Below are 144,179 nucleotides of genomic sequence, written 5' to 3' on the forward strand. Positions count from 1 at the left end.
TTTTATGGCGAGTAAATCCCTTCCGCTTACTCTTCATACACTGCAAGTAGATCCCTTCCGCCTACTCTTCATACAAGCATTAGAGAACCTGTTACTCCCTCGGGCTTACCCTTTCTAGGTGATATAAGGCCAAAGTTTCACCTACGAACTCCTTTGCTATCTTTTTATCACACATTTATACAGAAATTCCCTAATCAGTTCTTCCAGTTTTACCTTACCATGCACTTACTTCCTTAGGTAAGAGACCTCATTGCAAAGTGGCTTCCATTTACCACCCGCTATTCTGCCCCCGGGGATTCCAAACAAACATTGAACAATACAAACGGGTTTTGGCTAATACATAAAATCAATGCAATTTAAAAAAAAATAATAATCAATACACGACTAACTACCTATCTTAACTAAACCCTAACCATCAAACTGCTACCAAAAGAAATACTGATAGAGTGCGGGTTCACCTGCCCAAAATTTTACCATACTCACCTGGGCCCATAAAAACATGCACACTTTGAACAGGTTAACCTACGCTCTAAATCAGTGATTTTAATTTAACCTTTTTAGGGCCTACACCTTTACTTACCAATCCTAGTCACTGGTCCTAAGTCCTAAGGGATCAAGGGAGTTAGCATAATAGGCAGTAATTAAACATTTGCACTCATAAAATAACCACAGACTCGAGAAAGATTTTAAAGCCTTATCTAAATATTTTCTTTAAATATCAAAGTCCATACTCAATTAATCAGAGCCTGATCAATTAGACAGAATAAAATCAAAGTAAGATGATGTGAAAGTATCATGAAACGTTCTTTAAGCATTGAATTATAGGAAGGATAAGAAGAGGGAAACAGCACAATGACATATCCTGCTCAGCTTTATATTAACCTAGAATGGTGTGAAGACCAACTCTGGCCACGGGCTGGGATAAAGGACAGGACCCCCAATAGTGCAGGTGCCAACAGGATAGAACAGGTGCAGACCAGAATCAGGATAAGTACGGACCAAATTTGATCAGGACAGGACCACCGCAGGTCAGGACCGGCACCTACAGCTAAAGATTGGGTTATCGATTCTTCTGACAGAGTGCTCCGCCAGCATTTCTGCTTCCGAATCTTCTGACAGAGTGCACCGCCAGCACCTCTGCTCTCGATTGCCTATTGAGTGCATTGGGTCAGTGACAGGTCAGCAATTCGGACAATTTGGACAATCTAACTAGCTAAGCCTACCTTAGTTATACCATTTTCCAGGGCAGTGTACCACCCTCCAATATTGCGAATGTGTGTATTCCCTCATTTTGATTGGTCAAAAGACGAGGAGAGGTCATCACACCATACCAGTCATGAGGTCATGCTCTTCAATATTCAAGTCAATGTTCCCGCCCAATATTTTATTTTTCCATGCACTTTTATTCCACCCGGCAATGAATGTTCCAATAGGAAATACAATGTAAATATAATGTATAATTTGACATCCTCTTGAAAGTTCAGGAGGTCGAGTTCACATGAACATCTTCTCGCAAGTCAGGAGTTGGCATGGATTCAATGCCATGGCTTATAGACTCTTGACCTCTTCTGCGCAGTCGCAGGATTGCAAGATGGAGTGCAGCAAGATTACATCAGGCCCAAATACGAGCTAATAGAAAAGTCAAAGAGAATCAGTTTTAGAACAAAGAATAAATGAATGCACTATATACCTCTGATCTCTACTCTATTCCCATTACTTTATTTTAACTATCGCATTAGTCATTAAGCCGAACGAACAACTTAGTATAAGCAATAGTGCAAACGGGATGAGATGAGCGATACCTAATATCAGTGCATGCTATGGCCTGCAGTGTGCAAGGGCTAAATAAAAGTTTTGAATTGTATGGAATGGAACACATAACTAGGAATACCCAAGGGGGGAACAGCGAATTGAAACTGAGAAGGAGAGAGACAATATGGATCATGCCCTTCAAAGCAGTTGAAGAGGGACTAAATATTGACCAGGAACTTCAACACTTTCTGGGATACTGACCATACATGGATGTAACTGAAACTGTCTACCAGTAGACTTTCTGGGATTTCCCCATCTGTTTCCCAATCCTCTATTTCTTTTTTTCTAACACCTGAAAATATAGTGGCTCTACACATAATATTGATTAACAAAATTAACTCATAACACTCATTATTGTGAGAGAACAATAGTAGTTATGTCAGGTTAGTTACAAGACTATACAGAACACCATTAGTTTTATGCATAGGGTTAACTTATTTAGGTGCAATATGGGAGCACAGTGGGCACCAATATCTATAGATGCCTAAACACATATCTTTGGTATAAATAGATAAAGATAGCCCCATTACTTAATTTTGTTAGCACACGTTAAAATGGTTTTGCATTTATTTTATGCCTACAATTTAGATAATTCCCTTTCTCATATAGACAAGTTTACAGGCTTTAGCCATGAAAAAATATATTTAAAGATGGCTGCCATGATAATGTGTCATACCACATGGCACTGGTTTTTCCAGGGGCGAGTATTTCTTTGCTTGCAATCATATAGTCCAGACATGGCTACTGGGTTAGAACCCAACCTGCTGCTTACTCGCTTGGCGCGAGCACTGATGGTTCCTTAGGTGAGTCCCTGTATAATATTAGGTACTTTATTATTAAAGTAGTTTGTGCATCAATATTAACATATGTTATGGTCGGACAATTATGATTCTCATTTACTCTTACTTTCCAGGGAGGAACCCTGCCGTAGACATAGAATATATTGGAGTGACTATAAGAAGGCAGTACTTTTTGCTAATAGATTTTGAATCTATACCATACACTCTATAGATCATGCAACAGATTTATGATCCCGGTAAGCTTTTACGATAATCACAACTAATGAGGATGTATTTGGATATGTATGGCCTTTATACATGATGGGTATTAGCATGGTGGTTCGTGTTACTTTACAAGGAGGACTCTCCTGGATTTGCATTGAAATAGAACAGGGTTACTGAAGATATGATTGTGATCAGCACTATCCACCATTTGAGACACAGTGATACCATTTACACATTATCTGGGCTGAAATAAACAACTGGAAGTGAGGTAGGCACTGTTTGGTTTATTTTTTTTCATACTTATTACTCGAAGATTAGAATGTTGTCTAAAACTATATTCACTTTCATATCATGGGACAATACAGAGGACTTTGTAAATCAAAAAAGTACCTGTTTAGTTTCTATGGGTGATTCACACAAAGATAATATTTGGCATTGATGCCTCCACTAACATACAGACCACTTGTTTAGTTACACACTGCCAGTGGTATAAGGATTATCAGCAACACCTTCCCCTTCCTGTAACGTACAATACGCCAGTGGAGATCTAACTCCACATATTGATTTCTGGTAGAACAAGTAAGAGTAAATTGTCCTGTACATGCAACTTTGGGGTTTTATATTAGAATGAAGTAAATTCCGCACAGTAACTTTCTGTGTTAATTAAATTGTACTGTGAGACATAGCAACATTTCTTATAGGCATCGGTTTACACAACGCAGAATCAATCTGCATCTGTACTTGTTGTCTTTTAATGTTCACACCAAGAAAAATTTTCAAACACTGTGGTCACCAATTTAGGGATTTATGATGATATATGGAAGTAAGATCTGTTTGCAATATTGCAACAATAGTTGTTTCTTTTGTGTTAACCTTGAGAAAGTCGTTGGGACCCCCCCCCACCACCCCCTCCCCCCAAATTTGACGAAACACATTTTTGGCTAAAGCTCGCAAGATTTCGTTAATAAATCTAAAACATCAAGAAACATTTTGCTATTTGCTTTACAAACTGCACTGAATTAAGATATATTTATGTGCGGCTCATACTGTCAAAAATTGATGATCATCAACCCCAGGATTGTAATAGGGGGAGTGGGGCGTACCTTTTCTTTTTGAGAGCACTGTGAGTGAAAACCTTTATCACGAAGATGTATATATGACTGTCAATTGAGCGCTGCAAACCTATCAAACGCCAACGGAGAAGATGGATGTTAAAAAGCCATCCCAGATATGGCGTTCTGCTAACTCAAGCATGCTACCATCTTTGTGATGACTGCAATTCGTAGTGGGTCATACATTGTGATCTACCTAACTATTATTGAGGGTGGTCAATTTGTGCCCCACTAGGAATTCCTAAATTACATTTAGCCCTCCAGTACATTAGGAATTGTGATTTCCAAATGACGATTCAGTAAGACTCGCAATTTGGAAATCGCAATTCCTAATGTTAGTACATCTGGTCAATTGTTCCTTACATTTTGTGACGACAAGGAATGTACCACTTAGAGACTGTGCTTGCTGTAATGGTAATCTGTTTGGTCAGTGCATTACATTACTGATTGTGCCCCTTTGTACTTAGACAGAGTACAAAGAATTGTGCCTCAGCCCTCTTCCCACTCCCTAAGTCAATCAGTTTTATTTAACTTTTGCTTAGGTCGGTGATGTATGTCAAATGCACTGCGCATGCAGATGGATTTATACTACAAGAGAAACTATGTAATCACCAGAAAAGACCAGGAGCATGTACATTTGGCCGAAATCTCCCCAATAATCTTAGTTATTACCTTTATCAAATGGTCGGCTAAAATAGCAGGGGCTACTATGTCAAAGCCCACCCATACGTGAAATTTCATTTATTTATTTGTTTTTGGAGAGGCTTATTTTGTAACCCAAACCATGACTCTAGTAAATGCCTTTCAGAAAAACAAGTTTATGCTTTGTGAATTTTATAAATCACCTGATGTGGGCCAACTGACATATATGTGTAGCTTTGCAAAATTATCAGTGCTTTTGTAAAATTCAAAAGAGACACACAATTACAAACAGACTAGGGAACCAAAAAATGGGGCACCCCAAGAAACAGCAAAAAGCATGTCTGCTCAAGATCTTTAAAAACAATTACCTCGTAGGAACACATTACTGGCAAAGGAATTATATCCCATGGCTGCTGCTTTCGCTCATAAAGATACGAGACACATATTGGCTTCATGACAGAGGAACACGCATGACTGTAGTACATTCCCTCACTTTCAGGGCAAACCGAGAAGACCCGGCAACTCATGATGGTTGTCCCAGGCCCATCGACCTCATTCCCTGGGAGGAGAAGGTGTTGTTCATACTCATACTGAGGGCATTGTGAACATTTCTGGTGGAGTAGAGACTGCAAGGAAACTTGGCAAAAAGCCACCTAATGAGATGCTATACATCTGCAAAGCAAAGCGTCTGCCCTATATGGGGTAGGAGAGTGGGGGCATACAAACTGTCAGACCTTAGAAACTGCAGAAAATGTTTTTTAAGGCACCTCCTTTCTGTACTCAACAGCAGTTCCTTATTTATATGTCATGCTGAATTGGGGGCATCTTTCTAGTAGACATTGCCAAGACGCAAACAATTAATACTCAGGGACTGCCTTAAATCTCCCTTTGCCCATGTAAATCCATGGTTAAAACACATTAAAACAATTTCAGGTATAGTATAAAAGAATATAAAGTGGATTGTCTGTCATTGCTTGAGTATATAACCCCTTGGCCGAGGCGGTAATTCTGCCGCGGCGCTGGTGGGGAGGGGGAGGGGCTCGGCGCTGCCATGCTCGTGATGGAACCACGCCGTCATGATCCATGTGTGCACTGTGCTCATGACGGCGTGGTTCCGTCACAACTCCGCCCACTCACTAATTTGCCCGCGTGGGCGGGGAATCAGTGCTGCGTGGGCAGAGCGGCCACAGCATGACGGAACTACGCCGTCATGAGCACACAGTGCCCGTGGCTCATGACGGATTGGTTCCATCATGAGTAGGGAAGGGGTTAAGGCTGTCCATAGGACTGCTGACACCTAGAGTACTTAAAAATCTAATGATGCTGGTCTCTTATGACATGCAACCTGTCTTAAATTAGTGCACAGTTCCCGACCCAGGTTTGTTTTAACTAGTTTTAGAATGGATATATATCATCACCTTACTAGCTTCCCTAACACAAATGACTGGTCTTCCACTCTAGTCAACTGTCCCTGTGACAACATGTCAACCCAAAACACCATACACATTGTTTTATTCTGTACATTTTGCAATGCCCAGAGGAAGCACTTAGTTTTACCATTGCTGAGGTCCTAAAATGTTGCACAATGTTGGCCTGCATACTTGTTTTTACAAACCCTACTGACTTTACATTTGTAGTATTATGTCAAGATTCCGGTCCCAGGATGCTTGTTTCCGGTCCAGGGAAGACATGGCTTGGCAGTTCATTCTGGACTGTTACCTTGAGGCACAGAGTCAAGACTGACTGCATATAGCTGTGTCTGAACTGAGGTGGCAAAGTGAGCTAAAGAATGATAATGGATTCAACCCAGATCTGTGACTGGGGGTGAGTGTCTGAAAAGTTTCAGCGCTCCATCCATCATCTCTTTGTGTTTGCTTTGTTCGCCTAAGTTGGCAGGGTATGCCCAGACGTGGGCTCCTTGCTCACTTTGACATTGGATTCAAGCTAGCCTGGCTGATGGGGGTGTTACCCCAAAACTGGTCCCAGGATGCTTGTCTCCGGTCCAGAAAAGACTCGGCTTGGCAGTTCGGTCTGGATTGTTCCCGTGAGGCACATGGTCAAGACTGATTTGCATATAGCTGTGTCTGAACTAGGGTGGCGAAGTGAGCTATAGAATGATGATGGATTCAGATCTGTGACTGGGGGTGAGTGTCTGAAAAGTTTCAGCACTCTGTCTATCATCTCCTTGTGTTTACTACTAAATACATACCTTGTATAAAGGTGAATTATTAATTGGGATGGATGTTACTCCACCACAAGTAAAAAAATCAATAACCTGGAAGGTCTAGGTAAAGGTTTCAATATTTGAATCTTGAGCTCAACCTCTAGCAGCTATGACACAGAACAGGCTTGCTTACCTTAAAAACAGTTAACAGGTCAAAAATACAACAGAGTAAAACCCCAGTCCAATTTTTCAAAATAGAGAGAAATGTAATAAGCTAAATGGCACCAAAATGACAGAAATCCAAAAATGGAAGCCGAAGACATGAATTATTCAAAAAGTAAAAATAGAACATTGGAACGTTGGGGGCTCCATTGAAAACAATAGAGTGCTCCAGGCTACTAATGGCCGGTAGAGGCCCAGAGCTTCAACATTCCAATGTTCTTCTTTCACAGCTGCTGCAGTGAACAAAGGGCTCATGGGGCCTGATGGGATTGCAACCCCCTCAGGCTCCGTGAGGCCTTTGTTTTATTTGTTAGAACATTTTGCCTACTAGTGGCTGAATGTTCTAATAGCCTTACAGCTCTCCATTGCCGGGCTATCACGGCATTAACGTTCTGCTCCCTTGTTAAAGGCCCTTGCCTTGGGCTCAGGCCTTTAATGCTGGAGCAGGCCTTTAATGGCCGGTATGGCCCACTACAGCAGGCTATAAGGCTATAATAGCACCACAAATAACACAAAGTACCAATGGTGGTCCATGGAATCTGTAGACTGAGACATAGGTGCAATTTGAGGAAGACTCAAATTGAATTATTTCTGGTGAAATTATGGAACTCAAACATGTATAAAATAAACTCTCAAAGCAGAAAGGGAATTTGAAGAACTGCAAACATTTTTCTACATTGGGACTTAAAAGCTTCTTTCGAACAGAGTTTCAGGGGTACCTGTTGCAAAAAGTATGTGACCAGCAGTTCTATAGCATCACATCAAATTTAAGTTTTGTCCTCTTAAAGGTCCCAGCACCTCCCAAAAAACGACAGAGCTCCTTTCTTTGTTGGCACTTTTTCAGCACAGCCTTACTTTTTCCAGAATTTCTGTGGAACCAATCAACTTGGTATTTCCAAGCTGTGATCCAATGTAGTCAGACGCAAATTGTGCCTTGTCCGTGATCTAATTGGTGCTTTGTCCATTTTGGCGCTATATTTATCTAAAACTTTAACAATTCATATATCCCTTTCCTCTTATTGGATGTTTTTGATTTTGCTCATTTAAAGTTGCTCTTTTTTCTAATTTTGTTTGATGTTTTTACGATTTTGATTTTATTACTGTTTTGGTACTGCATACCTTTACATATTGCTTTAAGTTAGACTGTCAACTTGGTGCAATATCAACCAGAGGTTCAAGTTCAGATTAATTTATCAACTTTGAGCATTCAACCTGACATGAGTTTTTAATATTTATTGAGGTGAACAGGTACCCGCCCCAAATAATGATCCCAATAATTATCCAAATTCTTACATCACTATTACATTCTTTGAAATTTCTGAAACATCAACTGTACTAACTTATGGTGTGTAATGTCCTATTTAAAATCCATATTGAGTCTAGGATGGGTTACACATATAAGTATTGACTTGAAATCTTTTAGGGATTCTACTTCACACACTTTTCTAAGGCACAGTATGATAAAACCTGGGACAGGAGAGTCAACATGACCAGCTTGGTAAAGTTTTAACATACCTATACATTCGTAAACTGTGAAATTAAATTTCAATCAAAGCACACACTATGGCCTTCATTTAGGCCCTGAATTAGTGTATGTCGGACAGCTTTAGCTGTACAAAAATGAGGGATATCCCTAACTGGAAATCATGGCCCAATGAGTTTATAATAAACATTTTCATACCAATAATAAAAACATTAGTAAGGATATTTAATGTGATCAGTTATGATGGTATGTTTTGCTAGTGAAGGTCGAATAGGTCTGCCAACTCTAAATCAGGCAAATGTTATAGAGTATAGAAGATATTTTTTAGCAATAATGGAGTATCATTTTTTTATAGTTACCCATCACAACTGCTGTGCGGCCACAACAAGAACAGTTGTGGCCATCAGTCAAGGTAACAGGGCCGTTTTGACAAGGCTGGGGCAGATTCATCTGTGGGAGGGAGGGTCAGTGGACAGTTTCAAATGTTTGCACTGTATGCCAAAACCTAAAACCCAATGGGCACTGCTACACAGCAGGAAGAGCAACTGGGACAGATTATGGCACTTCTAAGGACCCAGAAAGATCTCCAGAGAACCCAGAATGAAATCTAGAGGGCCCCAAACGATCTACTACAGTGACAAATGAGTGTCTATTTTTTAAGTTCTAACATGTTGCAGGATGACTTAAGAACATTTTGCAGTGATCAATTTAGCTGGCCTTTTCCATGGCCTTCTACCCCTACATTTGCAATCCTCTAATTGACACTAACAAACTGTAGGTTCATCTTTCATTTCTCATCCACCATACCTTTTAACTAATTCTCTGAGAATTTGATTTATTTGTATCATCATTAGATTTAACCAAAAACTTAATGCGAATAATGTGTTTTGGGACATTATTTCTATACAAAGAAAGTATGTCTTTTATAATAGTTTATGCATACCAAATTTGTAATAAAGGTAAAAACTAATGCACACATATTGGCTACACACAATGCATATTTCTCACAAATAACATCACTTTAAATGACTTGCATCCCATTTGTTAGAAGTTCAGCTATATGAATATGTTAAATACTTATGAATGTGATATATTTAATTATACAATATTCACCAGCAAGAAAGAAGTATCCGCCATCGAAGTCTACAAACACTTGCCAAAATGAAAAACATGCACCAGCAGAAAAGGGGTTAAACAGAAAATGTAATTCTCTAGCTGTGACATGCAAGTTCATGAATCCAGGTAAGCAGTGGTGGCTGCTCCCGGGAAGCAGTAGTGGGGAGGTGGGAAGGAGGGAGGGTTTAACAAAATATATATACATATTACTTACCTGCCAGCAGCCAGCTGGCGACCCGTCACCTTTCCTCCGTCCTCTTTGTCCTATTCCTGGCGTTTGTGTGAGCCGGAAGCAGGAAGCACCAAGGCTCCCCTACGCCAATCACAAAGTTGCAATGCAGCATTGTGAGTGGTCTGAGCGCCGTGGTTCGGTGCTCTGACCAGGTAATGGAAGTGTGGGCATGTTCACCACCCAGGCACTAATGCAGCCTGGGTGGAGAACATGCAAAGTGTGCATGACTGTTTGGCCATCCCAAGACGGCCGGCCAAACAGTCATGGGCCCTTAGAGAGTGCCAACACTCCTTCCCCCTCTCCTGCCCAACCCACCCCAAAAAACTGCCTCAATGTAGGAAAATAAAATGCTAATAACTTTACCGTATGAACCAAAAAAGCACGGGTGCACCACACCACAGTATACAATTCAATGCAAGCAATTATAAAGTCCAAATCCAGTAGACAATGAAAAAGAAGTTCAACAGTTAAATCTCTTTATTCCATTTTCTTATTGGGTAGCGAAACACAAAGTACAGCCGATGCGTTTCGTCCAAATACAGGACTTCTTCAGGGCTGTTAAATACAAACATATAAATACAGATATTTAACGTACATATATAAGAACACTTACAACAATTATAAAACATCACGTGCAAACATACAAAAGAGTACAAAGTCTTTTAAAAAACACAGTTAAAAGTCAAATAAATTTAGGATGTGTTTGACATAATGTCTAATCCTAATACTCACATGTATTTGCTTACTACACGATAGAGACAGACGACTAAGCCAACAGACAATTACAGTAATTCTTGTTTTAGTGAATCCTGCAGTTTAACACACTCATGTTGGATTTTATACTGATTCCTACAGTTTTCATACTCATATTAGAAGTTAGCCCAACGCGTGGGCCCTTGACCCAAAGATGACATTATTTGTAAGAAAATAAAAAGGAATATTGATTCTTTACCTTTTGTCATTCAAGATCACATATTTACAACATTTTCAGAGAAGGTAGACGGGAAGGATAGAGAATGTTATGTTATGTTATGTTAAAAAAAAATTCTATAGCGCAAATCAACACTGGTCTCTAAGCGCTCACACAGAAAAGGGACATAACCTGCTGCCTCCTGAATCACTCCGCCCTTGGCCCAGATTAGGGCGTGGATGTTAACATTTTAAACAGATAGGTCTTCAAGTTCTTCCTAAAACACAGTAATTGCGAGTCTTCCTTCAGGCTGGCTGGTAACTGGTTCCAGATTTGCAGGAGAAGTACGGACAGAGCTCTGCCCCCTTTGGATTTCAGCTTAAATCTGGGTTGAAACAAATTGGAGGTTTTACTCTAGCGCAAGGCTCTACCTGGAATGTACTTCGTAAAACGCTGTTTAATATATTCCGGGGCTTTGCCAAAAATGGCTTTATGGGCCACGCAAAGACATTTGAACTGCACTCTGAATTTAACGAGCAGCCAGTGCAGCTTCCGGAGCAAGGGGGTTGCATGCGAATTCCTAGGTAGTGAGTAGATCAGCCTGGCTGCGTCGTTCTGTGCAACCTGCAGTTTCCTCAAAAGCTTCTGTGGAAGGCCTAGGTACAAGGCATTCTCATAGTCCAGCCGCGAGATGACTGTGGCTGACACTATGGATTGTAGTGCGGGGGACGATAGAATGGGTACTAACTTCCGGAGTTGCCTAAGCACCCCAATACAAGATCCAACCACTGCCGAGGCTTGGGGAGCCATAGAAAGGTCTGCATCAATCTTCAGCCCCAGGCTTTTGACCACCCTTCCAGGAATAGGTGTAGTCCCTAATTCTGGGGGCCAAAACAAATCGCACCAGGGGTTTACTTGATTGGTCAGGACCAGCACCTCCGTTTTTTCGGCATTCACTTTCAGGAGGTTGTTGGTCATCCAATTTACAGTGAATCTAAGCAGATTCCTTACCGATTCCTGCGCTTCCCTTGAATCCTCCAGCTGAACCAGTAGCTGGGTATCGTCGGCATAGTTAAAGATTTGGCAGTTCCTATGCATTAACTCCTCCACAAGAGGTTGAAGGTAGATGTTGAAAAGCAGGGGGATAGTGTGGACCCCTGGGGTACACCCCAGGCCACAGCATCTGCCTCCGATAGCTGGTCTCCCAACTGCACTCTCTGGGTCCGACTCTTAAGAAAAGATTCAAGCCATTTGAACGCTTGCCCTGTTATTCCCAGCTTCTTGATACGGTCCAGCAAGATGGTGTGGTTGACCGTATCAAACGCCGCAGACAAGTCCAATAGAATCAGGGCACAAGGCTGTTTATTGTCTGCCCGGACTCTCAGCTCGTCAGCAACTGTGGCCATTACCAGTTCAGTGGTATGTTGAGGCCGAAAGCCCGCCTGCCTTGAGTGGAGTAAACCATGTTCCTCCAGGTAGCCGGCCAGCGTGTTCAGGACATGCTTTTCCAGGATCTTGCCCAGAAATGGCAGTTGAGAGATGGGCCTGTAGTTCTTTAAAGCCTTGGTGTCCGCTCCTGCTTTCTTTAGGAGTGGAGTGACCCTAGCTTCCTTCAAATTTGACGGGAGATAGCCCACTTCTAATAACTCATTTAATAGGCTCAACAGCTGACTTTGAATGCCAGGCATGGCCATTTGAAAAATTCTCGGAGGGCATGGATCCGTGCTAGATCCTGATTTTATTTGGCATGCGATGACCGCCAAGCTCTCTTCATCTAAACATGGGATACTGTTCAGCATCCCTGTCACCTCCTGGCAAGCAGGGCGAGATGGCACAAGAGGATCCGCTGGGGTCTCCCTAATATCCCTGATAATATCTTGCACTTTCTGGAGAAAAAACTTCTGAAAAGTTTCGCAGTCTGGTTGGTCGGTTGCAGGAATTTTCCCCTCCAGCTGCGTTAGCTCCCTGAGGATTGCAAATGTTTCCCTTTGTTTGTTCACCGCCCCTCTAATTCTGTCCTCATAGAAGGCTGCCTTCCTCGCCAGGATGTCCGCCTTGTATTTTGACAGAAGTATTTTATAGGTTTCCGACTCAGCTGGACTGTAGCTGAGTCTCCACCTTCTCTCCGCCTTGCGAAGAACTTGGTTCTTTTCCCTGAGCGAGGCGTCAAACCACGGTGCTCCCTTTCCTTTGGCTCTGGTCTTCTCCAACCGCTCAGGAGCTAGCATGTCCAGAGCAGCGCGGATCCAGACCATAAGGGCTGTGGTGTCAGAGTCTAAGCCTCTCTCACTCCTCTCAGGCAGTGAGATGGAAAGAAGCGTAGAGATTAAAGAGTCTGCCTCCACTTTCTTCCATGGTCGAACCTTTCTCCGCAACGGATTAGACGTTACTGGTGAAAGGTTCCCTGGGACCCAGCACTTGATCAAGGAATGATCTGACCATATACAAGGGCTAACCTCGGATATTTCTGTCTGAGATATGGAGGACCACATTAAGTCCAGCGTATGGCCCTTCACATGCGTGGGTCCCACTACTAGAAAGGAGAAATTCTTTTATTGTATAGTTAATAAAAACCATTACAAAAAGTTAACATACAATAATATTTAGAAAAACTGGTCAAAGAATATATACATTAAAAATAAAAAAAATAAAAAATAAGAGAAAGAAAAAGAAAAAGAAACCTAGGATAAAAATGTCCTTAGAACTTAAAATGGCAGGGACAAATACAGTCGGAACAGTCACACTTTTAGATCATTTAGTCGTTTAGATTTTTCAGTAGTTCCTCTTTTTTTTTTCTTGAAATTGGTGATGAATGTGACTGCCCTACATATAAGTTGGGGGTCGGTCGAGCACAGGACTTGGATGATTGCGGAACGACATGTGCGAATTCCATATTCCTTGAACTTCGCTTTTAGCCTGTTCTGGCGTTCCTGGGCCAGTGCGGGACAGATGCAAATCAGATGGATGAAGTCTTGTTTCCCCGCACCGCATAAGTCACACTCCTTGGAGTCTTGAGACCTCCATTTAGGTTGATCGGCGTTTGTTGACAAGTTGCCCATCCGCAGACCGAGGTATCTAAGTTTGATTTGTGATGAAAATGCAAGTCCTAAATAGGCAGCCGGCACTGGCTTTTTGTATGATTTTATTGTCATCCAGGCATGTGAGCGATGGCTCAGTGCTTCCTTGTCAATAATCAATGAGTGCATATTGGCCGCCTTCTTTACGGCCTGTTTAAACATTGGAACTAGTAGCTTAGTTTCCCACAGTCCTACTAGTTCTGTAATTTCAAGTGAGAGTTGCAAGTATTTGGCATACTGGGAATTCGGACTGTTGAGCATTGTTTCCCACATAGCATGGTTGATCTCAATTTCCTGACTCATCCTAACGCCGTACCAGAACTTAACTCTTTCGTATTTTTTTAATAGGACTTGGGACTGCAGGCCGAACTCGAGTCGCACCTGTGCTGGCGATGCGTTGGGTGGTAAGCCGAATACGCGCTTGTAGACTCTCGTTTGAATCTTGTCTATAAGTTCAGCGCCCCTTCCATGATGTAACACACTGCCGTAAGCTATTGTTGGGAGTAGCTTTGCTTTCATGACTGTTAGGAGGGGGTTATACAAAGGGCCTTTAAGTTTGTTTGATAGACTAATAAATGCATGTAATAAAGCTGTTCCCTTCCTTTCGATGGTTTTGAAGTGCGAGGAAAAATTAAGGCGCTTGTCCAGTTGTATCCCCAGATATTTATAATGTTCTACTACTTCCAGTTTGTTGTCATCTATTGTAAAGATTGGTGATACATTACGGTGTTGAGTTATTATCATGATTTTAGATTTCTTGCTGTTTATTTGTAGAAGGTTCTGCTTTGTGTATCCAGACAGTTCTTGCAAGAGACGCTGCAGGCCTATTTTTGTTTGGCTGAGGAGGATCACATCATCGGCATAGGAAAGATGTGTTAAGCGAAGGTTTCCTAGCCGCGGTGGATGAGCATTGATCCTATCTAGTCTTGGTGTCAGGTCGGCCATAAACAAATTGAATAAATGAGGGGCCAAAACGCAGCCTTGTTTTAGGCCGTCAGAGGTGCTGATCTTCCGGGTTAGCTGCTGACCATTGTTGATCTTTACCTGCATCCAGGTGTTGGTGTACAGGTCAATTATTGGATTTAAAATGGAGTCCGGTAGGCCCTCCCGCTTCAATTTGGACCAGAGTAGTTGCCTGTTGACGCGGTCGAATGCCGCCTTAAAGTCTATAAAACAGCGTACAGGGCTTGGTGATTTTGCAGACTTTTTTCAGCTATTAAACTTATTGCCATAGCATTTGCCATGGTACCCGTGCCGCGGCGGAACCCTGTCTGGTTTTTCGGGATCTTTTTATTGTCTTCGGACCATTGAGCAAGGTCTGCTAACACTAAGGAGGCATAATATTTGGCTTCGGCGTCGATGAGAGCTATCAGGCGGTAGTTAGCTGGATTTTTACGATCTCCGCCTTTGTAGATGGGATTAATGGTGGCCCCTCTCCAGCTTGCTGGGAGCCGACTTGTGGTGTTAATTGACCGAAATAAGAGGTTAAAGTTGCTGGCCCTATAGTCGGGGTCTTCCTTGTAAATTGCCTGGGGGACACCATTTGGGCCTGGGGCGCTGTCTTGCCTGCTTCTTTTAATTATTTGCAGTAGTTGAGTTTCATCATCTATCCGTGTTCTTTGATCTGGGCCTTCCTGTTGGTTACCCAAGCTGTTTAACTGGGCGCAGGCAGTGCTCTTCAGGGCCGCTATGTTTGGTGATTTATATACTGTTGCTGCTGTCAGAGGCATCGTTGGTTTCATTGAGAAAGTGTCAACTAGGTGCTGGACCCAACCGTTTTCGTTGATACATGTCATACTTATTGTTTGTGCTGGTCTTTTTAATGAATTGACTTGCCACCAGAAAGCTCTTGAATCGGATTTTTTTATGTTGTATAGTACTTTGGCCCAAAAGTCGGTGACTCGATTTTTTTTCTCAGTCCAGATTAGTTTCTTATATTGTTACCTTGTTGATCGGACTAATTGCCATGCGTTTGAATTTGGATTGTGTCCCTGTGCTTGCCTCGTGAACTTCCGCAGATTTCTTCTCAAGGAAAGTGCAGCCTTTGTGAAATTGGTGTTATTCGTTGGAATGTCATTCTTTTTATGGCTCAAACTGGTCTTCGGCATTTTATTTAAGAAGACAGACCAGGTTTCAGCACACAGATCTTTTCCTTGAGTCAGTGTTAGGAGAAGCTTCTTAGCGGCCAGCGCTATTTGTGGTAATGAATTACTCGTCCACCTTAACCGCTTCAGGTTAATAGTTGAGGTTTCACCCGCTATCGTCGGTGCCTGCGGATGTTCCAGCAAAGCCAATTCTATTTCAATGTGCTGCATTGAATGGTCACTATCCAAAGTACATGTTATTTTGAACTTTTTAATTAGTCTTAATAGAGATAGCAAAACTATGGTATAATCCAAGATTGTACTTGTACTGTGGCCAATGTAGGTCGTAGCAGGCGGTTTATCCTGGTCTATTCTTCCATTTAACGCCCGCAGTCCCAGGTGCTCAAGGTCCCACATCAACTGCCTGCCAACTTTATCTAACTTCTTGGCTGGTGGGATCTCCTGTGTGTCTACAACCCAGAATTCATTAGCAGTGATGATGTTATCCTCTTCCTCCGGGCGGTGAAACAAATTTGCGTTGAAGTCGCCTGTTAGGATTATCTCCCATGCTGGTTGTTCGAGGCGGAAGGCTGATATCACGTTAATGAGGCATGCAAAGAGGTATTTCTTAACTGTATGTTTTGGATGAGCGTATATGTTGATTAGGATAACGGTTCCACTTTTAGCTTGTGGAATCTTTTCAAGTTTGATAATTTGCATATCTGCCGTGGGTGCTGCCAATTGGGTGGCTTTGATGTTTAATGCAGTGGTTATGTAGACCGACAGTCCACCCTTAGCTCGCCCGTATCGCTGAGGGCGGGTTGCACTGACATGGAAGGACAATCTGCCTGGTACGTCTATTGGCTCCATTAACCACGTTTCCTGCAGGGCTATGATATCATAGGTGGCCCAAGTATCAGTTTTTCTGTTGTCGTTTAGAATTCCTCTTGCACCGGCAATGTTCCAAGAAAGCAGTTTTATTGTTTTTTGCTCGGTTTTTGCCATCCGGCTGTTGGTTCAGACTTCGTTTATACTCAGATGTTGCCTTCTCTGGCATTCATGGTTAACAGATTCTGCACCCCTGGCACCTTGCAATACCGAATATATGGGTCGACATGCCCGCGTGCAATCTTCTTTTTTAGCACGCTTTCTTAGTAGGGGAAGCGGATAACCTGTCTTTACCTCTTCTTTGAGAATAATTCCCCACTCTTCGAATTTGGCCATTTCAGTAAGGATATTCTAGACGATACCAACATTCCTCCAAGTTGCAAGGGTGCCTTCCTTGGCTGTGTTATTTGCGAGAGTAATAAATTCTATTGTTAGTAGATTGGTTGATATTATGTGGTTGAGGCTTGGAATTGCAGAAATCAAGTGAAGGATGTTTCCTCGGTTTAAATAGACTTGTGTGCCTTGTGTTTTATAGGTAGGGATGAAGAGTAGTCTTCCCTCTGTTGTTGTTTTCGTATCATACGGTAGCTCATAGGTTAGCTGTGTATGGTCATTTGTCCAAATTCTCCTCAGTTGGAGGCCTTCTGGGTCCTTTTCGTCGTCACATGAATATTTAGTTATTTGGCTATGGGCATCATTCTGTAGTTGTTCAATTGGCCTGCTGCTTTGGTCTTGGCTTCCAGACGTGCTCCTTGATGTCCATACAGTCCTGTCTTATGCACATGTTCACTTGTAATGCTCGCACCATGAGGTCCTATCCTTTTTGTAATTGCAGGTCCTGCGGTTTGTTGCTGAGCATTCTGGTCTGTGACTATCTTCACTTGTAAAGGGTCATAGGTGCTCTTGTCGACTTTTACTACTACTTGTCTGACAATTTTTTTGTCATTTCTCTGATGTGAAATTCGCGGTTGGGATTGGGTGCGGGATGAAGGGTGTTTTGTGTTTTTGATCTGCACCTTTGGTCACCTCCCATGTGCATCCCTGCTTGTTTGCCTCATGCTTGCTGTATTCCTGCTCCTTGGTGCCATGTTTGATGATTTGCTGGGGAGTACGTACTTTTTGTTGAGACTTGCTCCCCGTGTTATGTGGATCGCACTTTGGATTCCCTGAGTTTCTGTTTAGTTGCGCGAAGTCACGGTCCGCTATTTCCAGACTCCAGTCTGCACTGCTCGAGATAGTAGATTGAATGATATGTTTGGCATTTGTTGACTCTTCAATACCTGAATTGGTCGAGTGGACAATCCCCTCTGTTACTGTAGCCGGTTTTGAACTTGACATGTGAGCTAGGTCGCTTGATATCGTGGCAGTGAGCTTTTGCCCTTCGTCTTTGTGACTGGGCCTCTGTGTTATACTTTGAAGCTTTGTCGTTGCAGGTGAGTAATGTGGCCCCTCTTTGGTATCAGTTTTGGATTTTGATTGATTTTTTGAATAGTTAAAAATTGGAAAATTGGTCAGAGCCTGCTTGTTTACTGGTAGGCAGTTTGACATTTGATTTCTGTTTTTTCTCGCACGTTTTTTTTGCCGTTTGGTTAAACCTTGCATGCTGCTTGGATTTTTTTTTCCGTCCAGTTCAGGTTGTTCATTTCCTGATGTTTCATGCTTATCGTTATGCTTAACGGAGGGTTTGACCTCAATTAAGTTCAGTTCTTCAGTTAATTCATCCGGTCTTATTTTTATTAGTTTATTTTGCTTTATTTTTTGATCTGTTGATTGTTGTTCTGCTACTGCAGCGTGCTCTTCCTTATTCTTTTTGGGTTTAGCTGATTCTTTTTTTTGTTGTATTTTTTTGCACTGCGCCAAGGAAATGAGGTCATTTCCATTTAGTATACTGCTGGTGCCCTGATTGGCGTATTTGCATTCCTGCAGGATTTCCTTGAGTATCAGTGGCAAGTCCTTCAGTTTTTCCAGTATGGGGCTACAGCTGCATGTCACGGGCGGTGCCCTAGATCGAATCTGATCCCGAAGAATGTCAAATGTGCTGACCATTGAGTCCAATTTATTATTTATACTGGATATGTGTTCGGCTATTGTGCTCATGAGGTGTATTTGAATATCAAATTTATCAGACTGCATGTTTAGAGTTTTGATTGAAGTTTCAAGTATACTACCTAGCGCACTATGTAGGATGATTATAGATTCCAGGTTTTCATTGAGAACTTGCTTTTCTGCTTGCTGGCACTGGTTTGATTGGCTATTGTTTATGGTTAGTTTCTGGTGCCGGTGTTCTTTTGGTGTCTTGGCTGTTCGCTGGTCCACACTTTTCTGATTTGAATTTACAGGACTTTTAGTAATTACTGAATTTGACATGGCCGATGCACTTGAGATTTCTATAACTGATGGAGTTTTATGGCAATCAACATCCAGACCATTGAGCAGATCTGTGTGTGCGTGGGCTTCTGCATCCTGATTCAACCCACTTGATATTTCGATTGGGTTTTTATTTAATAGCTCCAAAATTGATAAGTCGTTTGGGGGCCATCCGTTTTGTGTTATTTGTGGTACTTCAGTTGTAGTAGTTGGTGCTTTGTTGTGTGTTTTTTTTTGCTTGGAGTCACTTAGACATGTAATGCTGTCTAGGTAGTCTTTGTGTATTGTTGCGATTCCTTTGTTATCTTGTAAGGTTTGAGGCTCCAACCAGTAACTACACACGTTGCTCTTTTTATTGGTTTTTATCACTACTTGATTTAAACGAGACTCCAGCCTTGGGGTTGAATGGCTGTTTGGATGATCCTTATACGGTGCGTCTTGACTGCTGATGTTGTGACGCCCATCATTATTGCCAGTAGCCTGTGGGCTTCTTGCCATTGAGTGATCTAAATTAATATCGCTTTGTGATGGAACTGAAGATGTAGATGTCTTTGCGATTTTTTGCGGGATTTGATATGATATACTTTTTTTTAATGATTCTTCCCTTTGCCTCCCCGTTATTCTGTTTGTGTCACCGGGCGGTGTTGATGATTTTACTTCTTCTTGCACTGAGACATGACTTCCAGTTTCCATATGTACTTGCGCTTGCGTTTGTATAGTACGTTTATTATGCCACTGAATTGATTGCATGGACATACTTGTGTCTTCTGTCTCGGTGCTCTTTCCTAAGTTGATATTGAAACTGGACAGGGGGGGGGGCCTGTGTGAATGTTGACTGTGTGCATACTTTACTCGGACACATTGGTTTTTGAAGGCCATTTGGTGTTACTGGCATTGTATAAATTGCAGATACTGGATCTTTTAAAAATTTAAATTTCCCGGTAGGGTTCATTGAGCCAAAGATAGAGTACATTGGAGGTATTAGGGTGGTCGTTGAAGGATTAGCTGTGCTGTCCTACAAGTGGGTAGGGTTTTTGGTCTTGGATTTTTTTTTCGTGATTTGGGGGGGATTTCTTCGAGTTCTCCCAGACCGCATCGCTTACACTGGCCTAATAACCAGACCTCTTGTCGTCCTTTAGGACCTGTCCGCTTGGTCCTGTGTGCGGCAAGTTCTAATTCACACTATCTTAGGTGGTGCCAGGTGCTACTGAAAGGAGGGAGCTGCGACCGCTCCTCCTTCCCTACTTCTTCGTAAGATCTGGTATTGCCTGTGTGATACCTGTGATGCTTGCGATTCTTATTTCCGCCCTCTACTGGCTGTTTGCTCCCGGCCTGTACTCAGTTTTAGTCCTCAAGCCTAAAGCCTCAAGCTCCAACTCGATCTCTGGGTTGACTCCGGGTTGGCTCCGACTTGGATGGAGTACGTTGGCACGCGGGCACTTTGTGCTTACTGCTCAGTGCAATGTATACAGCGACTAATGTACCTCACCTCCGCTTGACTGTTCAGGGGGGTGGTGGATGGTGGATGAGGGGCCAAGTGTCCAGGCCCTTTCTTGTCCTGAGTCCTGTCCCCTCGCCCCTGCACACTCTCGAGTTTTTGGTGTTTTTTCAGGGTATTTTCCCGTTTTTTTTGTTTCTTTTTTTTTTTTTGGCGCACTAACGTGCCTTGCAAAGTCCTAGGACCTGGTCTTAGCCTACCGATGAACGGAGTGTGCTGGGGGCCGTCTGCCGAGGTGGGGTGCCTATAGGGCGATGTGGGCGGGATGTACTTGGCTGGCAGGCAGGCTGGCGGGCAAGGCGGGCCGTGTGAACTCACTCCGCCATTACCCCCTCGCTGCTGCTCACTAAGTCACTATGCCACGCCTTACCGCTTCTTCGCCGCCTGCAGTGACTGCTGGCGATTGCCACCACTCTGTGTCCCGGATCCGAAACCGGAGCAGGAGGGGGAGCCTGGGGAGATCACTACAGCTGTTACACTCCCTCTCCCCCTCTCCCCTGGCTGCCGCTCACCTCTTACGTAGTGCCTCTGAGCGGCGTTCCGTGGCTCTCTGCGGCCCCCGGCGGCTTCACGGCTGGTAACACGCCAGTCCGGCACTCGGCACTCTGCAGCCGTCCGCTGTGGCTCCTCTGTAGTGCAGTACTGCGACTCCTCTGTAGTGCTGCTTCACAGGCTACGCTTCACAGGCTACGCCGCCCCGCAGCACCACGCGGCTGACTCGCTGCGGCTGACTCGCTGCTGACTCGCTGCTCCCAGCTCGCAGCTCACTGCTGCTCTCTCGTGGGCTCGTCAAGCTGTGTGCTGCTCTCTCCGCTGTTGCCGTAGGTTAAGCGAGGAGAGGTTGCTGTCAAACTCCGCCTCTGTAGGGTCTCTGGGTAGCTTATCCCAGTGATAGTTGAAGTCCCCTACCACCATGAGGGATTTATATCTGGAGCCCAGATCCGTTAAGAACTCCAAGAAGGCTTCATTAAAGTCTGGAGAGCTCTCTGGTGGGCGGTACACTACCACCAGCATGATGCAAGAGGATTTTAATGAGATTTTTATCCCCAGAAGCTCCGCGCTATCACAATTTTACGACCTGTGTCAACCTGAGGTATTTTTTTAATAGGAAGCGACCCCCCCCTCTACTCTCCTTGGGGCGATTATACCACAAAGCTTTGTATTCAGGTGGCAATGCCGCCAGTATATCGGGAGTAGAAGAGACCCCTAGCCAGGTCTACGTGAGGGCAAGAATGTCAATCTCGCCATCCACCAGGAGTGAAAATACTTCCAAATGGTGCTTTTGCAATGAGCGTGTGTTCAACGTCACTATTTTTAGCCCCTGGGTCCTGTGAGGGTGTGGCAGGATCTTAGGTCATCTGGATTCGCCCTCTCCCTGCAACAGGGCTTCTTCCCGAAGTTTAGCTAATGTCATCAAATCTACTCCTTTGTTACCAGATCTTAGAGCCCGGAGGGTCTCCATGGAGTAGATTCTGGACCGTCGAGGGGTGCTGGCCCCTGGGACCGTCCTGGCGTGAACAGGCGCAGACGGGCTTCCCTCGGGCGCGCCTCCGGCACGCCAGTGGCACGCCCACTGCGCGCTTGCATTCTAGTTCTTTACGTAGCGTGTGGCAAGGAAGACACCAGAGCGCTACCCCAGAAGGCGTCTTGTGAGCGTCTCTAAGCCCCTGAGCCCCCACTCAAGATGGCAGTCGGGAGTGAGGCGGCGCGAGTCTCACCCAAGTGGTGAGTAGTGTGGGTCAAAAATTTTAATGTGCAGGCAATACGATTATAGAGGGAGCAAAGAGCATAAAATAAAAATGTTAGGCTAGCACCATTTCCATAAATTTCAGCAACACAACAAATTCGATTTAAAAGGAGCCTAATACTCCAACAGTGTTTAAAATGCAGGCAGCAATTTAAAAGCGGCAGCGTGACAAACCAATTCGTTGAGCAAAGAATGAGAGAGATTATATTTTTAACAAGAAAAGGGGAACAATTAACCAGCGAAGTATAGAGTGGAAAAAGAAGGAAAGAAAAAAAATAGAGAGACTCAAAAATTCAAAACTCAAAATCCGGATCTACTACGTAGGGATATGGGCAGTTTCAAAAGAGTAAGGTCCAGTGATTACCGTATTATCATTTTATTTTTCCTTTTTTACAGTGGTGAAAGACAGTGGGGAAACGCTCGCCGACCCTGCAGGAAGGTCATCAATGCCAGTAGCAAACAAATCTTTAGCTGCACATGTCATGCTTCCAAATAAATCCAACATGGCTCCCTACACCACTTCATGCAAAGGTGCTCTCTTTTCTCCTCAAATTATTGTTCATCATCTATAAAGCTTTACAAAAGAGATATTCCAAATACCTCTATCAAAAACTTCACTCACACTGGAAAATCATGTGTTTAAAATTTTTTAAAACTCTTTAAAGGTCTGTCTTCAACATTACATCAAATGCCTAGAACTTTGTTCTAACAGACAATCACTTCTTATGAAAACTTAAAAATATAAATGAAAGGTTTGCTGTTTCAATGACTCTTCATCCAATAATGTAATAGGCAGATTCATAATTTTCTGGGACACAGATATGTTATTATAGTCCCTCTAAATTGACTTTTTTCCCTTTTTTCTTGCTAGAAATGTCACTCGCTGTAGAATTGCTCTACCAAGATCTGGTGCTCTAGTTCTCGCTATAAAAAACAGCTAAGAAATGCTTAAATAAGTAAATAAAGAAATAACTAAATGAATAAACAAATGCAATTTAAAGAAGCCATGGGCGACATCTTTAAAAGCTAGAATGAGGTTTGTGACCCCTATTTAGCCATTTTACAGCATAAATACACAACCATACTGGCGTATTTTACATAGATGGGGCCACAATCATGCCGAAAGATTACTTTGATGTAATGAATTATAGCTATGCAAAAAGAGAACATGCTGCCATGAATGGCTACTTTCTTCTAACGATTGTTTGTTTCAAGAAAACAATTCAGAGGAACTAGAAAAGATAGTTTGTCTAAACAAGTGCTACCCAAACCTTTTAGAACCATGAACCAATTTTTAGAACCTCATATTTACAGGATCCTCTTAGCTTTAATGGATATGAGGGAGGAGGTTTTTAATGTAAGTAAAGCATCATGTGGCAGCTCTCTGTCATTTACAAACAGCACATTTTCCATTGAAATGGCCAATACATTCGCACAGGTATAGTTGTACTGATAAAACTATATTGCACGCAGATGATTGATCCAATTAAAGTATTATTCCCGACACACTTGACAATTACAAAAAGAATGTGCTTAGTTTTTGCATTACTAACTGCTGACTGTTTTTAGTTCATTTACAGGTATTTACATTTTGTAGTGTGTAACAAACAAATATTATTTTATAGGCTATCCTTGCTCAATCCCTCTACCCCAGCAAGATTGTTACATAATTCACTTTACTTTCTTTGACTGCAAAGTGAGAGGAGTTTGTGAACACCAGTCCCTGTGTTAAAAAATAAGCAACAATTTGTCAGAAGACATCACCTGATATTTGACATCTGTCCCTTTGTCTTTAAAGCACAGCAAATGTGACAAGATAAATGCAGAATGTAAAAGCATCTTTATATATTGCTCGGACGTTCCAAATCCACCAAAAAACAACTGGCAACGCACATTTTGGAAAACGCTGGTCTAAACCTCATATGTAACTCTGGTGCATGACTGGCTGCTGGTATCAGACATAGGGACTTTAAAACTGAGCTGCAATCATTTGCGAGAGTTGAGCGTCTACATTATTTTCTTACTACACTTGACTAGTGACGTCACAACTAAACTGTAATAAGAACTAGAAACAGATTTTTATACAGGTATTGGAGCTTTCATTTATAATGCATTTTCTATTACAGTTACAGTGGCATTTCCCTTTTCTTTTTGTTATGTGCTTGTTTAAGCGTCTAAAGGAAATGATAACAGGACATAATGTTGAAGACTCTGGCGATTACTTCAGCGACAACACTACGAATTAAATCATATATTTGTAGGCCATATACAAATTCTTAATGAATATAGCTATTTCTAGATAATATAGGGGTCATACGGGCGATATTCATGCTCTCGATCACTAAGATAAAAATATTTTAGTTTAAGAAAATGTTGATTTTAGCACCATTCGTAAATCAGTGATATTTTGTTTCTGTTTGTAAATTGCAATGCTATATATTTTACTCTGCATGGTGCACTGAATGCGAGGGCCCACAAAAGGTAACACATTCCGATTTGGCTATAAAGGTGTCTTTGCGGCCGGATGTGTGATTCCCCATCGCCTAAGTGGCCGAAAGGTAAGACGTGTCTGTCTTCAGCATGGATTACTCTATTAATAGCATTGCCTATTTACAATCCAAACATCAGCTTAAATAGGATTTCTGAGAACGCACTGCAATAAATGAGCCGACGGACCTGAATTCTGAAAAGACAGCATCCCCTAGCAACGGCCATTATGTCACCTAGATGACTTTTTTGAAGAAAAATCAATGACCGCGCTGTAAACACAGCAGGCGTTATAATTTAACCACAAGCATCGTGTCGTTAGTCAGTGGTGGGAATTACTTCTGATTCCATTGCAGCTCTTCTAAAATATTGTTTATTATGAGTAGATGAGATCGTAAGACAGCAAAACCCGTTTCTACTGAATGAGGTTTAATGGCTTAGTTTTAAAATAGTAGCTCGGGGTCAGATTTCTCTTGAGATGCTGATACTCTGTTTATGGGGGATATGCGTACCTTGACTGACTAGATCAAATACTCCGTTGTTGGCCTACTGATTAGTAATTGTCACAATTATGAAACTGAGATTGCCAAGAAGTCTTATTTAGTGATGTCTGTGCAGGATGAAGAAACATACATGAGGAGTATTGATATAGTTTGGGCAACTTTGGGGCCCCGTTCCAGCGCATGAACCGGTACTGCTCTCATTTCTAAGGTCATGGATGTTGTAGTGAGCCACCCGGTCACAACCCAACAATGTATCCACCAGCAACCCTCTAGGCCAGAGGGTACAAATAAACTTGACGTCAGCGCTCGGGCTCTCACCACTTAGATAGCAAGCTGTGTGTGTCGTGATTGTACTGCAGGCATAATTTAAGCCCCATCGGTATCTCCTCCCTTCCGCCCTTCCCGTCAGGCGCCCCTACCACATTGGCGATGAGGCGGAGCGGATCCACGGCGTGTGCAGGGCCACGAAACCTACTGTGGCAGCAGTTGAGGTGTCCGAAGCGGCGATCCGAAGGTACCGAAGGAAGAAGGCCAGGAGGTGGGTGAGAGGCCGGGAAGCGGAGGCGGTGTGTTTCTGAGACGGCGGTTTCAGGACAGAAGGGTATAAGGGAGCACAGGAAAGGCGGATTCCAGAGAGGGGGTGGGAAGCTGGTCTGCACATCGTGCAGGGGTGAGAAAATCATTCTAAAGGTACAGAAGTAGAAAGAAAAAAACAACAAAAGGCAAATATCAAAGGGCACACACTGGGGAAGGGTCAGAGCAGCCTGAGTATGCAGGGCCAAAATAACAGTGACTAGAGGAGAGAAGGGAAGGGAGAAAAGGCAGCAGGAAGCTCAGAGTACTGCACACAGGCACCTAACCTCACAACAGGAGAAGGTTACAGAACATGTCAAGGCAGGCAGAAGGCGGTGGAGAAGGGCACACGAATCGACAAGCAGCTGGAGATCAGGGTGCAGTGATCCAGGGTTGCAAGTCGTCTCAGGAAATTGATTGTGCGCCAGCTAGGCATCTCGCTGAATGACATTTTGGTGCTAGGAAGATCACATGAACTAGTGGATGCAAGGGCAGGAAAAATGGAGTCCACGTTGGCGAGAAGAGTGACGGGACAACTGCAGGCACAACCTGTCACGATCAAGGAAGAGAGGGTGGATGCCATCCAGAAGAAATCCAGCAGAGGTAGTGGATCAGGAGGGGCGCACCCAGGTGGGAAAGGATGTGGTAGCTATGGGCTAGACAGTCAACCACCGCGGGGATGTCCTGCCCAAGAAAAACCATGCCTGAGGACAGTATGCTATGGCAGATGCCGAGATGGAAGAAGAGGAAGAAGAAGGAGAACAGTTGGAAGTGACCGTCCTGAGCAAAGGAAATGCCTGATCATCTCAGAGGGGATATCCTTAAATATTGAGAGACAACCTATAACCAAGCCACAAGTTGAAAGACTGTATGTGCTGAGAAGAGCTGTGGCATGAACGAACAGTCGGAAAGAACTGCATTCGCTGTTATTTGTTTTAGTTTGTGTTATCCGTTTATTATTTTAGTTTGTTTTGTTCATTATGATTGGTTGGGAGGGATGTAGTGAGCCACCCGGCCACATCCCAACAATGTATCCACCAGCAACCCTCTGGGCCGGGCCCAGGCCAGAGGGTATAAATAAACGTGACGTCAGCGCTCGTGCTGTCACCACTTAGATAGCAAGCTCTGTGTGTCATGATTGTGCAGCAAGTATAATTAAGGCCCCATCGATATCTCCCCACTTTTGCCCTTCCTGACTGGCGCCCCGCCACAGATGTTGCGGCGCCATTTGCTGCGTGGATTGTCTTACCATAGAATAGCCACCTACCCTGACTACATGGAGAAACCAAGAAGGTGGACCATGCTGGCGATTAGCCAAAGGGGGAGTGCTGGAGGGGGTGAGAGAATGGTCACGCTCAAGTAACAGTAAGGATCCAGAGTAGCAGACATAGAGGTGTGCCTGCGCCTGATCTGGCAGCATCAGTGTCACCTCCCTGGGATGAGGGCCTGGTGCCGGTTGTCACTACACACAGGGTGATTTCAAATAACCCTGCTTGTATGTTTTTCTATGATAATACATGATTAACCTCACCCTTATTTTGTGTGGGTGCATTGTGGCACGTGGGCTCTATTAGATGTGTGTGACATATTGGTGGGAGTCATAGCAATGTATAATTTGCCTACTTTACATCACCAGACAAAGGTGGAAGATCAACTGTGAATGCAAAATGCGCATAGACGAAAGCCATAACAAATCATATAAAACCAAAGAGCTGCACCCCTCTGAAGGAGTTGTTGATGATGCCATCCAGACATTTTTCACTGGTAAGAAGAAGTGAATGGCATCACTGTAAAGTCTTCATATGAAAGTTAATGGGATTGAGGTTAAAATGTCAGAGGTTGAAGGCAGGTTGGTGGAAATTGTACACAGAGTAACTGGAGCAGGCATTTGATTAATTCAATGGCTGCATGTGTTTTGTATGAAAAACCATCTCAAAGAAGGTGGCTCTGTTGAAATGCTTTAGTCAAATCACAGATGATGATTTTTTTTATTTACCAAGAATGGGTCTTTTCAGGTTGTGAAATATAACCTGTGGAAAGCTTTTCTCTATAAAGCATCCGCTGTTAAGGCTGTTTTTAATGGGGCAAGTGGGGTGGTCCCTTCCTTTAGCCCGGTGATCCTTTTTTGCAACAACCTCTACCCTTCCTTCCTTGCCCCTCTTGATACCCCCTTCGCCTAACGTACTCTTCATAAACCAATTACTCCTCCCACTTTACTTTCTTTTAACAAACACCTTACTCTAAGCCCTGCGTTACCCCGTTTTTTTAATAACCTCCTCACTCCCACTTCTGCACTACTCCATTTTTCAAGCACCGTAGTCCCTTCCCACTTAAAACCCTCATTTTTTCCAAACCCTTTCTTCCATCTTGCACTTTACTCCTTTCTTAACAAACTTCTTACTCTCTCCCCTTCCTAACCCTGCCTCTTTGGTCCTGTATTCCCATCCATTTTTCTCTTACCTCTTTGGCATGCTGTCTATTAAAATGAATATTTTAACAAAAACATATTTCCATGTTGAGGATAATTTATCAGTTTAAGTTTTCTCTCAAAATAAGTTACTTCAGCCTGTATTCCTAAGGTTGACTTTCTTCATTTTCGAATTTCATCAAAAAGAGGGACACCCTTGTTTAATACCTAACAACGTTATTAATTCAGCTGTGGACTGTAATCAATTTAAAAAAAAAAGTTTTATATAGCGCAAACTCCACCCCGAAAATATCAGGTATCAGAGCGCTTTACTTGAGCACCAGCTTTTAACAGATGGACACATTCATTTTTGTTAGATGAGGGGAGATGAAGTGATTTGCCCAGAATTACAGAATGTTGAGCGTCCCTGCCGAGACTCGATCGGGTTCCCCAACTTCGAGGTCGACCGCTCTAGCCGTAAGGACACATCCTCTCGCCATTAGCTTGATTGTCAGTATGCCAGACAAACTGGAATGACTAGAAAAGGAGATATCTAGTATTCATCTGCTATGATGGTAGAAGTAAAGGTAGGATCCCAATTTATGTGATTTCATTGCAACGTTTCTTTGGGAACTATGGGTCTTCGAAATGATCCACAAGCAGTCAAATGAGGCAGGCATTACTTCTCTCAGCAAGGTGCAAGGTGGAGGATGGTGGCATCCATGGTACTGTACTACTGACCTTAAAAAATGAAGCACGGAGGAATCTGGTCCTAAGAACTTAGGTGTGCATCAAAACAGGAAAATTTTATGTATAAAGGGCAGGGATTGGCTATTCCCTTGATGCCAATCTCTGCATCGTTTCTAGGCAGAGGAACTTCAGGAAGGGCTGAGCTTTGGGAGATCAGACACCTGTGCTCTTTCCTGTCTTCTGTGCAGGGTGCTTGAGGAAAAGGTTTCCATTGTTGACCAAGTGAAGTCGACATTGACTTTTTTAAAGCCTGTTACAATGAGGAGAACTGGCACTACTTGTTTCCATACTGTCAAGAGGCGTCTTCCTTTTTCTTACATGGTTTGATTTCCTTGATGCAGTGTTTATCATTCTTGTTGTAGAAAGTTCCTACATGTGATTACTGTCTTGGATTTGGACATTTCCCCATAAACACAGAATGGAAAAACATATAACATATCAGGTCCGCTTTTTCTCGCATGCTTAAATTGTGATATATTAATTTTAGATGAACCTCCTAAACTCTAACATAGTTGTTAAAAACACACTTGAATCGATGTATGGAAGGATAATCCAACATAGGTCTAGGATCCAGGCGAGTTTTTTCAGGATAGCTGTTGATTAGATATATGTAGACATACGGCGAGCGCAAAGTAAGTGGTTTTACTATTCCCACTCCAGTCAGCTCAACAGTAGGGTAAGTGTTGGATTACGGAGGGGTAAAATTTACTATTCCCGCTCCAGTCATATCAAACATTAATACAAACACTATTTTTATCAAAATACCAAACTCTATTATAAAACTAATAACAACCAATGAAAACAATAGAATTTATCATTAGAAAACACAATTAACATATACAATAATAAAGTACAATACAAAAAGTTACTCTTTTTCTTCATTTTGTTATTACTTACATAACTTTCTACACTATACCTCTGCAAGCTACACACCACACATCTAATATGTATATTTAAATTTATAATATTTACACATTTTACATTAATAGTTATCTATTAAAATATTAAAGCTAATCAACTACCAATAAAACAATTACATGTAATTACCTTTCCACCCTTTATCCATACAGAACAAACAACCCTCACCTAATATATAAATAACAAATAATTAAAGAATTGACATAATTAATATTACTAATTAACTAAGAAAACATTAATTATATTTAATTAACGTCCCACCCTTTATGCCTACAAATACAATGCACACATATAACATAAACTATATTTAATTGCATATTTACATTACCCCAAAGGAAAATATATATTACACAATTTACATAATTAGTGATCGATTAAATAATTATTTATAATAATAAACAAATTTAAAAAGAATTATCATTATATACTTCACACCATATGCCCATACAAAACCCACAACCCGCACATTAAATTTAAATTAAAAAAAACTATATATACAATTAACATAAATAATTATCAATCAAATAATTATAAATAATTTAAAAATTAGTTAATATTAAATTAGAATTAATTAATTTCACACCCTGTAATTCTACAAAACTCAGAACCAACACCACTTAAAAAAATATAAACACTATTTAGATAAATAATTATAATTTAAATAATTAATTATAACTAAGTTACTTCCCAACCATTCCCCTAGAAAACCCACAACCCACACCTAAAACTTAAAAACAAAAAATATCAATTATACAATTAACATACAAAATTATCAATTAAATAAGTGATAATAATTTTAAAATATTTGTTAATTAATTATAGTTAATTTATTTCCCACCCTATGAAACCCACAACCTGCACCAACATTTTAACAAAAAAATATTGATTATACAATTAACATAGAAAAGCATCAAATAAATAATTGAAATTAATGAAAAATAGATATTAATTATTTGTAATTAATTTACTTCCCACTCTATTCACCTATAAACCTCACAACCCGCTATGGTACTAAAAATACCCAAAAAACTATTACATTAAATTTAAAAACTACTATTAATTTACAAACCATATTAAAAAACTAACAATATTCAAACAAACATTTGAAAACATAAACAATTAACATATATATATTGAAATTCACAAAAATAATCAACAATCAATATTAAAAACAATATTTTTAGCCTCAATATTACTTACCTTAAAATCGATATTCCTGTCCACAATATTCTTGCTCATGATATTTTTGTATCACAATATTTCCTACTTGATAATTGTGTCAGTCGATATTACTGACTTGATATTTTGTCCGAATATCTTATATAATATATATCAACCTTGGTTTATGAAAAATTTGCCCTGTTATCTATGATGTAGGGTGTGAATCGAAACTTGTGAATTCACTTGCATATTAGTTCAAAGCCACTGCACAGCAGGTTTACATTGCAAAATGTGTGAGGAGTCTAAGCCAACAATGAGCTATGAGGGGGCTGAAAGGCATAAATAAGGCAGAACGTACAACAAGAATAACCATACCCTTCCTTTCCTGAATGGCTCTTCCTTATCTCTCAGCCCACAACTCGGCCCCTTCTTCTCCTATTATCTGACCTTCTCTACTCCCTTTCAGAGGGTAGTTCAGCAACTCGCTGAATTCCACAGCATAGGGATATATTTTGAAGACCACAAACGCCCTAATGTTTTTGTAGCACACTGCACATTTTAATGCACCATTCCAGCAAATCAAAGCGTGAATCTGAACTTGGCACTTTAGAAGCAGAGATTATTTAAAGCTGTAGAGTCAGGATTTCCTGCCAATACTTGTATGACTTTCACCCTTGTCTTCTCATACTATTTCCATGAGAATAGCCTTGCACCTGCTCATTAGTGCCTATCTGTAGATTTCAAATATTATCATATATTCTCACTTTAGGGCTCATTACCGCCCGCCACACCAGTGGGAAATGGGACCGCCCGCTGAGGGTGCAGCGGTCCCGCACATCCCATTAAGATGCGCGCGCCACACTGACGGGCGCATCCCGCATGTCTGTCATTGGGGCGGGCGGTGCTAAAAGCACCGCCCACCGCAATGCCAAAAATGCATGTTGTGCTTTTCAATGCACAACGTGATAGGCACCGCGTGGTGCCAGCCACATTGTACATTGAAATGCAGGGGGGGTACCATAGGTACCCCGCATGTGCACCCCCCAAAGTCCCTGAGGGCCCGCAGTGGACACCCGCAAGAGATTACCACATTCCTTTCTCGCCACAGAAAGGCATGTTCCCGCACCATCATAATATGGATGGCAGTGTCTAGCAGACACCGCCACCATATTAAACTCTTTTCCGCCTGGTTGACTTTTCAACTAGGCGGAAATGCTGTGGTCTTTCCATCCGTCGTGGTCCCCCTGCCACAGTAATATGGCAGGGGAAATGGGTGGCGGGGCGGGGACGGATCTCGGGCCGATCGCCACCGCCATGCGGGCGGTGGCGATCCGCCCGAGATCCTAATGACCCCCTTTATTTTACTTGCATTGAGAAAAAGTGTATAAATGTTGCCCAAAAAATGTATGGATTTTAGCATCAAATGCTTTAACTGCTCAGCAGTGAATCTTTTGTCCATTTAAACAGCAATTACTTTGCTTAATTTGTATGAGTGCACATTATTTATGTATTAAGTGCATTTTAGACTTCTATGCACTATCCCTAGTGTTTATGTTTTGTTTCACATCACTCAGTCAAAATGACTTTATGTGGTTCAATTGGACCATAGAAGTATAACATACAAACAGAATGGATAAAATGTACCTGTCAAATTTGTACAAAAATATGACTCATGACACAGGTACTCCACAATTATAAAAAATTAAAAATTTGAAGTTCGAAAAGGAAAGCACCAAACTCATTTACGTTTCAAACCGTTTCTATATTAAAATGCAATTCTAATAAAATTTGATACTGCAATACAAATAACTTCAGTGGATAAGGAGCGTAAGAGATCAAAACCCTCCTGATGGCTACGGGGCGGGTTTCTCTTAAAATTGGAATAGGAAACCATACCCATGGCTCCTTTTAAAGATAAAATAAAGTGCAAGGTGCTTTGTTGTGCTGAAATATTGCAGGGACAAGACATAAAGTTATTGCACTATCCAGCCTGTTTGGGGAAGGCCACTAGAAAGTGCAATGTGCAAAGACGGAACCTAGTCAAAAGGAATCGGGACTGTACAATCGTGGTAAAAGACAGTTAAAATTATTGGTATAAAAGGTACCGATCTAAATGAGGTTGTAGCCCTGATTGCCGCAGGCAATTGTCTAACTGAGCAAAATATGCATCTCATATAATCAGTTTCATATTTGTGTGGATGCTAGCAGGGTTAGCATAATAATGCCCTAGGCCTATTTCACTGAGTTTTCCTTTAACAAAAAGGAGCCATGGTATAGCCTTGGCATTATCCAGAGTCATAAAGTCCATGATAATTTTCCTTGTGAGTTTTAGATCTTCCGACAACCAAACTTTAGCCCAAAGGATCAGCGGGGTAATGTTGATTCGATCCACAATAAAATCCATCCCTACCTGAGAGTGGCAGAACACTGTGGGAGCACTTTTTGGGATCATCAACAATCTTTTTATAAACTTATTTCTAGTCTTTGTAGTTGTGTGCTTTTGTGGTATCGCCATACTCCTGCCCCATAGGTGGCAACAGACAAACATTTTGATTTATATAGAGTGATCAATTCCGCTACCGGCTTGTGGTCCAACTTACATGCAAAGCGGAAAAGACCTTCCACTTCACAGCTAGTATTCCGAACCCTAAATGTAATAAGATGGTACCAATTCAGTTTATTATTAAAAACATTCCCCAAGTAAGTAAAATTAGAGACCTTGTCAATGGTCTTGCCCTTTACAGTAAATGTTCTTGATTTAGTTTGGCTTGGGCCACATACCATAATGTAAGTTTTAGTCAAATTAACTTTTAGGTCCAAAGCTAACATAAAATCAGTAAAAACATTCAGAGACTTCTGTAAACTATTTGCAGTTAAAGCCATTAAAACCGTATCATCTGCATACAACAGCAAAGGGACCGATTTGCCTCCAATTCTGTGGAAGTCTAATTCCTGGGCTATTAGCGATGGTTCTAGGCCATTTGTGTACAAAAGGAAGAGAAAGGGGGCCAATATGCACCCCTGACGGACTCCCTCTTTAGAAACAATGGGCCCAGTCCTCTCTCTCCCAGGGCCAAATCGTATGGCTACCGTAGTGGACGCATGCAACCTGCGCAAGGAGGATGATGAGAGATTCCTCAAAACCCATCTCCCCCATCATGTACCACAATTGTTTCCCCCATTAACTGTGTCAAAAGTGCTGGACAAGCCATGAAGGCAAGGTGGATTGACTCCTTCCTTGCCTTCATGTACTTGCCCCTGATCAACGCCAAATTGAGGCACTGTCACCATGCCTCTCCTAAAACCATTTTGCTTTTGGGTTATTAGCCCTGACGAATCTGCCCAGGTCTCAAGACGATCTAAAATAACCCTCCCCAGCACCTTAGCCGTGGCGTAAATTAAGGAAATAGGCCTATAGCAGGCCTGGTCTTCCTTGTTTCCCTTTTTTGTACATAGGTACCACTATGGCCTCTTTCCATGATGGTGGGATAGGGCTGGTTATTGCTGCTCTAAAAACATTTGTCAGGAGCGGTGCTCAAAGTTGGGGATTGATTTTAAATAAATCAAGGGGTACCCCATCAGACCCTGGTGCTTTGAGGTGTACCCCTTTCATGAGGGCGTCCTCAACCTCACTCACTTGAAGAGAAGAGCTCAAGTGGTGTGCAGTGATTGGGTCTAATGGGACGTCTTGACATGTTTCCTGGTTACTAATTCCATTCGGGTTAAATATATTTGAAAAGTGCGATTCCCAAACTTTCCCTGGTATTTATGAGTCCATTCCCCTTGAATCCTTTGAAAATAATGGGCGATTTATTACCTCCCAAAAACTCCTACAGTCTTTGAGTGCACTTGCTCTCTTTAAATCTATCCAGGCCGACCTTCTCAGTTTTTGCTTCCTCTGAGTAACAATGCTCTTGTATGCCTGCCTTGCGTTTTTTATTAGGGTTTTATCTCAAGGGATTATATGTAGTGCCTTCTTGAGGTCCTTTTGGGCCCTTGTGCACTCTGCGTTGAACTATCTAGTCCCCTGAGTTTCCCTTTTATCTGTTGAATTTGCCAGGTTTATGGATACGTCCCTGCAAATTCCCTGGAATCCCTGTATTACCATATCTGGGGGAGAATCGTGAACTAGGCATTTCAGAATGGAGCTTAAGTTAGCTTTAACAATACTCTCCTCAAATTGGAAGGGGTTTATTTTGCGCCATTTCAGTCTTACCCCTTGGTTTAAGTTATACTGAAGGGGGTGACCATCACCTTCCTCCTCCTGGGTGGTTACGTGTGGGGAGGCTATAAAGGGGTTATGGTCGCTAGCGCTATTAAGCTCCACCTCAAAGCTGTCAACCATGAATGCAAATTTTCTAGATATTAGCATGAAGTCAATGTCACTTTCCCTTTTTCTGCCCATATAGGTGGGATATTGAATTTCCAAATTACTGACCAAGGTGTCAACAAAAAGCAGATCATTCACAATAATGATATCATTTAATGCATCACCTTGTGGGGTATGTATGAAGTGTGTCAGTGGCTGGCCCTCGGTGTCCATTAACCCACACACTCTGTTTGAGCTATGCCGACATAAGGTGCAATTGATATCCCCCACCCAATAGATACACAGGGGCTGCCACTTCCCAGCGAAGTTATTGATTTCCTCCTTTAAAGTTACAATAATATCACAACTATTTTGATCAAAAATATTATAGTACCAATTGATCAAAAGGATTTTGGCCTGAACCAGGTTGAAGATCAGAATCAATTGATCTCAAGGTGAATCAGTTATGGTCTCTGCTTTAATTGACCCATACTTGACAGAGATCAATGTCGCCAGCCCTCCTTTTGCTCTCCCTGCTTGTGACGCGATTGCATGGACATTAAAAGAACAGTAGCCATCTAGTTCAATATTCTCAATGTACCATGTTTCCTGGGTACAAATAATATCAGAGGCATTTACATACTTTAACCACACTTCGTTCTCAAATTTCGAGCGGATACCTGCAATGTTCCAGGAAAGAATTCTAAAAGGACAGGCTTTAAGGGGCCTTGTCACTGGGTCCTCCCTCTGATTAACAATCATGGAGTCCAAGTCAGATCCCCCTGTTCCTAATTTAGATGGAGTAGAAGGGGTTAGGGGAATCAACCCCGGTCTCCAGCTTGTGGTTGTTAATAAAAGTGTCAGGTGGTTCATGTATATGGTGTTCAGACTAATTTGTCACCAGCCCATAACCCACTGTTCTATCGACTGCACAATGTACTACCCTGGTTAACCCTCCTGAAATAGAAGAGCTAGATGAATCAACCCTGGTCTCCAGCTCATGATTGATAATTAACGTGTCAGGTAGTTCATATATATGGTGATCAGGGTAATTTGTCACCGGCCCATTCCCCACTGTTCTATCAACTGCGCGATGGACTCCCCTGGTTAACCCTCCTGTCATTAACATCTTACCTGAGCTACCTGGGTGCAAGGGTAGTCAAACAATTTATGTCAGGCCTGACAGTACCTCAAAACAGTTGGGATGAAGCCATGTGGGGGTCAGAGGGGAGGGGTTTCTATTCTGGAATCGCGGGCGAGAGTGTAGGCTCATAATTCCCCCGTGGTGCTAAGGATAAAAGAAACCCAATGGGCGGGCCTGTATCTGCTCCATAGGGGAATCTCTAAGATGATGTAGATTAAAGTCCACCCATGTCCTATCATTCAAATTCAGGACCACACAATCACCTTCTCGATCTTTTTGTGTATTCCCCAGCCAACTCACCTCCCTTGCCATGATTACATGGTTGTGTCAATTAACCTGAGGCTGTATTTTACTGGTACATCAATGGGCATATTTATTAATAGGGCTCTGACAGTTTTCATGGTGTCCTGGTGGAGAATGAGGGACCCTTGTCAGAACCATCGTGTAGTGTGTGCACTCCGGCGGGAAGTTTAATATGATATTATCATCCTGCCTGCTTGGCATGCAGGCACGGAGCCCATAACAGGTTTTTCTCGTTCACTTGACTCTTACCCGCTATGCCTACCAGTGCTCATAGGATCAGGTACCCTTTGCTCGCCAATAAGGTTCCTCTCTCGGCCACCTGCCCGAGTTGGTGGCGCCGTTTGAGGATCAATGTGATTATCTCTATCCTGGTGAGGATCTGATGGATTGACCACAATACATGTAAGTATAGGTCCATCTAGTGTGGCATCTGTACATTTGGGAGCAGGCATGGGTTTCCTTCTCCCCATCTCAGGGAAATATGTAAAACCTCAATGGGCAACATTCACCAACAAGGATGAAGGTTATTTCCTTAACATATCATGCCCTCTCCTTACTTGGCTTTTTTCTGATTATCTCTGCTGATGGAAATAAGAGATGTGGCCCGGCCTCTTCTGGGCACGGACAGATGCAGACAGGCCCACCCTTAGCCGGGCTTCGCCCGGGCAAGCCTGCACGTCCCGGGTTGTGGTAGCTCACAGGTAAATTTAATAGTGCCTCTAGGGCGCTAGAGGATGACGATCACGGCTACGGCCACACAGGAGGCTGGGACTTGAGGTCTTGCCCCTCTCCCCTCCAGCAGCGGCAAACACCTCCTCACGCCATTCAGCAGGGCTTCCCACGCTGCGGGAGCTCACAGGTGATTTTAATAGCGCCTCCAGGAGCTAGAGAATGATGCTCGCGGCTATGGCTGCACAGGAGGCTGGGACTTCAGGTCTTGCCCCTCTCCCCTCCAGCAGCACCAAACACCACCACACGCCAGTCATCGGGGCTTCCCATCACTCATCTGGACATCTCAATCCCAGAACTCCTCATCTGTTGGTTGTGTACCTATCTACAACATTATAGCTCAATATCAGTACTATTGAAGCTACCATGTGGATAAAGAGTTTTAACCCCAGCCATCTGCATCATGATCATAATGCTAATACATGTCAATGGTATCTTATGTACAGAAGAGTCAGTATTCAGGAGGAGGTCAAACTGTTATCAGAACTGCAGGTGGGGTGTACCTAGTCACTGTATGATTGTCATGAGTTCTGACTCTATTTTGTCCTTCTTAAGTCCATTCCACAGATTGTTTCAGGAGTTGGTAGCGAAGAGTTAGATGTTGTTATTTACATTTCTATTGCAACAGTGATTCCAGTCCACAGACTTATTTTTAATGGGTTAGGGATACTGTATAAGGACTAGCAGTGTTATTGCTTTTCTTTCATAGTAATTTTAATTTTGGAGAAGCAAGGATAGCAGGTATTTGTGGTTTTGGGGAATAACAAGGCTGCCCTGATTACAGTGTTTATTTTGTGTGGATTTCAGTGATTATTTTTCCAGTGTTTTCCCAACCCATTGAAATCAGTGCTTATCAGTGTTTTTTTTAGCTGCTTAACCCAAAAAATAGACACAAACTGTAATATTCAATGTATATAAAAGGTTGTTTTTTTTACTTGACCATTTTCAAGCACACATTTAATTTAAACAGAAGTAATGGAGGGTATGCAGTATCTACCCAATGACAGTGTCTACCCAATGAATGTATTTATGTTACACTGTTTTAAGCATAGAAGGTCTGTGTATTGTACTCTAACTCATACTCACATCTCATTACCCTCTATCACATCTCATTACCTCCCACACTCCAACCGGTCTCTGGGTTACAGGACGATTAATGGGTTGAAATACTGCTATATTCAAATATTTTAGTAAACAAATTCAAGGACACAGTTGGGGTCATTTACAATGGGACTCCTTGTAGCTAATAAAAGGTCTTATGTCATGTTTTCATGATTATTCCATGTGCATAGTGATGGCAGCCGTGGCCTGTGAAGTTAACCGCAGTGAGGTGGTGGGGCTGGGTGGGGGGATTTTGATGGACGATGAAGAGGGAAAATGATCTATTTATTAAATTTTCCCTCGTAATTGTCTGTCAAAATACCCCCCTACCCGCCCCCACCGCCACACCGCTCTTACCTGCATGGGACACGGCTAAGTGACAGCACTCATTTCACAGGTTCTAGTCACTAAACCTTGGATTGAATGTTTAAGCCACTGGTGTTTAGTAGCTGACCTGCTACCAATGCTGACTTGTTAGAAAAGGGTTCTGTTTCTGTAAGTAAATATGATAGTACATATTGGCCAAGATTCTCATTAGTCAGCTGTTTCACCAATTAGTGACATAATTAAACACTACCAACTATCAAATATGATTTTATTATTTCCAGATTCTCTACAGTCTATAAAATAATTAGAACTCATACATAAAACTTGTTGCTAAACCCTGCCGGATCTAGGGGCACCTTTTCTAAACTTTCATGAAACTCAGGGCAGCAAGCAAAGTTGCAGCACTGTGTTGCATGAAAATGGAGAGAGCAGAAATTCTACAAATTTACAAAGATATGGTGCATTTCTGCTCTTACCTTGCACTGGTGCACAGTGTGCTGCCTAGTGCATAGTGGCAATCCAGGCACCCTTACACCATAGTGCAAGAGTGCCTGTGTTACAGACAGGATTGTTTTTGTGCAGGAAGAAACAATCCTTAGAGGTGCTTTCCAGTTTCTGTGTGTGCTACAAAATGGAAAGAGGAAATAATGAGGAGAAATAAAGATATTTCGCCTCACATGGAAAGGCATAGCATTTTGATGCAGTCCCAGGTTTACAAGTCTTTGAAAAATCTGGGAATGCACAAAAATACAACCATTGGGATGCCTCCCAATGAAATGTAACATAATCCAGCACAAGCAGCTGCTTTCTATTACATTTGTTTACAAAGCCATGCAAGGCCATGCAAATCAGGCCTTGCGTGGCTTTGTACATTTTATTGCAGCCTTTGCATTGTCCTTGTCTCGTCCTGTGTGACACAAGGACAGCGCAAGGGCTTTATAAATATGGGCCCTCTTCTCACATTGATTCCCGATAGCCGAATGGGGTTAAACCCAAAATTTGCTACTGCTTTCCGCGGATCTTGGTTGCTATAACAGAATTTGCTTTCTTGGAAGTACCCGACACTCATATTGTAATTGTTTCGCAATGAGTTCTGCATATATTTTGCCTTAGTGATCTGTTATGGTTCTGGTGCCAATCACAATGCATTTCTTTCCTCATTTCAGATGTCCTGTGCTGTAAATAGCAGACACTGCTATTACCAAGTACTATGTTCATGCTTTCAGGAACGCTTAACTCACTGAGCTATCCCGGAGGCATGTTTGAATTCTGATGCATTTGGATTGCTGTTGTGCTGCACACTGTGGCCCCCTTTTAGGAGTGCTAAGAGCTGAAGCCTTGCTCCGCAGTGTTGAAAACTAGAAAGCCGACATTGGTTGTCAGGATTTTCACTCACCCTAAAGCTACAAGTCGCCTATGTGTATAAAAGCAGAGACACAAAAATGTAAAGGTTAAATAGCCTTTGAAACGAGGCTTGTTGTGAGGGCACATCGGCATAATGCACTCAGTCACATAAAACATTGCTTCTAGGCACAGACTTTCCACGAAATGCGTCTCCTGACAGACTCCTCTTAACCCAGAGCTTTTGCAAAGGTCACGCAAACTGCCATTGTTGCAACTTGTAAAATGTGACAGGACGAGGATTCTCTAAAAATATACTCTGCGTTCATTTACATTGGCCTTTTATGCCAGTCGGCGATATTTAACAGCTCCTTACAACACAACCACACAGTAATCTTTCCATTTATGGTAATTGGTTGCAGTCAAAATTCAACTCAATCAAGAAAATGTTCCCCTTAGAGCTGGGATTTGTTCATGGCTGATCCACACTCAGGAATTATCTGCATTTAAACAACATTGTATGAGAGTTGAAAATGATTTTCGAACATGACGATTTCCGCGATAACAAGAATTACACTAAGACTAATTGTGTTGGACGTCAATCGCTGGTAAAATCACAGAATAGTCAACAAAACTGCTACAAGGGACAAACATTTTCATGTACCATTTCATGCAAGTAATATGAACAAGCATCAATGAACATTGAGTACACTAAATAGTATAGAAACAGTGTTGCAGACGGTATGGGCCGCCTGGTTGACAAATAAAACCACTGTTACATTAAGGGTTGGTAGACTGATGGCCAAGGTGTGAGGTTTAGCACTGTGATATGTAATTGGGCAAGCATGTCTAACCACACTTATCAATTAATCAGGTTTAACCAAGTATTCCTGGCACATGCCAAGCACACAACATCACTCCCAAAACAAAGCATTGGGTTCTTATGTGCATACAAATCAGTTGGACATTGTTGTGTCCTCACGTGCTCTTTCTCTCGCGCGTACTCGCGCGTGTTCTCTCTTTCACGCGCCTCATATTTATTTAAATGTAGTCATGGCACGATCTATTTTCATGCCGTTTAACATATGTTTACAGTTTGTCGGTTGATGTATGCTGACAGGTGCCACAGGATGTGTTACTAGTGGTGCTTCCTTTTTATACGAATAAACCCATCTTATAACCTAATTACGAGTGATCTTCTATCCTACAATTTGGCGACGGGGGACGGATCGTCATCGTCTTCAAGGAGGCACTTACTGGTTTAAAAAAAAAAAATATATATGAATACTCGTCCTTTAACGAGCACCGATTAACGAGCACCGAAGTCTTCATTGTTTTTTTTTTTAAACTCCACGAACATTAAGACTACCGGAGTTGAGTGGAAATCCTTAAACTTACTGATTATTCCTTCGAATACGTCCTTTCCTTTTTTCTTTGTTCTGAGCGAGAACTTGAGTTTTACCGGCGTTTCCTTTTCCGCACATTTCCTTCAGCCCTTTGCGTGTGATGAACCTTGATTGGATCGCCGTAGCCGCTCTTTAAGACTAGAGAAAGGATTGGATCGTTTTTGGAAACATCCCTCTGCCGCATCGATTGGTGGAAACTAATGAATGACTTCATTGGAGCTCGAATAATTTTCTTTAGTGAAAACGGAAAAAGGGTTTTCATTTGTTATACAGACAAGGATTGAATGTCTGCTATTTTCAATGCTGATTGGCTACATCGTTTGTTTTCAACTGCTTCCTTTTTTTTAACAGAAATTAATTTCTTCGTCGACTGAACTTGTCAAGAGAACTGTAACTATTTTTACACTTATCCACCTGAATTTAACTTAATAACATTTAATTATTATTTCGCCATAAATGTGTTAAGCTTTCTTTCCCTTGACAGTATTACAAAGTGAGTATACATATATATTACACATTGCACTATTATGTGTGCACAGGGCTATACTCTCTCCCCACCTCAGAGTTATTGGGCAGCAGGTAGTTCTCCATGCATGCCCTGGATTGAATGGAAAGCTTATTTCCTAAATTATATTGACACCTTAGATGCAAATGGCAAAATGAAACCTCCGGAAAAAAAAGGTATTTTTCTACACAGTTTAGGACCGGAAGGTTTGAAGGCTTTTAATCAATTGCCGGTGTCACAAGCAGGTGGTGATATGAATGTATTTGACAGAGCTCTGTATGACTTTGATAAATATTGTTCTCCAAAAGTATGTATAGGTATTTCAAGATACAAGTTTTTCCAGAGAAAACAACTGAATGATGAATCTGTAGACAATTTTGTTTCTGCTTTGAAAACCTTAGCTTTAGATTGTAAATTTGGTAATTTACAAGAAGATCTGATTAGAGATCAGGTGGTAATGCATTCTAGTAATGAAACTATACAGGAAAGATTGTGGATAAATGGTGATGAGAATTTAGATTTTGTAATAGCCATTGTCAGAAAAGCTGAACTTTCCTGTAGGAGTGCTCAACAGGTGAAGGGTAAAGATATTTCTGTTAGTAAAGAAATCGTCTCAAAGATTAATTCAAAGCCTAAAAAAAAAGAATAAGGATTATCATCAGAAAAATAAGATCTTTGACTCAAAAGGTAAATCTGAAGAACGTACTTTGAAATGTTATAGATGTAATAGCAAATCACATTTAGCGAACAAAAACAAAAGTGTTCCAATTGTGGTCTGATGGGACACTTTACCTCTGCATGCAAGAGAAATGTGGGGAATAAGATTAACCAAAAAGTTAAATGCATTGAACAAAGTGATAACAGTGAGGACGATGCTTTCTCTAATGATTCAAATAATTGTTCATTCGTTTTGAACGTTAAAGAGTCCAATATAGTTGTTTTGAATGTTGACAGTTCCATGATTAAGAAGAAACCACTATGTGATATGGTTATTGGGGGCGTCAAAATTAACATGTATGCTGACTCTGGTTCACCATATTCTATCGTATGTGAATCTGTATGGAAAAAATTGTTTGTTAATAGATTAGGTAGTCATTTAGAGAAGAGTGATATTAGTCCTGAAGGATACTCAGGAGGGAGAATAGATATTTTAGGATTTAGAACACTTGTTTTCAGGTTTAAAAATAGAAAATGCATTGCTAAACTTTATATCTCTAAGAAAGGTCCTTCAGTTCTTAGCTGGTTCGATCAGGGAAAACTTGATATCATTCTGAATCCTAATAGTCCTAATCCTGTAATGTTAGTAGATGAGCAGAATGGTATTTCTTCTTTGATGTTAAACAAATTTCCAAATGTTTTTCAAAAGAACATTGGAAAACTATCCAGTTTTAAACATGAGATTCGCTTGAAAGAAAATGCATGTCCTAAAATACATAAGGTATGTAATATTCCTTTTGCTGTTCGTGATGAAGTAAAGAATGAGTTAGATGCATTAGACAAAGAGGGAATAATAGAGAGAATTGAGTCATCGGAATGGGTTTCTCCCATTGTAGTTGCCAGACGTACCAATGGCAAAGTTAGGCTCTGCATTGATCTTCGCCATCTTAACAACAATATTGTTGTGGATCAATTTCCTCTTCCTCGCATTTCTGAATTGTTATCATCTGTGGGTGGGTCAAAGTTTTTTTCAACCATAGATTTATCAGCTGCCTACCATCAGATAGAACTTGAGGCAAAGAGTAGGGATCTCACAGCATTTATCACCCCATTTGGATGCTTTAGGTTTAATAGAATGCCTTTTGGGTTAGCGTCAGCAGCTGCCATTTTTCAGAGGGTTATGCAAGACATTTTAAAGGATTGCAAAGATGCAGTCTGTTTTCAGGATGACATATTGGTGTTCAGTGACAGTAAGGAAAAACACATTTCTTCTTTGGAAAATGTTTTGGGTGCACTTAATCTTCATGGTCTCACCATAAAACATGAGAAATGTAAATTCGGTGTTCATTCAATAAATTATCTAGGCCATGAGTTGTGTGAGGAGGGAATCAAACCTAAATCTGAACTTTTGGAAGCCATTAAATCTGCACCACATCCCCAATCTAAAGATGATGTTAGGTCATTCTTAGGGTTAGTGGAATTTTATGCCAAATATGTTCCTAATTTTTCTTGTAGAACATTTAACATCAGACAGTTGATTAAGAACAGAGTTACTTTTGTGTGGTCAGAGGAATGTGAAAAAGAATTTAGTGATGTAAAAGATACTATATGTTCTGCCTCTGCACTTTCTTGCTTTGATCCTTCCTTAAGAAATATTATCACCACTGATGCCAGTTCAAAAGGGCTAGGTGCTGTTTTTACACAAAAGACAAAGGATAGTAAGGAAGTTGTTATTGCACATGCTTCCAGAGCCCTCACTCCATCTGAAGAAAAATATTCCACGATTGAGAGGGAAACTTTAGCATGTGTTTGGGCTTTAGAACACTTCAGGGTGTTTGTCTGGGGTAAGGAATGTACATTGAGGAGTGATCATAAACCTTTGGTACGTTTGCTTACAACTGAAGGTATGTTGAGGGCTTCCGCTCGCATTGCATGAATGTCTATGCGTTTGCAGGATTTTATTTATGAAATACAATATGTACCAGGAAAAGACAATGTATCTGCTGATTTTTTGTCTAGGATGCCTTTGCCTATTCAGGAGGATCTACATAATGAGTGGGATGATTTGCAGATTGCCATGATTCATGATGAAGGTTCTATCTCTATTGACCAAGCTTTGTGGCAGAAGAAATTTGAGGAAGATGAGATTTTAAGTGATGTTGCAAGATTGCATTACTGCTGTTTGGCCTGATAGAAAACATATCAACTCAGAACTTAAGAGTTTTTGGGAAGTTAGATCTGAACTTTCATATGTTGATAATATCATTAGAAGAGGTGAACGCATTGTTCCACCAGAGGGTGTGAGAAAGACCATAGTTCTACAAGGTCATGAGGGTCATAGTGGTATTGTCAGGACTAAACAGCAGGTCAAGAAGTTATTTTGGTGGCCAGGCATGGATTTATTTATTGAACGTTTAATCAGAAATTGCGTTATTTGTGCTAATTCTGACAAGTCTATAACTACACTCAAACCAAATATGGGTGAACATGCTATTCCTGACAATCCATGGGAAACTATCGCTATGGACATTATGGGTCCTATTGGTTGTGATTCAAAGTACATCATTGCAGCTATTGACATTTTTTCGAAATGGCCTACCATCAAGATTGTTGAGAAAATAGACACTGAGTCTGTTTTATGTTTTTTGGATAGAGTTTTCACTGAAGAGGGTCTACCGATAAGACTCATAACTGACAATGGGGTTCAATTTAATTCCAACAAGGCTAAAGATTACTTCACTAGACTGGGCATAATACATTCCACCACTTCTCTTTATAATCCCAGTGGAAATGGAGTTATAGAAAGATTCAATAGAGTTCTGAAGAGTGCAATACAATCAGTTGGCAATGATGGCAAGAAGTGGGAAGTGGAAGTTTTTTAGAAGGTATGGATGTATAGGACCACTATGAATTCCATAACTGGATATTCTCCTTTTGAGATCATGAGGGGAAGACTTCCCAGAACTAAAGTAAATCCGTCATGGTTAGTTAAGTCAACCTCTTCAAATGTAGATTTAAAAAAAGTTAAGGAAAATCTAGCTCATACTCACAGTGTTAATAAGAAGTACTTTGATAAGAAATTTGGTTCTAAAATTGATCCGAAAGTTGAGGTTGGTATGATGGTCAAAGTAAAGAAACCTTGGAAAGTCAAAAAAGGGGAAAGTTTATTTATGGGTCCTTTTGAGGTCATTGAACTTTTGAAGAATTCAGTAAGATTATCTGATAACAAAGTTTGGAATCTTAACAGGATTGCTATTCTTAAGGCTGATAAAGCAATTTATGAAAAGACTTTTACTCGAAAACATTCAGATTATTCTTATTTGGATGATGACTCATGTGAAAATACAATTTGTGAAGACAATGGTTCAACGTCCAGTTATACTAATGTAGAAGATAATTCTGATTCAAATGTAAATATTCAACTTAATGTTAACAATGATATATACACTAAGCCTGTTGATAACAATGATGTTGTTTTGCAGAAAAGAACGACAAGGAAACCAAAGTGGATGTCTGATTTTATTACTTTTGTCAAAGAGAGATTTGATAATTAATTTATGAATTGTTCTCCAATTTTGTATATATATATTTCGTTTTTTTTTCTTTTCCATTTTTTTTATTCTTTCTGTTTAGTTTTATAAAGGAGGAAGGTGTGTTGTGTCCTCACGTGCTCTTTCTCTCGCGCGTACTCGCGCGTGTTCTCTCTTTCACGCGCCTTATATTTATTTAAATGTAGTCATGGCACGATCTATTTTCATGCCGTTTAACATATGTTTACAGTTTGTCGGTTGATGTATGCTGACAGGTGCCACAGGATGTGTTACTAGTGGTGCTTCCTTTTTATACGAATAAACCCATCTTATAACCTAATTACGAGTGATCATCTATCCTACAGAAATGTTTTAGTTTTTCCTCTGCTCTTCAACTTGACTGAAGCAAATCATTTTGTTTAGAATCTGCACATTGCTTACCATTCAGTGGCTTCATCTTCAGTCTCATATGTATGCTCCTTTCCGAGCAATTCATGCCGGTTAGATTCCCTCTTTGAACGTTTTTCCCTCCCACAGAGCTTGACCCAAGTACTGCTTCCATGTGTTCTTGCACTGCTCACACTTTTGGAGGTACTTTTTCTATTTATGTTTTGCAGCACTCCATGATAGTACATGTTTTTGCGTGCTGTTTCTTTGTAACTTGCTACTGCATCATTTCTGTTGGTCACCTTATCCTTGTTGCTTGCTTCATGGTCCGTTCTATCCGCCCCTCCCCCATTGTGTTGCTTGTCACTTCCTGTGTTGTGTTGCTTGCTCCCTCCCCCACTCTCCTCTCCTCTACTCTCTACTGCATTGAGTTGTTTGACCCTCCTATCCTGAGCATTATGGTTTAGACTGCCTTGACTCCGTCATAGTCCTTTTAAAAAAACTTTTAGTCATTCCGCACAACAGCTGCACTGCTGTACAACTTGACTTAAAAGATTCTGGCAAAGCCAAGAGCGCTTGTATAGCTGAGATCAATTGGCTTTGACAATGCTTATTTTTATTTTTGGAAGCATAGACATTTGCTCTAGAAGACCTCATTAATGGGAACATTTTCTGTTAATTCAACAAAAAAAGTGCAAAAGATAGCAAAGTTTCTATTTCTCACTGATGGAACAGGAATCAATCCTATAAATCGGCAGTTAGGCAAGCTGTCTTTCTAATGAAATTTTTCAGGTAACCCTAACTCGTGCCCCTGCTACAACGGAACTCCAAAAATCATTTCTAATCAGCCCTTACAATTTCCCTGAAACCTCTGAACACACACTCATTCGTCAGTGGGGCCCATAACACTGCACATTTACTCTGTTCACTTAATTCGGCTTAAAGGATTTTGGTGAAACACAAAGGAGTAATGCTGTAACATTTGGCAGAGTGTCTAAACCTATTTAAGCAATTTTTATTTACACTTATAGTTTATACGGTTTACCATGATTTTAATCAAACATGAATTTTATTCAGACACACCACCATAGTGGCAATGGATCTGCTAGAAAGTAAATCAGACGTAGGAAAAATTACCAGACCAGCTTTTAATATTCCACCTTCCTAATTTTTATAGAAGCAAAACTTTAATAAGTCTGACATTTAGGCTTTATTAATTCTTTATTCAGTAAAATCTTAAACTTTATTTCAAAATGATAATTTTTATTCAGAGGTCAGAAAATAGTAATTTATTTAGGAATCAGTTAAAAGATTAGCAAAGAATAGATAGTTCCAAACTCATTCTCTCCTAACATCCCTAACTAACGCCCTCATCTTATCCTTCAGTCCTGCAAAGCAAACAAGAAATAAATCTTACATCCAGGAATCGATCTGCAATCCGACAGCACTTCGAGAGAAAATCGAAAAACCGACACCCTCTAAGCAAAATCAGGGGGTTTTATACACTAATTTCCTAATTTAATCTATCTAAAAAGTATCAAACATCACCAATTCGGGTTCTGATTGGACAATTTGGGATGGGTGAGCATTCCTCACCATTACAACATCATATTCACGGTGAATCAGCGAAATCATAAAGGGGTATTGTTTAGGACAGTCTTTGGCCTGGTCACTTCCTTGACTCGCAACGTCGCATCTCTTTCCCACGTTTGGAACACTCGACTGTCCATATTTTGACAACCATCCTGGCTTCCAGGGCAAGGCAGCCTTGAACTTCCCATCCAAGTACAGGCAGCTCACTCTCGCTGGCAGACTTTGGGCACGCATGCGCAGTCCAGCACTTGCTCACAGTTAGCCAGAGCATCCATATTTTTGTAGGCCTCAGAGGCCACTTTTGGAACTATCATAGAAACAAACACAAATTCATGTTAAATATGGAACTAAAGCCCTACTGTTTACCTCCCCCCATACTAATTTTTCCCTATTAGTTATTACCTAGCAGGTAGGCCACATAAATGTGTCTTATACTTACATATCCGACGACTTTTAGCACAATAACGTGTACAATAAGCACATTCATGCTGCGTTTATTTATATTTAAGCTGTGCATTAGTTCACATCACAATACCAATACAAATTAGTTAATTATATTGCTTCATGCAAGCAAAATTAGTATTCCCACGTGTTCATGTATGTGCATCTTATACTATTGTTGATTAATTCACCACAACACACCATTAGTAAGTGTTAACGTTATGGAACATTGACTTCACAAGAGGTACACAACATTTTTGTTTTACCACCTTGCTCCATCAATTCCCTCATCTGGTAATTTTATCACCAAATATCTCTCAAAATGTTGGAAAATTTAGCAGAACACGTTTCGAATTCTTGATTTTAGTACCATCTACACTCTAGTATCTTTCTCCTTCGAATCCTTGAAAATTTTCTCTCTGATTTCTTCCATTTCTATTTCATTCTTTTCTCTTTCCCTTGCTTTTCGTTCTTGATTTGTTCTCTTTATCGCTTTTCTAAAATCTCTCCTACCTTTGAATATGCAACATAATCTTACCAGGAAAATCACTATCACTAAAATTGTTATTGGAATTAGTATTTTACCTATAATTGAACTACCTATTTCTTGGAACCAATGCTTAATTACTTAGAAACTTTTACCTAACTTTTCAAGGACACCTTCAACCTCCAGTGGTTCAATTTCTTTATGCAAATCTGTTATATTTATAATGTACTTTTCAAGATTCTGACTTTTATCTGGAATGTAGGTACAACAATGTTACACTTTTAAAATTCCACAGACTCTTCCCTCTTTTGCTAAAAAAATTTCAAGGGCAAGTCGATTTTGCATTACCATAGCTCTCATAGCAACCATTTCAGTATTAACCATCAGGAATCCTCCTGCGGTGTCTGTTGACAATTGATCAACTATTGTGAACAATTTTCTGATTCTATTTGCATTAAACGAAATTCCCACTGCTGGTATCAATGCTCCAAAGACATCACCTATTATTTCCAACACGCTCTCTCTTCTTCTTCTACTTAAAACTTTAACTATCTCATGCTTTCCATTAGTACCTCTATCTACATGGAAAATTTTAGGAAAGACCAAGCCCACATAACAGGTCCCGTACCAATGATCTGGTAACCTATAGTAAGCTCTATTCCCACAAATAAAATATATTCCCGGAAAAACAGGATCATCTCCTCCTTTAAATCCCCAACCTTCTATAATTCTATAGGTGTCTTTACATTGACTTGCACCCACAAAATAATTATCATACATAGAATTTTCTCTTCTGATACGAAATTTCCCTAACATTGGAGTATCTATGTTTATAGCCACATTCACATTTTTGTCATCAAGGTTCTCATCTTCAAATGTCCAATATTTGCAAGCAATTCTTCTTTCCTCAACCATATTAAAAAATGCTTTTTCTTCAATTCTCATTTTACATGTCAAATTATTATTGAATCAAAAGGGCGGTGGTGATGGACAGAGTATCTGAATTAAGCAGAACACTCCTACCCAGTCAAAAGATCAGGGCTTGATCCATCACCGTTTTTTAGCTCACTGCACCATCCCAGTTCAGAACCTGGCTACATGCAAATTAGTCTTACCCTGGCCCAGTGCATCATGGGAACAGGGCAGACCAAACTACCAAGCCAATTCTTTACTGGAAAGGAAACAAGCTTCCGGGGACCGGTTTCTGGCATTACAGCCGTCTTCGGCCCGGCTTGCTTGAATCCTGATGGTGCAGTGAGCAAGGGACTCACATCTGAGCATACCCTTCCACACTTGTGGTGGCAAAAAAGATTCAAAAGGGGGTGGTGAGGGACAGAGTATCTGAATTAAGCATAACACTCCTACCCAGTCAAAAGATCAGGGCTTGATCCATCACCGTTTTTTAGCTCACTGCACTATCCCAGTTCAGAACCTGGCTACATGCAAATTAGTCTGACCCTGGCCCAGTGCATCATGGGAACAGGGCAGACCAAACTACCAAGCCAATTCTTTACTGGAAAGGAAACAAGCTTCCGGGGACCGGTTTCTGGCATTACAGCCGTCTTCGGCCCGGCTTGCTTGAATCCTGATGGTGCAGTGAGCAAGGGACTCACATCTGAGCATACCCTTCCACACTTGTGGTGGCCAAAACGATTCAAAAGGGGGTGGTGATGGACAGAGTATCTGAATTAAGCAGAACACTCCTACCCAGTCAAAAGATCAGGGCTTGATCCATCACCGTTTTTTAGCTCACTGCACCATCCCAGTTCAGAATCTGGCTACATGCAAATTAGTCTGACCCTGGCCCCTTTTGAATCGTTTTGGCCACCACAAGTGTGGAAGGGTATGCTCAGACATGAGTCCCTTGCTCACTGCACCATCAGGATTCAAGCAAGCCGGGCCGAAGACGGCTGTAATGCCAGAAACCGGTCCCCGGAAGCGTGTTTCCTTTCCAGTAAAGACTTGGCTTCGTAGTTTGGTCTGCCCTGTTCCCATGATGCACTGGGTCAGGGTCAGACTAATTTGCATGTAGCCAGGTTCTGAACTCGGATGGTGCAGTGAGCTAAAAAACGGTAATGGATCAAGCCCTAATCTTTTGACTCGGTAGGACAGTTCTGCTTAATTCAGATACTCTGTCCATCACCACCCCCTTTTGAATCGTTTTGGCCACCACAAGTGTGGAAGGGTATGCTCAGACATGAGTCCCTTGCTCACTGCACCATCAGGATTCAAGCAAGCCGGGCCGAAGACGGCTGTAATGCCAGAAACCGGTCCCTCGAAGCTTGTTTCCTTTCCAGTCAAGAATTGGCCTGGTAGTTTGGTCTGCCCTGTTCCCATGATGCACTGGGCCAGGGTCAGACTAATTTGCATGTAGCCAGGTTCTGAACGGGATGGTGCAGTGAGCTAAAAAACGGTGATGGATCAAGCCCTGATCTTTTGACTGGGTAGGAGTGTTCTGCTTAATTCAGATACTCTGTCCATCACCACCCCCTTTTGAATCGTTTTGGCCACCACAAGTGTGGAAGGGTATGCTCAGACATGAGTCCCTTGCTCACTGCACCATCAGGATTCAAGCAAGCTGGGCCGAAGACGGCTGTAATGCCAGAAACTGGTCCCCGGAAGCTTGTTTCCTTTCCAGTAAAGAATTGGCTTGGTAGTTTGGTCTGCCCTGTTACCATGATGCACTGGGCCAGGGTCAGACTAATTTGCATGTAGCCAGGTTCTGAACTGGGATGGTGCAGTGAGCTAAAAAATGGTGATGGATCAAGCCCTGATCTTTTGACTGGGTAGGAGTGTTCTGCCTAATTCAGATACTCTGTCCATCACCACCCCCTTTTGAATAGTTTTGGCCACCACAAGTGTGGAAGGGTATGCTCAGACATGAGTCCCTTGCTCACTGCACCATCAGGATTCAAGCAAGCCAGGCCGAAGACGGCTGTAATGCCAGAAACCGGTCCCCGGAAGCTTGTTTCCTTTCCAGTAAAGAATTGGCTTGGTAGTTTGGTCTGCCCTGTTCCCATGATGCACTGGGCCAGGGTCAGACTAATTTGCATGTAGCCAGGTTCTGAACTGGGATGGTGCAGTGAGCTAAAAAACGGTGATGGATCAAGCCCTGATCTTTTGACTGGGTAGGAGTGTTCTGCTTAATTCAGATACTCTGTCCATCACCACCCCCTTTTGAATCAAATTATTATTGAAAGCATATTAATGTGTCAGCTCATCTAATTCTATGAAATACTCTCCCAGTTCTTTTGCAGGTTTCCTTTTGTTCAAAGCACTATCAATTTTTAATTTTGCTAATATTTTGTCTACATTAGAGTAATAATATTCCAATTTCCCAGTCTGATAAAACAAGCTTGCAATTACACTACATATGTGAGAGGAAGGTGGTGATAGGTCACCCCTTCTGACACAGATGCTGGCAATTTTACACAAACATAACAATCATCAACATTCATTGTTTTAATATACTCAAGTAATAACTTTGAAAATGTATTCTTTGTGTAATCACTAATTGACCTATCCTGATGCGCCTCTGGTTTATACACATGAATCTCATGAACTTTTTCTTTCTCACTTGGCTTATTTAAACTCACATTAGGTTTCAATTTCGTTAAACTGTCCTGGAAAGGAATAACAATAGCTAAAATTACCCATAATATTATCAACAATCCCATACATATTTCCAACATCTACACCATTTTCTAAAAATAGAAAATTTTGTTTTATGGTTACTGATTGCCATATTTCTCTTACACCGTTTCTTCGACTTATGTCACCTACAAGTTGTACACCATTTAATTCACTAGCAAGTTTTTCTTCGACCTTGTGTCAGTTCTATTCTAGATTGTACTATAGTTACGTTTTCTAACAGGTTTTCTTCGACCTTATGTCAACTCCGACCTCTTCTATATTTACAATATCCGTCTCACAGGACTTCAGAATTTTTACTTAATACCATATACTTTGATCACCTATCTCTTTTCTCTTAGTTGACTTCTTTACTCACTTTTCCCAGTCATCTTTGAGTTGTACAGGTTTTCTTGACTGCTATTAACCTCAACAATTTGTGGTAGGACGATGTAAGTCCACTCAGGTGATTTATACCTCTGGTTCGGACGTCTTACTCTTTTTGGTCTTTGAACAATTTCTATTTTCTTACCCAGGGTTTCTTTCTGACTAGCGATCTCATTCACTTGCTCTTCTGGCTCTTTTGTTTTGTTCACTAGTTTAAATCTCAATCCACAAGTTTCTTTAGGCCAATTGTCTCCTTTACAGACTTTCTTAGTCTTTGGCTCCACTATATTATGCTCCACTCTCCAAGCTCTTTTCGTTGGGCTTTTTCTTAATGGAGTCTCATCTGCACTATCATCAGTTTCACTTTCAGCATCTTCAACTGTATCATTGATTATGATTTTCACAATGTCTTTGTCTTCATCAGACTCAACTTTCTCTTCTGTTACTCTGTTAGGAACACCTCATAACTGGTACTTGGAATCTCATCCTTATCGTGAGTTACTTCCTCTTCCCCAGTCTCAGGATTTCCGTTCCTGCTTTCAGAGTTTCCAGATTGCTTTTCGGTTTTCTCCTCTTCAACAACTTTGTTTTCACTTTCTTTTGCGTCTTTGCTGGTGTCTGTCTTTACCAATTCTCGATCTTCAGATTGATCTTCTGAATCTGGCATCTCCACAACCTCCCTTTCACCTTCACCTTCAGACGCTGAACTGGCTTCTGATACTTCCAGATGTCGACGTTCCTGTCGATCTTCAGTATCTGGAGTTTTTTCTGGTTCAGCCTCAGAATCAGAGTCAGTTGTACTTTCACCGTCATATGGGTATTCAGGTGCAGGCACACGAATGGTGTGGCTGGCATGCACCCACCTCTTCATCCAGCACACTTGACTGCAGTAGTACTGACCAAGATAACCTGTCTTGGTTTTTGCCACCGAGGTACCAAGCAATTTCTCCTGCGATGCACTTTCACTCGAACCCAGTCTCCAGGGACTAGATCATGAGCTGGATTTTTCTCTTTGGAATTTGACTCAGTTCCCACCTGGTGGAGCACAGAAGTTACCACATCAGAGAGATTTTTGCAGTAATCCAGTATGATGTCATCATTAATTGTCAACAACTTATCAACAGGTACATAGGCCTGCCACATTACCCTGCCCATCAAAATCTCATGTGGACTTAATCCAGTTTTCCTGTCAGGTATGCTTCTTAGTGTCATTAAGACAAGCGGCAAGGCATCGGGCCACTTAAGTCCTGTCGCTAGACACATTTTTGCAATTCAGTTTTTAATTGTTCCATTCACCTGTTCCACTACTCCTGAAGCCTCAGGTCTGTTAGCACAATGCAGCTTCTGGCGAATGTCCAGAGCTTCACAGATCATCTGCATAAGTTAATTTTGGAAATGAGGGCCTTGGTCTGACTCAATCGGCACCGGGAACCCAAAACATAGTATTATCTCACATAAAACCAGTTTAGCAACAGTTATTCCATCGTTTCTTCTCGTGGGGAAAGCTTCCACCCATCGGAAGAACAAACAGATTATCACAAGAACATACCTAAGCCTATTACATGGGGGCAACTCCACAAAATCCATCTGAACTCTTGTAAACCGACCACCCTCCCGTCCTATGGTTCTCAAAATTACAACAGTTCTCCTGTTTGGATTGAATTGCTGACATACCAAACATCTTTGGCACAGCCGTTCGGCAATCATCCTGAACTTGGGATTATACCAAGTTTGTCTAAAGAGACGAATCATAGCATCTCTACCAATGTGGGCCTGACCATGGTACATTCGGACCATGTCTGAGATCATGCTATCGGGCATTACTGGTCTTTCATATTTGTAAACCCAAATGTCATCTTCCTCTCTTTGTCTGCATCCTGCTTTTAGCCAAATATCTTTTTCCTCTGCTTCTGCCTCTTCCTGTATCTGTTTTACTTCCTGCCAAGTCTCAACTACAGTAGTTAGCAGTAAAGGACTCGGAACATGTTCTTTGAGATTTTCTCGATTGATTGAAATTTGATTTTTCGCACAATGCTTTGCAATTGCATCTACAAAATTGTTTCCACGGGTAATGTAATCCTCACTGTTTCACTTCCTGCCAAGTCTCAAATACAGTAGTTAGCAGTAAAGGACTCGGAACATGTTCTTTGAGCTTTTCTCGATTGATTGAAATTTGATTTTTCGCACAATACTTTGCAATTGCTTCTACATAATTGTTTCCACGGGTAATGTAATCCTCACTCTTTTTATGGGCTGAACATTTTACAACGGCTATTTTCTCAGGTAGATGGATCACATCCATTAGCGTTTTCACAAATTCAGCATTCCGAATAGGTGTTCCTGCAGAGGTCAAATAACCTCTTTGGGACCGAAGCTGTCCATAATCATGAACAACTCCGTAACCATATTGAAAGTCAGTCACTATAGGCACTTTCACCTCTTTTCCCAATTCACATGCCCGTATCAAAGCAATCAACTCCGCTACATGAGCAGAATGAATTCCTTTCAGACAAGATGCTTCTAACACCTCTGCCACAGATCAGACGGCATAAGCAGCACTTAGAATACCACTCTCCGTTCTCAAACATGATCCATCCACAAACATCACAAAAAACTGATTCAGCTAAAGATTCATCTCTGATATCTGGTCTGGGTTTTGTGCAGTATTCTAAAACATCCCAACATTTGTGATCAAGCTCACCTTTTACTTCTGCTTCAATGGTGTCAGGTAACAATGTAGAAGGATTAACATTTACACACCTGGTAATGGTCACATTCTGAGCTCCCAAAATTATTTTCTCATATCGGGTCATTCTGCTGTTGGTCATATACTGTGTTTTGGCGCTAGTGAGGAGAATTTCCACAGAATGAGGTACATACACCCTCACAGGAAATCCCATCACTATTCCTTCACTTTGCTCCAGACTTACATTATTTGCTGCTACTGCTTTCAGACAACCTGGCAAAGCTTTTGCAACAGGGTCCAAAACAGCTGAGAAATACGCAATTAGTTTTCTCAATTTTCCATGTCTCTGAACCAACACTGACAATGCACATCCTTCTTGCTCACTGCAGTACAGTTCAAATTCTTTCTCATAATCAGACATTCCTAAAGCTGGTGCTTCACACAGTTTCGTTTTCAGCTGTTCAAATGCTTCCATCTCTTTTTTGGTCAGAACAATGGGGTCTCTGATATCTGCTTTTGTCAGTCTCTGTAATTGTTTTGCAATCAATGAAAACCACTAATCCACTGTCTACAATATCCTACCATTCCCAAGAACATTCTCACCTGTCTTTGAGTTTTAGGTGGCTGCATTCCTTGTATCATTTTGATCCTTTCTGTTGTGACTTATCTGATTCCCTTAGCAATCTTGTGACCTAGATGTTGTACTTCATTTTGACAAAATTCCCTTTATGTCCCTCCTTTGCCAAATGATTCAACAATGCTACAGTGTCAGTTACACACGCATCCTTTGTTTTCGATGCAACCAAAAGATCATCAATGTACTGTACTAACACAGACTCTCCAGGCATGCTCAAGTTTTCTAATGATTTCTTTAGCAGCTGATTAAAAATCGATGGACTCTCAGTGTACCCTTGCGGAATTCTACACCATGCTAGGATACGATTTTGGAATCGGAACGCAAAAATTGGTTGGCTTTCTGGATGCAATGGAACAGTAAAGAACGCATTGCACAGATCAATCACAGTGTACCATTCTACATCATGAGGAATTTGGTGCAGAATCACTGCTGGATTCGGAACAATCGGACAACATGGGACAACAATTTTATTAACCTTTTTAAGGTCTTGCACAATTCTAAATGTTCCATTAGGCTTTTTCAATCCCATAATTGGTGAATTACAAGGACTGCTTTCTATTTCTCTCAGTATTCCCTGCTCAATCATTTTGTCAATCACTGGAGTTATTCCTTCAATTACTTCTGTAGTCATTTTATACTGAGGTATATTTTGGTAACTCGCACCTTCTTTTACTGTGACTTTTACAGGATCAACACCTTTCATTAAACCTATATATTTTCCAGTGAATTCCCTTTTTTTTTTTAAAGACCTTTATTGTCCAACATGAACGTTACACAGCATTTAGCCTTTTCCAGTGAAATCCCATACTCCTTCTTTCACTGCCTCTTTCAATTCAACAGGAATCTTTTCTTTGTCAAAAACAGCAAATAGCTTATCCTGCTCTGCCTCAATCATGAGCATTGTCATTTTATACAAACTATCTTCATCTGGAGTTTGCAATTCTATGCCATCTGGTGAACAGTATATGGCACAGTTCATCTTGCACAATATATCCCTACCCAACAAATTAACAGGACTACTATCGCACACCACAAATCAATGCATATATTTGAAGGTTCCAATTTCTAATTCAACTGGTTTTGTCAAGGGAGTTTTTATCTGTCTATTAGCTACACCTACAACTTTATTGGTCTCTACCAAGAGAGTAAGATTTTGAACTTCCACTGATCTAACAGTAGAACGGGTAGCACCAGTGTCCACTAGGTAAGTTATTTCTACATCATTCACTTTTACGCTCACAAATGGACCTGACTGATCTACCTCAAGAGTGGCTCCAAGTACACACTCTTCTTCCTCTCTCAGGCACCGTCAGAAACTTTCATCCGGCTCACTGCCATCCTCCTCTTGTAACCAATACTGAGGACACTCGTTCACTCTTTGCGGTCTTTTTACCTGTTCACCTCCGCTGAATCCTGTCTCTGCACTGTATCTCTGCTGGTTTACACGGGAAACATCCTTTACGATGCAACTTTTACCACGCAGTGCCTTTACAACGCAGGATTTACAACGCAAGTCATTACAACGAGTTGCGCTGGGGGGCGCTCTAGTATAGGTAATAGTTTAATTTACTATCCAACACCTTCCCTACTATCCACGGGGACTGGAGTTGGAATAGTAAATTAAACTATTCACTATCCAGCACCCCCCAACGCAAGTCGTTATAACGACTTGCGTTGTAAATACTGCGTTTTAAAGGCATGCGTAGTAAAAGCATGCGTTGTAACAACGTACATCCGGTTTACACTGTATGGCAGTGGCGGTTGTGGCACCTGACTTTGCTGATTTGCTATATGCTGTTGTTGCGGTTGTTGTTGATTTACCTCAAACTGCACCTGCGGATTCAATTATGTATTTTCTCCATTAAGTCTAGGTGGACATTTACACTCTTTCTTCCAATGCCCTAACTTGCCCCAATTGAAACATGGAAATTTCTTTTTCAATTCATCAATATTCCCAACTAATTTAGGTTTACCTTTAAAACTACCTTGATTCCCTGTATTCTTACTCTCCATTTTCGCTACTTATTGTTACGCTACCTTCCCATGTGCCCACATGGCTTTCTCCTTCAGCTTTTTCTGTTTTGCATCAATTTCTTTACTGCAATATTTTGCCTGTCTCAGTACTTTGTCTACTGAGCTCGACTGCCATCCTATCATGCTGTGTCTAATCATGTCTGAAATTTATGGTCTCAAACCATATACAAATCTATATATAAAGTGACTCATGTCCTTTTCATTCAGCTCCTCATAACCGCTATACTGTTTGAAAACTAACAACAATCTTTCATAGAATGAATGTGCAGTTTCTTTTGGCTCTTGTGTGGTCCTGTCTATTTTCACCCAATCAGTTTGCTTTGGAGGTATTTTTTTTTTCAGCCACACTATCACTTGTTCGTACTTTCGCATTACATCTGGTGTTGGGGCTCCTGTTACCTTATCTCTGGGAAACTCTCCCATTTGGCCAATCTACAGATATTTTGCATTCTGTCCATAAGTCTGCTGGCACTACTATGTCAAACAATCCATCCAAATCGATCCATAAAACTTTTGACACTTTTACAAATCTGTCTACCTGTCGATACCATTCCACTGGTTTCTCTCTCAGCCTAGGAAAATCATTTGTAAATGACAATATGTCGTGTCTGCTCCAAGGAACATGTACATATCCTCCTCCAGGTATCTCTCTCATGGGAAACTCAGTTGTCACTGTCTCTTTTTCTCTAATTGGAAAAGCTAATGTGGATTTATCACTATTTTCTTCTTTCTTCTTTGCCCACTTAACCCTCCATTTACTTACATCACCCCATTTTCGCAACAGCAGAATCAAATCTTTTATTTGTGCCAACCTCCCAGCAGTATTCATGTTCTCAATGTCTCTTTCTACAAAATCTACTCGATATGTTTTCTGCAATGATTTTATTTTTGAAAATTCTATTCCAGATTCACTTGCCAATTCTTCCAACTGATCATACATCATTTTGGCCTTCCATGTTATGCTTTTACACAAAAACATGAGCTCATTATCCTGATATGTTTTTAGTCTGTCTGTTCCAATAGTTCCAATAATTAATTCTTCCATGTCTACTTTTAATTTTGCCACATCCAGTACTTTTGTTCCCTGCTCTTTTAATTTTAAAGTTTTAATCTAATCACTCAATTCTTTATCTGATAGTGCTACATGTGTTTGCGTTAGATCTATTTTATCTACACTTCTCTCTGGGGTTGCAGAATCAGATTCTGCTCCTGTCGGGTATCTGCATGACAAACTTTGATTGAAAGTCAATTCAGGTGGATTTACATTTATATTCCGCCTTATTTCTGACAAATCAGGATAAATATTCTCTTTTACTTTCTGCAGACTCTGTTGTAATGGAATTGTTAAGCTTGGCTCTTTTATTCTTTGATTTTCAAATACTGGTATTACAGGTCCTATTGTTACTGGGACAGTTACTGCTTCCATATTTTTTGTAAGGTTGTGAATCAGTTCATGTGCAGAACGTTCATAATCAGAAATATCTGGCTGTACATCATTTCGCCTTTCAGCACTTAGCACAGTTCTATGCGAATCATTACTTTGTACAGGAGTACCCGAAATTCGAGCTTCTCCTATCGGTGTACTTGGGATATATCTTGTATTTACTCTTTCAGGGAATTCTCAGAAATTCGATGGTTGTCTCGGTGTTTCACTAACTCTCTCATCTGCTATTGGAGCATTCGGGGTAGTCCATAAAGAACCTGGTTGATATGGTGGAGGTCTCCTATTTAATATCTCCTCCAATACACCATCCTCTGATTCACTTTCACCAGAACTCTGTTTCCCTATCTCCACATTATTTTTCTTTTCTGTACATTTCCATCCCTCATATTCTTCCACCAATCTGACTGTATACATGCCATCACACATCTTACCATATCTCCATCTACGCATTCTACTCTCATGTGTTTCTCTCCATAGATCTTGACCTTTACCTCTTGGCCTGATATGCCTGCTTAACCTCTCACTTTCCAGTTCATGCATCTCATCTTCCCATTCAACCAGTGCCTCAAATTGAGTTGGTCTAGGTCTTGGTTCAAGCTTCATCATTCTGTCTCTCAAATTTCTCAAAATTGCCAGGTCAAAAGATCCTCCTTCTGGAAAAGCTAACACACCATCATCCTTAGTATACTGTACCCAATTCTCCAGCCAAACACACGTATGGTAACCATATTTTGACATCATATGTGAAGCAGGTGTCTTTGGCGAAGGAAGTATTTTTCCCTCTCTCATGACTACCTCTTTGTCTTTTACAAACACATTTTTCAACTTTTTAAACCATGAAGGTTTCTTCTTGTCTTCATCATAATAGTAGTAAGACATTTTTCAACAATGTCCTTGTTTTCAAAAGATCGCTCATTATGCTATTGCTGTTTCCGTAACACCAACCTATCACAGCGCGGTTCGCACTAATGTACCAATTAGAACACGATACGTAACTATAGTGCTTAACCAATAACTTTCGCTGCTTTCTGTGATACACCAATCAGCCCTTTCTCCGCCTTGGTCACGAGGACCAATCCCAGCGCGACACTTTTGACATTTTGGCGTCACCAGCGCTCCGGCTTCTGCAGCGCTGACTGACCCTCCTTTACAGGATTTTTCAAGAAGCCGTATTTACAAAATATTTTACAAAATCAGTTAGTAACTTACACAAAACAATACCATTTGCCTGTCTCACTAGTAAAGTGATAGAATTTCTCAATCACACAAGTATTCTGTAACTGGAGTAGACGACGCTTACCTCCACAGAATTTTAGACTCGTCGATAAAGCAGCACTAGCCTCTACGTTACCCTTCTATCAGGCAATAATGAACTCGTTTCTCCAGGAAAGCACATACAGAGATCTTTTTCACCTCCTTAGAGACAATCCCAGAGTTTCACCAGAACGCGTATTGCAATTTCATTTACACACGTTCATACAGAAATCCCTCACTATACATTTATCCTTTCACACCTAATGTCCCTAAACGGGGATATGCGACAATACCACCGCAGTATACGACGATACTCCTTTTTTGAAACAGACCAATGCACTGTGCGACTTTACTTGCCACACTTCCTCTGCCTGCAATAGCTTCACGCAACACTTGGAAGCCTTTTCAGGACTACATAAAACGTAATACAAACTCAACAGATGTTAGTCATAATTCTGTACATTAAATTCTATTTAGTACTTTATACATAACCCTAGCTAATTTCCTTAACAACCACTACTCTGCTTCCAAGAAATAACTGCTACAGCGGAACTCCAAAAATCATTTCTAATCAGCACTTACCATCTCCCTGAAACCTCTGAACACACACTCATTCGTCAGTAGGGCCCATAACACTGCACATTTACTCTGTTCACTTAATTCGGCTTCAAGGATTTTGGTGAAACACAAAGGAGTAATGCTGTAACATTTGGCGGAGTGTCTAAACCTATTTAAGCAATTTTTATTTACACTTATACGGTTTACCATGATTTTAATCAAACATGAATTTTATTCAGACACACCACCATAGTGGCAATGGATCTGCTAGAAAGAAAATCAGGCGTAAGAAAAATTACAAGACCAGCTTTTAATATTCCATCTTCCTAATTTTATTAGAAGCAAAACTTTAATATGTCTGACATTTAGGCTTTATTTATTCGTTATTCAGTAAAATCTTAAACTTTATTTCAAAATGATAATTTTTCTTCAGAGCTCAGAAAATAGTCATTTATTTAGGAATCAGTTAAAAGTTTAGCAAAGAATAGATAGTTCCAAACTCATTCTCTCCTAACATCCCTAACTAACACCCTCATCTTATCCTTCAGTCTTGCAAAGCAAACAAGAAATAAATCAAAGTACCTTACATCTAGGAATCGATCTGCAATCCGTCAGCACTTCGAGAGGAAATCAAAAAAGCGACACCCTCTAAGCAAAATCAGGGGGTTTTATACACTAATTTCCTAACTTAATCTATCTAAAAAGTATCTAACATCACCAATTTGGGTTCTGATTGGACAATTTGGGATGGGTGAGCATCTCCTCACCATTACAACATCATATTCACGGTGAATCAGCAAAATCATAGAGGGGTATTGTTTAGGACAGTCTTTGGCCTGGTCACTTCCTTGACTCACAACGACGCATCTCTTTCCCACGTTTGGAACACTCGACTGTCCATATTTTGGCATCCATCCTGGCTTCCAGGGCAAGGCAGCCTTGAACTTCCCATCCAAGTACAGGCAGCTCACTCTCGCTGGCAGACTTTGGGCACGTATGCACAGTCCAGCACTTGCTCACAGTTAGCCAGAGCATCCATATTTTTGTAGGCCTCAGAGGCCACTTTTGGAACTATCATAGAAACAAACACAAATTCATGTTAAATATGGAACTAAAGCCCTACTGTTTACCTCCCCCCATACTAATGTTTCCCTATTAGTTATTACCTAGCAGGTAGGCCACATAAATGCGTCTTATACTTACATATCCGACGACTTTTAGCACAATAGCGTGTACAATAAGCACATTCATGCTGCGTTTATTTATATTTAAGCTGTGCATTAGTTCACATCACAATAACAATACAAATTAGTTAATTATATTGCTTCATGCAAGCAAAATTAGTATTCCCACGTGTTCATGTATGTGCATCTTATACTATTGTTGATTAATTCACCACAACACACCATTAGTAAGTGTTAATGTTATGGAACATTGACTTCACTAGGGGTACACAAAATCTTTGTTTTGCGACCTTGCTCCATCACCCCCACTTGGGACAGTTTTCTCAGTAATAATTGAATTGCTTACATTGCAGCAATATTATCAATGATGTTATTGAACATGCCATGGTTGATGCAATATGTGGGGTAATTAGCAGTGCATGGCGAGGGCGTGAGCACACGTTATAGTTACATTGGAGCATGAGTTATAGTTACTTGAAATAACTATAATTGGTGAATTTCAGTGGGTTTGTTTGTTTAAAATGGTATGCTTACTGACATTTTCACCTAGCTATGACGTCTCTTTAACCTTTGGTATTTTCAGGGAATTTCTAAGTCTTTATTTTAATCCAAAGTAATATGTTATTACTAAAAGTAACACCAACCAGGTGACCAGGCCTTGCTTCCAATCTATGCCTGCAGCCAACCCCAAGTTAAGCACAGCCTTTGGCATGGCACCACGTGAGATTGGCTACAGGGCCTGGCTGGCTTGTGATGTGCAGGCAGGCAGTCAGATTTTATCTCTAGATCTGTTGGCTCCACAGATCTGTTGCAACATGAAATATCCAAAGTTGTGTCAGCCCTAATTTCTCAAAAACTACCAGTGGCAGTTGGTGACCGGTAAAAGTGGTGGGCTACTGTTGTATATAGCTCACACACATTATTCACTACATACAAATAAAGGAACATTTGAAAATGTTTAAAAAAAGGAACTTACCTTAGGCTGCAGCAAGGAAGGCCCCCAGCTCCAGACTCCTCCAAATGCAAAGTCCCACACTCCTAAAGGGCCTTATCCCATCCAGACGCTGCTCTCATGCTGTTTAACAGCATGAGTGAAGTATCTGGATTGGCTGGAGCAGGCTGCCTCAGTGAACCTAAGGGCACTAAAGCCTACGCCTGCTCTCCACAGCCTGGTTGGAGGATTTGTATAGAAAATGTCAGTTTAGCCATGGCAAGTTAGCCAGCTAAACCAACATGCGCAATTCATACTGAAAGGGCCACTCGTCATTGTTGCCACTCAGCAGCTATGATGCACTGGCCTCGCCCTGCCCTCTCTGTTCAGCAGAAAGGTGGTAAAATAAAATGGTAATACAATCCTTTTCTTACCGATTTATTTTTGCAGCTTTCTGCGCAGCAGTGCTGGGTGAAGGCACTTATCCGCTAATATGTATGGAGGAACTGCCTCTGAAAACTACTGAATGAATTTACACCGAATCACATAAAACAGGCTTTCTGTACTAAGAATTAGCTTTCTGCCAAATTTGCTGTAAATCCATACAGCTGTGTGGGCTGTAGCTGAGTCTACATTGTCTATGGAAAATTGAATGGGGAAAATGCATTTTGGAGCCTCCTTTTTCTCAACCCCCGCTTGACGGATCACCCCGAAACTTTCCAGGAGGTAACTGAGATGGAAGAAAATTGTTTTATAAAGTTTGGGGAACATTTTTAAAATACACCAACGATAAAGGTCTTTTCTTATGGAAATTCAATCCCAGCAAAATTAGCACCCAACTTCCAACCTCACTCCAAGACTGGAACCCAAGGAGACAAGCAGCAAGGCTCCATTCAAGTGATGTTATTTTATTGAATTAACATAAACATAAACAGACAGGACAAAAATGACTGACGTGCTACGGCCATAGCGTTCCAAAGGGTCATATGTATGTGTATGTATATATATATATATATATATATATATATATATATATATATATATATATATATATATATATATTCACTGAAAAAACCATAGGTTATAGACCATATATAGTTAGGAATTAGCATTTACAAAACCTTGAAAATTCACTGCAAAAACCATAGGTTAGAGACCATATATAGTTAGCTGGACATTTTATTGACATAAAACCAATGAAATTCCATATATAGTTAGTTGCACTAACTATATATCGCGCACCCGCAATCCACTGCTGATGATGTCACATATTACATCATTCATGACATGGTCAGTGACATCACTGATGACATCACTGATGACATCTCAAATGACATCACTGATGACATCACTGATAACAACATCCAGTGATTTTTTGTTTCTATAAAGTTTAAATATGTCTTACATATTGAAGAATGAGTGGATGTGTAAGTGTCTGGACGAAGGATTTAGTAGGTGCATGACTGACTGTATGAGTGAGTGATTAAATGTGTCTCACTGACTGCATGGGTTAGTGACTAAACTGTCTTAATTTGTGCATCATTATGTCTGTTGTTCTGTAAACTGCTGCATGTGTTGATCAGTAGCTATATGAGTAACTATATGGGTTATTGATTGATTGCCCAAGTATTTGTATGGGAGACTGAGTGTGTGTGTGGCTAGCTGGGAGGTGTGTGACTCTGTGCAGATCAATCTGTACTTGTATCAATGATTGTATAAGAAGGTAAGTATGTGTTAGTATATGTTTGAAAATGTAAGGTGCTCTAAGTTTAACTGTATAGACAAGAAAATGGAAGTGTCATTGATTCTTTCCAGGACTGACTAGGTGTGTGAGTAACTCCATGGATGAGTGGCAGACTGTGAGTGTCTGTATAGGTGTATGAGTGCATATGATAGTGTAAAGATGAGTGATTGTATGTATGAATGATTGTATGGGTGAATGAGTGAAGGTGTGTGTAGACGTAGCAATCAGTGAGTGCATATGTAGTAACTAGTATTGGTGTGTCAATGGTTTCAAAAATTATACTCTCTTTTTAACACTGGTTATATTAAAATGTGAGGAGATGCATTGTATTGTCACATGAATGATATCATCAGTAATGTGGTCATTGATGTCAAATGAGATGTCATCAGTGATGTCATCAGTGATGTCATTTGAGATGTCATCAGTGATGTCATCAGTGATGTCACTGACCATGTCATGAATGATGTAATATGTGACATCATCAGCAGTGGATTGCGGGTGCGCGATATATAGTTAGTGCAACTAACTATATATGGAATTTCATTGGTTTTATGTCAATAAAATGTCCAGCTAACTATATATGGTCTCTAACCTATGGTTTTTGCAGTGAATTTTCAAGGTTTTGTAAATGCTAATTCCTAACTATATATGGTCTATAACCTATGGTTTTTTCAGTGAATTTTCAAGGTTTTGTAAATGCTAATTCCTAACTATATATGGTCTATAATCTATGGTTTTTTCAGTGAATTTCAATGGTTTTTTAATAGCAAATATCATAAGCTGTCGAATGTCAAGTACGTGGTAAGTAAAAACATTTTCGTGTTTATGCACACTGATCTGCTTTGAATGGTGCCCCCCCCCCCCTCATTTCTATTAGGAGTACTCTCTCTTTGCAGATAGTGAAAGGTAGTTAACGCAGGCCTTTGCCCCGGTTGTAATCCGTCGTGCCTGCTTCTCTCTCCATTTGATTGATTGTTATCCAAGTATTTACTGTTTTAGAATTAGTTCTCTTTGGTTCATTCTCTATTTACAAACAAACACAGAGTCGCAATACTCTGTTTAGTCTTTGCAGATAACGAAAAATTGTGTAAAAAAAAAGAAAAGGAATCGAGTAAAATCAGTAGGCCACTAATGGGATCTCTTTTTGACCTCGCTAAAATAGAAACATTAGGAACAACCCCTCATGACAAATACAAAACTAGTGAGATGAACTGAACTTCACACAATGATGGCTGCAAAACAGCTCGGCTCCGCCACCCACCCCGCCCAAAATAACGATAAAGAGCGGCTGCCATGATTGGTTGCGGAATGGCCACAACGGAGCTACGAAATGGTGGTGCTCTCATGCTAACCCCAGCTTCAGTCTGAAACATCCAGAAACACTGTAGACTACCAATTCGATCAGTTCCGGTAGCGCCCCAATGTAACCCGGTAGAGAAGAACTAGCCCTCCCCTCTTTGACTGATGGTTCTTGTTGCCTGTCCCTTCTGTTGTCATTTAACAGAACTATTTAGCCTGCTGAAAGGGGTTGTGTTTCGACCGCTGGTTGGTGGAGACATTTTGACTATATTCTGGACCTGCGTTGTCGCGTAATGCGTCATATGACGCGCCGCGTTAGCGCATCCGGAAGTCATCCGGGGCGCGCAGCGCGTAACGTAAGCATAACAAGTCATGTGACTTGTTAATAAAACTTTTCATTGGTTCATTTTACTTTTCTTATTCTAATGATGAAAGCCTTGGTCATATCACCTAAAAATTACGCTTTTAATTACTTCCGAACATTATTTTTTCTTAAATATATGTTATAATGTTCCAGGCTAATGTACTTTCCCGGAAATTTTACAACTGTTCTGCAAGTAAAATATATTCTTTTTTCGAGAAAAAGAGCGTTTCTTCGTCCCATGACGGAGCCGTTGAGCAAAAGAGGGTCGACCTGCTGTCTTAGTCGCCGATACGCCTGAATATGAGATTCTTATCGATCACTTTATGTTGCAGGAATAAAAAACACAACAGCCCTTGACCATTTATCTTTACTGCGTTCCTTCGTATTATACCTTTTACCCTTCATGTAATTGGTCTGCTTTATTTCACTTGCCTTTTAATGATTCTAAAACAGTGACTATTATTAAAAACTTTACCAATGTATATACTACTACCATGTTTTCTTTTAAAAACCTTTATTGTGAAAATTTCATTATACAAATACGAGCCTATAACCACGTGGGCCTGCCACGGAGCAAACTGTAATCGTATATGATGAATAGACATTTACACTGTAGAGGAACGTAACGGGCGGGCCATTAGGTTGCAAGAACTAAGGTGTCTAACAGTTACGGAATCGGTGGACGTACATTTTATAATTAAAATACGACAGGGCCAGTTACAATAAAATTATCTAGATATACATTTGCGGGCAAGTACCATGGGTGACGTTAATTCGAATTTTCAACAGTACAGTAATCAATAACACATCAGAACTTAATATCAATAGGGATGTCGAAATATTCAATCAATTCTCGTCCCCGCCCGCCATGTGCTTCAAAACTGCATACGTATCTCGTGATTTCAAGGTTCTGCAACCAGTACACAACAAGGAGTTACGAGTCCCATTTATTCCGGCGCCATTTTGGGCGAGGACGGGCAGGTCCAGGATATAGTCAAAATGTCTCTACCAACCATCGACTATGATGATGTTCATATGCTGTATTTATTAGAGTAACACTCATCTGTCCACATGAAATTAATTTACCACAATCTAAACATGTCATTTTAATCTTTCCAAAGTTCTTCTAAATATTTGGGACCGTTTCCCTTGCCTCTGAAGCTCTCAGTGCCACTTCTTTGATGAATGTACTAGCAGGTCAGGGGTTCTCCTCCACATCTCTCTTTTATGCAGCACTATAATTAATTGGTGCCACCTCTCCATATGACGATGCATGGTATAGTTACCACAACTATATTTTTTTTCGGTTCCTCTGGAGAGTTCATCGTGGCAGATGAAGCGTGTAACGTACCGGGCATTTACCTTTTTTTGCATGTACAGGAAAGGAAAAAAAAATCGAGCGTCCGAGTTCTAAGGTGTCCCAGGGCCATTTTAGTGGACCAGGCCCAAATCCAAAGAACAGGCCGCCATTTTGAGAGTCCTCTTGCAGCCGCCTGTCGCTGTAGCATCAAGAGCAGCCGAAACTCAGCTGAATGGCAACTGAAACGGTAAATGGGCGCCCCACTACATTTCAGCATTGTAGGATGACCACACCAGTACAGCAACTTGCTAGACATCACCTCGGTGCCATCCGGATCTCGGCGCCCACTGCAGATGAAGTGCCTCTCAACTATGAAACCACCACGGTGACATCCGGATCTTGGCGCGTTGTGCTGCCTTCGGCCTATTCGCACATCGGTCCGCTACTGACGCCATCTCACAGGCTAATGGGGTGACCCACGCCGAGTTTCAGCATTGTAGGATGACCACACCAACTTGCTAGACATCACCTCGGTGCCATCCGAATCTTGGCATCTCAACGCCTAGTGGTATCTTCCATTCAGAAAATATTGTTACGCTGCCTTTGGCCCCATTCGCACATCAGTCCGCAACTTAGACATCACCTCGGTGCCATCCGGATCTTGGCATCTCAGCGCCTTGTGGTGTCAGTCAGAAAATATTGTTGCGCTGCCTTTGGCCCCATTCGCACATCAGTCCGCTACTGACACCATCTCACAGGCCAATAGGGCGCCCCACGCCGACTTTTACCACTGTACGATGGCCACACCAGTGGCACAACTTGCTAGACATCACCTCGGTGCCATCCGAATCTTGGCATCTCAACGCCTAGTGGTATCTTCCATACAGAAAATCTTGTTACGCTACCTTTAGCCCCATTCGCACATCGGTCCGCAACTTAGACATCACCTCGGTGCCATCCGGATCTTGGCATCTCAGCGCCTTGTGGTGTATTCTCTTCAGAAAATATTGTTGCGCTGCCTTTGGCCCCATTCGCACATCGGTCCGCAACTTAGACATCACCTCGGTGCCATCCGGATCTTGGCATCTCAGCGCCTTGTGGTGTCTTCTACTCCGAAAATATTGTAGAAAATATTGTTGCGCTGCCTTTGGCCCCATTCACACATCAGTCCGCTACTGACACCATCTCACAGGCCAACAGGGCGCCCCACGCCGACTTTTACCATTGTACGATGGCCACACCAGTGCCACAACTTGCTAGACACCACCTCGGTGCCATCCGGATCTTGGCATCTCAGCGCCTTGTGGTGTCTTCAAATCAGAAAATATTGTTGCGCTGCCTTTGGCCCCATTCGCACATCGGTCCGCTACTGACGCCATCTCACAGGCCAACGGGGCGCCCCACGCCGACTTTCAACATTGTAGGATGGCCACAGAATTGCGACAACTTACTAGACACCACCTCGGTGCCATCCGGATCTTGGCGCGTTGTGCTGCCTTCGGCCTATTCGCACATCGGTCCGCTACTGACGCAAACTCACAGGCCAACGGGGCGCCCCACGCCGACTTTCAGCATTGTAGGATGGCCACACCAGTGCGGCAACTTGCTACACACCACCTCGGTGCCATCCGGATCTTGGCATCTCAGCGCCTAGTGGTGTCTTCTATTCCGAAAATATTGTTGCGCTGCCTTCGGCCCCATTCACACATCGGTCCGCTACTGACGCCATCTCACAGGCCAACGGGGCGCCCCACGCCGACTTTCAGCATTGTAGGATGGCCACACCAGTGCGGCAACTTACTAGACACCACCTCGGTGCCATCCGGATCTTGGCGCGTTGTGCTGCCTTCGGCCTATTCGCACATCGGTCCGCTACTGACGCAAACTCACAGGCCAACGGGGCGCCCCACGCCGACTTTCAGCATTGTTGGATGGCCACACCAGTGCGGCAACTTACTAGACACCACCTCGGTGCCATCCGGATCTTGGCGCGTTGTGCTGCCTTCGGCCTATTCGCACATCGGTCCGCTACTGACGCAAACTCACAGGCCAACGGGGCGCCCCACGCCGACTTTCAGCATTGTAGGATGGCCACACCACTGCTGCAACTTGCTGGACACCACCTCGGTGCCATCCGGATCTTGGCGCGTTGTATTGCCTTCGGCCTATTCGCACATCGGTCCGCTAATGACGCCGCCTCACGTGCCAACGTATTTTCTCCGCATTTTACACCCTATGCTGCATAACAGGTCATGTGACTTGTTTATAAAACTTTTCATTGGTTCATTTTACTTTTGGTTTCCTAATGATGGAAGGCTTGATCATGTGACCTAAAAACAACACTTTTCATTGGATGAAAACTTTTTTTTTTCCCAAACGATGAAAGCCCCACCTTGTTTCTGGATGTTTCAGACTGAAGCTGGCGTCAGCATGAGAGCACCACCATCTCGTAGCTCAGTCGTGGTCATTCCGCGAGCAATCATGGCAGCCGCTCCCCACCAGAAGCCTGCAGGAGTCGGAGCCCCCAAAACTTTTGATGAATTCTCAAGGCGGAGGGGACGCTTTCGAGAATGGGGTCCAAGACCTAGCAGACAAGCGTCCGATTTCCAAGGTGTCCCAGGGCCATTTCAGTGGACCAGGCCCAAAAAGGAAACAGCCTGCCGCCATTTTGAGAGTCCTGTGACAGCCGCCTATCGCTGCACCGCAAGAGTGGGCGCAACTCAGCTGAATTGTGGCTTTTGACACAGTGGACCAAAAACGGACAAAATGGCAACTAAAACGGTAAAGGGGCGCCCCACTACAACAGATGACACTCCACCTGGAGAGGCCCGTTCACACCGCCTCCCCCGGGGCGCCCCACGCCGTTGTTCGGAGCAGCATTGTACGATACCAAAACCAGTGCGGCAACTTACTGGACATCACCTTGGTGCCATCGTTCTGCTGCCTTGGAACTATTCGCGCAACAGTTTGCTACTGATGACCCACCCCCCGCGACGCCCCATGCCGTTATTTGCTGGGTGGCAACTTACTAGACATCACTTTCGTGTCATCTAGATTTCAACGTTCTGCTGCCTTGGAACTATTCGCACAACAGTTTGCTACTGATGACCCACCCCCCCGCGACGCCCCACGCCGGAAATCTGGACGTTGTGCTGCGTTGGGACTATTCGCACAGCCGACCGCTACTTCGTTGTTTTTCCCTAAAAATGTTTATATGTTATTACTATTTTTGTTTTCTTGTATATATTTATAAATTTTTAAAGTTTTATAATCTTACTACTTTGTCGGAGTGCTATATATTTTTAATGTGACACATAATTGTAAAAACTTTGATGTACAAAGAGTCATCCCTGGAATCTTCCGCTTCAGGCTCGGTCCCCTCCCCAATCACAATACAGGATGGTTTTCAGATAATAGCAACGCTTCTGCTGTGACGGATCTCATCGAGTGTAGGCCTTGATCTACTATAACTCCTTTGAAGAGGGGTGATTCTTTACAGCTGTGGCCATAAACTACATCTGCAGGGCTAGCTGATACCCTAGGACCAGCCTGGACAATCGGACACAGAGGAAAAGGAGTGTCAGAGGGTGCGGTAGTGAATAGGGCGAAAGGGAGGTGTCGGGCGGGCACAGGGTGTGATTCTCAGGGAAGAGCAGCGCAGATGGGGGGAGGTTTATTACCCATGCATAAGACAGAGAGCGGGGGTGACCACTGCCTGGGGGAGATGCTTGCGAGGGTGGGGAGCCATGCTAAGGATCGACAGCGTGCACAGAGTGGGTCTGGTCAAGGCATCTAAAATGGCTGCCGTGCACGACAAAAGTGTGGCATTTGAAAAAAGACAAGATGGCGCAGACAATGTTTTTCAACACTTCCTGATTTCCTTCGAATCGAACGTTAACAGACGTTGGGGCATATTACCAAAGTTAAGCGATATTTATCCATAACGATGCTTAGCAACGATTTTTTTACCGTCAGAAATTATCGCAGATAAACCTTGCTATTATCAAGGTTTATCGGAAATACGATAAAAAACGACCGCAATGCATTAATATCGCTGAAAACTCACCGATATTCATGCATTACCGAGCTAACGCTCTTAGCCATGTTATCCACCTCCCATTGGATAACATGGCTAAGAACTGCTCAGGGCAGGTGGTAGCTTTTGGAGATATTCGCGCTTATCTCGAATATTTCCAAAAGTTTATAATAGGAGATAGCGATGTTAGCGACTGTTTCCAGTCGCTAACATCTTGGCATGCCCACTTTGCATGTCATTAGTGATAAATATCACTCACATGCAAAGTGGGGCCCAAGATGGTCGCTATCTTCTACTAGCCGTCGCTAACTGGTGTTAGCAACAGCTAGGTAATACACATATAATTTTATCTCCGCGAAGCGGAGCGCTGTTACAGATATATATCTTGTTTTTGAACGTTAATTTCTCAAAATGCACTGAAGCACATATATTGAGACCTAGCAAAGGCACATCGGGCTACCAGCCCCTACAATTTTGCCAAGTTTCGTGCAAATCCATTCAGCTGTTCAATCCTACCGAGAGACAAGATGGCGGCCGCTACGGACTGTTAGGAATGTTTACAGACACCGGAGAGCCAATCAGCTTCGCTTCGCAAAGCTCCGTAACGCGAAAAGTACGCGAAGCGGTGCGCTGTTACAGATATATATCTTTTTTTGAACGTTAATTTCTCAAAATCCACTGGTGCACATATATTGAGATCTAGCAAAGGCACATCGGGCTACCAGTCCCTACAATTTTGCCAAGTTTCGTGCAAATCCATTCAGCTGTTCGATTATTATTATTTTTATTTTTTTTTGCCCCGCGGGGCCCTTTTAAAACCTCCACATCAAACCTAGGGGGTCAGCGACAATGTACTATGCCCCCTTATGGTCATTTGCCCCTTCGCTTTGGCCTCCTCTTGTCTCTCGATCCTACCGAGAGACAAGATGGCGGCCGCTACGGACTGTTTGGAATATTGAGATCTAGCAAAGGCACATCGGGCTACCAGTCCCTACAATTTTGCCAAGTTTCGTGCAAATCCATTCAGCCGTTCGGGCTAAAAGTGAGGCCAACCGCCCTATGGAAATTAACATGGGAAAAACGCGTTTTGGGACCCCCCTTTTTTCTCGGCCCCCCCTTGACGAACCCCCCCAGAATTTTCAGGGGCTGCTCAGAAACAAAATGTGCCATTTTCCTGAAAATTTCAGCCAATTCCGTCCACAAACGCCAAAGTTATTAGACATAGAATTTTCAAAAATCCCATAGGGAAAAAATCCTAACTATATATACCTACTGGCGACCGCCAGTAGGTAATATACATATATATATATATATATATTTTTTTTTGTATTCACCTATGAGGAAGCAGTATTGTGTACTTAAACCAAATGCTGTGCGCAGAAGTAATTTCACTTTTTTGCACTGAAGAAAGCTACAGGCTGAAACGCGTCTGCACTTAATAAAAGCTGAACTTAACTGGTCCCAGGAGTGCCTTGCATGTGCTGGAGTTGCATATGTTGGAGCTGTAATTTAAACATGAGTCCCATTCTCACGAATAAATGCACCCTTCTTAAGTGTTCGGCAATGCTGTTTTAATGGGAACGTGGAGCTGAAATTGACTAACAGCGGCCAGAACCGTCTCTGAAAGATACCTCCGTCGATCATGGATCGTAAATTATTCAAATTTTAGGCAAGCAGTAATGTTACTGCTACCTGCGGAATAATCTTGGTTTGAAATCCAGAGGCTTGACGAGGGATTTGTAATGCGCAAAGGAACACAATATGCGGCATGCCTGAAAGTAAGGAAAAGGAATTGTGCCTTTTATTTTGGAAATATAAGACTGTGAAATGAAACACGATATGGAAATACATTAACCTTACCTGTTTGGCAGCCTGAACAGAGAGAACTTTGCTATTCAGTCCTTCCTTGTTTTCCATCATTTTAAATTCACCTATGAGGAAGCAGTATTGTGTACTTAAACCAAATGCTGTGCGCAGAAGTAATTTCACTTTCTTGCACTGAAGAAAGCTACAGGCTGAAACGCGTCTGCACTTAATAAAAGCTGAACTTAACTCATCCCAGGAGTGCCTTGCATGTGCTGGAGTTGCATATGTTGGAGCTGTAATATATATATATATATATATATATATATATATATATATATATATATATATATATATATATATATATGCAAAATCAGCTCCTCACAGCTTGGCACAGCACAGCGCGGCGTGACGCCAAAGGAAGGAGACGGGCCAGCCAGGAACAGCAAAGATATTAACTTTTATTCACGAAAAACAGCAACGCGTTTCGGGCTTACTCGCCCTTTGTCAAGCTGGAGATTTCATGACAACTGCTGCTTTTATACATATGTTTTTTAAAGTGAAACACCCTAAGTGATGACATAGGCGATCACATGTTCATAGACATAGAAGAGGTATTTAGGTATATCCAAATGTCGTCTATTTAGCTCATAATTTTAAATAAAATTAGATATAAAAATGACATTAGATAATACAAAATAGCGGGATAAATCCCAATGTTCTGTTAGCATTAAGCTGGGATTACATGTAAAATGCAAAGAAATAACAGTATAAATACAGATTTGATACATTGTCCATGACATCCCAATAGAACTGATCTAATTTTTTCCATGGTATGTTTAGTGCAAAAGCCATACAGAAGCAGCAATAGAATAGGAAAAGTGCATGAGTGACTGTGTAAAGATCGTGCAAAAGGAAGCAAGGAAAATATGCAAAACTGCAAAAGGTTAGAAACTAATTGATTGAGTAACATAGGATACTCAGGTCCCTGAAATCCATATATTAAAAATCTATCATAATAACCTTAAAAGCAGTAAAAACAGTGATAAAACCAGGTATGTGTATAAAAGCAATTGGTTATACAATAAATATATTATACACCATACACAAACATGTGTGACAAATCATCATATGTATATAATCAAAAAGATCGAAATAGTAAAAGTCATACTAATTCAAAAGGGAGAAAATGGTATCCTGTTACCTAAAAGATAAGAAAAAATGATAAAATTCATTAAAATAGAATAGAGAAACATCTATATGTGCAATAAGTATTTACAAAGGATTTCCAGATTTACGACAATATGTAAAAAATGATCAGATATAGTATTGTATACACGTAGATAATTCAGTATTGACATTTCAGACAGTATTGGTTTAACAATAAAATGCACTCAAAAATAGGGAACCTAACAATTGAGTGCAAAATATGGATTTTAATAAAATAAGGGTATAAATACATGGTATCAATCACCTACCAGAATATTATAAAAAGTGATGCATTTCTTCCGTGTTATTTAACCCATTGGGCCATCGACTGTCGAATTCCAATATAATTTTCGTCTCCAACTGCCTTAATTTAAGGTATCGATCTCCCCCTCTTCTAAGCTGGGGAATAGCTCCAACTACGTAGTATTTAAGGCAAGTCAAGTCTTTGTTATGTACAGACTTGAAGTGACGGGCAACGGGGTAAGCTGGATCACTATGTATTATAGCTCTTAGGTGCTGCAATATCCTGACATGCACCTGTAGCCTGGTGCTACCAATGTAATTCAAGCCACAGGTGCACGTCAGGACATACACAGCATGATCGGTTTTGCAGTTGTAATTGCCGTTGATAGGTATGCCTTTCTGACAGAATGGGGTAGAATAGTGAGTCATATTTATCCCAAACTTGCAGGCTCGGCAAGTGGAGCATTTACGAAAGCCTCTTGCAGATGGGAACCATGATGGTTTTTGCTTAAGTTCCGGAGCAGCCTTGTCCAAGGCTGATCCCATGTTGTTAGCCCTTCTAAAGGTAACAACTGGTGAAGGCGGAAGCTTAGGTCCCAAAATAGTGTCACTTAACACTATGGACCAATTTTTCTTCAAGATGGTTTTCAACTGCCTATCCTGACTGCTGAAGGCAGTTATTAAACGGGGACAATCAGGATAAGGGGCAGTTGGAACCTCAACCTGAGACATAGTACCTTTAAAGAGACTATCTCTAGTTCTTATCTTGGATTTATCAATGGCAGATTTCAACATGGTGTCAGTGTATCCACGTGCTTTTAAGCGGACAACCATATCTTTTAAGCACGATTCAAAATTCAAAGTAGTGCTGCATATTCTTTTCAGCCTTAAAACCTCACCGTATGGGATACTGGAAATAGTATGTCTGGGATGCATGCTGCTAGCATGCAAAATCGTGTTACCGCGGTGGGTTTTCTGTGTAAAGTAGTGTGAATTACAGAGTTAGCAACATATAATTCTACGTCTAGAAATTGCATACGTGGAGCATGCATGTGGGAAGTAAAATTCAGATTGAGAGAGTTGTTGTTTATCTCCCTGACGAAATCAGCTGCTATTTCAGCACTTCCATCCCAAAGGATAAAAATGTCGTCAATGTATCTGAGATAACATTTCACATGTTCCTCAATATATTTCATGTGACTATTAGCGAGGACCTGTTCCTCCCACCAGCCGACGTGAAGACACGCATAGCTGGGGGAGAAACAGGCCCCTACAGCCACACCCCTCAGTTGTCTGAATATATATATATATATATATGTATATATATATATATATATTCACTGAAAAAAACATAGGTTTCAGCCACGTTATAGTTAAAAATTAGCATTTAAAAAAACCTTAGAAATTCACTGAAAAAACCATAGGTTTCAGCCATGTTATAGTTAAAAATTTGCATTTAAAAAACCTCAGAAATTCACAGAAAAAAAACATAGGTTTCACACACGTTATAGTCAGGAATTAGCATTTAAAGAAACCTTAGAAATTCAATGAAAAAACCATAGGTTTCACACATGTTTTAGTTAGCTGGACATTTCACTCATACAAAACCATTGACTTGTAACATATTACAGTGACAGTGACAGTGGTGAGTTTTTGGATACCGAGGCAGTAACCTCATTACTCCACATTAATTTTGAATTTTTTAGTCGCTGTTTAGGCTGTCTTATTGATGTGTGACGCTTTGTTACAGTTGAGGTTGTATCACAGGGTCAGCTCAGTGATAGGCCGCGGGTAGCGGTCAATTGAGTTTGCAGAGTTGTCAGCATGTTTCCTCAAAGAGTCTCGTCTTTGTCTATCTAGTACCTTCTGATAGTGTTCAATTTTGCGTGAATGCCGAGGCGATTATGCCGTCAGGCAGTGATGAGTTTTGCATACCTGCCGGGCATTTGCCTTCAGGCAATGATGAGTTTTTGGATGCTGCGTTGCTGTTTCAGTTTCACAAGATTAGCGCTTCGATGGGCCGCGGGTAGCGCTCAAATTTGTTTGTAGAGATGTCTGCGAGTTTCCAGATCAGTGGGTTTTCTTTTTGATCCAATCCTTGTGGAATGCCCTGTTGAGTTTGAGGAAATGGCCGTACAACATTTCAATGCCTAGGTCTCTGTGGAGGTCTGCTGTTCGTGTGATCATAGGAGCACTTGCTGCAATCCGTAGGGCCTTGCTCTGTAGTCTCTGTAGGTCTTTCCAAAGTTGCGGGCGGCACCACTCCAAACTGGTAAAGCGTATGTCATAGTTGGTCGAATTATTGCGGTGATTGCTCGCACCTTGCTCTGCATGGGCACCGACTTGGTCTTCAGGAGTGGGTATAATGCAGCCAGTTTGGCTGCTGCTTTCTGGCAGGTCTTCTCTATGTGGTTTCTCCAGCTGAGTTTAAAGTCCAGAGTCACCCCCAGGTAGGAAGGCACATGGTCCTTTTTATACCCACACAGGGGCTTCGGAAAATAGGCGGCACAATCAGAAGACGAATTCATGCACATATAAGGGTATTTTCGAAGCACATTCAAAAAGTGGAAGGAGCTGACGATTTAATCAGTTTGGAGTAAACCCATCTCAACAATGGTTTATCAGAAACAAATGTAGCTGGATAGAGCATGCGCATATTTGATAGAAAGCAAAAAAAACTTGTTGCTAAGCAGAATACGTGAGCAAGTAATCAGAGAGGTAGGACAAAGCACATGGCTAGCACGAGGCAATGGAAGCCATACAAAATGGTGGATAGTAATACAAAATGGCCTCTGAAAACGGGCAACATAACATTGAAAGGTGCATTAGCTTCAGCGAATGCTAACCTAATCGGTGTCAATTTACGACAATGAGGTCCTCCAGACCTCTATTTTTAAAAATTCTCCGTGCATAAATTTTGCTTTCGTATTTTTGAACTGTCACATGCTTTAGCCTGTATTCATATAAATTGTGCGTTGATAATAGTATTATTTTTTTAATCCGTCACGTGGCCCTCCCAGCTCAGTTTTGCTTTATTTTTGTGGAATATATGCTTTCTAGTTCATTGTATTTTCCCCCTCCTGATTCTCCCATTAGTTTTAATATTTATTACTGCGTCACGTGACACTCCCAAGCCTGTATTTTTTAAATGATGCGTACATGGTTGTAATAGTTAATGCTGCGTCATATGGCCCTCTCAGACCTCTATTTGAATTTTAATGTTTAAGAGTAGAATCTAGTAAGGTTTAGAAGACTATGACAAATGTAAGATGTTTTAAAAACTTTTTCAAGGGAAGATTCTTTATTTTGAAAATATATTCCCTAATATTCACTTTTTCGAATACTTGTAAGTCTAAACAAATGTATTTGGGTTGTAATGTAAAGCTATTAATGATTGCATTTTAACTCTACAGGTACCTTTTGAGAAAATGGACATTCTTCTTAGTCCGACAAATACTGCCTCTCATTGGATACTTCTGGTAAGTGCAAGTTTTTCAACATTTATTAGTCCGTTTTCAAAGTTATTCTTGGAAAATATAACTGGTTGTAATAGTTTAAACTATCTAAATTTTTATATCAAATAATTTAAAGGGTAATCTTTTTAAATAATTTTGAAAATGTATCTAATGTAGACATCTGTACTGTACTAAAAATCATATTTCTGTAATATTTTCTATACACTTCCAAACCTTTAACAAAGACAATCGGTCATGATTCACGGAGTAACAAAAATCAGACCTATCAAGAGTTTTTATTAAATATGATAGAGATCGTAGGTCACCCAACCAATAATTTCACCATATAGTTTTCCGGGCCTATAAATTTCAGTTCAACCTATACATTAATCAGATGACCTACCAATTCTTCTACCAGTAACCCTGGTTCCTACCTATTTATTTCTATTGTACCTGACTTACCAATCCACCGTTGCAGGTACCTAAGATCCACAATGGATCAGGGAGCTAGCTGTAAAAGAAAGGCAGGCAAAATACAAACCCAACTTATTTCTATTCCGCATTAAAATGATCACAGACAACTGGGAAGTTTTAAGAGTTTATCTAGAAATCAGGTTCGGAAATTAGCAAGTTTACAGTCAAAAGACAATCAATATTCAAGATAACAAAAAGAACATAACCGTAGAGGAACAGTGTCAGGGCAACCATTTATGAGTCTTCAAGAAATTTATAACAAATGTGATATGCTAAATAGATTTCGGGATTGGATCATGAACTAAAGTTTTACTGTTTGGAATAATACTGCAAGGTATGGACTGGAAATCCTATACATCTATAGGAGGGGGAAAATTGGAACACGCTATAGTTCTAGTATCTTGCGCAAAATCAGATTTCAGGAGAAATTTATATACCACAGTTATGTTTCATAAACAGTATGAAGAGAAAATGTGTTCTAAAAGGTAGGGAAACATAGGAACATGCTAAGGAAAATATGCTGTATGACTTTTATAAACAGGTTGCGGAAAGCATGGAAAATTAACATATGCAAAGAAATGTCTTTATTAAAGCAAAGACAGAATATAGAAGATGCAGTGAAGAGTTTTCGCACTATATTTACCTAGAAAGGTGTGCAGACCAACCCTGGCCACGGATCAGTCAAGGACAGGAAATACCCCAAGTAAGGACAGTCATCTATGGGACAGCAGGTGCAGATTGGACACCCCAGGACAGGACAGGAAAACCAGATTAGGATCAGGACAGGACCACCAAGGCACGACCAGCACCCGCAGTTTGGAAGCAACGCCTGCGCTCCACCCTCTCTGCAGTTATCGGTCAGAACCCCGATTGGGTTAGCGAACTCCCCAGCAAAGTGCTCCGCCAGCACTTAAGGTTTAGTAAAACCTTTAAAGTCTAAGGTCAAATTCGGACAGAGTGCTCCGCAGCGCTCTGTATTCAGTCACCTATTGAGTGCGTTGGGTCAGTGACAGGTCAGCTATTCAGACAAGTTGGACAATTTCTCTAGCTGAACCTAGGCTAGATATACTTTTTTCGGGTCAGTGTACCACCCCCCAATGTTGCAAAGTGTCAGAATCCCCAATTTCGATTGGTCCACAAGTAGGATAGGCTAACACACCAATCAGAACAAACTTCTACAAGCTCGATTTGCATTTTAAGGATCCGCCTAGTGAATTTGGGGTTCCCATGAGAGAATACACAGAATACAATAGGAAAGATTTCATTGTAATAATTTCAGTACATTCGAGTCCCTCTCGCTGGGTCAGAGGTGGCTTTCGCAGGAGCATCTTGACTTGTGGCTGCCAACTGGCTGGGTTCCACTTCTCAAGGCTACCTTCTCCCAGGCTGCGCGACATGCGCAGAAGGGACCTTCAAAATGGTTCTCGTCTCATTCAGACCCCCCAGTTATCGCACTACATGAAAAGTAAGCGAAAACAAATTAAAACATAGAAATAAATGAACTTACTGCATATCATGATTTTGTACTTTAGGTTTCTCACTGTAAAAATATACGATGCGATTATAGATTAGTGCAACACACAATAACACGAGAGCATCTGCGCAAGCTTCACCATGTGAGTATTTCAGACAGCCATATTAGCAGCAAATACGCATGCGCACATTTTCCCACCACAACTGCGACTACGTCATGTCACGTGAGTGTGACTAACGCATGCGCAGTAGTAAATTCCCAAGCGACGGCCATTTTAACACAAGGATTATTCGTATTAGTAAAACACATAAGCAAGCATCACTAAGATACATGTATATCCAAAAATAAAAGAAATTAGTAAGACATACAACTTTGGATTACAGAGTTATACATAAATCGAGGTTCTTGATTTCAGCAAGTCGCGTAATGTGCGAAATCTTGCTTCATCAATCCCCTCTTTGATGATATTTACTATCATCACAACTTAATGGAACCAGATGCCAACTTTTCTCACACTTTGTGCAGTTCAATTTCTTCCAACATCCTATTCAATTTCTCTTTCACATCTTTATTAGGGTGAGAATTTTTCACCCTTTTGTAAATCTGATTATTCAAGTCTTCCAATTCCAGTTCATCCACACTCCGTTTCACACCTCTCTTATTCACAGCGTATTTCTTTGTGTGTTTGCGACATTTGCAGCAGACAAATATGAGAAAAATGATGAAACCTATCACTCCAATTGGCATCAGTACCTTGAACAATAAACTTTTACCTAAATTAGCAAACCAATGACCTACATTGGAGAGACCATCGACAAGTCTCTTCCAGGCACTGTCAACCTCTAGTGGTTTGAGTTCCTTTTCCAAATTAGTAATGTTTTTCACATATCTTTTGATCTGTACACTTTTGTCCGGTATGTAAGTGCAACAATGTTGCGCCTTCAGCATCCGGCAGACTCCGCCCTCTTTTGCTAATAAGGTATCAAGCGCAAGTCTGTTCTGCAAAACCATTGATCTGATCGCAACCATTTCGGTATTGACCAGCAGGAATCCATGAGCTGTTTCAGTAGACAGCACATCCACTATTGTGGATAATTTGCAAATTCTGTGTGTATTCAGAACCACTCCCACTCCAGGTATCAGTGCACTAAAAATACTACCCATTATTTCACCTACGCTTTCTCTTTTACTACGCACTAAGCCATTAGTGTTTTCATTGCTTCCAGCAATTTCTTTTACATGGTATATTTTCGGGAAAACAATGCCAAAGTAGCAGCTTCCATACCAGTGATCCGGCAATTTGAAATAAGCCTTGTTTCCACATATATAATAAATTCCGGGAAACACAGGTTCTGACCCATTTTTGAAACCCCAACCTCCAATTACCTTGTAATTGTGTTCACATTGACTGGAACCAATGAAAATGTTATCATAATAACTAGTCTTTTCGCGATGAAGACAGAGTTTCCCTTTCCTTTCGAAATCCAGCAACAAAGCAGGACCACTCCCACCATTTGAGGTGCTTTCCATGTTTTCAGCCCATTTAGGAGTCTTGTGTCTCTTATCATTTGCCTTTCTTTGGAAACTCTCCCTTCTTTTCTCTGCCATGTTTAAAAACACCTTTTTTTGTTCATGTAATGAACAGGTCAAGTTATCTCTTTGTGCTTCATTTAAGTCTATGGTACCTATAGTCAGAAAGTATTCTCCCATATAACGTGTAACGTCACTTTTAGTATGTACAGGATTCAAGTTTCCACGTATGGGAAGTTCAGAAAATATCACGTCTGAGTTAGAATAGTAGTACTGTAACGGTCCTCTTTTGTAAAATAAACTTGCTAAAATACTACAGGAAATTCCATAGGTCAAGGGTAGGTGATGGTAAGTCACGCCTTCAGCTACAGAAGTAGGTAGCTTCATGCAGACATAGCAGTCTTCTATTTCCATAGTTTCTACATAGTGCACTAAAAGATTAGCGAAAACATTTAACTGTGTCTGGGTTTTAACTCTATGATAATGTAGTCCTTCCTCATCTGATGCTTCTAAGTCTCGTTTGGTTTGTCTGAGTGCTTTTTCACGTCTTTCTACACTTTGTGTTGTCAGTTCTTCAGTGTCAGTGGTCACAGTCTGAGTAGGTTCAATATTAGTATTTTTGCTCACCATATAAGGAATGAAAACTGTTAGTCCTATCCAAATTATTATCACTATAACTATGCTACATATACATACTCTGCAGCATGTTTTGCAACAACTGCGTCTAGGCCTTCCATTCACAACTGAATCAGACATTTTCATTCAGAAGAAGATTTCTCAACCCCTCTTTGTAACTCTGCACAGGTAGCTTACCCTGCACAACTTCAGGTTCGTTCGTCTTCCTCGGCAGAATAATCAGCTGTCTGTTCTTCGTCACTTTCGTCAATAATATCAAGATCTTTGAATTCTTCTAACACTAGATATGTCCATTCAGGATCTTGATATTTTTCGTTCAGTCTCTTTATGCGGTCACTCCGTCTTTTGGAGCTTTCTCCAGCTTGTTCGATAACACGGGGACTTTTCCTTCTTTCTGCAAGTTTTTCTTCTACTGTTTTTATTCTCAGTCTCAGTTTCTTAATATATCCTGGTTCAATATTTTTCTTTTTCTTGAGTCTTTTAGCTGGCACTGCGATTTGGCTTTCTTCTAATACTCTTTTATTTTCGTTTGTTTGTGGCACTTCTATCTTTGTCTCTTCCCTTCCTGTCTGACTAGTTCCAGGTCTTGTATCTATTTCTTCTGCCTGGTTACTAAGCTGGCCTGGTTCAGGAGAATTTTTGTTTTGACTTTCGAATGTCTCTATTTCTGAGTCCTGAACACGTTCTTCTATTTCTATCTGATCCTGTGCAAGCACTTCGATCTCTTGATTTTCTTCTGCTCAAACTTTAGTACTAGTTCTAGTCTGTCCCTTTTCAGTTTCAGGAGTTTGTGGAGGTGTATCAATCACCTGCTCTGTCCCTGTCTGACCTTCTCCTTCTTCCTCAGATTTGACGTGAATCTCAATAATCTGAGGCTCTTCGCCTGTGCCTACCTCTTCCTCTCTATTCCACTCTCTATCTTCGTAGGTTCGCTCTCTTGTTCTGATTGGGTCTTCGGTTAGGTCGATTATGGGTATCCAATCATCTTGGCTGGTGCTCGGTTGTTCGTCATCAGCTACTTCAGGACCAACGTCTGCAGACCCCTCAGCTGGACAACCTTTAGCGCCTTTTTTCTCGTCTGGAATCACCTTCTGTGTATGGCTGGCATGGATCCACTTGGGCACGCCTGCACACTTCACCGCTGTCGTGGTCACCAGTATTATTTGGCGTTTTTCTCCCCACCTCTGTGCAAGGCAACTCGAACGAGTATGTTTCTTTATTCTGACCCAATCGCCAGGGACCAATTTGTGGACTGGAGTCGTTGGATTGGCGACGGCGTCTTCTCCAATCTGGTGAGAGATAGAACGCACTTGGTCACCCAGTTGCTTGCAGTACTCAAGTACCAAATCATCAGAAATGTTTAACAGTTTGTATCCTGGTACCCATGCTTGTCTCATCACTCTTCCCATCAGGATTTCATGGGGGCTCAGGCCTGTTTTTCGGTCTGGAATACTTCTGAGTCCCATCAGAACAAGAGGCAAGGCATTTATCCAGTTCATGCCAGTAGAATTACACATTTTTGCTAATCTCGATTTTATAGTGCCGTTTATTTGCTCTACTACTCCAGAAGCCTCTGGACGATATGCACAGTGCAGTTTTTGTGTGATTCCGAATGCTTTACAGAGCTGATCGATTACCTCATTCTGAAAATGTCCGCCTCTATCTGATTCAATAGTGACTGGAACCCCGAACCTAGGTATCAATTCTCGTAGTAACAATTTGGCTACTGTTATGGCGTCACTCTGTGTGGTAGGGTAGGCTTCCACCCATTTTGAAAACAGGCAGACAATGACAAGGACATATCTTTTTCCCTCACAACGAGGCATGGTGATGAAATCAATCTGTATTCTCACAAAGGGACCCCCTGATTTTCCAATTTTCCCCAGTTCAACTACTGTTCTTTTGCCAGCGTTGAACTGCTGACATGTCAAGCACCTCTGGCAGAGTGATTCTGCTACTTTCCTGAACTTCGGATTGTACCATGTTTGTTGGAAAACCAGAACCATGGCGTCCCTACCAGTGTGTGAATCTCCATGTATCAGTCTGGCCATAGAAGCAAGCAGATGTCTAGGCAACACAGGCATACCATTGGGGCCCACAATGACACCATCCTCACTTCTTGGTCGACAACCAATTTTCCTCCACTTCTCTTTCTCTTCCGATGGCACAGCATGCTGCCAATCTCTCACCTCATCCCATGTAGGCACCTCTTCAAACACCATAAGTTGGCAGCTGTTTCCAGGTCCTCCCAGTTTAACATTTACAGACATGCGATTTATTGCACAATGTCTGGCCACTTCATCAGCAAAATTATTTCCCAATGATACATGGTCAAGGCCCTTTTTATGAGCAGCACATTTGACCACTGCCAATTCTTTCGGTAACTGTATGGCCTCCAGTAAATCTTGTACAACTTTCCCATTTCTAATGGGTGTACCTGATGAAGTCAAAAATTCCCTTTGTAGCCACAACTGGCCAAAGTCATGCACAACCCCATAACAGTACTGACTATCAGTATATACTGTTATTCTTTTGTTTTTCCCAATTTTGCAAGCTCTTATCAATCCAACCAATTCGGCTACTTGTGCAGACCTTATTCCATATAAACAGGATGCTTCTTTAATGCTGTTTAAAGTGACTACATCATAGGCAGCACTTAGGCCCACTAGTTCATGTCTTATACATGAGCCATCTACATATAGCTCTTCATCGTTAACAGGTAAAGGAGTTTCCTTAATGTCTGGGTGTGGTTTAGTACTGAATTCTGTCCATCATGCTCGTTCTCTCCCTCGTCTTCTACAACCTTTGAGTCAGGGAGTAAGGTGGCTGGATTCAGGATATTACACCGAGTAATGACTACATTTGCAGCACCCACGAGAATCCTCTTGTATTTAGTCAGCCGACTAGGGGTGAGATACTGAGTTTTCGTTCGGGTCAACAAAATCACAACTGCATGTGGAACATACACAGTTACAGGATGTCCCATTACAATGGATTCACTCTGTTCTAAACTCGTGCAGGTTGCAGCTACTGCTTTCAGACATCCGGGTAATCCAGCAGCTACTGGATCCAAAGTGACAGAGAAATATGCCCCTGGACGTCTAGTCAAACCATGCTCCTGAGTTAAAATTGACAATGCACAGTTGTCACGTGTGTCACAGAACAGTGCAAACTCCTTAGAATAGTCAGGCATCCCTAAAGCAGGGGCTGTACACAGGCAGTCTCGTAATTTAGTGAATGCTGTTAAGCTCTCATCATCCCATTCAACTGGGCCCTTTGCTCCTTTCTTTGTCATTTTTATCAAAGGCTTTGCCAGGACTGCGAATCCCACAATCCATTGCCTGCAGTAACCTACAACCCCAAGGAACATTCTGATCTCTTTCTGAGTACGGGGTAACTGCATCTTTTGAATTATTCTGACTCTCTCTGAAGTGACTTTTCTGATGCCTTTTTCTATCTGGGCCCCAGATATTTTACTGACTTTGAACAGAATTGCAATTTTTCAGGGGCCACTTTATGTCCCTTTTCTCCTAGGTGATTCAGCAAGGCAATGGTGTCAATCACACAATCTCTATGACTTTTAGATGCCACCAAAAGGTCATCTATATATTGCACCAAAAAGACTTTCCAGGTAAGACTAAGGATTCGAGGCACTTTTTCAGGATCTGATTAAAGATAGAGGGGCTCTCTGTGTACCCATGGGGGACACGATTCCAAACATACACGTGACTGTCGAAAGCAAATGAGAAAAGAAATTTGCTATCTGGATGCAATGGGATTGAAAAGAATGCATGACATAGGTCTATAACAGTGAACCACTCAGCATCCCAGGGAATCTGATACAAGATCACTGCTGGGTTCGGGACAATGGGACAGCAAGAAACCACAATTTTGTTTACCTTTCTCAGGTCCTGCACTACTCTGTACTTGCCACTAGGTTTCTTGATTCCAATTATGGGAGAGTTACATGGGCTACTCATTACTTCTTGTATGATGTTTGCTTCTAGCAATTTTTGTATTTCAATCGCAACTCCTGCTCTCACTTCGGCACTCATTTTATATGGCTTGGTATTGGGGTAAACTGCATTTTCTTTCATGGCTATTTGTATGGGGTCTACATTTGCCATCAATCCTACATCCTTTCCAGTAAAGTCCCATACTTCTGATTTCATTGTCTTTTGAAGTTCTTCGGGTAAGTCTTGTACAGTCATTCGTTTAATTTCTGAGTCAGGTCTGATTAACATTAATTTATATATGCCATCCTCGTCTGGGGTTTGAATTTCGACGCCTTTTGGTGTGCAAAAGATGGTGCAGTTCATTTTGCACAACAAATCACGTCCCAGTAAGTTTACTGGACTGGTATCACACACTACAAACCTATGCATTTCTTTAAAATTCCCTATTGTGATCTCCATGGGCTCGGTAACTGGGGTACTAATCAATTGATTAGACACACCCACTACTTGGATTGCTTCTCCCGAGAGGGGTAGGTTTGGAACGTCCGCTGTTCTCACAGTAGAACGGGTAGCACCAGTGTCCAATAGAAAGGTGACATCATTTCCATCAACCTTTCCTTCAATGTATGGCCCTGACTGGTCTACCGGCAAGGAGGCGCCAAGAACACACTCCTTGTCCTCCCCTCTCAGGCCCCGTCAGTATTGATCATCACAGAAAAAGGTATCATTCAACAAAAACTGCGAAGTTGCTGCATTTCTATTTTCATCGCCTCCCCAGATCTCTATGTCATCACCCTGTGGTGATTTTCCCTTATAATTTGGCTTTGGCGCTCGGGGCAATTGACTTGCCTTTACCTGATGCTGAGTCTTTCTTGGTTTTTCATTCTGCGTCTGTGGAGTGAAATCAGGGGTTTGGGTATTATCATGCTGTAAATATGGACACTCGTCTCTCCAGTGCCCGATTTCTCCGCACTGGTGACAGGGAAATTTCTTTTTAGCTTCTTCTCTGCTCATTTTTACCTTGGGCTTCCCTCCACCCCCAGAACCTTGATTTTGGGTATTCTTATTCATTTTACTTAATTGCTTTTCCTGCTGCTCGGCTAATTTTACTTGTGCCCACATCACTTTCTCCTTCAAAGCCTTTCGTTTGTCTGCCATCTCGTCCTCGCAATACTTTGCGTATCGCAAAACTTCATCTATTTTTTTGGACTGCCAACAGATTTTATTGTCTTTGATCCACTGGCAAATTTCAGGTCTTAAACCGTTTACAAACCTGTAAATGAAGTGGGTCATGTCCTTCATCTCGATGTTGTCTATACCGCTGTACGTTTTAAACACCTGTAACAGTCTTTCATAAAAGGAGTGCACAGTCTCATCCCTTTCCTGCGTGGTTCTATCTATCTTTGTCCAATCAGTTTCCTTCGCAGGCACCTTTTGCTTTAGGTGCGGAATCACCTGATCATATTTTTTCATTAGTTCATCAGAGGGTGCTCCTGTGTTAGGATCCCTCGTGTATTCCTCACTAGGCCAAGCTATGGCGATCTTACACTCGGTCCAAAGATCTACAGGAACCACTATATCAAAGAACCCATCCAAATCTTTCCACGGGCATTTCTGTACCTTTACAAACCTTTCCACCTGCCGGTACCAATCCACAGGTTTCTCTCGTAATTTTGGGAAATCATTTGTAAAGGACACAATATCCTGTCTGGACCATGGAACATGCACGTATTTTCCACCTGGCACTTCACGCATAGGACATAACTGCTCTGGTTTATCAGCTTCTTTTAGAACGAATTCAGGAGTCACTTGTTTGGATCTAGCTTCATCTTTCTTTTTGGCCCACCTGGCTTTCTATCTATCCACATCTCCCCATTTCTGTAACACAGTCAATAATTCTTTGACCTGTGCCTTTTTCCCTGACATGTTCAGGTTTTCCAGATCCTTGTCTGAGAAATCTGCTCTGTACGGTTTTTGCAAAGGTTTTGATTTCGAGATATCCATTCCCATACTAGCTGCAGTGTCAGTTAGTTTTTCATGGCGTACTCTGGCATTTCGAGTAAGGTTCTTGCAGATAAACAACAGCTCTTCTTCCGAGTAGGTATTTAGTCTGTCTAATCCTACATTTCCTGCCATAAGTTCTTCTATTTCTACTCTCAGTTTGTAGAGATCTAGAGGTTTCGACTGAAGAGTTTGTTTTTCTAATTCTCGACTCCATCTCTCAATTTCTTCAGGAGTTACTACTGTGACGCTCTTAGTACCTGAAGCTGATTCCATTTGAATCTCCCTCGTATTGAAAGGATTATGTCTTTTCTGCATCCTTTTTTCTGTTTCCCTAATGGGCAGATCCATTAGCGAAACTTCAGACTCACACTCACTTGTTAAGTCATCTACAATTAAGGGCTCTGATCTCGGTTGGGCTACAACTGGGGTAATAACTGGAGTTCTTGGACTTCCCTGTCGGTCCCCATACAATGGAACCACTGGTCCAATAGTAACCGGGATTGTTAAGGACTCAGGACTTGCATTTAACTGGGAAATCTTCTGAATTATTTCAGCTCTCTGCTTAGCTAGTGCCTCTCGTTCTCTGTCCTCCAATATCCTTTCGACTGAATTGTCATGTAATACTTGTGGGGTTAAAGTTGGAGCACAACTCGGGGCAGTGGGATGTGTCTCTCTGGGTCCTTCACCATAACTAGGTCTTGGGTGCAAAGTACCTGTGCCTAGGGATCTTGGTTCTTCCTCATATAGAGGGTTTAGGAACGGCATTCCTGAACTGGATGGTCTTGCCTCACCTTCGTAGGGAGATCTGGGAAAACAGTCTCTTTTGCGCGTGTATCTCGTTTCCCCACCAGCGGGTATTCTAGGATAACTATCTCTAGCATCTATGGGTCCTAAACTCTCGGTATAGGGAGGTATATGACAACTCCCTCCTACACTTGCGGATCTGGCCTCTTCCTGGGGCAGAGGTCTTCGAGAATTATCCCCTTCACTAGAAGGTCGGTGTCCATTATAAGGAGGTGGACTTCTCATAAACATGTCATCTAACAATTTGTCATCCGATTCTCCAATGGGCACCCAGTGTTTGCATTTCTCTGTTTTCTTTTCCCTCCCAGGAGGACCACCCGTTGGCATCATTGGAAACAGTCCCTCTACAATCATATTCTGTCTCCACTGCTTCATCTTTTTGTCTCGGGTCTCTTGCTTCAATTTCGGATAACATTTTGTAAGCCCTTTATCCATTCGGGGCTTGTCCCTTTCAAAAGCCTTGATTTCCCATTCCTCTAGTGCTTCGTACTGCGTTAATCTAGGTCTGGGATGTAAATCATTCATTCGGGTTCTCAAATTAAATAGAATCCTGCCGTTAAATGTACCTTCTAACGGAAAAGCCAATACTCCGTCATCTTTCGTGTATTCTGCCCAATTTTCCAACCATACACACGAGTGGTACCCTTTATCAAACATCATAAAAGATGCGGGAGTATTAGGTGGTGGAATGACAACACCTTCTCTGGTTCTAATTGGTTTGTCTTTTTTTAAATAATTCTTCACTTTGTTCACCAGGGACAATTTTCTCTTATTTCCGTACATAATGCTAGTGTTATGAATTTTCCACTGATCGTTCTCAAACCCTAAATATCGTGGATCAGGTCTAGTATGCGGTCTATACGAGTGCCACATACAATTTCTGCGAGCGACTTTGTTTACAAATCACTTCCAATCCAAGTGCGTCTTTTATTTTTCGTGCGACCAATGAAATGCACGAATTCAAATAATCTCGACCAATGGGTGCGCGGCTTTTCGCGAGACAGGTTCTCACGCTTCGGCACTCACCCCTCCTTTACAATTCCGGCTCCGCTACACACCCGCTGCGTCTACCAATCCCAGCGCGGCACAGAGTGACGTCAGAGCAGCTCCGCAACGGACTCCCTCCTTCACAAGGTAACGGAAACTTAATTTCTCTCTAAAGTGCTTGTGCTTGGTTATTTAACAACGAATACACATTCGCCACTGTACTCAAGTGTCTAGACAGGAAAGATTTGTTTCACTGCAAGTAAACTCCTTCTGTCTACTTTTCACACGCTACGGACAGATCTCTTCTGCCTGCCCTTCACTCAAGCATTAGGGAACCTGCTACTTCTTTCGACTCATCCACTTCTTATCGGGATATATTCCAAGCCCAAAGTTTCACCAGCGAACCCTTTTGCTATCATTCAAGCCCCGACGAACCTGCTACTCCTTCCGCTGTGACCCTTACTAGGTTATATCACGATAGAAGTTTTGCCAGTGATCTCGTAGCTATCATTTATTCAAACATACATTCAGAAAAAAACCCTAGTTAGTGCTTCCAGTTCTGCCTAACCTGCACCAACTTTCCTGGAGTCAGTGACCTCAAAACAAGTGGATTCTTTTCACCACTCGCTAATCAATTCCCCGGGGATTCCCAACAACAAAAAACACTTAACTTACAAATGTGTTAATACATATATCAGTACAATAATAGGAAAAACAATTTAAAACATTTCATAATTTTTCAAAGCAAACATTTTACGTGAGTGATCAATTCATGCAAATTGTTTTGCTTCCATAGCAGCATAAACACAACCAAAAAAAAAACTTTTAGCAGAATCCAACTTATCTAGCTTAACTAGTCCTTCCTAACTTTAACTAGTCCCTAACCATCACCTCTGCTACCAGAAAATTACTGATAGAGATCGTAGGTCACCCAACCAATAATTTCACCATATAGTTTTCCGGGCCCATAAATTTCAGTTCAACCTATACATTAATCAGATGACCTACTAATTCTTCTACCAGTAACCCTGGTTCCTACCTATTTATTTCTATTGTACCTGACTTACCAATCCACCGTTGCAGGTACCTAAGATCCACAATGGATCAGGGAGCTAGCTGTAAAAGAAAGGCAGCTTACCCAACTTATTTCTATTCCGCATTAAAATGATCACAGACAACTGGGAAGTTTTAAAGAGTTTATCTAGAAATCAGGTTCGGAAATTAGCAAGTTTACAGTCAAAAGACAATCAATAATCAAGATAACAAAAAGAACATAACCGTAGAGGAACAGTGTCAGGGCAACCATTTATGAGTCTTCAAGAAATTTATAACAAATGTGATATGCTAAATAGATTTCGGGATTGGATCATGAACTAGAGCTTTACTGTTTTGAAAAATACTGCAAGGTATGGACTGGAAATCCTATACATCTATAGGAGGGGGAAAATTGGAACACGCTATAGTTCTAGTATCTTGCGCAAAATCAGATTTCAGGAGAAATTTATATACCACAGTTATGTTTCATAAACAGTATGGAGAGAAAATGTGTTCTAAAAGGTAGGGAAACATAGGAACATGCTAAGGAAAATATGCTGTATGACTTTTATAAACAGGTTGCGGAAAGCATGGAAAATTAACATATGCAAAGAAATGTCTTTATTAAAGCAAAGACAGAAATATAGATGCAGTGAAGAGTTTTTGCACTATATTTACCTAGAAAGGTGTGCAGACCAACCCTGGCCACGGATCAGTCAAGGACAGGAAATACCCCAAGTAAGGACAGTCATCTATGGGACAGCAGGTGCAGATTGGACACCCCAGGACAGGACAGGAAAACCAGATTAGGATCAGGACAGGACCACCAAGGCACGACCAGCACCAGCAGTTTGGAAGCAACGCCTGCGCTCCACCCTCTCTGCAGTTATCGGTCAGAACCCCGATTGGGTTAGCGAACTCCCCAGCAAAGTGCTCCACCAGCACTTAAGGTTTAGTAAAACCTTTAAAGTCTAAGGTCAAATTCGGACAGAGTGCTCCGCAGCGCTCTGTATTCAGTCACCTATTGAGTGCGTTGGGTCAGTGACAGGTCAGCTATTCAGACATGTCGGACAATTTCTCTAGCTGAACCTAGGCTAGATATACTGTTTTCGGGTCAGTGTACCACCCCCCAATGTTGCAAAGTGTCAGAATCCCCAATTTCGATTGGTCCACAAGTAGGATAGGCTAACACACCAATCAGAACAAACGTCTACAAGCTCGGTTTTGCATTTTAAGGATCCGCCTAGTGAATTTGGGGTTCCCATGAGAGAATACACAGAATACAATAGGAAAGATTTCATTGTAACAATTTCAGTACATTCGAGTCCCTCTCGCTGGGTCAGAGGTGGCTTTCGCAGGAGCATCTTGACTTGTGGCTGCCAACTGGCTGGGTTCCACTTCTCAAGGCTACCTTCTCCCAGGCTGCGCGACATGCGCAGAAGGGACCTTCAAAATGGTTCTCGTCTCATTCAGACCCCCCCAGTTATCGCAGTACATGAAAAGTAAGCGAAATCAAATTAAAACATAGAAATAAATGAACTTACTGCATATCATGATTTTGTACTTTAGGTTTCTCACTGTAAAAATATACTATGCGATTATAGATTAGTGCAACACACAATAACACAAGAGCATCTGCGCAAGCTTCACCATGTGAGTATTTCAGACAGCCATATTAGCAGCAAATACGCATGCGCACATTTTCCCACCACAACTGCGACTATGTCACGTCACGTGAGTGTGACTAACGCATGCGCAGTAGTAAATTCCCAAGCGACGGCCATTTTAACACAAGGATTATTCGTATTAGTAAAACACATAAGCAAGCATCACTAAGATACATGTATATCCAAAAATAAAAGAAATTAGTAAGACATACAACTTTGGATTACAGAGTTATACATAAATCGAGGTTCTTGATTTCAGCAAGTCGCGTAATGTGCGAAATCTTGCTTCATCAAATAGAAGATAACTTTTCCCTACAAAAAATGTTCCTTATCTCTTTATTATAGCCTTATAGCCCGCCGCAGAGGGCTATACCGGCTATTAGAACATTGGAATGTTGGGAGCTCCATTGCAGACAATGGACGGCTCCCTGCTTCTACGTGCCGGTAAAGGCCCGAAGAGCAACATTCAAATGTTCTACAAAGGCTTCTCGAATTTCGAGGGGATTTATATCCCCTCGAGCTTCGAGAACCCTTTGTTTAATTTGTTAGAACATTCTGCCCTCTAGTGGCAGAATGTTCTAATAGCCTTATAGCCCTTCGTAGCAGGGCTATACGGCTATTAAAGTCCCGCTGTTTCGTTAAAGTCCCTCGCCTTCGGCTCGGGCCTTTAACGATTCAGCGGGCCTTTAATAGCCGGTATAGCCCGCTACGGCGGGCTATAAGGCTATATTAGAACATTGGAATACTCAGAGCTCCATTGAAAACAATGGAGTGCTCCGGGCTTCTAATGGCTGGTATAAGCCTGGAGCTCCAACATTCAAATGTTACTTTGTTCACAGGTCTGGCTGTGAACAAAGGCTTCAAGGACCCTGAGGGGATTCCAATCCCCTCACGCTCCCATAAGGTTTTGTTCTTTTTTGTTAGAGCATTTTACCCTTTAGTGGCAGAATGTTCTAATAGCCTTATAGCCCTTCGTAGCTGGGCTATGCCGGCTATTAAACTCCCTCTCCCTCGCTGGAGAGGGCCTTTAATAGCCGGTATAGCCCTCTCCGGCGGGCTATAAGGCTGCATTAGGACTATGAAATACTGGTGTAAAAATATTATTCATTCTATTGTCAGATATCTACCTTGGTGACAGTGGAATTACCACTACTTTTTAGACTACCATTGAACAATATTGTATAGAGGAGCAGTGTTGCTTCTTGACCTTCAAAGAGGAAGATTTAAATGTATATTTCAACAGTTAAATAAAATAATTGCTCAATTTCAAAAAGAAAATTAAGTAGGAATGTTAGAGGAACTCTGGTCCAACTCTAAAAGGATTGTGCAAATTGTAACAGATGAAAAAAAGTGCGTCTCAACATTACTTTTTAAGATAATTTGGACACACGACTAGACTGCAGGAGTGTGCAAATATCTAATTAGATATCTTGCATACGATCATATGTTACTTAAAAACATTCTTATGCACTTTTTATGCTGGACAGTGTTGTTTCTAAACACCCTTTCATTGCTTTCCTCCATACCTTCAAAAACGATTTCATGGATTTACATGCATAGTCTTTCAGGTCTGTATATCTGCAATGTAAAACAATCAAACTTGTTTTTCTTTTGTCACTGACATATATAAACTCATCAGTCACTCCTATGTCAAGCTTTTACAATCCTGAATACTACGTTTTCTGTGAAAGGATGCCCATGCATAACAATGCTAAGTTTTCGTTAGCTGCATGCACACATGTAGTGTAACCTGTCAAACACTTTAAAATGCTATCCTCCCACTAGTTCTAAAGGCGGATGTAGAATTCAACCATTCTGCACAAAATAGAATTGGACGTCACTAAGTACAACGTGTTTCTGTATTATGAAAGCTCTAATGTGTCCCTTAAAGATTCCAGCAAAGTCCAGACACATACTAACTAAAACACACCAACCATTAGTAACCTGTTAAATTTACCAAACAACTCTTTCAAGATGTGATCAATCCAAAAAATCCTCCTTTGGCACAGCAAATATAGTGCAATACTTAAACAACTTGCACCCCAACAACTTTGCTTCACTTTAACACAGAGATTGCAGAACAACCCACTTGCTGCTGCATCAAGCACATCAATTACTGCAACAGCATCTTCAGCAAACAGTCCATACTCACATATTGATCTTCAATTAGGTAAACTTTAGATTTCTATGCATTTATTGCGAATAACTTTTGTGTTACACGAAACAGTCTATCAACCTCATCAAAAACAACAAACAGAAGCATCACTGTTCTTAACATTAGTTATTAGACATTTATCAAACTTTTTTGTTGTAAAAACTACCCCATCCGAAGTCAGTGGAAAATTTGCACACTTGCTGAATTCTTGACTGGAGTTATGAATTATTCTAAAATTAATTCAAATTCAAAATGCAGACCCTTTATTCAGCCTAATTTTATCGCCCAGGCTTGATAATATGGCCCAGAGTGCACAGTGTACAGCAGCTTCTCTGTAAAATCTACAATTATCTCCAAGCAGTGACAACAGATAGGGGACAACAGTCTGACAAACAGATCCAAAACCTTATTACGCCACTTTTGAGACACTTTTAACATGGGTAAAGTGACGCAAGGAGCTTGTAAATCTCCGTCTGACTTTTCAAGAAAAAATCTTAACTCCAGACTCTGCGACACAGTTTTAATGGTTTTTTCTCTCTCTTTCTCTCTCTCACTCTCTGTGACATCATTTCTCCTTCTCTCTTAAACTTATAGACACTGCTGTATGCTTGGACGTGTAGAACAATTGCTGAAAAGAAGTTGTGGATTCAACTGGCCGAAGTCTTGTCCACAGTGTTTATACAATGGTAAGCACAGCAGCCTACATATACAATGCCTTCATAGCAATACATTAGAAATAAGTCGGCATATTTAAAATCCCGTTATGCCACATTTGCGTCAGTAACGCAGTAGGCACTTCCATATAGACCCCACTTGAACGCGGCACTATAACAAGTGAAATGTACCAGGTACACTGCACTCGTAAAACTGCAGTGTTACCTTTATTTGTGAAAGCAGAGAGGGCCATATTATCAAGCCTGGGCGATAAAATTATCGCCACTTTATTGGCAGGAAACTGCCGCTAAAGTGGTGATAATGGGCTTGATAATATGCTCTATGGAATTCCAATTGAAGCTCATGTTAGATGTGAAGGACATCTAACATGAGCTTCGATTGGAATTCCATAGAGCATATTATCAAGCCTATTATCGCCACTTTAGCGGCAGTTTCCTGCCGATAAAGTGGCGATAGTTTTATCGCCCAGGCTTGATAATATGGCCCGGAGTGTGTAGTGTACAGCAGCTTCTCTGTACAATCTATAATTACCTCCGAGCAGTGACAACAGATAGGTTACAACAGACTGACAAACAGATCCACAACCTTATTACGCCACTTTTGAGTCACTTTTAACATGGGTAAAGTGACGCAAGGAGCTTGTAAACCTACGTCTGACTTTTCAACAAAAAATCTCAACTCCAGACTCTGCGACACAGTTTTAATGTTGTTTTCGCTCTCTCTCTTTCTCTCTCTCACTCTCTGTGACATCATTTCTCTTTCTCTCTTAAACTTATAGACACTGCTGTCTGCTTGGACGTGTAGAAGAATTGTTGAAAATAGGTTGTGAATTCAACTGCCTGAAATGTTTGGCCACAAGGTTTATACAACGGTAAGCACAGAGGCCTAGATCTACAAAGCTTTCATAGCAATGCATTAGAAATAAGTCGGCATAACGGGCGTCAGTAACGCAGTAGGCACTTCCATATAGACACCACTTGAACGCGGCACTATAACAGAACTGAAATGTACGAGGCACACTGCACACGTAAAACCGTAGAGTTACCAAAACTTGTAATGCTTCAGCTCATTTACTCACATCTACATAATTCTAAATTCTAATTTTCTTTTTTGTTTTGCAGATTACCAATCGGACATCTTTTGGCGTCCATTTAACAATTTGTTTATAATATTGTTTGTTAAAGTTATTTTTCTAGTTGCTTCTAATATAGTTATAATTGAGTTTCGTTTACTTTTCTTGTTTTAAAAAAAGTTAATAAAAAAATGTACATACTTCTTTTATTTTGTTGGGGAGGGGTATGACGATCCAAAATAAAAATAATGTTGAAATATTATAGCAAGATATTCAAGACTAGGATTGAAAACTACAGAGTTCTAAGTAACAGATATAATAAAAATAACAGTGAAAAACTACTAAAATGGCGGTGGATGGAGTACGTAATCAACGTTTGGCGCCTCTGCACTACCTTTCAAATAAATATAGAAAAAATATGATTATTAATATATTACAAAAGTACAACAGCGGATGACACACACGACCTGAGGAAAGAAAGCGACAAATTTACTACCTGAAATAAAGAAAGGTTTGCTTGTTGAACTTGAAGAAAAAGAAAAAAACGTGGACTTCTAAACGATGCAGGTGTAGAGAGTACAACTGCTACACAAAAAAAAGGAAAGTTTTACATACTATCATAGAAATGAAGGGGCATATTATCAACAAAAGGCAATACATTATCGCCGCTTTTATCGGCAGGAAACTGTCGATAAAGCGGCGATAATGCGCTTGATAATAGGGCCTTGTAAATTCCCATAGCATCCCAGGTTCTGATGATTACCTGGGCTGCTATGGGAATTCACAAGGGCATATTATCAAGCCCATTATCGTCGCTTCATCAGCAGTTTCCTGCCGATAAAAGCAGCGATAATGTATCGCCTTTTGTTGATAATATGGCCCATTGCTTTTTTTTTTACCAGTAAACTTAGGTGCATATTATGAAGGACCAGTGTCAAAAATATCGCCGTTTTATTGGCAGGAAACCGACGATAAAACGGCGATAATGAGCTTGATAATACGGCCTTGTTATTTCCCATAGAAGCCCATGTTAACACCAGAACATAGGCTTCTATGGGTTAACAAGGACGTATTATTAAGCCCACCCTCCCAAAACCCCAAACAATGCAGGTACCCAGAGCTGGAAGGTTATTCAGTCAGTCAAAACACGTTTATTATATTAATTAAAATCATAATAAGACACAGGTACAATCAATTTGAATAAACAACCACCATTACACATTATAAATTAATTTTTTTTTAAAACACAGCAATTTATCTAGGACAAGATTTCAAATAGACAATTAATTCATATAATAAGTCTTAAAGATACCCTCTAATTCAATTATATTCAGGCAGGGATATTTGGAGCACATACACTCTTCTTATTAATCCGCACTCCAGCTACTAAAAAGCTTGCAACGCGAAATATAACACGGGGGCTAGTTAACAGTTGCAAATAAAGAAGGGCAGGCCTAACCTGTGTAAATCCCGCCAGGATAGGCAACCAATATTTTTTCCTAATCTCTGAATAGTGCTCACAAAACATGATAAAATGTAAAGTGTCTTGTGCAGAAAAATGATCACACTTACAGGGATTAGAATTTTCTGGTGTGCCCCAGGTTGGGAAAAAGCCCAGTGTGAAATGAATTAAATTAAAACGAAATCTAATTAAAAGGTACCGATGAAAGGGTCTTATTACTAAATTAAGGTAGGGCTCAGGCCCGGGGGAGGTTACTAGTGCGTAGTTCGTTCTTACAATAGATTTTCTCATTTCTAGCCCCTCCCTCTCTAATGTAAACAAGTTCACCAAAGCGATTTTTGTCCAGCCAACATCTTCTCTCTTTATACAATCGGGGGGAAAAAAAAGCCCTGGGCGCCCCGATATAATAAATGTTGATTTGCTATAAGCCAACCATGGGATTCTACTGGCTCTATCCAAGGCTAAGCAATCTTTTAAATTCAAGTGGTTCAGTGAGATTTCCTGGTTAAGCCAGGTCTTAAGCCAACAGATCAACGGGGCAATCTTCAATAAGTCTGTAACATACCCCAACACTAGCTCTGTATGAATTGGAAAAGTAGGGGTGGACTGTGGCACTGATAGTAAAGATCTTATGAATTTGTTTTCAACCACTTGAATACTATCTTGGGGCGTATATCCCCAAATAGCAGAACCATAAGTAGCTATTGCTAAACATTTGGCTTTATACACTTTCAAGATTGCCTCCATTGGCCTGGCCCCCAATCGCTTTGCAAATCCCGTAAGGGCTGAGGTGGATCTAGCTACCGCATTACTTGTATGCTTCTGTTGAGGACCCCAGGTCCCTCTTTCATCAAAGAGGACCCTTAGGTATGTAAAAATGGGCACCCTCTTGACCTCTTCTCCGAAACAAAAGAAAGTTTTTTTTTTCTTTCTATTGTATTCCCCTAAAATCATGACCTGAGATTTTTGTCTATTTATTTTCAAGTCCAGGGACTCTATAAAATTACCAAAGGTATCCAGTAGTTTGTTCAATCCCACACCAGAGCGAGCTAAAAGGACGGCATCGTCCGCATATAGGAGAACCGGAATAACAGTTTCCTCTATCCGCGGTACGTCCAGAGATGCCTCTCCTAAAGCTGGCTCAAGGGCGTTGATATATAGCGTGAAGAGAAGAGGAGCCATAATGCACCCCTCGCTGACCCCTTTCTCTGACCTAAAATGGCTAGTACATCTTCCCGTCCTGAGAGACCCTGAGCTGGACAGTCATTTTACATATTACTACCGGATGTATGACGTTATAACGCATACTTTAACAACGCATACCTTTACAACGCTATTTTTACAACGCAGGAACCATTACAATGAATTACCATTACAACGCATTTTTTTACAACGCAATACTTTTACAACGCAATACCTTTACAACGTAAGTATTGGTAAGTATATAATATTTTTAAAAATGTAATTAATTAAATTTAATATAATTTATTTTAATTGAATATTATTTTTATTTTATTTTTACCCTGTATCCTTGTATTGGTAATTATATAATATTTTTTTAATGTAATTAATTAAAATTAATATAATTTATGTTAATTTAATATTATTTTTAATTTATTTTTACCCTGTATCCATGTACCCCAAAACCCAAACCTGGCCCTGAACCCTAAAAATACCCCTTTACCCAAAAACCCAAACTTAGCCCTGAACCCTAAAAATACCCCTTTACCCAAAAACCCAAACCTTGCCCTGAACCCTAAAAATACCCCTTTACCCAAAAACCCAAACCTAGCCCTGAACCCTAAAAATACCCCTTTACCCAAAAACCCAAACCGAGCCCTGAACCCTAAAAATACCCCTTTACCCAAAAACCCAAACCGCGCCCTGAACCCTAAAAATACCCCTTTACCCAAAAACCCAAACCTTGCCCTGAACCCTAAAAATACCCCTTTACCCAAAAACCCAAACCAGGCCCTGAACCCTAAAAATACCCCTTTACCCAAAAACCCAAACCTGGCCCTGAACCCTAAAAATACCCCTTTACCCAAAAACCCAAACCTAGCCCTGAACCCTAAAAATACCCCTTTACCCAAAAACCCAAACCTTGCCCTGAATCCTAAAAATACCCCTTTACCCAAAAACCCAAACTGGCCCTGAACCCTAAAAATACCCCTTTACCCAAAAACCCAAACTTAGCCCTGAACCCTAAAAATACCCCTTTACCCAAAAACCCAAACCTTGCCCTGAACCCTAAAAATACCCCTTTACCCAAAAACCCAAACCTAGCCTTGAACCCTAAAAATACCCCTTTACCCAAAAACCCAAACCTAGCCCTGAACCCTAAAAATACCCCTTTACCCAAACACCCGAACCTTGCCCTGAACCCTAAAAATACCCCTTTACCCAAAAACCCAAACCTGGCCCTGAACCCTAAAAATACCCTTTTACCCAAAAACCCAAACCTAGCCCTGAACCCTAAAAATACCCCTTTACCCAAAAACCCAAACCTGGCCCTGAACCCTAAAAATACCCCTTTACCCAAAAACCCAAACCTAGCCCTGAACCCTAAAAATACCCCTTTACCCAAAAACCCAAACCTATCCCTGAACCCTAAAAATACCCCTTTACCCAAAAACACAAACCTGGCCCTGAACCCTAAAAATACCCCTTTACCCAAAAACCCAAACCTGGCCCTGAACCCTAAAAATACCCCTTTACCTAAAAACCCAAACTTATAACATTTTTATTATAATAATATACTTACCAATACTTACGTTGTAAAGGTATTGCGTTGTAAAAGTATTGCGTTGTAAAAAAATGCGTCGTAATGGTATTTCGTTGTAATGGTTCCTGCATTGTAAAAGTTGCGTTGTAAAAGTAGTCCATTGTAAAAGTTTCGTTGTAACGGTGGTTTACCATTACTACCCAGAAAGGTGGTGTTCCCCGCGACGTGCACGGGGAGAGAGAGAAGGAGAGCTCAAAACATATTTTTTTTTTAAAAAGACCCGAGGGGTGCCGCTCCCCGAGACTACGGGAGTACGGACCGTAACCCCCCCCCCCCGCAAACTTCAAAATAAAACCAGAGGAGTGCCGTTCCCCAGTGCTCGGGGCACCTTACAAGCCCCCATTATGCAAAAAAAATGCCCCCGTAATTTGACGCCCCGGGACCTAATGAATGAAAGCCTAAAGATCCATGTACCACCCCCTGACCAAGACTATAGGGTCAGAATGTTTCTACCCTGCCCCCTTTCCTTATTTCTCATCTTTGTTTTACTGTTTTCTTGTGACTCGGCTCTCCCGACAAACAAGATGGCTGCCAACACTTCCTGGTTTGGAGTATTGACAGCCAATCAGCATGCAGCCACTGCTAGTAATTGTACGTATTTCCATACGTGTACACCACGATTTTTCTTTAAAAAAAAGAATTTGAGCCTAAACATCCATGTACGACCCCCTGAGCAAGCCTAGAGGGTCAGAATGTTTCTAGTCTGCCCCCTTCCTTTATTTCTCAACTTTGTTTTACTGTTTTCTTGTGACTCGACTCTCCCGACAAACAAGATGGCTGCCAACACTTCCTGGTTTGGAGTATTGACAACCAATCAGCATGCAGCAAAAGCTAGTAATTGTACATATTTCCGTATGCGTACGCCACGATTTTTCTTTATAAACAAGCAAAATAGATCCTAAACATCCATGTATGACCCCCTGAGCAAGCCTAGAGGGTCAGAATGTTTCTAGCCTGCCCCCTTCCCTTATTTCTCAACTTTGTTTTACTGTTTTCTTGTGACTCGGTTCTAGCGACGAACAAGATAGCTGGCAACACTTCCTGTTTCGAGTGTTGACAGACAGTTCACAGCCAATCAGCATGCAGCTCGCGCTCGTAATTGAACGCATCTCCGTCCGCGTGTAGAACTCTGTCTCTAGATATCGCTATTATTTTACTTGTAATTTTCTCAGAAACTACTGAACGGATTTACACCATTTAACAAAAAGCACAATCTACGAACCAAACTCTGCCTCTCTGCCAAATTTGGTGTAATTCCGTTTAGCCGTTCGGGCTGTAGCCCTGGCTAAATGTCCCTATGTAAAATTGCATGGGGAGAACATGTTTAGGGACCCCCTTTTTTCTCAGCCCCCACTTGACGAATCACCCCCAAACTTTCAGGGAAGGAGCGGAACTAAGCAGGCCATTTTCTTGGAGAAATTCACAAAGATTTGTCCACCGGCGCCAAAGTTATTCCAAATAGAATTTTGTGGATTTCCTATGGAAAGTAGGTCCTAACTATAACTACCTACTGGCGACTGCCAGTAGGTTATATATATATATATATATATATATATATATTTATTTATTTTTCTCACCAAAGAATAAAACTCGCACTCATCCAGGATCAAGTTTTAGCAGGTTTTAATTAAATGGCATTACAGCACACAACACTCTGCTCCACCTACGCGTTTCGATCTTGCGATCTTGCGATCTTGCTCACGGTTACAAACAATTGTCCTTCTTTCCTTTTTAGTCTTTTATACCAGTCAGCTATATTAGCACTATTATGGTGCATTATGGTGCTGGTAGTTTTCCATGTATCAACTCTGCTTTACGTGACACAGTTTATGGCTTTCCATTCAACTCACTAAGAGAATATTTGGATCCGCAGAAAGGAAATCGAAAAATAATGGATAAATCAATCAAATGAATAAAATAATGGTGAATACGTGCTCATGCATACCTGCCAGAAGACATATAAACTTTGTACCAAATGAAGTCACGAAAAAGAAAAAGAAACTGGGTCACGTAAAGCGGAGTTGATACATAAAAAACGACCTTTCTGGATGTGGAATCAACGTGTGTTGATGGACATTTAAAGACATCTTTATACAAAAAAGAAACGGATAAGAACACCATCTTACATCATAGAAGTGCCCACCCTAGGAATTTAAAGACAAACCTCCCTTATGGCCAAATGGGCATGTGGGAGAAGCTAGTCCTCATGACTGAATTTACAGAAATTATAACTACCAAAATCAAGATGTGATATAGGTTTATTGACGACCTGTTTATTGTATGGCATGGTACTGAAACAGAGGCACTGAAATTTGTAGCACAAATTAATGTCAACGAACTTAATCTTAAATTTACAGCTGAAATCAGTGCAAACAATGTTAATTTCCTAGACACCAAAGTGTATATACAGGACAATAAATTAGAGACTACCTTGTACAGGAAAATAACATCAGGAAATTCAGTTCTCCACGCCACCAGTATGCATCCACGCCACTTAATTCATAGCATTCCCTACGGGGAAATGTTGAGAATTAAGAGGGTATGTAGCACGGCAGTCGAATTACACAAGGCACAATTGGAAAGCAAGAAAAGATTTTTAGCACGGGGCTATTCGGAACAGGTGGTAAATCAAGCAATGGCTAGAACAGGGACATTAGTCAGAGAGGAGCTATTGGGTAACACCAACAAAAATAAAAAAGCTTTGAGCGCCATCAATGAAAATATTCCATCCAAAGAAGATGTGAATGTCTTTCGCTTAATTATAGGCTATAATAGACAACACAAAGAATTGAATAATATCATTCAAGGAAGCTGGCCTATTTTGTTAAGTGATCAGGTATTAGGACCCCTGCTCCCGCAGAGGGTGTCCATTACTTATAGTAGAGCTCCTTCTATGCGAGACAATCTAGTAATATCAAATCCTGAAATTCTAGCCAACCCTATATGGTACCAAAATCTGAAAGGATTCAAAAGATGTACAACATGCAAAGCATGCACACATGGTATCAGTACATCTACATATGTAAGCCCATTCAGAATCAAACCCTACAAAATAACTAAAATGCTGTCATGTAAATCAGAATTTGTGGTTTATATTCTAACATGTCCATGTGGTAAAATATATGTTGGAAGTACTAAATTACAAGCTAATGTAAGAATACTCCAACACCTACGCACGATAACCAATATGGATAATACCTATCCAGTGGCCAGACACTTCAAAGAAGTCCACGGATCTAATAACAAAGGTTTATCCTATTATTTGATAGATTCGGTACCCCCAAACAGACGGGGGGTGATAGGGAAAACCGACTGCGCAAACTAGAAACAAGATATATTTTACTGTTAGATGCCAAACAACCGCAGGGACTTAACAATACTGAAGAATTATACACATGTTTAGGATAAAGAATCTCTGGAGATAACAAATGATACATATAAATAAGATCAATATGAGAATTGTCTAATCAACAGTACCTTGAAATAACCTTTTTACTTTTAAAAGTATATATTATGTATAGGGCTCCCGGTTTTCCGTTTAAACGGATTTTTACACATAAATACAGACGGAAAACAATTTTTCCTTTGTCTGTATTTATATGCAAAAACGGGTAAATACTAGTAAATGGCCGTGCTTCAGCCCAGAGTTGCCATGCCCCTGTTCCTTTTGTTGCTGCCCCAGCCCTTCCTTTGAACTCCGCATCTGTTGACAAGTCTCTTTCTGTGGCCTCAGGGGACAGATTAATGGCGCGCAGCGCCAAGGGGCTCAAAGAGCTTCAGACCTGTGACCCCCGCTGCCCCTCCCCTGTGTCTCAGCCCGGCTTCCCGGGTCACACACAACTGCACAAGTACTTCAGAGGTCTTTAAAAGACCATTTATGTAATAACGAGGCTTTGTTGTCTTTTCTCAGCTCTTCACTTCATAGCGCCCCTGCATCTCTGCTCTGCAAATTGCTGGGAGAATCTGCCCTCACCCCCCCCCCCCCCGGAAATTCTTCGTAGCACACACCCCGTAATTTGGCTCTACATCCCAGCCCAGGTAGAAGGGAGCAGGGCAATAGCAAAACAAAGGATTCTTGGCAGGGCACATTATCGAGCCATCAATGAGGGGTTACACTTGCAGCGCCAAAGGAAGGCAACCTGTGTCATCAATCTCCATAAAAAGGGGAATAGGCCACTCGAAAATCAAACACTGACACCCATACAGAAGCCTGTTTTATCTCACTGTTGTGGTTTATGCTCCTATTTTCAGAGCTGTAAAACAATTTGCGTAAACTCAAGTGTAACGGTTTAAAATGCCTTTCATACTTTACTGGGTTCTTTTACCCTGTACTGTGTATTTAATGGCCGAGGGTTGTTTCATGAAAAAATAAAGGGCCCTCTTTGCCAATGTTCTTCTTCCTCACAGACACTGCTAGAGTGGACGGGTCTCGACTCTGCCACCACCAACGAAAGGCCCACAAGCACACATTACACCGAGAGCACCTGCAATACCTGGAAATCACATTTCATGACGCCTGACATCATTGATGAGTCACAGAAATTCTGTCATGAAATGTGAGAGAATGTCACAATCAGCGTTGTGCAAATTGTTAACTTTACTAAAATTAGGAGAAATTAGAAACGTTTTCAGAACCATTTACCGCCTCCATCTTGCAGTCCCATGAACCAAGTGTCTGCCAGCCCAGAGTGGCAGTGGGCAAACACACTAACTCATCAACTGAAAAGGCATCAGTTATTTCATGTCAGGATCCATTACATATTCTGTATCTGCACTTTAAATTCTGCAACCATGCTGTGATGACACTGAACAGCACTGTGTTTTCATAATGCCAAATAATGCACTGCAGGATGAATAGTTTTTGGCCAAGCAGCATTTGTTTTACATTAAGGGCTGGTATTCTACATGTACACATTTCGTTAAAAAAATGTTAATAAACGTTAGTGCGCAAATGCAGTTACACAGGAAAACAGAAATTCTCAAATTGAGAGTACTCGATAGTAAGTAGACCGGTGCAGCCTGTGAGAGGTGTGAGGGTTTGCATTGCCCCAGTCAGTTTCCTCTCCTATATTTGATAACTATATTCCCCAGCATAAAACTTTATCTCTCATTACCCCAAGAACACCTTCTATTGCAAATACCTAGAGTTCAGGGCAGCGGTCTCTCAATAGGCCCTTCCTCTGCCGCATGTGCCTGTACAGTGTTCAATGGTGAGTGATGATTGTATGTGCTGAGGGCTGTCCGAAATAATGTGGTCAGGCCCAGAATGTTGGGAAAACATTAGCCTATGTTATCTCATGTTCTGGGTCTGCAACAACTAGTTCTAGATCCAACTTTTGTTGCTGGACGCACACTTAACCCCATGTCTGTCTGCAGCCTGGTGGCTTCTGGTGTCCCTTTTGCATTGTGATCGTTGTGTGTTGAGTTTGTTGCCATGTAGTTTGTTGTTCCCTCGGCTCTTGTGTCCGTGTTTTTTGGGGACTGAAATAAATGTGGAAAAATACTAGCTGTAGCTTCATTTTTTGCTTGTGGCAAAAATAAATGCGGATAAGTACAGAAAAAATGCCCAAAAAATAAATATAGATAAATACAGACGGAAATGGCAAAAAAATAAATACCATAAAACCGGGAGCCCTAATTATGTATTTAATGGTATTTATTTGTCATTTTAAATTGTATATAATATTTATTTTACCAAAGGTATTGATGGGACAATACACAATATAGATTCCATGTATATAATAAAATGTGGCATGAACAACAATCTAGGTGACAGGTAGTAGAATTATGTGTAGAAAACTAATGAAATATGGAATCAAGAATACAAATATAATTGCAAGCGCTGACCGAACAAATATACAGGAATAAGAACAAATTATGAGGTAAAAATGTACTGTATATAGATCGATTTTTAATTTTGTTTATCACAATATGAATCGTAAGATTCGCACAATATCACTTTATGGGTACATATTTTATTATTTGTATTTCTTTGAAATTTATTTTTATATTTCTTTTGAATCACATCAGGATGTATATAGGCATTGGGTATTTGGTATTTTACCGATATTAAGAATTGCCAGAATTTGCACATAATGTCGTAGTCCAGTAAGACAATAATACGGTATTTTACCTACACTACTACATTGTCTTATCCCTTATGCGTTTATTTGCACAGCCAGAGTATGAATCGTATGGTACAAAATACTTTAGGGATGTAACAAAGTAATTTTCCGAGCGATAATGGAAAACTTACTTCCCTTCTGTTTTGCATCAGAAGATGCTAAATTGTTTGTACTGGGGAAAGATATATATATATATATATATTTTGTATGTATTTTTAAAATGTCACATAGGTATTTGACCAAGATATAATTTTTGTGACATTTAATGTGACTTCGACATGCATTTGCACTTTATTGCTTTTTAAACAAACATATTACAATGTATAAATGGTTGAAAGTTCAAAGGACGGCAACACGACAAACTTAAGTATGTTGTCTATTTCAATTGAGGTGTATGTCACGTGAGGGATTTAGAATTATGCACTTATCACTTTAAATATGCCCTCCATTGGTCATTTCATTGTCGAGTGAACAAGCGGCGTGAGCCGCGAAACGCGTCTTTGACTTTGGGCGATTAAAACATCTTGAAGAAGGAATCTGGGTCCGTGTCCTGTTTTGCTGGCGAGCGCGCGAGTAAGGCGTACAGGCTAGACTGCTTTCAGGATCTCTGAATATATATATATATATATATATATATATATATATATATATATATATATATATATATATATTTATTTTTTTTCTCACCAAAGAATAAAACTCGCACTCATCCAGGATCAAGTTTTAGCAGGTTTTAATTAAATGCCATTACAGCACACAACACTCTGCTCCACCTACGTGTTTCGATCTTGCGATCTTGCTCACGGTTACAAACAATTGTCCTTCTTTCCTTTTTAGTCTTTTATACCAGTCAGCTATATTAGCACTATTATAGTGCATTATGGTGCTGGTAGTTTTTCATGTATCAACTCGGCTTTACGTGACACAGTTTATGGCTTTCCATTCAACTCACTAAGAGAATATTTGGATCCGCAGAAAGGAAATCGAAAAATAATGGATAAATCAATCAAATTAATTAAATAATGGTGAATACGTGCTCATGCATACCTGCCAGAAGACATATAAACTTTGTACCAAATGAAGTCACGAAAAAGAAAAAGAAACTGGGTCACGTAAAGCGGAGTTGATACATAAAAAACTACCTTTCTGGATGTGGAATCAACGTGTGTTGATGGACATTTAAAGACATCTTTATACAAAAAAGACACGGATAAGAAGACCATCTTACATCATAGAAGTGCCCACCCTAGGAATTTAAAGACAAACCTCCCTTATGGCCAAATGCTAAGAATTAGGAGAAATTGTTCGAAGGTCGCAGATTACGAAGAGCATGCCCAAACTTTTTGTGGCGAGATGATGCAGAGGGGATACCCCAGGAAACTTTTGAAACATTCTTTCAAGAGAGCGAGGTTTAAACCCCGTGAATGTCTCCCTGAAACTAAGCAGAAAAAAGAACTAGACAGACTTGTGTGCGTGACCACTTTTGGACCAGATACACACCAATTGAGACAGGCTGTTTTGAAAAACTGGAATCTGCTAGAAGGACTTGAATGTCGATTTCCGCGACCCATGTTTGCCTACAAAAAGAATCGGAGTAAAGGACAGCAAATAGGTAGGGCCGATATCTCTATGCCCAAGGCAAGAAGCGATTTGCTTGCCCAATGGAAAATGAAACCGTTGGATGGTCACCATAGGTGTGGAAATTGCATCGCCTGTTCTAGTACAATCGAGGGCAATGAATTCCACCACCTGGGGGTCAAGTGGAAACACCAAGGGTTTACTAATTGTAAGACCAAAAACGTCGTGTACGTTATAGTATGCCCGTGTAGTAATATCTACATAGGTAAGACAAACCAACAAGTTAACCTGAGGATTAGCCAACATAAGTCTCGGATTAAGAAGAAAGTATTAACAGCGTCAATGGTAGAGCACTTTGTGGAAAAAGGGCACAGTGAAACTGATTTCAAATGGTCAATTCTGTTTACTATAAATCAGACACAACGCCCCACTGATGTCGAAAGAGTCCTACTGCAGAAAGAAGCATATCTCATTCTGAAATTTAACAGTAGGTTAACAGGGTTAAATAACCTGTCTGATCTCTCAAGACTTTAGGGACTTTGTGGAATCAGTCTGCCGGCTAGCAGTAACAAGCTCGACCCTGTCACATGTTGTAGGTTCAATGTATGCCTAAATGACACTACTAAGACTAGCATCAAAAATGCTTTAAGTTGATTGTCAGAAACTACGTATCCCAGAATTCAATGCCCGCATAAAAAAGGAGCAAGTATACTGCCCATGCGTTGCTAAGATTGCTACCGGCAAAGCTCTGTGAAAAGATCGAGCAAATGTAAATCATTAAACTCTGTCCGCATCGTAATGCCTTTTCCTTGCTTAATGCCAGAGAGTGCAGGGTAACTGACACGGAGCTAAGTAGTTTTGCTATCATTTTAGGTTTCGAGCAAGTAAAGACGAGCCTTCTTGTTTCTGCAGGCCAAGAAAGAAATCAGGTACATTTAACTAAAGTGTATGCATATATTCATTGCAGGCACACTGGTTAAGTGGGACACAATTGTAGCATTTCATTTTCCTTTTTCTTCTTTTTAAATATACAGCCCGAGTTACTGCCGGGCCCGACAAGAGAAGGCAGCCTAGTGAAAGTGATTCACTCGAGTTCTTACGAACAAAAAGGAAGGAAGGATGCCCGTTCAAAATAATTAAGACCCTGACCTTCAAGACAGAGGTAGGAATGATTTAGATTTCCACCTTTCTTTCTTTCTTAGCTCGTGTCCGAAAATTAGTTTGTGAACTTAGAACTTTCACTTTCCATCGCAGGCACCGTAGTGTAAGCGTCCGGTTTAATAATACAAGCCATTTTGGAACAGCAAGATTCAGAAAGAAAAAAAGCGTTCCTGAGCCTGATGAGACCACGAGAGGCAAGGACTATAAATACAAAGGCACAATACAAAGGTACAAAGTGTAGATCGTTTAGTGCAATTTGAGAAAGAATAGAGGCTCCCAGTATGATCAATAAAAAATTTTTTTTCCTGCATTCCACACAGAAAAGTGACAAGGCCCTGATGACAGTCCGGGAACTGGTTTCCTCGGACTAGAAACGCGTCGGCACATCTAAAGGGAGCAATTGATACCAATAGGAGATTGAACCGGCTCTAGCTGGTTCTACAAGTTATCCTTAGTTAAGGACGTGCTCCTCTTTTTTGACTTTGTCTTTTCTTCTTTTATGAATTCTGATTAACTTTATTGACATTTCCAATTTTATATATATCTCAGTGTTTTCTATCTTCCTAGAACGGGCAAGCTTTGTGGTTGGTGATGTAGCGGCTGGCCTGAGACGCGGAAGACGACCCGACGTCTTGCAGCGTTCCAGCGACTTTGTCAACCGGCAGAGTTGCATATGTCATGGGTGCTGTTTATTGAAGTGAATCTAGGCGGTGGCTGCGAACATTCTTTGGTGCCACGATCCACTGTGATGATAAGAAGCTTATTAGTGAGGTTAACTACAGGCTACTCACTGCAGTTCAACGGTTAGGCACTACAAGTACCAGAAGGCCTTTGTGAGGGCCGCGCCCACAGAGGCGGGGTATTTGGAACTTAAAATGGTGCCGCCAACAATGTCCTGCTGTTGCCCTTGCTGCCATTTTCCCCTGACGAAGTGCAAAACGAAACGCGTTTGGACGGGCGTTTGAATTTTGTGGGACGAGATGTTCTCAGGCCGCTGCTTCTATCAATAAACAGATGGGGCGTATACCTACCTGTGGTGTGTCATCTTCCTAGAACGGGCAAACTTTGTGGTTGTATATATATATATATATATATATATATATATATATATATATATATATAGCTGTGACTACCAAAACGCGTTGATCAGATATTCCACAAAAAAATAAAATGTGTGTAATAACTGCAGCATCTGGAGTGCTGTGCTCTTCTGTGTATCGTTGGAGGATATTTAGTGCTATATATATCTATTTGAGATGTCATCAGTGATGTCACTGACCATGTCATGAATGATTTAATATGTGACGTCATCAGCAGTGCATTGCAGGGGCGCAAGTTATAGTTAGCTGAACTAACTATAACATGGGAATTTCAATGGTTTTGTATGAGTGAAATGTCCAACTAACTATAACGTCCCTGAAACCTATGGTTTTTTCAGTGAATTTCTAAGTTTTTTTTAATGCTAATTCCTAACTATAAAGTCTATAAAACCTATGGTTTTTTCAGTGAATTTCGAAGGTTTTTTAAATGTTAATTTCATGTTTTATTGTTTACAAAAACTATAATTTTTATAACTTTTAACAATATTTTGCAACTCTATTATCCTTTTTTCAACTTTTAAAATTGTCTAATATTTTATATCTTCCCCCAAAAATATGTATACAATTTATTTTTTTTAGAAAACTAAAATCCCGTACCGGTAGTCTACCAAGCTCCATCAGCACGTGAATCCTATCCACCATATTGAAATGATGCGCATTTCGTATCCGACGGATTCGTGGCACTGTGCCCAGCGTAACAACATATACGTATGACATTACGCCAGCTGCTAGTTTGGTATGCGACGGGAATGCAGTACCAAGCCGCGCATTACGTCATGTACGTATGGGATCATGGCCGCTGCGCTTTGCGTATGGGACGAGTGCACGCTGCCAGGCCCTGTCTTACGTCATAGATGTATGGTGTCGCGCCGGATACACCATTCCCTCATTTTTAGGTCTCGCCTACGCAGTGAGCATGTGCTGAAAAGGCAAAAAGACCTTTTGCTATCGCTATGGCTTTTCAGCCAAACACGTGCACGTGTGCCATTGCCTTCAATGGCAGCGTGTGCCCGTCTGGAGATTCACTTGCTGGAGCGAGAGCCACCATATGGTAGCAATTATCTCTCCTGCAAGTGAATCCTGCAGCCCCCCACATCCCCCCTTCTGAGGCGTGCGCGTGCCTCCCCCTGCTGCCGGCAGCCTGCCATGCCAAATTTACGAACCAAAGAGAAGTGCTTACTGCTTTGTAAGAGGGCAGTGTTTACAACGGACTGGTTGTCCAGCCCATCTGTCTGTTTCTATCCCCACACTGTACCAGTACCATGGCCTCCCTGCCACATTCTAGGGCTCCGGATCCAGACTCCCGCCTTCAAAACCTGTTGCCCTCCCCGTGCCGGAAACAGCGACTGTAGCGCAGTGCAGCGGAGGCCCAGCAACGGTAACTTGACGTGATAGCGTGGAAGTCTGCGGGCTTTACAGGAATAGAAAAGGTTTGCTGCGCCAAACAAGAGCCCTGCTTCCCGTCTGTGGGTAATAGTTGTTTAGATACACAGAGGCGCTTAACATTTACTTGTGTACGTGTGCGCTGTGCGCTGCTCTGGGTGCTTCAGACAAGAAATATCGGTTCCATCGAGGAAGCCATCCCTTAACAATTTGGTGACTTGGAATTTATTATGCGACGCTATATTATGGCTAGGTGTATATAGCGCATTGTAAATTTCCATTGAGTGCTTTATTTGTATCAACCCAAGCAAGGTCCAAACAGAAGCAAAATCTAATAAGGAGGCAAGCAGCAGCGATATGTACAATCAAAGTGCATATTAACCAACTTCACAATTAAAATCCCAGAATATATATTTCCATTAGCCTTTTAAAGTAGAAAGAAATAGCGAGCAAGAAATTCCGCACCATAGGATGCCAATAACTCTAAATTAAGCGAATGCGAGACCTACTGCATTTCCAATGCTTGTTTTTTATGTCTCAAAAGTATATGTAAATAACTTTAACGTGTATATGAGACCAAGCGATAATCTAAAATATTTTAAACATTTATATATTTCTTTCTGCAATAAACTTATATTATAGTAAATATATTGTCTCAAAATCACGTCGGATACGGTCTCCTTGACCGCTGAGTGCGCGATTGTCATGTTACCTTAAAAAAAAGCATTTAATTAGTTCATAACATTTCCCATTGTAGCAGTTGTAAAACGCCACCCATTTTAGTCATTCATTCTACAGCATTTGATGAGACACACCTCTTCTGCTTAGAGAGCTTTTTTGAAACTTTTTGCTAGGTACACATATCTTACACTACACCCAACATGCAACCACCATCTTTATCAATATTCATCGTCTGTAAAGTAGCCTTCCACCTGTGATAGCCATACACCTAAAAGTTACATAACCAAAGTTTTCCCCACTACCAGAGGTAACATGGTTGCATACGCTGTCCACAGCACAATGTAATGTAGTACGGCCCAGGGGCAGTACCATGCATAGATAATGAACACACGGACATAGATAGATAGTGGAAGGGGGTACGGGCATTTGCGCTTGACACCTTTTTATTAGCAGGGTCACATATCCAGTGACGTCTGTGGTGGATGCGTGTGTAGTGAGTGTAAAGCAGCTATCAGGGAATGGTTGCTACTACCATCAACTACAACAGTAATCATTGGATCACACACAGACAATCAATTATAAAATAAATAATAGTTTTTTGCTGCAGTAAGGTAGGGACACTAGTTGTGAAATATTACAGAAAAATATTCTATTGGAAAAGAACCACAACTTGTGGTATACTGAGACACAATCAATAGATCTGAAATAATACACAAAAAGATTGTATCATAAAGGGTCCATCAGTTCTAGTGCACTCAGATCAAAAGCATTCAAAAGCATTCAGCATGTGCACAGCCAGCAATGATGCGTGCTGTGGGCGGGCCGTACTAGGAGTAATATCTGTTGCCATCAACACAGCATCATCTGCAATAGCGACTCGATCTGAATTGTGAACACTGCTATCAGCAGTGTAGGGCAGAGAGAGCAGGCAGCAAGGGCCCACAGCCACGTAACGTGGACATGAGATGCCCAGTTTGTCATACAAGAAGCAAGAAAAAGCGTGTGTGGAGCCTGCAATGATAAGTATGCATGGTACAGACAGAGCGCACTGGAGCCATGTCTTTTCCTACAGGACTGCGTCATCTACAATAGCGACTCAATCTGAATTGCGAACACTGCTGTCTGCAGTGTAAGCCAGAGAGAACGGTCAGCAAGGGCACACAGCTACGTAAGGTGGACTTGATCTACAGTTTGTCATACGAGAAGCAAGAAAAAGCGTGTGCGGAGCCTGCGATGATGCATATTGGGTGGTGCGGACAGAGCTCACTGCAACAATGTCCTTTCCTACAGGACTACCTCATTGAAGGCAGTACTCCCACAGACATCCATGAATACTTTTTCTCACGCCTCTTCACAAAATACAACAGCATAAATTACAGAAAACTCTGCAATAAATAAATCAAAACAATTCGAATTCCGATTTCTGCTGTCCACATTGTAGACTATTCAGTGTTCCTTTGCACTTGCGAGATAAATTTGGTCATTGTAGTAAACTTATAAGTCATATAAAAAAATGTCTTCAAGCAAGTATACTAAAAGGATAATGTGTATATTTCAATAGACGTTGTAGTTACTTGACTACTGGATTCTGTATTTAAACAATCACTACTCGATCTGAATTGTGAACACTTCTGTCTGCAGTGTAGGCCAGAGAGAGCGGTCAGCAAAGGCCCAGAGCTACGTAACGTGGACTTAACCTGCCCAGTTTGTCATAAGCGAAGCAAAAAAAGCGTGTGCGGAGCCTGTAATGATACGTATGCATGGTGTAGACAGAGCGCACTGGAGCAATGTCTTTTCCTACAGGACTGCATCGTCTACAATAGTGACTCGATCTGAATTGTGAACACTGCTGTCTGCAGTGTTAATTGAAGGCAGTACTCACACAGACAACCATGAATACTTTTTCTCACTTCCTCTTCCCAAAATAGAACAACATAAATTACAGAAAACTCTGCAATAAATAAATCAAAACAATTCGAATTGCGATTTCTGCTGTCCACAGTGTAGACTATTCAGTGTTCCTTTGGACTTGCAAGATGAATTTGGTCATTGTAGTAAACCTATAAGTCATCTAAAAAAAGTGCTTCAAGAAAGTATACTAAAAGGATATTGTGTATATTTCAATAGACGTTCTAGTTATTTGACTACTGGATTCTATAATTAAACAATCACCACTCAATCTGAATTGTGAGCCCTGCTGACCGCAGTGTAGGCCTGAGGCACTATTCATTAATGCCTCACAGCTACGTACCGTTGAATTTGAAAGCACACAGTTGGTTGCACCAGATCGGAGGGGGTACACAGATATAATCACAGACTTGAACTTCTGACATCCTCAATCATACCGCGGTGTACTCCACTGACTGGTGTCAACCAAGCAAAATAATCATGTGCAACAGTACGCTACGCAAGCACAGAGTCAGATGCACCTCAACGAAGGGAGTTCAAGGAAAACAAGCAACAAGTAATATCAGACATGTTTCATTGTGAAATCAAGACACCGTTCTACTGTTGGGACCTAGAGTTGGTTGCACATGATCGGAGGTGGTACACAGAAATAATCACAGACTTTAACTTCTGACATCCTAAATCATAGAATCAAGACCCTGTTTCACTGTTCCGACCTCCTGTACCGCGGTGTACTCCACCGACTGGTGTCAACCAAGCACAATAATCATGTGCAACAGTTAGCTACGCAAGTACAGAGTCTGATGCACCTCAATGGAGGGAGTTCTGTGAAAACAAAGCATCAGGTAATATCGGACATCGTCCATTGTGGGAGCAAGACACCGTTCCACTGTTGGGACCTAGAGTTGGTTGCACCTGGTCGCAGGGAGTACCTTCATATCCACTCTCAGATGCAGTTCTATCATCGTCCATTGTGGGATCGAGACACCATACCACTGTTGGGACCTACAGTTGGTTGCACCTGGTCGGAGGGGGTACACAGAAATTATCACAGATTTTAACTTCTGACATCCTCAACCATAGAATAAAGGCCCCTTTTCACAGTTCGGACCTTGTGTAGAGCGGTGTAGTCCAGCAACTACAGTCAATCAAGCCCAATAATCATGTGCAACAGTTAGCTACGCAAGCACAGAGTCTGATGCACCTCAATGGAGGGAGCTCTATGAAAACCAAGCATCAGGTAATATCGGACATCGTCCATTGTGGTATCAAGACACCATTCCACTGTTGGAACCTAGAGTTGGTTGCACCTGGTCGAATGGAATACCTTCATCTCCACTCTCATATGCAGTTCTAACATTGTCCATTGTGCAATCAAGACACCGTTCCACTGTTGGGACCTACAGTTGGTTGCACCTGGTCGGAGGGGGTACACAGAAATTATCACAGACTTTAACTTCTGACATCCTCAATCATAGAATCAAGACCCTGTTTCACTGTTCGGACCTGCTGTACCGCTGTATAGTCCGGCGAATACAGTCAATCAAGCCCAATAATCATGTGCAGCAGTTAGCTATGTAAGCACAGAGTCTGATGCACCTCAACGGAGGTAGTTCTATGAAAACCAAGCATCAAGTAATATCGGACATCGACCATTGTGGGATCAAGATACTGTTCCACTGTTGGGACCTAGAGTTGGTTGCACCTGGTCGAAGGGAGTACCTTCATCTCTACTCTCAGATGCAGTTCTAACAAATACATTGTGCGACCAAGACACCATTCTACTATTGGTACTTGTTGGACTACTGTATTAGTAGTATGCAGAGCACTCCACGCTGTTGGACCTCAGACTGGGTGCTGTGTGCCTGAGTCGTAGTAGCCAGTGTTGATGTCAGGAACCTTCTGACCTCAGCGACCTCGGCCCAGGAGCTTTCGCCGGCACATGGTGGGCCCTCTTTCACATAATGCGGTAGCGAAAGGTGAACTGTGGGGCATATGTGCGTCGCAGCGGCCATGACAGTTTGAGTACCAGCAGGCTGAGAGCATCATTCACACAGCCACCTTCACTTACAGAGTCAACCTCATGGAGGTGTAAGCTGCGCAGACCTGGCATACACGTTCGCCATTCCTGAGCAAAACCACACCCACAGAAACGTGCCTTTTATTCATACCCCTACGCTAGCCTTACATATGCTGAGCCAGCCCACTATGCTAAAGATTTGGGTGGGAGGAGGCACGTTCATGCTGTTTTCGTAATCCTCCCTACAGACTGTACTATCATGGTTGCGTCCACTGTCTACTTCACTCAATAGACCACCAGTGTATGTTCACATGTACATGTCTGTGCTTTGTATACTCAAGTCTGTCCGGCACATCCCCTCAACACTTTGCATTGTATACTTTTATAATCGAGAATCACTTCCCACCTTTGCAGATACTTTGCTCCCATCTCTCCCTACATTCTGCATTGTGTGGCAGAGGTGCCATGCCATGTTTGATTTGTATACATGGCTAGCCACGGTTCCCACAGTACGTAGTGTCATTGTGTCTGCTAGGTGTACATGTTGTTTGTCATGTTGCTTTTGATTATATAAGGTAGCGCGTTTATTCACGAGCAGTGGTTTCTCCCATTTACATATCGCTGTCTTAAAGAGGATACAGAACTTTTTCTCACAGGTGAAAAGTGCGACCACAATGGCACTCATTCATTACTATCCAAGAATGTCCAACTGCACGACACTTCTAAGCTCACAGCCCCCAATCTTGTGTGCTTTCTTAAAACCACGCCAACTCCCACAATCAGCCCAACATTCACACAGCTTTCTAACAGCAGTTATCTGCTTCTCAATAACATGCACTCCTACGGAATATGAGTTGGCATACCGTCTGTCCTTACTGGTTCAAACTGAGTAACTTCCTGTGGCAATGCCTATTCCCACCCACACAAAATAACTCCCAAACTTCAACTTGACCTTCAAAACCTACTTTGAAAACAGATTTCATTAAACTAGCCAAACTGAAACCGCTTTTGTTTAGGACAGAAATGTCCCTCACTTCTGCAAAAGAAATGCATCGACTGCAGATAACACGAACTTTAAGTAAAATACAGTCCCTTTTAAACACGAACCTCCTATTAAACTTTGCGAATTGTTACACTATTTTCATTACTTCTCACACTCAAGGTCTGGTACACTTTTTTAACACAGTCTCCTCCGGCCTTCTTACACTTTTTCAAACTGTTCTTGGTATAATACCAGACTTGATTTATTCGATCATCTGTGGAATAACAGGAACAGTGCCCATAATTCTCGCTCTCTTTGCGGCCATCCTACTACTATTTTTGCTTATAAAAAATGGCTGTGCTCTCTGTGCTAACAACCATGTCCGACAGAATACGCCTCTACGCGAAGCTACATCATACTGTCAAAAAATGGAACAACTTTTCACCTGCCTGCCTCTATCTATTATCGGAGCCAGCTACAACATGACATTTATTTACACATATGCAATCTGCGTACAACCATCTTTTTATTGCAAAACTTGCCCAATCGACTGGCAAATGGATCTATGCATTGCCAACATCCCAACAATCGCTCCCGATATCCAGCAGGTAATGGAGTATCTTGAAAACCATGAACTTGATTGTTCAGGCAGTGCAAAAATGGCGGATGCAACCCAAAAAGGTATCGTGACAGAATGGGATTTCTGCGCAGCCGCAAAAGATCTCCTGCAACGTGCGACCTTTGACAACATCACAGATTGCCTGCCAATTCAAATTGCCGTGCCAACATTCGAGGAACATTACTGTCCCTTCGAGGATATGAATTGGATCGCTTCACTTTTCTCACACAATGGCAACAATGACCTCTTGGAACATTACGCATCTCAAGCCGCTGAAGAACTTCCGGACTGCAATCTCCAAGACTTGTAAGAAATTCAAGTTATTCTTGGATTGATTTTTTCTAACTTTTTTTACTTTTGCCTTGAAATTTTTATAATATACTTAAATTGAAATATTTTCATATAATAACTTTCTAAGTATTGTTGTAATCTTCCTTTTACTTACTACACTCTCCTTTCTATAGTTCATCCTTCATTACAATAAGTATGCTTACGCATTTGAACTTTGTTTTCTTTATTGCCCCTTACGTTTCCACTCTAACCAGGGATCGGTGATGTATGGCCTTTGCAAATACGCTATGTACTTGCTAAAATTAGCCTAAACCCGACATCCATTTTGAAACCATGTCTATTCTTTGTGCATACGTCTCTCTGCCTGCCTGTTAGCCACAAAGCCCTTTCACACAAATTTACTCTTCCTCAGCCTGTGCTCACAAGCTGGTGATCAAGATAAAAAAACATGACATTGTTTATGAACTGGTTGGCATAGTGTGGTAATCGTATCCTACCTTTATTTTCATTATACAATTTAGTCATTCATGTCTAATAACTATTGCTCATGTCACATGTAACTGTAACATTAAATGTGCAATTCACTGATGCAGGAGCTTCGGTTTGAATACAGCAGAAGTGGTTGGAGTTTGCCTCAGCTCGATGCCTTAGCTCTCTGCACAAGAATGTTTTTTTGAAACAGCTGAGCCAATAATGTATGGTTTGACCAGAAGGGTACCGAATGTGCTTCTCAGAAGCACAATGTTTGTATGCCTCCTCGAAGTTCCAATGTAAGTAGAACTATTACCAATTCTGACACACACCAGATTGAATCTACTGTAAAACAGATTCCTGACTGTTCTACTGTTGATAATTTTGTGTTGCAAAAAAGTAGTACCAGGGTCCCTAAAAGTGTGATGATTACATTTTGCAAATTTTTTTTTCTTTGTTTTCTTAAAGGATACATGTGGTAATCGTATCCTACCTTTATTTTCCTTGTAGAATTTAGAGTCATTCAAGTCTAATAGGTATTGTTTATGTCAAATGTAACTGTAACATGTAATGTGGAATTCACTGATACAGTAGCTTACATTTGAATCCAGCAGAACAGCTTAGAGTTTACCTCAGCTGGATGCCTTAGCTATTGCACCAGTGGGTCTATTTCTGGTACTTAAATAAAGACACAGAGGATATCCGCTCCCTGAATGAGGCCCTAAAACTAACTGTCCACTGGCTCACATCCAATCAGCTCAAACTCAACGCCAAAAAAACAGAGTTTCTCTTAATCTCACCACTTAACGCCAATACAGACATTCAAGCTTGGACCAAGGCTATCACAGCGTTAAACTGTTCTCCCACCATAGTGGACTCTGCTAAATCCCTGGGAATTACCTTAGACGGCAACCTGAATATGCGGGGCCATATCAATGTGATGGCCAAAACCGCCAGATTTCACCTAAACTACCTACGAAACTTGAAACCTTTCCTCGACCCTCCTGATCTAAAAGCAGCTATTAGTCATCTCTCGACTAGAATATGGTTGCTCCACTCTCGCAGGCCTAACCAAGACCGTTCTGGCACCCTTGAAAGCCTGCCTCAACGCCGCCGCCAGCCTCCTAACTGGCTCTAAGAAGTTTGACCACATCTCGCCCCACCTTAAAGCTCTAAACTGGCTTCCTCTCGAGGCCAGAATCCAATTCAAACTGGCTTGCATCACCCACAAGGCCCTCTACTCCAAGTCCCCTGCTGTTCTCGCACATAAACTTGTATTATCTGGAGGAAGCAGGAACTCCCGGTCCGCCAGTGCCCTTTTGCTCCAACTCGCACGCTTTAAGAAAAAAAGAACATACATTCGGGCTTTCTCTGGGGCCGCTCCAAGAATATGTAAATTGATACTTGTATAGCGCACTACTCATCCGCAAGGGTCTCAAGGCGCTTGTACGAATACCGCTGTGGAACCCATCCTGGCTTTCCCTGTGAGGTGTCCACTCCTGGGCACCCCCAAGGTGGAGGCCAGGCATCCTTAGCGTTGTGGGGGCCGTTGTGGAGATTAAGCAATCTATTGCCCAGAGCTGCAGAGTGGGACTCCATGACTGGAATAGGCACCGAGGCGAGAATTATCAGGTCCGTGGAATTTTTGAGCCCAAGACCCGCCGAGGCGGGGAATTGAACCCTGGTCCCGGGCTAGACCTCTGCATCAGGGTCTGCCGCTCTAAGCATTGAGCAACACTTCTCCACTATGGAACTCACTCCCACCTGCCATTAGAAGGATACCGTCTGTAGCCCACTTAAAAAAAGAGACCAAATCTTTTCTAATGGGCAAATTCCTCTCCTAAAGCTCACACTACAATCACCCCCTCAACCTGACTTTACCTATCATCATTGCACTTTACTGTGGCTGCCTTCTTTATGTTACCCTCCCTGCACTTCGAACTACCCCTCTGGGTGATGAAGCTGCTTTTCTAGTTTATCGCATCGTTTTTGCTCCTATCCAATATAGTAGTCGATTATTATGATTGTTTTGTTTTACCATATACTCTTTCTATTTGTTCCTTTATCCCTGGACTCCCCTTCCCCCTTGTTATATATTCCCCTGATTCTACTGTAAAGCGCTCGGATACCCTCACGGGTCTGGTTCGTGCTCTATAAAACATAAAATAAATAAATAAATATAACTTTCAAACTCCATCGCTTTTTTACACACAGCCACTTTCTTAGACACACCATTTGTCTTCTGTGGCATTGCAACATTCTGCATTTTATTCTTCACAATTATTTCTTTATTCCTGCTTGCTAAAACATTGCATTCGAGTCTTCAGACCGGTAGGGGTGAGTAGTTCGCTTTCCACTCCCTGTATAGTATAAACGCATACTAACACTACTTACACAGGTATGCTACAGCAGCCAGTATCCTACAGCGCCCACAGCACATCACTTTACAGCAATCAGCTCACGACTTAGACTCAGTTTCATCCCCGGGTCTTCAGACCGGTACCAGTGAGTAGTTTGCTTCCCACTCCCGCTATAGTCTAAATGCATACTAACACCACCTGCACAGTTATGCTACAGCGGGCAGTATGCTACAGCGCCCAGAGCACATCAGTTTACAGCACTCAGCTCACAGTTTAGGCGCACGGTTTCATCCCCGAGATTACCGGTACCTCACCTGTGCAGGGATTCTGCTCCTACACAGAACTGTGCATAGAGTCTTAGGACCTCAGTGAATTATGGTGTACCAAAACCCACCTTAGTACCCAAGCCCCCTACCAGACTAGCAATCAGTGACCCATTGGTTCTTCATCCTATAGCAAAAACACCAATGATTAGTCAACCCAGAACATGCGACTTAGGTCACCTCAGGTAAGGTGGCTAACAAGAGCACTCTTTCATTACAGACTTACACCAGTCCAAAACAAGGAGTAACTAGAGACACGTGCAAGTTTGAAATGTTTATTTCTAATGCCGTGATCTCATGCGCAGTACTTTAGATAATTCAAGTAAACATATTATCAGAAACAAGGTTGTCAGCATTGTTACTATTCCATAAAATACAAAGGGAGAAGGCATCTTATATTGCTAACGGGAAACAGGTTTAAAATATACCTATATTTCACCCTGCCTAGTTAGTGAGTTAGTTTATAACTAATGAAGGTCTCATTGGACTACTTGGGAGGCCCCATACCTCTGATACTCAGCAGTAGTGGATCACATCGAGTTCTGCGCAAGCTGTCAGGATACGAAAGTTCTCCAAGTATGTCCGATCATGCCAGCACAGTGCATTATTAAACGCGCCAGTATCAGAGGTGGCCACAGCTGCATATGTGTTATGGCTAGAACGTGCGAGGATCATTCCGAATAACAGACACAGTGTCCAAGATAACCTTGACAGTCTCGGCTCTCCATGTGCAGACTAAACTAGTGAGGCAGTTTAGAAATGTAGCATAACAAGCTATTCTCATGTGAAGCAAAATACTCAGCCTTCTCTAAACAATATCGCAAGTGCGTGCCGTGTGCAAAGCAGAGCAGGAAAGCAAAAATGGCATTTAAGCTTCTGATAAAACCATGCTAACTTAACACTGTGTGAAAGTAAGGCTCATCCTCACTACACCCTTCCTTGATTGAAGCACGTAATATAAACATGGGCGAATTAGGAATGCAGAGTCCAAGCCTGAAAAGCATAGTCAAGTTCAAACATGCCAAAAAAAAAATTATTCACTGTTTGATAGAAAGCAGTAGCTAAAAAATAGAGAACTGGTAAAAAATAAAGAGTCTCATTCCACCAGCGTATAAGCACAGTATGTGGCAACAGCCTCCAATAGGAAGTCATTGTTCTCATCTGAAAACGTTTCAGCCATCCAATCCAATAGTGGGAACGAACATACATGTTCTTCAACGACCGGAGCCTTCTAGTACCATCAGAGGAAAACTCGGATCATCTTCAATATAACTGCGTGCCAAGAAGTCATGCGCCACTGCAAAAACATTCCAACATCCCATTATTCCATGTATCGCTGCTAAAAGCCATAATCCTGCCGCCAGAACAGATCAAGTCGTGAACCACTAAGGGGCTCATCAGCTGGTCATAATCCACGTTGGGAGATACCGTACTGCAGAGACACAAATCCAGGGCCCAGTCGAAATCAAAGCTCAGGCAATGAAAGACAGGCTGGATGGATGTGAAAAAGGAGAATCGAAATGATAATCCATAAGCTGCACTCAATGTTGCTAGAGGCAGCGCTCCATAGTAAATAAGCATTCGGTTGCGGAGCAGCAACAGTCGGGACATAGCGTCGGGTGCTGCAAGATGTGCATTCATTTTTAAGCAAACAAAGCAAGAGGAGCACACCAGCAACTAATGCGAGCATTAATGGAAATCCACCAAAGAGGCTGGAAAAAAACGAATGAAAAAATGCAGGGAACACACCAAAGATAGTTTTAAAAGAAGTCACAAGGCCACTGCTTATGACTTTAAAAAAGTTTCCTAACCCTGTAGTCGAGGACGCATTAAAGATAGTGTGAATTAACTCCCCAAAATGCAAGGGCTGGTCAGTATTTAATAATGCATGCACGTATTTGCCACGTGAAGGACAAATGTTTCTCTAGCAGATGTAAAAGCGACCTCTTTTTGAGACAATAGCGCTCTTATACAACTCATTTGGTTGAACTCTGCTTTCAAGGTCGGAATCGACAGCCAGATGGAAACATCCAGTTTCCCATGCGGAGGAGGAAATAGAACATATGTACAGCAAATTACACCCTCAGTGACCGTAACCACATAAGTGATATCGGATAACATCCCACAACAATCCGCATTATTTAGCAGTAAATAACTCCCGTTCGCCAGTAAAGTGAACGTTGGTATGATAGCAGGTGTCGGAGTGCCTTTCAAAATACAGGCCAAATTAGGGGCCTCCTGATTACAAGAGCCATGCAATTGTATGTGTCTACAAATTCAAGAGTGATCTGGCGCTTTTGTGCAATCCTCACCATTCAAATAAACTTTGTTTCCCTCCCTCAGACACCTATAGGTAAATGGTAGTGACCAAACTTCATGGAGATAAGAGCTGCCTAAGGGTTCATATCTGCCTATAGCATAGTACTTCTTGCAAGCTTCAAATGTAAACAGGCTGAAAGGGAACGTTATCATTCCGTGGATAAACCACACAGCAGAATTTGTCTCTGCCACAGAAAAATGGCAAGGGTTCAAGTTTTTCAATATGCAATATAGAAAACGTGGCATCTTTCATCGACATGAATTGCTGTTTGTCAGTCAAATTAATAGGTACAAACAACGATTACATATTCATGTAATCCCAAGGAACTCGTCCTGCCTTTAATGTTTGTAATGTCCAAGCAAACTGCATTATAGAACGCAATTGATTTTGACCATGGAACAAAACAGAAACATCTTCTTGCACTATATCAACAACAGACGATACAATATTATCTAAAATGTAAATGCGGGAAGAAAGGGTATTAATGCTATTATCTACAACAGCAAGCAGCTTTTCTAAATTAGCTTGATCTATAGCCCTCAACCTCGAAGCAGCTTCAATCTCGGACAGTTTCCAAACCTCATTGTAAATAGCATATACCCATCTTTTGAATCTGCCAGTTGCAGGGCCTTTAATAAAGTCATTCAAGTCAACATCGTCAGTCAGTTTAGACCGGTGAAGTTTAACTGACGCTAAAGTGGAGTGTTTGAGCCAAGTCTGACATAGCTTGCCCACAGAATAAGTAGTGACTAAGTGGTCACTCACAAACAGGGATCCACCCTAACCTGTGTGTAGCCACGCCCAAAACCCAGAAACTGATGCTCGCAGGAATCAGCACTTTTGTGCCACAACAACCAACCCTCAGGATCCAAACTAGAGATGTTAAAGGAAGAATTCAGCATTAACGTTTGCAATTCTCTAATGGAGATTTTAGAGTAATTATCCCAGCCGGGATACTCTTCCAACTCCAGAAAAGAAGGTGCATTTAATTTTTTAGGAGTCAACAATCCAAAGCAGGTGGTTTGTGAAATAGTCGAATTCAAAAACAACATATGGTTCGGGATGAGATATGCACGATGCAGAGCCTCTGTGCCCTGCACTTGCCAGCTTTTAGAACCCCACACAGATTTAAGATCAATAGCATCTTTCCACAGCTCATAGCTCCCTAGAGCCAATTGGTCAAGAAAGGAGTTGGAATATAATAATTTGGTGTGGGTTAGTCTAACTTTGGAAGAGGATTTTTTGGTCATCTTAAAATAAAATGCATTAGGATTTGTTTAATTAAAATCAGTAAAATATGTGAATCTCCTTAAAAGAGATTTGGAGCTCCCTTCTATGGGAGCTGGACAGTGTTCCCATTGGGTATAAATCACCATATTCCTTCTTGTGTTTGCCTTGTGCAGGTAGTGATTTCCAAAGTGTTGGTAACAATACAAATCACCATAGTTAGCAGAATTCAAATATAAATCCACAGCATCAAAGGCAGCATAATATTTCAAATCTGAAAACAAAGCCTCAACGGCCTGAACATCCCAATCATCAGCATGTATATTCTGCTTAATTACATCCCCCATGGAAACCCTCAGTACATTTGGGACATTAATGACTTCAGTCGGACCATGAATCTGGAACTTCACTGCATCCCAAACAATTCCATCTAAAACTGGCCAAGCAGTGATGTTAACATGCTCCAAATCTCTCTTGATGCGGAGGGACGAGAATTAGGGTGCCAATGTTCTATTAATTGGTCGAATAACTAATCGTTTCTCAACGTAGTGGCCATTCACCAAACGAAAGAAAACAATTACAAATCCAATTGACATAAACAAAAAAAAAAAAAAGTACCAACCAAATGTAAGTCCAAGGAGGAATTAAAAAATGTTTTCTGAACCAAGTTGCAAAAACTGAAACCTTTGAAGGGGACTTTGATGTGGAAGAGTCAGTGTCAAAGGAAAATATGGACTCATTTGCCAACCTAGTTCCTAAATCAGGCAACAACAAGTCAGTGGGGTATGTATACTCAGTCTCATTAAGAGGATCTTAAGGTGGAACATTCAATAAAGGACTTGATACAGCAGGCATCTCCAAGACAACGTCAGCAGTTCTGTTTCCAGGAGCCGGCATTAAAACAGAATTTCTCAGCATAGCCCGGCAGGAGACCGCAGGTGTCATACTAAGAAGAACCGGCCACTCTGTGTAATTTGACATTGTCTATAGAGATGTATCTCTTTTCTTTACGACCTGGAAGTGGTGGTAAAATGACTGTTCTTGTGCCTTGCACTCCAAGTACAGGAACTGGTGCTCGATACGAGGGGCCAAATACTTTCTTGTTCTCAATCTTCTCACGGACCAGTTCTCCAACTCTGGGTAGCCAGCCAACTACCGGGATCTGCAACGCAGCATCAGACTCGCAGGGCAAGTGTTCCTTTGCAAGACTGTCTCTCGTCTTTTGTAGAGTCTGCAAAACATTACAATGTTCATCTACGTCAAAGGGTGCAGCAGACGCCGCAGAGTCTAGACCGGCAAGGTCCGGGACATACATTTTGATGCCAAAGAGCATTTCGTATGGGGTCCGCCCTCCCAGAGACCTTGTAGGAAGATTATTAAGAGCACGCTGTACGCTACTGAGATGGGTTAGCCAGTTCCTTCCAGTACCTATAACTCGAGTTGTCAGAGACTGCTTTAAATCATGGTTCATTCGCTCCACAACACTGTTGCCCTCAGGCCTGTATGGAGATGAAAATTTGACTTGGACCCCCAAAGACCCCATGGCATCCTTGTACGCCTTAGAGGCGAATGCTGGACCCTGGTCAGACTGGAAGGTACCACTGGCAAAAATTCCCCAGAGATACGCCAGTCTCTTACGACAGTTCATGAATCAGCACTTCTGTGCGGCCATAACCAAACAAAGCGGGTGCAAGAGTTAACTGCAACTAAGATGTACTTATACGCAGTATCAGAAGAAAAAGGACCAAAGTGATCTAAATAAACACAACCAAGTGGTTTATTAGAAATGTACAACTGTGTCTGGGGCGGACGCGCAGCTGAAGAAGGCTTGATTTGCTGACATATGCCACATTGAAGGACATAATCTCGCATCTGTCTGTACAGTCCCCGCCACCAGTAACGCAGTTGAAGCTGTGATACAGAAGCCGAAACTCCCGCGTGAGCGGACGCAACACCTTCACGGTCAGCTGTAATAAGTGTGGACCTGCGGTCCGCGTTGGGAATCATTCTGTCACCAACGTCGGGTATCTTCACATAAGGTACTTTATCGGGACTTAAGTGATAAGAGTACTTCGAAGGGAATCCAGTAGGATATATCTCACCCTTCTCAGTTGCGGCAATTGCTGCTAAGATGTCATCATCTATTTTACTTTTGGAACGTGTAACTGCTGCAACCAAGTATGTAGCTACTGCTGATTTTACGGCCTCATCGGCCAAAGAATTGCCAACAGCGTGAACTCCCAAACGCTGATGACCAAGAGTATGAATTACATACACGAGCGGCAATTGCTCTTTGAGTTCTGCCACTCGAACCCAGATCTTTTATGTTTTATTGTGCTACCCTTGGAATCATGATAACCATTTCGAGTCCAAAAACTAGATTGTCATTGTAAGACTGGACACAGTAGTAAGAATCACTCACAATGAGAGAAGTCACACCAGGGTCTGCGTACTCCAAATGCAAGCATCAGTGCACGTAGCTCTGCCATTTGGGCGGTACAGTCCCCTAATGTCTGAGTATGTACGACATCGGACTTGAATTCACCATTCACTATTGTACTAACCACAATTGAGCAGTCTGAGACATATGCGTGCTTAGACCCATGTGCTACTTGCGTAGAACCGTTAGTGTAAATGATTTAATGGAACTCCTCCAAAGGACGCATGGTCAGAGGAGCAGGATGAACAAACTCATACTGCAAGAACTCCTGCGTCTGTAAGGAGGCGTCAAAGACAAACGTGACATCGGGAGACATCAAAGACGTAGCCCATTGTATCCACCGTGGGTGTAAGGCTTTTGAATTTGGTACACTGGCCTTCGTCACTGCTTCCAGGGCAGGATACGGGGTAACAACCAACATGCTTTTTCCCTGCGACAGTGCGCGTTCCTTCAGAATCGCCATTTGCACTGCTGTCAAAACATTTTCCACAGTGGAAAATCGCATTTCAGCCGAAGTGTACAAGTGTGACTTGTAAGGAATAGGTACTGTGTCTCCTTCATTAAAAATAAGGTACGTGAAACCCACTGCCCCAGGTACGATTCTTATCACCAGGTTGGTGTGATTATCACGAGTCTGCAAGAATTTAGATTCAAGAAGATCAGCCTGCAAGGATTGCAAGATGGCTGTTTGTTAAAGCTGCCAGCACAATTTGTCATATGTTGGTTGTATCAAGGCATATAATGGCTTGATACGCTAGGCATAATCGGGAATGTAAGTACGCTTGAAATTTAAAAATCCCAGCAAAGATTGTAATTTTTTCAGAGTTGTAGGAGCGCGCAGCTGTGCACATTTCTCCAAGAAGTGGGGAGCTAAGCCTCGGCCTTCATTGTTGAGCTCATAGCCCAGAAACAACACTGTGTACTCTGCAATGTGTGACTTTGCAAAGTTGAATTTGTAACCGAAGTCCGCAAAACAACAAATTATGCGGTCAACGCGACACAGAAGCGCCCAGATTTCGCCGTCCGTAAGATAGATGTTATCCATGTATGAACATGCTTCTGGGTCAACTCTCTCTAAAAGAGAAACTATACGGGCAGCAAATACGCCTGGACTATTCTTATAGCCCATAGGTAAACTTTTGCATTGGCGCTGTTTGCCACCACTTGTAAAACTGGTCCATTGACTACTTAAGCTGGACAAGTTGTGGGCAAAAAAAAATTGGATATGTCAAGTGTGGTCTTAAACATTTTACGCACGAGACCATCCACTAAAGCAGAGCTGTGGGTATTCTGTACTGCACAGGTACAGCAATGCGAGTTCAAATGCCGGTAATCCAATACCGAACGGTAGGAACCATCAGGTTTGGTCACAGTAAAAAGTGGGTTATTCATCGGAGACACACAAGTGTCAAATACTCCCTGATACTCCAATTGCTCAGGGATTTCTGCCACGAAAGCCTTGGCTTCATGCCACATGGGATACTGAGGTTGAGGACGTGGCATTGACCATAGGGGAATCTCATGTCGGGGAGAAAATGTATCCCAACCACAGTGAGTACGGTACAAAGCCAGAGCTAGGGCCTTAGCCCACTCTTCTGCAAAATTCAGCGCATGTTCTTTCGACACTGTGTGCGCGAAACTAGGGAGCATTACCTCCTCCCCTCTCGGAGCAGCGAGAACAAAAGGTGGTGGCCAGTCAGCCTCCGCTAACAAATTGTCATACGTTGTAGTTAGATTTTCCCAAAATACCCCTTTTATGGTACGTTGTATGTCACCTTTAATTAAAAGTTGAATCTCAAAAAGCCTGTCATAGGGAGCTACTTTAGTGTCAGCTGTCTCTACAACAACATAAGTGTCAGTCGCTGTCACCTTCAGTAGTGGACGGAGCGCCTCGCGCACTATGGTAATCTCTGCCACGCTGTCCAGCAGCGTCAGCGCCCAAGTCTGATTCCGAAGCTGCGTTCTCACTATCTGTGGCATATCTGGCTGGTAATGCGGCGACCTTCTTTTTCTGAAACTGGGGTCTTTTCGGTGTAGACTCATCCTGCTTGCCTTTTCTGTCTTTCAGGCGGGGCTGGTCGCATACCTGCTGGCCACCCCGACTCCTGCCGCCTTCTCCCTCACCGGTTGATGAGGCCGATGAGTCCTGGAAAGAACAAGGAGAGCGTTGTTCAGAAACCTGAAAACGATCAGGTGATTTTATCGTCGCACGATCGCGCAAGTCATGATAGGCGTTCTGTAGACGTAGACACGGGAGATGCAGGATGTGACTCCTGCTTCTGTTGTTGTTTACCCTGTTTTTTGTTCTTAGACCAATTTTGCTTTTTAGACTTGGGCTGTTCATCTTTGTCTGACATCGGCCCTTGGGGTTGCTTCTTCTCTTTAGTAGAGAACGACTTGACACCCAAACTATTACGGCCCACGGTCTTATAAGCCGCCGTAATAATCCTCGGTAACTGTCGGGGTTTATCTGCATCGGGAACAGCCTGCAAAGCATTAGACTCCTGAAAGCTTACTGCATCTCCCTTTACATTTGCAAGGACTAGATCCGAAACTACGTCAAAAGTGCTGCATAGCCTCATTCCCAATTCAACAGCTGCCTCTGGTCCATGCTCATCTTGAACACGCTTAATGACCGAGGGAAGGACAGTCATTGACGGAGTGCCGAAGCACCTCGTATACACTGCCGCAAAAATCTTACCCCATGACTCACAGTCACCTGCTTCTGGTATCAAGTCTTTAGGCAAACTAATGGTAAGAATCCTGTGTTTTTCAACAGGTGTCGTGTTAGGAAATACTGCTTCCAGCTGGTCAAATTTCTCGGCAAACCTGAAAGGCATATCATCCTTAACTTGGGGACGCTTGCCCATTACTGCATTAACCATTACAGGACTAAGTTTCATTCCGCTCGGTCCGGCTGGATGCGCCGCAACACCTGGGGCCCCGCCCGGGAGATTGTGGGTAATGTATTGTACTAAGGACCTAATCACGCTAATTGCAACAGTATGTAGGCGCCATAGATCTGCAACGGGAACTGCTCCTGCTTGAGGATGCGTTGTGAATCTAGCCAAAACAGGCCAAGTAGCGCCTGCAATGGACAAAGGACCTAATCTAATTGTCATTAAAGAGTGGGGAAGGGCGCCATTAAACCAAACTCGGTGTTGCCAAGCATTAATTGGAACTTCCTGTGTCCTATAAGGAACATATTATGCGGGCACGGCTGTGTGAGTATACGTGTGAAACACACCAGTATTTGCATTCACAGCAGGGAAGATCACCCACGAGTAAAAGATCTCAAAAGGGTAAGCTACTTCAGCACTCACAACCATAATAACCGCCATGCCTTCCAGGTCGACGTTATAAGTTTGCAAATGATTGCGAACCGCAATGCGACTATGCTGCGGTATGTCAACGTCACCCATGACGACACAGAAGAAAGAGTTACAATGAAGAATCTACATAGCACAACTGGGTAGTAATTCAAAAGGAAACCATTTTGATAGATTCAAGCTTGAAAAGACCTATGTAATTATAGGTAGGTTTATCTGTCACCACCGTTATCCGGAAACGATATTGATGGGGTTAAGGACTGATATAAGCACTACTCAAGCGCCTTGTATATACGACCAAACCACGTTGGGCGCCATGTTGCAGGGATTCTGCTCCTACACAGAACTGTGCATAGAGACTTAGGACCTCAGTGAATTAGGGTGTACCAAAACCCACTTTAGTACCCAAACCCCCTACCAGACTAGCAATCAGTGACTCATTGGTTCTTCGTCCTATAGCAAAAACACCAATGATTAGTCAACCCAGAACAAGCAACTTAGGTTACCTCAGGTAAGGTGGCTAACAAGAGCACTCTTTCATTACAGTCTTACACAGTCCAAAACAAGGAGTAACTAGAGACACGTGCAAGTTTGAAATGTTTATGTCTAACGCCGTGATCTCATGTGCAGTACTTTAGATAATACAAGCAAACATATTATCAGAAACAAGGTTGTCAGCATTGTTACCATTCCATAAAATACAAAGGGAGAAAGAATCTCATATTGCTAACTGGACACATGTTTAAAATATACCTATATTTCACCCTCCCTAGTTAGTGAGTTAGTTTATAACTAATGAAGGTCTCATAGGATTACTTGGGTGGACCATATCTCTGATACTCAGCAGTAGTGGATCACATCGAGTTCTGCACAAGCTGTCAGGATACGAACGTTCTCCAAGTGTGTCCGATCATGCCTGCACAGTGCATTATTAAACGCGCCAGTATCAGAGGTGGCCACAGCTGCATATGTGTTATAGCTAGAACGTGCGAGGATCATTCCGAATAACAGACACAGTGTCCAAGATAACCTTGACAGTCTCGGCTCTCCATGTGCAGACTAAACTAGCGAGGCAGTTTAGAAATGTAGCATAACAAGCTATTCTCATGTGAAGCAAAATACTCAGCCTTCTTTAAACAATATCACAAGTGCGTGCTGTGTGCAAAGCAGAGCAGGAAAGCAAAAATGGTGTTTAAGCTTCTGATAAACCCATGCTAACTTAACACTGTGTGAAAGTAAGGCTCGTCCTCACTACACACCTCAGCACCATCTTACTCTAGGCAAAACAGCACTTTCACACCGGTAAGGGTAAATACTTCGCTTCGGCCAGTATGCTACAGCGCCCACAGTACATCAGTTTACAGCACTCAGCTCACGGTTTAGGCGCACGCTTAGGTAGGGGTAATACTTTGCTTCACGCAACCTGCATAGCACACCCTAAACACCCCACAGACGTTACAGTGCTCCTACCCTCCTCTTTCCTACTCTTTTTGCCCTTTTTCCCCATTACTCACTTCAACGGAATCACAAAATGGCAGCCAACACTTCCTGGTTGCAACCGCTTGCACCGCTCACAGCCAATAAGCAGCAAGCTCGTGCTTGTAACGCCTCAGCCAATCAGATGGCAGATTTCCCAAATATCGATATCTGTAAATGTAGATATTTCTCAAAAACTAGTGAACAGATTTACACCAAATAAATAAAAGCGTGCTTTCTAGACCAATACCCTTCTCCCTGCCAAATTTTGGGTAATTCCGTTCATCCGTTCGATCTGTAGCCTTGTCTAAAGTTTCCTAAGTAAATAAACATGGAAAAAACATGTTTTGGGATCCCCCTTTTTTCTCGGCCCCTCCTTGATGAAACACCCCCAAACTTTTGACATAGGAGCGGATATGAACAAAGAATTAGTTTGAAAAATTTCATGAAGATTCATCAAACAACACCAAAGTTATCATCAAAATAAAAAATGCTCTTCCACTTGAAACTTGATCCTAACTATAACTACCTACTAGCGACTGCCAGTAGGTAATATACATATATATATATATCTATAGTGAGAAGTGTTTGAGTGAATATTTATATATATATATATATTACCTACTGGCGGTCGCCAGTAGGTAGTTATAGTTAGGACCTATTTTCCATAGGAAATCCACAACAATCCACAACATTCTATTTGGAATAACTTTGGCGCTGGTGGACGAATCTTTGCGAATTTCTCCAAGAAAATGGCCTGCTCCGCTCTGCTCCTTCCCTTAAAGTTTGAGGGTGATTTGTCAAGTGGGGGATGAGAAAAAAGGGGGGTCCCAAAACGTGTTTTCCCCATGCAATTTTCCATAGGGACCTTTAGCCAGGGCTACAGCCCGAACGGCTGAACAGAATTACACCAAATTTGCCAGAGAGGTAGAGTTTGGTCCATAGATTGTGCTTTTTGTTAAATTGTGTAAATCCGTTCAGTAGTTCCTGAGAAAAAAAAAAAATCATAGTGATATCTATAGACGAAGTACTGCTCGCGTACGGAAATCCGTTCAATTATGAGCACGATCTGCATGCTGATTGGATGTCAACTGTCTGTCAACACTCCAAACCAGGAAGTGTTGGAAGCCATCTTATGCCTCGGTAGAACCGAGCCACAAGAAAACAGTAAAACATCCTGACCCTCTAGGCCTGCTCAGGGGGTCCCACGTGGATCTTTAGGCCCAAAAAAAATTTAAAATAAGAAATTGCGGGGTACGTGTATCGTACGCGTACGTGGTAGAAAAGAAAAAAAACTAGAAGTCCGTTTTATTCTTAAATAGCCCCCGGGGGGCCAAATCTCGGGGGCATTTTTTTCCATAATGGGGGGCTTGTAAGGACTCCCAACACCCAGGGAAAGCCATCCCCGGGGTTTTATTTTGAAGTATGAGGGGGCTCACGGCCCCCTCCCCCCTACCCGCAGTCTCGGGAACCGGCACCCCCTCGGGCTTTTTGTACAATATTTTTTTCTTTTTAAAAGAATGTTTTCAGCTCCCCCTCCGCATCCCCCCGTACACGTCCCAGGGACCGCCACCTTCCTGGGACAGTAATATGTAAAATGACCTTCCAGCCCTGGGGACCTGCACTCCCCGGGGCTTTTTTAATGTTGGGAGGGGGTCGCGCTGCCCCCCTCCTGGAGCCCTTGATGGCCCTGGGGACTACCCACCTACCAGGGACTTGGGAGTCTTGGGAGGCACTTGCAGTGTCTCGAGGTGCCTATATTTCTATGATAGTCTGTAAAACCTTCAGGTTTTTTTTGTACACCAGTTGTACTCTCTACGCATGCGCAGCCTCGTTTCCAAGCCCACGTTTCTTTCTTTTTCTTCAAGCTTGCCAAGCAAACCTCTCTTTATGTCAGGTATTACATTTGCCACTTTCTTTTCCCGGGCCGTATGTGTCATCCGCTGCTATACTTTTTTAATATATTAATAATTATATTCTATCTATATTTATTTGAAACATATTGGCGAGGCGCCAAACGTGACCCTTATGTTCCAATAGAGCATGCGCAAATGAAATGAAAAACATTAGGGGTACATGGACTGATGGTGGGCGTGGTGAGGCGTATTGTGCGCATGCGCACCATTAATACACATGCGCTGAGGGAAAAGGGTACACAGGTCAATGGGGTACACTCTTCTATAGAACACCAGCATTGCTTTTACACATGGGGAGATGCTAAGTTGCATGTTTGGATTTTGAAAGTGAGAACAGATTTCATTGTTGTGTCTTTCAAAGTTCAAACTAAGTTTGCTATGGGAGAGCGGGAGCCGCAAGACTTTTCATAGCAAACAGGAGTATCCTGGGGGTAGGCACTCCGGGACACTGCAGGAACCGGCCCTGGGCATGGAGGTCTCCAGGGCTCTCGAGGGCACCAGGCGGAGGGCCACCAAGCCCATGTCACACAATACAGAAATCTTCGGGGAGTGATTGTTCCCAGGGTTTGAGGTGCACACACTTTTAATTTTTTACGGGTGTGCCGTGAACGCGGAAGTGGCACAAGAGGGTTGTAAATGTGGTACAGTGTTTTCTTTTACTTTGCTTTCCTGATCCAGGGTAAATATAACGGTTTTTGTACAGCCAGTACCTTTCTGCCTGTTACTATAGTGGCAGTTCATGGAACACTTGCGAGAGCACAGAGGTTAGAAGTTCACCACAATATGCTGCTAATTGAAGTAGTTACTGTGCTGGAGATTTATATATTTTTTCATAGGAACCGTTAGTCGTACAAGCTGTCAGTGGAAAAGTTTTGTTAGGGATTCCTTACTGTTCGGGAAGTATTAGGGTAACGTGCTCCAAGCGGGACTTTACGAAGCTTAATGTTCATTGGCTGTGAAGTATTAAAAGTAGAAGGTTTGGCAGTGATTCCTTGCTCGTCTGTGGAACAACATGGACATTTTATTGGCTAAAGTGTTCCAACCACAAGTTTGCTCCTTATTGGTTGGGAATGGTACACTGTTGTCAGTGATATTGTGATGCATTTTCCAAAAGAGTATGGGGCAAGAAAGTAGTAGAGGGCAGGTTAGGAACACTATTAACTCTGTACAGTGCCCATAAGGTGGTGGAGAGGGATTATGAGGAAAACAATTATTTTTATATGTTTCAAGGGCCAATTATATAATTGGTGTGTGGTGTATAAATTACGGCGGAAAAATGACAGTGTCTTGCGCTGTTTTTTTTAATCCAGTTTGTAGGTGACATACTTCTTAGGAGTACTATTTACTTATAATGTGGTGTTTACTTTCCTGATGGGGAGGTGTGGTTGCGCTGCAAAAAATTCAGTCTAGGTTTGAAACAGTTTTTATTAAGCAAATACAAATAAACTTTCTTCAGAAACTGTTGCTGTATATATGAAAGGCATGACAATTAAAAATGGAATTTTATAAAATATCAGTTAAGCGTGGCAATATACATCTTTTGTGTGCTACAGTTTGTAAAAGTGTTGCCCCACATTCTTGGTGATGTAAGAGGGCATCAGTTACTTTTAGATGTAGTAGAATAGAAGTGCTACAACAAACACTCCTGCACTACATTATCTCAGATCAAGAGAACAAGTAAAAAACAGTTAAATACAATTATTTCATATTACATAGAAATGCATGCATTATTATTTTTCAAATTTGTATTCTGTACAATTCAAGAACGTGTTGTCGTAGTGCTTAGAGGTTGCAGATTGTTCCGCTAATAAATCACATACTCACTAAAGAATATATAGGATATTTTTTTCTTTTTAAAAGAATGTTTTCAGCTCCCCCTCCGCATCCCCCCGTACACGTCCCAGGGACCGCCACCTTCCTGGGACAGTAATATGTAAAATGACCTTCCAGCCCTGGGGACCTGCACTCCCCGGGGCTTTTTTAATGTTGGGAGGGGGTCGCGCTGCCCCCCTCCTGGAGCCCTTGATGGCCCTGGGGACTACCCACCTCCCAGGGACTTGGGAGTCTTGGGAGGCACTTGCAGTGTCTCGAGGTGCCTATATTTCTATGATAGTCTGTAAAACCTTCAGGTTTTTTTTGTACACCAGTTGTACTCTCTACGCATGCGCAGCCTCGTTTCCAAGCCCACGTTTCTTTCTTTTTCTTCAAGCTTGCCAAGCAAACCTCTCCTTATGTCAGGTATTACATTTGCCACTTTCTTTTCCCGGGCCGTATGTGTCATCCGCTGCTATACTTTTTTAATATATTAATAATTATATTCTATCTATATTTATTTGAAACATATTGGCGAGGCGCCAAACGTGACCGTTATGTTCCAATAGAGCATGCGCAAATGAAATGAAAAACATTAGGGGTACATGGACTGATGGTGGGCGTGGTGAGGCGTATTGTGCGCATGCGCACCATTAATACACATGCGCTGAGGGAAAAGGGTACACAGGTCAATGGGGTACACTCTTCTATAGAACACCAGCATTGCTTTTACACATGGGGAGATGCTAAGTTGCATGTTTGGATTTTGAAAGTGAGAACAGATTTCATTGTTGTGTCTTTCAAAGTTCAAACTAAGTTTGCTATGGGAGAGCGGGAGCCGCAAGACTTTTCATAGCAAACAGGAGTATCCTGGGGGTAGGCACTCCGGGACACTGCAGGAACCGGCCCTGGGCATGGAGGTCTCCAGGGCTCTCGAGGGCACCAGGCGGAGGGCCACCAAGCCCATGTCACACAATACAGAAATCTTCGGGGAGTGATTGTTCCCAGGGTTTGAGGTGCACACACTTTTAATTTTTTACGGGTGTGCCGTGGACGCGGGAGTGGCACAAGAGGGTTGTAAATGTGGTACAGTGTTTTCTTTTACTTTGCTTTCCTGATCCAGGGTAAATATAACGGTTTTTGTACAGCCAGTACCTTTCTGCCTGTTACTATAGTGGCAGTTCATGGAACACTTGCGAGAGCACAGAGGTTAGAAGTTCACCACAATATGTTGCTAATTGAAGTAGTTACTGTGCTGGAGATTTATATATTTTTTCATAGGAACCGTTAGTCGTACAAGCTGTCAGTGGAAAAGTTTTGTTAGGGATTCCTTACTGTTCGGGAAGTATTAGGGTAACGTGCTCCAAGCGGGACTTTACGAAGCTTAATGTTCATTGGCTGTGAAGTATTAAAAGTAGAAGGTTTGGCAGTGATTCCTTGCTCGTCTGTGGAACAACATGGACATTTTATTGGCTAAAGTGTTCCAACCACAAGTTTGCTCCTTATTGGTTGGGAATGGTACACTGTTGTCAGTGATATTGTGATGCATTTTCCAAAAGAGTATGGGGCAAGAAAGTAGTAGAGGGCAGGTTAGGAACACTATTAACTCTGTACAGTGCCCATAAGGTGGTGGAGAGGGATTATGAGGAAAACAATTATTTTTATATGTTTCAAGGGCCAATTATATAATTGGTGTGTGGTGTATAAATTACGGCGGAAAAATGACAGTGTCTTGCGCTGTTTTTTTTAATCCAGTTTGTAGGTGACATACTTCTTAGGAGTACTATTTACTTATAATGTGGTGTTTACTTTCCTGATGGGGAGGTGTGGTTGCGCTGCAAAAAATTCAGTCTAGGTTTGAAACAGTTTTTATTAAGCAAATACAAATAAACTTTCTTCAGAAACTGTTGCTGTATATGTGAAAGGCATGACAATTAAAAATGGAATTTTATAAAATATCAGTTAAGCGTGGCAATATACATCTTTTTTGTGCTACAGTTTGTAAAAGTGTTGCCCCACATTCTTGGTGATGTAAGAGGGCATCAGTTACTTTTAGATGTAGTAGAATAGAAGTGCTACAACAAACACTCCTGCACTACATTATCTCAGATCAAGAGAACAAGTAAAAAACAGTTAAATACAATTATTTCATATTACATAGAAATGCATGCATTATTATTTTTCAAATTTGTATTCTGTACAATTCAAGAACGTGTTGTCGTAGTGCTTAGAGGTTGCAGATTGTTCCGCTAATAAATCACATACTCACTAAAGAATATATAGGATAATATAAAGTACAAGTCCTATATATTCTGTAGGGAGAAGGTGAATAGGAACCGCAAATAAGAATAGAAATTAGAAAATAACATTCAGGAATGTAGGGTTTATTAAATATTTAAAGTAACAAAGTATGCATGATAGCTATATTTTTGTGTTCTACAGTATCATAAAATATGTGATCAAGTACTTTTTAAGTATTAGAAAGATACATTATAGATGGCGCTGAAAAATCTCCCATTCCTCTTCTGTAGCAATAGGAAAATCTATTATAATATTACGATTGATACCATTGTTACAGTAAAAAGAAAAGGAAAATAAAGTTATGTATTTAACAGAACAACTTCTTTTCTGCAGGAGGTGAAAAAGTTTGATCTTCGTGGTGACGGGTCATAAACTCCTCTGATATCATGACGGTGAGAATAATAATATGTATATATTCTCACTGCACATGATCACAAGGGGAAAATAGATTGAAAACCGCAAGGCGGTAACGTTGCTTACTTATGATTACTCTTTGTGACGACGGATCGTGAACTCCACTGAGATCACCAGGACTGTTTACATTATAATATACATAATAACAGTATGTGATCTCTAGGGGAAAACACATAAACAAGTGGAAGATGGTGACGTTGATTGTAAATGTTTAGGGTTTGCGTCGATGGGTCACCAACACCTCTCAAGGGAAGTAAAGTGTCACTATTATGTAAGGTGAAAGGAGACAGAAAAGGAGCAATGTTTGTTATAATCTATCTGTTTCTGAAAACAAGCTGCTGAAGTTACAGAGAAAAAGCGAAAAACATGCAATAAAATTGTTTTCTAGATATAAATGTTTAAATATTGACATAAAGCCATACATTATAACTAAGTACTATGACTATGACATATTGAAACAACTTACAACTATGGAATATGTTTGTTGACGCAAAAAGAGAATCCAATGCTAGAAAACAGAACCTGCAACATAGATTGGCGATTCAGAAATAACTTGCGAAAACAAAACTAATTGCACAGTAGGTGTGGTTTATATAGTTTTTGGTTGTTTAGTAGTCTACGGAAGGTACTCGGTAAACTGTGTTTTTTGCATTTTCATGATTAAAAACATCTAAATAGAAGACATTAAAAAAACATATCGTTATCATTAGAAAAAAAAGTATTAATATTTGTTATTATTATGCTTCTTCATTTAAAAAATGCTAGCATTTATAAATCGTAAACCTATCCTCGGAAAGGTGTGCTGGCGCTTGGGGCGTTGGGAAGATTAATAAATAATAAATGCCCTTTTCTATGCACCTGTAAACTTGGCTTTTAAACTTTCAATTTCCCAGTCTGTATCTTTACACTTCCACCGAACACTCTGTCACTGCTGTTTTAGTTTTGTAGTGACTCATTCATCGGTATGTAGTAATCCATTCACTACATTAAAACACTAATGGGCATATATACAATAACTCGCATATCCCCAGGAATATGCCAGTTATTGTGCACCGTGACACCACCACCATGGATGCGCCATATTTACAATGAGGTGCACTGTGGGACATAAACAGCACATGGCTTTGCGTACGCTTACGGTATGTCACCTTTAATTAAAAGTTGAATCTCAAAAAGCCTGTCATAGGGAGCTACTTTAGTGTCAGCTGTCTCTACAACAACATAAGTGTCAGTCGCTGTCACCTTCAGTAGTGGACGGAGCGCCTCGCGCACTATGGTAATCTCTGCCACGCTGTCCAACAGCGTCAGCGCCCAAGTCTGATTCCGAAGCTGCGTTCTCACTATCTGTGGCATATCTGGCTGGTAATGCGGCGACCTTCTTTTTCTGAAACTGGGGTCTTTTCGGTGTAGACTCATCCTGCTTGCCTTTTCTGTCTTTCGGGCGGGGCTGGTCGCATACCTGCTGGCCACCCCGACCCCTGCCGCCTTCTCCCTCACCGGTTGATGAGGCCGATGAGTCCTGGAAAGAACAAGGAGAGCGTTGTTCAGAAACCTGAAAACGATCAGGTGATTTTATCGTCGCACGATCGCGCAAGTCATGATAGGCGTTCTGTAGACGTAGGCACGGGAGATGCAGGATGTGACTCCTGCTTCTGTTGTTGTTTACCCTGTTTTTTGTTCTTAGACCAATTTTGCTTTTTAGACTTGGGCTGTTCATCTTTGTCTGACATCGGCCCTTGGGGTTGCTTCTTCTCTTTAGTAGAGAACGACTTGACACCCAAACTATTACGGCCCACGGTCTTATAAGCCGCCGTAATAATCCTCGGTAACTGTCGGGGTTTATCTGCATCGGGAACAGCCTGCAAAGCATTAGACTCCTGAAAGCTTACTGCATCTCCCTTTACATTCGCAAGGACTAGATCCGAAACTACGTCAAAAGTGCTGCATAGCCTCATTCCCAATTCAACAGCTGCCTCTGGTCCATGCTCATCTTGAACACGCTTAATGACCGAGGGAAGGACAGTCATTGACGGAGTGCCGAAGCACCTCGTATACACTGCCGCAAAAATCTTACCCCATGACTCACAGTCACCTGCTTCCGGTATCAAGTCTTTAGGCAAACTAATGGTAAGAATCCTGTGTTTTTCAACAGGTGTCGTGTTAGGAAATACTGCTTCCAGCTGGTCAAATTTCTCGGCAAACCTGAAAGGCATATCATCCTTAACTTGGGGACGCTTGCCCATTACTGCATTAACCATTACAGGACTAAGTTTCATTCCGCTCGGTCCGGCTGGATGCGCCGCAACACCTGGGGCCCCGCCCGGGAGATTGTGGGTAATGTATTGTACTAAGGACCTAATCACGCTAATTGCAACAGTATGTAGGCGCCATAGATCTGCAACGGGAACTGCTCCTGCTTGAGGATGCGTTGTGAATCTAGCCAAAACAGGCCAAGTAGCGCCTGCAATGGACAAAGGACCTAATCTAATTGTCATTAAAGAGTGGGGAAGGGCGCCATTAAACCAAACTCGGTGTTGCCAAGCATTAATTGGAACTTCCTGTGTCCTATAAGGAACATATTATGCGGGCACGGCTGTGTGAGTATACGTGTGAAACACACCAGTATTTGCATTCACAGCAGGGAAGATCACCCACGAGTAAAAGATCTCAAAAGGGTAAGCTACTTCAGCACTCACAACCATAATAACCGCCATGCCTTCCAGGTCGACGTTATAAGTTTGCAAATGATTGCGAACCGCAATGCGACTATGCTGCGGTATGTCAACGTCACCCATGACGACACAGAAGAAAGAGTTACAATGAAGAATCTACATAGCACAACTGGGTAGTAATTCAAAAGGAAACCATTTTGATAGATTCAAGCTTGAAAAGACCTATGTAATTATAGGTAGGTTTATCTGTCACCACCGTTATCCGGAAACGATATTGATGGGGTTAAGGACTGATATAAGCACTACTCAAGCGCCTTGTATATACGACCAAACCACGTTGGGCGCCATGTTGCAGGGATTCTGCTCCTACACAGAACTGTGCATAGAGACTTAGGACCTCAGTGAATTAGGGTGTACCAAAACCCACTTTAGTACCCAAACCCCCTACCAGACTAGCAATCAGTGACTCATTGGTTCTTCGTCCTATAGCAAAAACACCAATGATTAGTCAACCGGGAACAAGCAACTTAGGTTACCTCAGGTAAGGTGGCTAACAAGAGCACTCTTTCATTACAGTCTTACACAGTCCAAAACAAGGAGTAACTAGAGACACGTGCAAGTTTGAAATGTTTATGTCTAACGCCGTGATCTCATGTGCAGTACTTTAGATAATACAAGCAAACATATTATCAGAAACAAGGTTGTCAGCATTGTTACCATTCCATAAAATACAAAGGGAGAAAGAATCTCATATTGCTAACTGGACACATGTTTAAAATATACCTATATTTCACCCTCCCTAGTTAGTGAGTTAGTTTATAACTAATGAAGGTCTCATAGGATTACTTGGGTGGACCATACCTCTGATACTCAGCAGTAGTGGATCACATCGAGTTCTGCACAAGCTGTCAGGATACGAACGTTCTCCAAGTGTGTCCG

General features: G+C 41.6%; 1 long non-coding RNA gene across 1 annotated transcript; it reads left to right on the plus strand.

The window, feature by feature from the left end:
• Positions 1-25,868: 25,868 nt before the first annotated feature.
• On the plus strand, positions 25,869-96,994 carry LOC144770275 (uncharacterized). The gene is made up of 4 exons (XR_013598853.1): positions 25,869-25,886; positions 27,558-27,685; positions 79,574-79,639; positions 96,932-96,994. It is a non-coding gene; the product is annotated as an uncharacterized LOC144770275 (long non-coding RNA).
• Positions 96,995-144,179: the final 47,185 nt, after the last annotated feature.

The sequence above is a fragment of the Lissotriton helveticus genome, chromosome 1_1 (genome assembly GCF_964261635.1).
Source record: "Lissotriton helveticus chromosome 1_1, aLisHel1.1, whole genome shotgun sequence".
Lineage (NCBI taxonomy): Eukaryota > Metazoa > Chordata > Amphibia > Caudata > Salamandridae > Lissotriton > Lissotriton helveticus.